Source organism: Scardinius erythrophthalmus (genome assembly GCF_964197995.2).
Source record: "Scardinius erythrophthalmus genome assembly, chromosome: 5".
Taxonomy (NCBI): Eukaryota; Metazoa; Chordata; class Actinopteri; order Cypriniformes; family Leuciscidae; genus Scardinius; species Scardinius erythrophthalmus.
Window position 1 is genome coordinate 31,592,873 of NC_138225.1, and position 144,179 is coordinate 31,737,051.

General features: G+C 40.7%; 2 protein-coding genes across 4 annotated transcripts; one reads left to right on the plus strand and one right to left on the minus strand.

The window, feature by feature from the left end:
- Positions 1-35,052: 35,052 nt before the first annotated feature.
- On the plus strand, positions 35,053-88,919 carry vcana (versican a). 2 transcript variants are annotated; one of them, XM_081365886.1, is made up of 12 exons: positions 35,053-35,165; positions 36,157-36,528; positions 37,319-37,493; positions 37,794-37,921; positions 39,968-40,261; positions 74,861-74,974; positions 75,594-75,707; positions 77,678-77,836; positions 77,990-78,072; positions 86,401-86,545; positions 86,768-86,950; positions 87,384-88,919. In XM_081365886.1, exons 1-12 carry the CDS (start codon positions 35,102-35,104, stop codon positions 87,530-87,532), a joined length of 1,980 nt encoding a protein of 659 aa, XP_081222012.1. In that variant the 5' UTR covers positions 35,053-35,101; the 3' UTR covers positions 87,533-88,919. The 2 variants fall into 2 exon arrangements, with proteins under 2 accessions (XP_081222012.1, XP_081222011.1); XM_081365885.1 differs by lacking the exons at positions 35,053-35,165; positions 36,157-36,528; positions 37,319-37,493; positions 37,794-37,921; positions 39,968-40,261 and adding an exon at positions 68,618-74,739.
- Positions 88,920-90,454: 1,535 nt separating this feature from the next.
- hapln1a (hyaluronan and proteoglycan link protein 1a) lies at positions 90,455-97,922 on the minus strand. Of its 2 annotated transcripts, none has more exons than XM_081366914.1 (4): positions 97,649-97,922; positions 94,027-94,350; positions 92,466-92,768; positions 90,455-92,386 (listed from the first exon to the last, which is right to left on the minus strand). In XM_081366914.1, exons 1-4 carry the CDS (start codon positions 97,710-97,712, stop codon positions 92,097-92,099), a joined length of 981 nt encoding a protein of 326 aa, XP_081223040.1. In that variant the 5' UTR covers positions 97,713-97,922; the 3' UTR covers positions 90,455-92,096. The 2 variants fall into 2 exon arrangements, with proteins under 2 accessions (XP_081223040.1, XP_081223039.1); XM_081366913.1 differs by having other exon boundaries at positions 92,466-92,792; positions 97,649-97,896.
- Between the last annotated feature and the right edge of the window lie 46,257 nt (positions 97,923-144,179).

Below are 144,179 nucleotides of genomic sequence, written 5' to 3' on the forward strand. Positions count from 1 at the left end.
TTATAATGGCTATTTAGAGATTGCGTAATATATATATATATATATATATCTGCCAACACACTAACATCAGTGACCTGCTACAATCTCCCATCTGTGCTGCACTGTAAAAATAAAAGGTGCCTGGAGGAACCTTTTGGGGTGCTTCACTTCGCCACACCGGCGGAACCGTCTGTAGATCCTCTAGGCACCCTTTAAAAAGGGGCGGTTCTCTGAGGAACCACACAGGTTTCCTGAGGAACTCTTATATTAGGCACTGTGTAGAACCACTTTGGGTGCCTCCAGGAACCAAATTTCATTTTTTTTTTTATATTTAATTTCATGTTGTTACTATGGTTACCTTTGACATCTATTATAATAAACAAATTGAACCAAATACAAAATAAGAACTGTTTATTACATATTTGATATTCATTCTTATACATACACTTCCATGCACATGGGGAAAAAAGCTAACTACAGATTAATATCAATGAATACACAAAAAATAGTATAATACATAAGCAACATGAATAATCAACCATGTATATACAATAGATAAACAAGAAAAGACATCTCAACAAAATGCATGGAAACACATATGTTCCACGAAATAAATCAATGTAAAAAAAATTACATTTGAACTAATTAAAAATGTCCATCATACTTAACTTTAAAACATTTGTGTTTCAGTCCGATGGTTAGTCTGACATCACTGTTTCCAAGTCCAAAAGCTCTATCAGATGCCAAAAACAAACAAACAGTGCTAATATACACTCATTGTGCTGTAACCTTTATCTCTATACTGAAATCTCTGATGGTTAGTTATTCAGCTATTTTGAATCATAAAATGTTGAAGTCCGGGATGCCGTTAGACTGGAGACTGTAATGTACACTATGGCTTTTGAAAAGCTTAAATGTGCGACTTGAATCAACAGTGTTCATAAATGGTTGTTGAGTATTCTCATGAAACAAGATAGAGGAAGTAGAAGTAGAGGCTTCGACCCGGAAACAGAGTTAAGGTGCAGTAAAATGATCTGTTGTTCTGTGAATGTTCACTGGTGAATTCCAGTCATTTCAATAAGAATTCACACGATCAGCAATTTCGTTTGTGGTCAAAAATGTCACTATGGGACCAAGTTGGTGTGAGGTACTTAAAGAGTTAGAAAAGTGAAAAGGTACAGCAGATTCGTTTTCCGTTTGGTTTCCCTCTTTTCTGGTGGATGGTCCAGGCACTTCAATGATTTTCAGGTCAGGAGGACTTTTATTCTTGTTCAAACTTGTATTTCAGCTTACCATGATCCCTGCAAAGTACAAAATTTACTGTAAGTAAGGTTATTAAAGTGATAGTTGTGAAATTTAAATAATTTCCTCAGCCTTGTTACGTTCCAGACCTGTTTGACTTTCTGTCTGTGGAATCCAAAAGCAGATCTCAGGCATAATGCAATCCCAGTCACCGATCGCTGACAATGCATGAAACACAAGCAGAAAACAATTGTGTAAATCATTCATGAAACCATTCTTATGTACACTTGTCTAGTTCAATTCAATGCAACAATTTATGTAAAAATGGTTAAGCTCCAAAAATGTCCCAGAAAAGATCCTAAAAAAAAATCAATGAGTTCACAACTCATGTGTTATGGGTTGTGTTGCGTCTTCTGAAGCCTAATTGCTTTTTCCTATTTTTTTTTTTTTTGTCGAAAAAGACTAAACTTGAAGCTATAATTCAGAGTTAAAATGTCTATAGCATTTTTTGTGAATCAAACCTGTGATATTATTTTTCTGAGTAACATGAATGAGATTTGAGATCATGAGAAAAGATTTTCAGAGAGTAACTGATTAAAAAACACAAGTACACAGTCAAACAATACAATTTCACACAGAGAAAGTTCATAGTAATAAAGTACAGCATGTGGTGCAGGTAACTTACTGTAATTCAATGTTGCCACTGAAATGTTCAGATTATTTTAGAAATGTAGCCTAATGGTTGTTCTGGGGAAACAAAAGAACAAGCTGATTATTCACAACATAATATTTATTGACCAGTAAATGGAGAGAGAATGAGGGCACCTGTAGTAAGTAAAGTTAACGTTAGGCTAAACAAAAACAGAGCAAACAATAACCTGTTTTTGTTATTCATAACAAGCGCCAAGAGAGAATTTTCTAAAGTAGTTAGGCTATATCAGCAATTTGAAGACACAGTTGTACAAAATATGTTGAATTGAATGACTAAATCAATCTAAGACAATAAGTCAATCATTTCCATTTGTTCATTAGATCAACGTAACTTAACTGTTAGTTAGCATCGCGGCTAAAACCTTCATACCAGATACTGTGCAATAAACGAGTGGTAAACACTGTAAAAACGTAGTAATGTATAATAAATTTAGTTTATATATATGTGTGTTTAAATATATAGTGAGTAGACTCTGTATTTATATTTATTTGGCGAGTTTACAAACCTTGTAATGGAGAGCCGAACAAACGGCGGAAGCTTTGATGAGAGGAGCCGTTACTTTCCTGATGACGTCGATCAGCTGAGCTTTGTTGCGCGCGAGCAGCGCGAGGATCACTGAAGCGACAACAGCAGAGGAATAGCAGCAGTTTCGTGACAGAATAATACTTTTCTCCTCCTGCTTCTTCTTCTTCATATAATATTATTATTATTTAGTGTTGTTGTTTAAGGTTTAAATGACTTAATAAAATAGGCCTATACTAAATATTTGTAAGCTACCCAAGTGAAAAAGAATAGGTTACTGTTAAATGTATTAAAAATGCATTAAAGTATATTTGTATTGTAGGTCTACTAAAAACACACTCAAGTACATTTTTAATACATTTAATAGTACGTCTTTTTCACCTGGGTATGTATACTGAATCAAACTTAAGTAGCCTATAATAATAATAATAATAATAATAGGATAATAATAATAATAATAATAATAGAATAATAATCTAATTCGGGCCTCACTGAACCATTGGGTTCCTCCAGATGCTGGCTTTAACATAAGAGATCTTCCAGGAACCACTTAAATGTTAAAAGATCTTCCAATAACCCTTTTATCGCATTCAAGTTCCTCTATTTTCCCCCAAAACACCTCGAGGTCTCATGGTAGTGAAAAGGTGACTCCAGAACCTCTGAACTAAATACAAAGTGCTTAAAGGATCCCATAAGTTCCAGCAAGAACCTCAAAGATTGTCAATGCTCCTCCAGTAACCCTACTATAGGAAAAAGAGCTTTGAGGCACCAAAATTACATTTTGAAGTTCCTTGAGTATCCAACAGGATTCTTGAGGCTCCTTTAGTTTTTACAGTGTGGGGAGTGGGTTTTTCAAAATCATGAATCAATGAGAGCGATAATGACACATTGTTCTACTCTGCTTGCAAAGGAGACTCTGGGACGTGGTAACAATCGCAAACTGTTGTTGCCATTTTTCTCTTGCACCCACTGTGTGTTATGGTAACATTTTTCCTGAATTTCTTTTCTTTCACACCTACAGTTTAACAGTCTTTTCTCAGCTGGTCTAAAGGCCACGGGCCTCCCCAGACTACACTCTGATAAAGGCTGATTTATGCCACTGCTTGAAGAGGAGCAGCGTAGGCAAACATCCTGAGCTATTGCCTAGAACTCTTCTCTTTCTCACTTCATTATTAATTGACACAATTTTAGAATTGGGCAGTGAACAGTGAAGATTATTTTATTATTGAAGTGAAATTAAATAAATGGAACTGAAGTGGTGTTCAAAAGTAGTCGGTATACAAGCTGCGTGAACTTCAAAAGTTTGTGTAAAACTTGATGATTTGAGAATGATTCTAAGAGCAACTTGTGCTTCAATAGAAGCAAGAATATCTGTATGTCTGTACAAAGTCACATGACCAGTGTCACAAATTTTTACTACAGTCAAGTGGTTAGAGTCATTAAGATTTTTCTTTTGAAATAAATTAGCTTTTATAATAATCAACACTTTTATTTAGCAAGGATGCATTAAATTGATCAAAAGTGACAGTAAAGACATTTAGGTAACACTTTAGATTAGGTACACATATTCACTATTAACTAGTTGCTTATTAACATGCATATTGCTACCAAATTGGCTGTTTATTAGTACTTATAAAGCACACATTAATGCCTTATTCTGCATGACCATATTCTCGATCCCTTAACCCTACTTCATACCTTAACATAACCACTACAACAACTTATTACCAATAAGCAGGTAATTAGGAGTTTATTGAGGGAAAACTCATTGGCAATAGTGAATATGTGTACCCTAATCTAAAGTGTGACTGCCATTTATAATGTTACAAAAGATTTATATTTCAAATAAATGCTGTTCTTTTGAAATTTCTATTCATCAAAAAATCCTGAAACAAATCATCACATTTTCCATTACTATATTAAGCAGTGCAACTGTTTTCAACATTGATCAGTTTGTCAGTTAGGCCCCTTTGTTTTTAGTGCTTTATACAATACAGATTGTTTCAAAGCAGCTTTACAGTGATCAACAGGAAAATAATGCGGCAAACAGAGTTTCTCTTTCGGCTTTATTATCTACAATTCGGCTTTAAAGCAGCTCTAAAATTGTCATTGTTCAGAGTTGATTCAATTCCATGTGTTAAGATCATCAATTATTAAATTAGCTCAATTTGGCTATAAAACAATTGATAATAATAGGAAAGCATGCAGCCTTGCTGAGCATTTAAGACTTCTTTCAAGATCATGTGGTCTAAGACTTCAAGAAATCAACTTCATATGTACTGTAGAATGAGATCCATGTTTTGCATACATATGCATTGTACAATACATTAATTTACATCCAGTGGCAGCATATTTGCCCTCAATCTTTATGATTGTAATGTACAATGCCAGTTAGTGTTCAATATTTATGTGATGGAGGAGCCATCTCCTTATTTATACTTCTTACATGGCACTTTAATACAACCCCTTAAAGATGAATTGTACCTGGTTGGTAATTCCAGCACATTTCCTATATGGTGTGTAGAGCAAGTACGTATACAGTAGCTCTTTGTTATTTATAGCAGGCATGCCTTTGCTGTTGTAAATTGATTTCACAGTTAATTTATAAAACCTACAAACTTTTCAGTCATAAAATGCACCAAAAAAATCATGAGCTCATTGTTTTGGGAGTTCCCTCAACCTCTAAAAGCTCACAGAGTAAATTGTCTTTGGCCTATCCATCTACCCACAACCAGATGGCCTGGCAAAAAATATTGATTATGACCTTTTAGCTGATGGGTGTTACAGCCCTTCCGAGTAATGAGTATACTTGTTATTGCAAATTGACAAATCCAAAAACAGTGGGAACCTGTAGTGATGGTCTGTGATTGAAAGTGCAACATTATCCAGGTAGATTTTTGAATTTAGTTTTAATTAATGCTGCCAACTGCAGGATACTTTATATTTTCTTCTCTGTCTCTGCCTTTTTCTCAGAAACGCTAAGGATTAACTGTACTGGATAGGAACTGATGTCAACATTTGTTACAGTAGGTGTTTATGTTTATTCAACAGAAACTGCAAACTTCTTTTTCCTGGAGAATGTGAAATCTAAATTAGATAAAGGGGGAGTTTTTGGGGCCATATTCTTAGACCTAAAGAAAGCTTTTGACACTGTGGATCATGGTGTCCTACTCAAAAAGCTCTCAATGTTCAAGTCTCCCCCAATGTTATTAAATGGATGCAGTCCTATTTGGAAGGCAGAGAACAGAGGGTCGAGATAAATGATGAGGTGTCATCGGCCATCAGTTGTGATATTGGTGTACCTCAGGGATCAATTTTAGGGCCCCTGTTGTTTAGCCTATACATAAATGATCTTCCCACTGTATGCAACGAGTCTGAGATTCAAATGTATGCAGACGATACTGTCATTTATGTACATGCACCGACCAAGCAACAAGCAGCATTTAAGCTCACGGCAGTTATGGCCGATGTAACGCAATGCCTTAATAATTCCTGTCTTCATTTAAACATAAAGAAAACCGCTTGTATGTTTTTCACGAAGAGGTCAACAGAAAATCCCACACTCAATATTTATATTGCAGGAGAACAGCGATCAACGCTGTTAAATATCTAGGTATAATAATTGATTATAATCTAACATTTAAAAAACTAATTAAAAAGGTAATAAATACAATAAAATTCAACTTGTCAAATTTCCGTCATATCAGAAATTGTCTAACTACAAAGGCAGCTACTATAGATTTGAATGCCATGATGATCATGCCATATCTGTCATACTGTTTGAGCTGGGCACAAGCCTCCAGTACAACGCTTAAACCTGAGCAGCTACTTTACCATCAAGCTTGCAAGGTGCTTGATAGGAAGCCAAATACCTATCACCACTGTTACTGCCTTAAAAAAACCTTTTGGACAGTCAGCTTTTACAGTGAGAGCAGCTCGCACATGGAACAGTTTGCCTACGTCTATCAGAGACTGTGATTCATATTGGCCATTTAAAATTAACTTAAAATCATGGTTAAAAGACAATCAAGTGTGTGCCCATACTTTAGCTATTTCAAATTACCTGAAGCATGCTTTGCCTTGTTTTATGATTTGCTGTCCTTGTTTTAATGTACTTTATGTATTCTTATGAAATGTGGTCTACTGTATGTATAAGTATCGTTGATTTGTTTTAATGTATTGTATCTGACATTACACCTGCCCAGGGACTACAGTTGAAAATTAGCCAAGTTGGCTAAACTGGCACATTGACATAAATGTTTATTAATGTGCACTGTCCCTGTAAACACTAAACTGTATAAATAAATAGATTTGGACGATGATAGAACTCGCAATAACTATGTTAGAAATATAACTGCAGACCTTTAATCATCCCAAGTTTGCCACCAAGCCTAAGTCCAGCCCAATCACATAGGTCAGGAACTGGAAGATGTTTTTCCTTTGGGAAATTATTAGTTACTCTGCATTGTGGGAACTTTTTTAAGAGTATTCACATAGAGACAGTAATAACAGGGTAATGTATCCATCATGGAAAGCAGTGAAGATGGTCAGACTTGCTCAGTAGTGATTTACTTCAGTCTTTTATTAGTCGTAGTCAGGTTAGCGTTAAGTATACAAGACAACTATGCAGGCTTCTCATATGTTCCAAAAAGGTGTTCCTTTTGGATGCGAAAAGTTTAACAGTTGTACAAACCCTTTACAGATGAGACGTTTTCTTGGTCATGATCCATTGACACAAACGTAATATTTAGGGCCTCGTGAGGGTGTATGTGCCTATTTAAACAGGGCACTTACCACCTCAAATTTGTGAGCCAAATGGATTTTGAATACAACTTCCAAAAGACAAAATATAAATATTTTTTACATGAATTAATTATGGTCCATGATTACAAAATTTTGAAGCCAAATTATGTCATTTAACCTATGTGATTTGAGCAGAACTAAGGAGTTTCTGCATTCAGGTAGCCATTCAGTTAGTTTTTGGTTTAGTGTAAAATAAGGTTACTGCTGCATCTAGATTCTGTCTAGATCCTAGAACTCTTCCTTCCAGCAACATTTGCTGACAGAAGAAAGGAGCTTAAAAAAAAAGATAGATCTAACAAAAAAGAGGGGTCGCTCCCTCAAGGAGGTTTTTAGATCTTGGTCATCTTGTGAATCATGACTAACACAGCCTTTGTGTGTTTTTCTGGGCAGGTCTGTACGATTAGACAAAGTCACGCGTGCTTGAAGACGGTCCTTGAGGGACATTGCAGTAAGTGAACTGGGTACTTCTCCAATGTGCATCCCCCTTTACCATCGGTGTGAGAGAGGAGGATCTCAACCCACCAGCAGTCCTTCTCAATCCATCCAGTCCTTCGTCGAGCCCACCTCGGATACTGAGCCAGAGCCTATGCCTGCAGCCTTGTCTGTCTGTCCAGGTGTTTGAGCTGGTTCCTACATCCGTGCCAGTGAGTTTTAGTGGAGGTAGATGATGAAATGTGTTATCACCCCCATCCTCCACCACTGGATCTTTGTTTACCTCAATTTGGAGTGATTGATCTCTGGATAATTTCCTGTGCCCAAGCCCTTCCTCTTCCACTTGTTCCGCCCAGGTCCAATTCTTCTTTGTCTTTTCCTTTGTCTCTGCCAGTCCCACCCAGCTCTAATTCTTCTTCATTGCAGCTGGTTCCGCCCAGCCACAAGACCTTTCTTCTCCTGTCTCTGACGGTCTCACCAGACTCCAAGTCTTCTTCATTGCCCAGCGCAGTCTCCTTCGTCACCCAGTGCTAAGTCTCATTTGTTGCTTATGGTCCCATCCAGCCTCCCACTCCCTCCTTCTCCAAGTAAGCCATTCTTCGTTATCAGCTTCGTTGGTCCCATCCCGCTCCTCGGCTCCTCCTCCTTTTACACCACCAACCTTATTTTCTATAGGCAATATGTCTGCTAACTACTTCAACAAATCAGCAATGACTTGAATAGATTTACACTTAAACCTTAAAAATAGATTACAACACACAAACATATCTATTTTGAACTAACATTAACTGTGCAATTGTTCTTTTATTTTCAGAGGTTGCTTTAAGACTGCACAGACTTCATCAAAATGTGACAGTGTCATTTATCTAAGAGGGCACTGTAGTTTCTGTCAACATGTTGAGCAATGGTCACACAAGAGTCTAATTTATTACCATGGTGATCAAGGCAAAATTCAAGATGGTGCATCTGTTTTGAATAAGTCAGTTCAAGAGTTTGGTGTGGTTCAGATTGGTAGAGCTTTCAGATGGCTTATGGTCTAATCAACATTGAAAACAAAGTTAATATGAGGCTGTATTAGATATGAGAATGCATACTGATTCGCAGAATGAACAGTTTTGTATTATGAAATGTTTTTATTGGCTCACAGCTTTGCAACACATCTTGATGGAGACACTTGGGATTTAAGGGAAGGGTTTGGCATTCTTGTCCAGCAGGGAACTCTGATTCTGCCAGCCCTGCTTCCAAACACATTGAGCTTGATTGGGATTTGAATTCTTGCAAACTGCTTGATTGTGGTTTTCATTTTTTGTTGTTAGCACAATCTTAGCATTTCATTTTCAAGTGTTGACAGTTTTATTCATGTTATTGTGTTAGGCGTTCTTGTCACTCCATTAGTAGAGCATGGCACCCAGCAATACTTATGTTATGGATGTGAGCATAAAATGTTTACTGTTAAAATCTGTAAAAATGTTTACTGTGAATGCACTTTAAGGCATTTTGGACAAAGGCATGACAGTTACATCATGACAACACTACTATGATATCTATTGCATTCACATACTGTATGTATAAGCACATTTGTGTATGTGTCAACATGCGTATGTGTTGGCGCTAGTTATTCTCTTGAGAAGCACTGTTAGGTCAGTGCATCCTCCCAGGCCAGCCTTGTTTGAGGAGAGTAGGCAGGGAGTCATAAACACATCTCACTTTGTTTAAACAAGATGACTTAGAGTCTCCTATTACTCGGATGAGTGCTCTCTCTCTCTCTCTCTCTCTCTCTCTCTCTCTCTCTCTCTCTCTCTCTCTCTCTCTCTCTCTCTCTCTCACACACACACACATTCAATCTCTTTTACTGTTTCAGAACAAGTTCACAAATAGAGTGAGAGGAGCTTTGAAACTATAATTTGGAAACATTTGAGCAGAATATAATTGATAACAATGCCCATCACAGTCTGTGTGAGTTATCCTAAACCTTGTCCTGCAGGAAACGTACCTTGTAAAAGTGCATTAGTTCCTCTGATGTTCTGTATTGGATCATTTAGTGACATCTTAATACATCATTTTTTATGAGAGTCTGCATGTGTTATTGAGGGAACAACTGAGAACAAGGTCCTGGACTAAAGTGACTTAAAGACACTTATTTATATAGCTGGGTGGTCCCCCCTTCCAGGAGAAGATTGTTAAAATAGTGGTTTATCATGTCTTGATGTATTTGTAATAAGCACACTGTAATTCTTGTGTTTTCTTCTCTTGCTCACAAGTAGTGGGTGTCACTCGCACAATCCATTGTCTAATGTATCTGGGATAGAGGCTCTGTTTATTTCTCTGATTATGTTTATTGGGAGTATTTTAGCACAATTTCCAAAGTTTGGTTCAGTAAGATTTTTTAAATGTTTAAAAGTCTCATGCCCACAAAGGCTGCATTTATTTGATCAAAAATAACGCGAACACCGTATTATTGTAAAATATATTTACAATTGCAAATAGCTGTTTTCAGCAGTCATTGCTTCAGTCTTCAGTCACATGATCATTCAGAATTATAATATGCTGCTTTGGTGCTCAAGAAACATTGCATGCATATGCATCCTTGCTGAATAAAAATATTAATATATAAAAATAAAAATAAAATCACTGATTCCAAGCATTTGAATGGTGGTGTATATGTTGTACCAATATAAATCACTTTAAAACACCCTTTTCCAAACATCACAAAGCTCTTTCTCTTTTATATGACTGCTGCACACGTGATGTCTACCCACTAATGTATTGTAGTCAGTATATCAGGCTTATGTCATAGCACATGAGCATCACACAGCTGTGAATGAGAGGAGAGGAGAAGGGAACAGGGAAGAGCCAAGCTGAAGGAGAGATCAGCTGACAAGTCTATTTGGCCATTTTGACCGTGGGCCAAAACATGAGAAGTACAGTATTTTAAGATGATGTGAGCACTGAAGTGTTTATTATAAGTATAATGGACCTACATGCTTTTAGAAGATTTAGATTTCACCATCTCAGTCTTTTCAGTAAATGCTGTTTCAAAAGTGTTCTAGTGGAATATTGTTAGTTTTGGTGCTGGAATTTGATTGGCTGAGTGGCATTCCATTGTAAAAATGTAGTTCCCTTTCGTTGTCACTCCGAGTTACGTCGGATGACGACGAATGGGGTTTCGCTTAGAAATCCTATCATCTTCGAGTATATAAAACGAGCCAATGGCAAAGAAATGCCATGGGTCTGCGGAATTTGCATAGCGTAACTCTGCCCCACCCTGGGAGTATATAAGGAAGTACGCTGGCAACATGCAGATATGTTTTCGCTTCGGAGCCAAGTTGATGTACTTCACTCCACAGCCAATCCTGAGATTCATCTCTTCATTTCTCTTCGAGACGAGCCTCTCTCCAAGTGTTGGTGTGACAGCGAGTTCCAGCGAGTGCACATTCCCTGCTTATCTGTGCAGTGATTTGCCAGTGTTCGTGTGTTCTCTCCCTGGTTGCTTCAGCATTTGCAGAGAAATCTCCTTTCTAAAAGAGCTTGCACGCGGCACGTCTTTTTAAAGATGCCTCGCCCGTGCACTTCTGGTTGCAGTCTTCTCGTTTCTGACTCTGATGGGCACAATCGCTGTCTTGTGTGTCTGGGTATTGAGCACGCTAAGGCAGCGTTTGTGGGTGAGTCATGTTCCCATTGCGGGAACATGCCCATCGCACGGTTGCGGTCTAGATTCAATGACCTTCATGGTAGAGTCCCCTTATCCGCACCCTGATCTACGGGCTCCGCGAGAGCTAGTACTTCGGCTGGCGGCCAGGGTGACCTGAGGATTATGGTGCGGGACAAAGCGCTGACTATTCCACGCTCCACACCGTCCTCTAGCGCCGTGCAACCCGCGAGTGTTTCAAATGAGCCCGCCGTACAGTCCTCTGACTTGCCGCGGGTCTCATTTGGCGCTCCAGAGGAAGATTCGATGTCAATCGCTGCATCACAGGGTGGGCAAGAGTCCTTGGGAAGTGAGGATTGAAGTGACCACCTTCGGGTGTGCCAGCATTGCCCGAGTCTGATCCCGAGATGACTGCCATGCTTTCCCGGGCAGCCGCGGCCATTGGGCTTGAGTGGTCCCCGCCACCTGGTCCGGTGCGCTCGCGGCTGGATGATTGGTTTTTGGGTGCCGCCACTGATCCTCGTCAGCGCGCGTCCCCAATGCCTTTCTTCCCGGATGTGCATGAGAAGGTCACGAGGTCCTGGAAGGCACCATTGTCTTCTCGTGATCGCTTGGCGACCTCCTCCGTCCTGCCTCCTCTCGATCAGGCGGCCGCCAAAGGGTACACTGGGGTTCCCCAGGTTGAACGCTCTGTTGCGATGCAACTGTGTCCTCAGAATGCTTCTTCCCGTGGCGACCCAAAGCACCCCTCCAAAGCCTGTAGGTTCTCTTCCACGCTTGTGGCGAAGGCCTATAGAGCTGCGGGGCTGGCGGCCTCCTCACTGCATGCCATGGCGACACTCCAGGTCTACCAGGCCCAGATGTTGCGTGACATGCACGAGGGGAGGACTGACCCAGGGCTCTTTGATGAGCTGCGTGCCACCACCGACCTTGCTCTCCGAGCGACGAAGGTGACCGCACGCTCCCTGGGTCAGGTGATGTCCACTTGCGTGGTCCAGGAGAGACATCTGTGGCTCAACCTGGCTGATATGCGTTAGGCCGCTTCACTATGGTCGGTGGAAATGCCCCGGTTATGAGAGCGGAGGTCGCTACCTTACTGGCGAAGGGTGCGATCGAGACTGTCCCTCCAGCCGAAATGAGGTCCGGCTTTTACAGCCCTTACTTCATTGTACCGAAGAAATCCGGTGGGTTACGGCCAATCCTCGACTTGCGCGTCTTGAACCGCTCCCTTCACAGGATGCCGTTCAAGATGCTCACGGCCAAGCGCATTTTCGAGTGCATACGGCAGCAGGATTAGTTTGCAGCGATCGACCTGAAGGACGCCTACTTTCATGTCTCCATTCTTCCTCGACACAGACCGTTTCTACGGTTTGCTTTCAAGGGGCAGGCATACCAGTACGCGGTTCTCCCTTTCGGGCTAGTCCTGTCTCCTCGCGTCTTTACGAAGGTCGTCGAGGCAGCCCTTGTTCCCCTTCGGGAACACGGGGTTCGCATCCTGAACTATCTCGACGACTGGCTGATCCTAGCTCACTCTCGAGACCAGGTTTGCGAACACAGGGACCTTGTGCTCCGGCACCTAGCTCGTCTGGGCCTTCGGGTCAACTGGGAGAAGAGCAAACTCTGCCCCGTGCAGAGGATCTCTTTTCTCGGTATGGAGATCGACTCGGTCGCCATGTGCGCGCAGCTTACGAGTGAGCGCGTGCAATCACTGCTGACTTGCCTTTGTCAGTTCGAGGGCAAGAGTGTGGTCCCACTGAAACTATTTCAGAGGCTCCTGGGGCATATGGCATCCGCAGCGGCTGTCACGCTGCTCGGGTTGCTTCATATGAGACCACTTCAGCTTTGGGTTTGCAATCGAGTCCCGAGGTGGGCATGGCACCACGGCACGCTCCGAGTTCCAGTGACTCCGACCTGCCGTCAGACCTTCACCCCGTGGTCGAGCCTCAGTTTTCTTCGGGCCGGATTGCCCTTGGAACGAGTGTCCAGGCATGTTGTTGTGTCAACAGATGCCTCCACCACGGGCTGGGGCGCCATGTGCAATGGACATGCTGCCGCGGGCTCCTGGACAGGACCCCAGCGCCTTTGGCATGTCAATTGCTTCGAGTTGTTGGCTGTACGTCTTGCCCTGCACCGCTTCCATGCGTTGCTCAGGGGTCAACACGTACTAGTCCGATCGGACAATACCGCGACTGTAGCGTACATCAACCGTCAAGGTGGTCTGCGCTCCCGCCATATGTCACAACTCGCCCGCCACCTCCTCATATGGAGTCAGAAGCATCTGAGGTCGCTTCGTGCCATTTATATCCTGGGAGACCTGAACCAGGCGGCCGACGAGCTGTCTCGGCTTCGGACTCTCGCTGGAGATTGGCGACTCCATCCCCAGACGGTTCAGCTGATTTGGGATCAGTTCGGGGACGCACAGGTAGACCTGTTTGCCTCCCACGACTCGTCCCAATGCGACCTGTATTATTCCCTGACCGAGGGCACGCTCGGCACGGATGCACTGGCGCACAGCTGGCCGCGGGGCCTCCGCAAGTATGCGTTTCCCCCAGTGAGCCTTCAGGACGAGGAGCAGGTAATTTTGGTTGCCCCGTATTGGCCCAACCGCACCTGGTTCTCAGAACTAGTACTCCTCGCGACAGCACCTCCCTGGCCAATTCCTCTGAGGAAGGACCTGCTTTCTCAGGGATGGGGCACCTTATGGCACCCTCGTCCCGATCTTTGGAACCTCCACGTGTGGCTCCTGGACGGGATGAGGCAGGTTTGAGTACCCTACCACCAGCGGTGGTGGCTACCATCACTTCCGCTAGAGCATTGTCCACGAGACATGCCTATGCGTTGAAGTGGAACCTCTTCGTCAACTGGTGTTCTTCTAAAAATCTAGAACCCACGAAATGCCCCATCAGTGTCGTGCTTTCCTTCCTGCAAGAAGGGTTGGAGCGAAGGCTGTCTCCCTCCACCCTGAAAGTGTATGTTGCCGCCATTGCCGCACATCACGACACAGTTGATGGTAAGTCCTTAGGAAAGCACGACCTGATCGTCAGGTTCCTGAGGGGAGCCAGGAGACTGAATCCTCCTCGTCCTCCCCTCGTACCCTCTTGGGACCTCTCAGTGGTTTTAACTGCCCTGCAGAGTGCTCCCTTTGAGCCTCTGCAATCAGTGGAGCTTAAGTTCCTGTCAATGAAGACAGCGCTCCTGGTTGCATTGGCCTCCATCAAGAGGGTAGGGGACCTGCAGGCATTTTCGGTTGACAAAGCGTGCCTGGAATTCGGACCGGCTAACTCTCACGTGATCCTGAGACCCCGGCCTGGATATGTGCCCAAGGTTCCCACCACTCCCTTTCGAGACCAGGTGGTGAACCTGCAAGCGCTGCCTTTGGAGGAGGCAGACCCAGCCTTGGCACTGCTCTGTCCAGTACGCACACTCCGTGCTTACGTAGACAGAACGCAGTGTTTCATGACCTCAGACCAGCTCTTTGTCTGTCATGGTGGGAAGCTGAAGGGGAAGGCTCTCTCCAAGCAAAGGTTGTCTCACTGGATAGTGGACGCCATTGCTTTGGCATACCAGCAGCAAGGTCGACCATGCCCCCTTGGTGTGACGGCCCACTCCACCTGGAGTGTGGCATCCTCTTGGGCTCTAGCGCATGGCGCCTCGCTAACAGACATCTGCAGAGCTGCAGGCTGGGCGACACCTAACACATTCGCGAGATTCTATAATCTCCGAGTGGAGCCAGTTTCTTCTCATGTACTCGCTTCAACTAGCCGGTAAGAGATTCTGCTCAGGTGTCTTCGCTTGCTCGCCATTCCTCTCCACGGACGGGATACGTGCGATATTTTCCTCAGGTGAGCCTAATAAGCCCTGAGTCTCCTCCAGCACTGACGACGTCAACGCCAGAGTTATGCCACCGGCAGCTTTCGCGCTTGGCTAGGTGCCTCCATGTGCATGGTTCCCCTCCGGGCGACCCCCACATGTGTATTTCCACTGTAAGCCTTTTTGAGCATGTGTCTTTCCCTTGGCAAGCCACCTTGCCACCCCTGGGGTTCAAATATTCCACCTGCGGCTGGACACCCCAGTGTTATTCCGTATGCAGCCCTTCGGGGTCATATGTGTATTCCAAGTCCCCCCCTTCGGGTTGGGCATGATTGCATATTTCCACTGGATATGCTTCCCAGTGTACCTTGGTATTCCTGTGTTAAGTAGGACTCCTTCGTCCGTGCTAGTCTCACGACAGGGAGCTCAGACTTACGCAGGGCACTGGAAGACAGTCGAGAGGTGGCGTGATTACACTGGGAACCCCATTCGTCGTCATCCGACGTAACTCGGAGTGACAACGAAAGGGAACGTCTCGGTTACGTATGTAACCCTCGTTCCCTGAGTAGGGAACGGAGACGTTACGTCTCCCTGCCACTTCCGCTGTACCACTGGAACGCCTGAGTTCAGTCTCGGCTCCTTAGCGAAGACATATCTGCATGTTGCCAGCGTACTTCCTTATATACTCCCAGGGTGGGGCGGAGTTACGCTATGCAAATTCCGCAGACCCATGGCATTTCTTTGCCATTGGCTCGTTTTATATACTCGAAGATGATAGGATTTCTAAGCGAAACCCCATTCGTCGTCATCCGACGTAACGTCTCCGTTCCCTACTCAGGGAACGAGGGTTACATACGTAACCGAGACGTTATATTAACTAAATCGGAATCAAAATGCTACAGCATTACATTAAATTGACATCATATTTTGAGTTTTTTTTTTTTTTTTTCACAACAGAAGTACCAGAGCAACATATCAGCAACATATCAGCTTAAATTAGAGGGCCTTCATATATTGTCTTGGAAAAAGGGGGTCTTGAAGTCAAAAGGCTGAGAACCGCTCTGAACTCTAGCTTTATTGATGAAATCAGGAGTAGTCGTATATTTTTTACTATTGTTATATAATTACGTATATATATATTTTTATAGATCTTCAAAGTCTCAGTATGTCTTCAGTTAACTTCAGTTCTCCTTACTGTAATGAAACTCTTCTGTATGTGCTGAAATGAGACAGTGAAGTGACTAAGAAACGTATCCCACCCTGTGCTTACTAGCTGACTTCATTTCCCTATAAGCAGCCTTAGACCATGAGGTATTTTTAAGAGGCCCTGGTCCTCTCGCCTAATGTTACATGCCCAGCACCCATCACGACATGACAGAAACCATCATATTGTCAACTCTCTTGTAACTCTCTTGAATATTTCTAGTTTTACATTTTTTATCAACCGTACTGAACCTCCACAAAATCTGGCTTGAGTGTAGTGTTTGTGTATGTGTCTGAGGCTGCATGGGGTCTTCTGTTTACATGGCGAGGGAATGGAAATATGTGTCTAAGCTGTCAAATTTTAAAGGACAGGATTACATGGATCAGTGAGAGAGACAAACAAACAGAGAAAACTAAGCTTGATTTAATGGAGTCAATCATCTCAGAACAAGGTTCATTTGTCACTTGTGAGTGTGTGAGGGAGGAATAAGACATGATATTAGCTTATTTTCCCACAACTCTTTTGCCATTGAATCATGATGCATTTTATGGTAGCGTGTTTGAGTTTCTAAATACTTTTGTTTGTAGCCGAGCTGGTAGTTGAAACCACAGACTCACAAAATCTCTGAAGTCATGTTTCTTGAAGAAAAGAAAATGAGCACAATTACTGCATGTGTCCCAATATCTGATTCAATTGCATATTTTAAGGTAATGTTTCATGAAAATACATTATTTTGATGGTCCACTTTAGACATGCTACAAACTTTGCAACTACATATCAACTAATGCTGGGGACACACTTTTACAACTAGCTGAAACATTCTAAGACTGAACTGAGCACACTTACAGACTGTTTTCAATGACTGGAGCAGATTTGAAACACTGACTGTGAACACCAACTGAACGTAACTGTCTCTGACTCACCGCGTTTAGGCATGATCAGTCGTAAGTATCAAATTACATTCATAATCGGCCTTACAGTCGTTAAAGGTACAATATGCAAGATTTTCTGCCGCTAGAGGGCGCTACATTCCAAACAACAACAACGGTGTAGCTTGATGACGATGTGGAGCAGCAGGGAACTGTCGTTTTCAACTCCACCGTGGATGTAAATCAGTCAGACGGGAATCGAAAAATCATGTTCATGGATGAGGTAAAGTTCTATTTTTATAAATGTTGCGTTTAATGACATGCTTTTATTTCATTAAAATGAATTAACCACAAGAAAAGTAAGGTTTAATACTAAATTGGCTATCATAGATGTTCTACCAGAAAGACTCAGAGAATAAATACTGTGACAATTATCCATTTATTAACAACCAAGCAAGCAATAAGATTCTTTGGCGTAGGCCCCGTCCGTAGCTCGCAATCTGAGGGTCCGGACTCTACATATCCTGCCTGAAGACCAAGGCAGGGGCGCAGCCGACCCCCTGTGAGGTATGGAAGGGACCATCCTGGTGGTGGTGGGGAGGATGGAGGGAAGGATTTGACTTGGAGGTGGTGGGGAGGATGGTGGCGAATTGGAGCGTCAGCATCTGCGAACTCAAACATGAGTAAGTACCGATCTTTTATACCACAAGTGTTGGAATGTGATTGGATAGATAAAAGGTCAAGTGACGCACCAATTAAGTCTTCCTGGCAGAACTTTATGCTAAAGCTTTCATTTCTACCAGAAAGACTCAGAGAATAAATACTGTGACAATTATCCATTTATTAACAACCAAGCAAGCAATAAGATTCTTTGGCGTAGGCCCCGTCCGTAGCTTGCAATCTGAGGGTCCGGACTCTGCATATCCTGCCTGAAGACCAAGGCAGGGGCGCAGCCGACCCCCAAAATTGGGAGAAGATTTCTTCCACCAGGACGGAGCCTACCCCCCCAAAAAATGGTAAATAACGTGGACCCACCGGTCTTGAGTCCTGGAGTTCCTAAAAAAGTAGAAGAACAGGAATTAACATGGTAAGCGTAAATATGGAAAGCTGCATGCTGATAGCTAACTGGTAAAAGGCCACTTCATGAATAGAACTACTTGAAGTTATAATTTGTAGATGTGTGCTACGCCTGAGCATATAATATCTGCTTCATAAACGTAATGTTTATCCATTGCTGACACATCTAAAATTGTTATATGCTAGACCACAAGGTCGTAGGGCCACGCAGTCTGCTATACCACAGAGACAAAGCCGCAGGGCCACACGGTCTGCTAGACCACAGAGACAAGGCCGCAGGGCCACATGGTCTGCTAGACCACACACAGAGACAAGGCCGCAGGGCCACACGGTCTGCTAGACCACAGAGACAAGGCCGCAGGGCCACATGGTCTGCTAGACCACACACAGAGACAAGGCCGCAGGGCCACACGGTCTGCTAGACCACAGAGACAAGGCCGCAGGGCCACATGGTCTGCTAGACCACAGAGACAAGGCCGCAGGGCCACACGGTCTGCTAGACCACACAGAGACAAGGCCGCAGGGCCACATGGTCTGCTAGACCACACACAGAGACAAGGCCGCAGGGCCACATGGTCTGCTAGACCACAGAGACAAGGCCGCAGGGCCACATGGTCTGCTAGACCACACACAGAGACAAGGCCGCAGGGCCACACGGTCTGCTAGACCACAGAGACAAGGCCGCAGGGCCACATGGTCTGCTAGACCACAGAGACAAGGCCGCAGGGCCACACGGTCTGCTAGACCACACAGAGACAAGGCCGCAGGGCCACATGGTCTTCTAGACCACACACAGAGACAAGGCCGCAGGGCCACACGGTCTGCTAGACCACAGAGACAAGGCCGCAGGGCCACACGGTCTGCTAGACCACACACAGAGACAAGGCCGCAGGGCCACACGGTCTGCTAGACCACACAGAGACAAGGCCGCAGGGCCACACGGTCTGCTAGACCACACACAGAGACAAGGCCGCAGGGCCACATGGTCTGCTAGACCACAGAGACAAGGCCACAGGGCCACACGGTCTGCTAGACCACACACAGAGACAAGGCCGCAGGGCCACACGGTCTGCTAGACCACAGAGACAAAGCCGCAGGGCCATACGGTCTGCTAGACCACAGAGACAAGGCCGCAGGGCCACACGGTCTGTTAGACCACATACATTTTTTTTTTTTATACCACCACCAGTAGATGCATAGGGATTTACCTGGCCATTACTGGAGAGCTTGCTGGGCTTCAAGGATGATTTTTGAATCAGGTCTTATATAAGACTCGAATGCAGAAGAAGACCATCTGCCCAGGATCTTGATGGCTGCAGTAGAGATGCCACGTTCAGCTGCTGTAGTGGCTGCCCCAATCCTGAAGGAATGCCCGATATACTGGGAGGGAGATAGGCTGCAGCTTTTGAGGACAACAACTAGGTGTTTCCTAAACCAGGCTTTAGAGAGGGGTGCTCCGTTAGGGAGGATAAATAGGGGGGAATGCTCTGATGATCTCTGACGAACTTTAAGAAATTTAAGCATAGATGAGAAGGGACAGAAATTGTTGTTAATTTTAGAAATGGTTAGTGTGACTCCAAGACCTTCAGAAACATTCTTAGAGTGCTTGAGAAAAAGTGTAAAGAAATTAGGTGAGAAACATAAATCGGAGAAGGAAAGATCGTGGGCAGGATCAAATTGATTGGTTGCAGAAGTAAATTCCCCCGGACGCATGAACCCGTAAAAAGCAGTTAGAAACACGACTTCTAGTAAAATATTGGTATAGTTGGAAAATAGGCCATTACGGATAGAAGAAATTAGTTTTTGCACTAATGGCAAAGTAAAAGGCAACCGTTTATCTGGAGAATTACTAGAGGATTTACTAAAGCCTTTAAGCAATAGCCGAATGGAAGTAGCAGAGAAAAGACTAGGAAAATCAGGATTAAAATATTTTGCATAAAATTGAATGCCTGCGAGTAATTTGCGAATGGAAGAAGGTTTAAGATTTCATTTTTCAAAATTAAAGACTAGAAAGGAGCAGACAGTCGTGAGCAAAATGGGAAATAAAGGAATCTAAAAGGAAAAGCAAAACATTAAAAAAGAAGACCAAGCGGAAGTGTAAGCTTTATAGGTAGAAGGACCTACTCCTTTACACATATAATGTCTGGCTGACTTAACCAAGTCGTCTAATTTAACACTGCTGCTGATAGGGGAGGGCAAGGTGTGGGATCCGTATTGGCTGAAGGGCAAAGCCGTCTGAAAGTCTGAAAACGAAAACGAGATAATGCATCAGCAATGACATTGGAGTGACCGGGTATATGAGCAGCTTTAATGATAAAATTGAAGATAACTGATTGCCATATTAGGCGTCTCACGAAAGGCATGATCGTCGGGCAAGATGATCTGCCTTTATTAATAATGGCAACGACGGCTTCGTTATCGCAGAACATCATGATGCGTTTCCTTGACCACGCTGGACCCCAAATTAAGCTGGCTATAACTATAGGATAAAGCTCGTAGAGCGCGGAAGAAACTGAGCCAGAAGTAGACTCGGGAAACTCGATTGGCCATTTCTCTGCGAACCATTGTCCTTGAAAGAACCCCCCGAATCCAACGGATGGGGCGGCGTCGGTAAATAGATGTAGGTCTGCTGATGATTCGAAAGCATCATTGTAAAAAAAAGAAATGCCGTTCCAATCATTTAACAGCCGAGTCCAAAATTTTATATCAGACAAACATCCTTCGTCTAACTGAAGCAAATCACTTAGGTCTTGAGTAGAATGAGCCAGTGTAAGCAAACGAGAAATAAAAGCCCTTCCTTGCGGAATTATACTCATGGCAAAATTTAGGTGACCGAGCAGGGAAAGTAACTCACGTTTCGAAACGATGTGTACAGAGGAAAAACTTCCCAGAATGGATCTGATCCTTACGAGCTTTTCATGAGGAAGAGAAGCTTGCATTTTGACCGTATCGAGAGAAATTCCTAGAAATTCGAGCGAAGTAGAGGGGCCCAAAGTTTTTTCTGCAGAGAGAGGAACGCCAACGTCACTGAATACTTGTTTAAGAACATCGAGGACGGAAGAATGAGAATTAGGAAAATCGATCAACAAAAAATCATCAAGCAAATGCAGAACGAAAGGAAGTTTACAGACATTCAACAGGATCCAGTACAAAGCTTCGGAGAGACTGTTGAATATGTGAGGGCTACTTCTGCACCCAAATGTGAGCCTTACGGCGAAATAGAACTTAGAATTCCATTTGACTCCAAAAAGATGCCAGTCAGAAGGGTGGATTGGCATGGTTTTAAAAGCGTCTGTAATGTCAGCCTTAGCTAACCAAGCACCTTGGCCAGCTAACTTGATTAATTGAATGGCATTATCGACCGAGGCATAATGTAGAGAGAAGGGAGTGAGGGGAATACATTCATTGACACTTGCTATGTTAGAGGAATGAGGAGAAGACATATCAAAAATGAGACGTTTTTTGCCAGAATATTTGCGCGTTGCAATGCCGATAGAATTAATCCGAATTGGAGCGTCAGCATCTGCGAACTCAAACATGAGTAAGTACCGATCTTTTATACCACAAGTGTTGGAATGTGATTGGATAGATAAAAGGTCAAGTGACGCACCAATTAAGTCTTCCTGGCAGAACTTTATGCTAAAGCTTTCATTTACTTTATTTGTTTTACGTGTTCTAAACAATTGTTGTAAAAGTACATTCGAACATACCCACATCATTTGCCAAAATACTGATTAATCTTTATGTATAACACATGCTATATGTAACGAAGTTCAGATGTTATGGGAAGGAGGCGGAAACCGGTGAACATTCATGACACATTTTAATGATAAAAATAAAACAAATACAAAACGAAAGTAAAAGACAGCAGCCCCTCACGGACGACTGCTGTCACAATAAAACAAAACACAACACAAGTTCAGGGCTGTCCTCACTCGCTCTTCACTGTCGTCGCTCCTCCTTTATACTTCTGCTCCTCCGTGAGAGATACGAGACCGGTGCGTCGCGCAGGTGTCGCTCATCAGTAATCACGCCACCGGCCTCGTCCAGCTCTCTCACGGCCCTCGGCCTCACCCTGCTCGCCACACTATATTTATTATGACCGCCGCTAGCGTAGCTAGCGAAAGCGGTCATATAGGGATTGTCAAAGTTTTTTTTTTTTTTTTTTTTCGTCACCTTACTGAATTTTTCGTCAACGATACCAGGGACACCGAAACACCGGGGAACATGAAATTTGGTGAGCATGTAGCCCCACTAGACTTCTAAGGAAAAATTTCGTTTGGTCCCCGGGGGCCACTCCCCCCCCGCGCTGGGCCCCCCCAAACCCCAAAAAATGCAGTTTTTCCTAAATAACTACCTGAACCGTGGCACCGAGGATGAAGAAATTTTTATGGTATGTTGGTCTACTAGACTTTTACGGAAAAATTTCGTTTGGTCCCCGGGGGCCACTTCCCCCCCCGCGCTGGGGCCCCCGTAAATTTTTCGTCAACGATACCAGGGACACCGAAGCACCGGGGAACATGAAATTTGGTGGGCATGTAGCCCCACTAGACTTCTAAGGAAAAATTTCGTTTGGTCCCCGGGGGCCACTCCCCCCCCGCGCTGGGCCCCCCCAAACCCCAAAAAATGCAGTTTTTCCTAAATAACTACCTGAACCGTGGCACCGAGGATGAAGAAATTTTTATGGTATGTTGGTCTACTAGACTTTTACGGAAAAATTTCGTTTGGTCCCCGGGGGCCACTTCCCCCCCCGCGCTGGGGCCGCCGTAAATGTTTCGTCAACGATACCAGGGACACCGAAGCACCGGGGAACATGAAATTTGGTGGGCATGTAGCCCCACTAGACTTCTAAGGAAAAATTTCGTTTGGTCCCCGGGGGCCACTCCCCCCCGCGCTGGGCCCCCCCAAACCCCAAAAAATGCAGTTTTTCCTAAATAACTACCTGAACCGTGGCACCGAGGATGAAGACATTTTTATGGTATGTTGGTCTACTAGACTTTTATGGAAAAATTTCGTTTGGTCCCCGGGGGCCACTCCCCCCCCCCCCCCGCACTGGGGCCCCCGTAAATTTTTCGTCAACGATACCAGGGACACCGAAGCACCGGGGAACATGAAATTTGGTGGGCATGTAGCCCCACTACACTTCTACGGAAAAATTTCGTTTGGTCCCCGGGGGCCACTCCCCTCCCACGCTGGGCCCCCCCAAACCCCAAAAAATGCAGTTTTTCCTAAATAACTACCTGAACCGTGGCACCGAGGATGAAGAAATTTTTATGGTATGTTGGTCTACTAGACTTTTACGGAAAAATTTCGTTTGGTCCCCGGGGGCCACTTCCCCCCCGCGCTGGGGCCCCCGTAAATTTTTCGTCAACGATACCAGGGACACCGAAGCACCGGGGAACATGAAATTTGGTGGGCATGTAGCCCCACTACACTTCTACGGAAAAATTTCGTTTGGTCCCCGGGGGCCACTCCCCCCCCCGCGCTGGGCCCCCCCAAACCCAAAAAAATGCAGTTTTTCCTAAATAACTACCTGAACAGTGGCACCGAGGATGAAGAAATTTTTATGGTATGTTGGTCTTAAGGGCCCACATCAACCTAGCCCATAATCGATTGTCAAAGTTTTTTTTTTTTTTTTTCGTCATCTACTGAATTTTTTCATCAACGATACCAGGGACACCGAAACACCGGGGAACATGAAATTTGGTGGGCATGTAGCCCCACTAGACTTTTACGGAAAAATTTCGTTTGGTCCCCGGGGGCCACTCCCCCCCCGCACTGGGCCCCCCCAAACCCAAAAAATGCAGTTTTTCCTAAATAACTACCTGAACCGTGGCACCGAGGATGAAGAAATTTTTATGGTATGTTGCTCATTTTCCTTTTCTGAAGTTGGCAACCCCAACTGTCACACACACACATGCAGGAATACAAACAAACGCAAGCATGCACACACACTGACATCCACACGCACAGACACACACCCATACACACACATACAAATCCACATGCACAGACACACACACACAAACACACACGCACACACACATGTACGCACGCATACTTACACACACACACACACACACACACACAGACAGACACACACATACATAAACAAACACACATACACACACACAGACAGACATGCACATACTACTACTTTTTTTAGGTATATACATAAACACGCAATACAGCCAAATTGCTCCACGTCATTTATTTTTGTGGAAAGCCAGTGCAGGCCTGAGCGGCGGTCATATTTTGTACCGCCATGCGGTACATCTAGTTTACATGGCCATAAACACCAGACGTGATAAACAATGTCAATAAACTAAACACAAACCTAAAGCAATAATACCCGTACGTTGACGTTTACGTTTATGGGACTTGTCTTTGTCGACAGAACGAGCTGCAGTCGGTAAAGAATAATTGTGTTCCATAACGACTGCACGAAACCAGCTAACGTTTGTTGCTTGATAGACGCTACAACTACAACTTCCGCATTTGTCCAGGACTCCACGCAGTACGAGCGGAAACCGAGGGTAATGTGGATATGACGCCATTGACTGGCGACTCCCAGCTCACCCCTGCTCACACGCCCTGTTTCCTTGGTTAAAATCACAATTTTCTCACGATTTAAAAATAGTTGGAAACATTTGGGATATTGTAAGTAATCAACTTAACAAAAAATATAACACTGGCCTTGTTATTTTGGGATATACAGTATTAATGCAAAAATCTTACATATTGTACCTTTAAGTGTGTCCTCAGCCAAACTTTCATTAGAGTACTAGTACACTATAGACCAGAGGTCGGCAAGTAAGTTTGGCATTAGGCCCCCCCCCCAAAAAAATCGCCAGTAGATGGCGGGCCAATACATACTGTAGTCAAAGGGTAATTTAAGAAATGAATTGATGAAAAATGCAACTAGAATTGCAGACTGTTACAGTGTCTTTTGTTGGAAGTAGCTGTTACTCCTTTAGGACAGTCATTAACAAAAAGCCACATTTGTGTGGTGGTGTCCGGGTTTTACACAGGATTAATTAATAAAGCAGTAGTAACACGTAACCTGGCAAGTATCTTCATTCACCAACTTGCAACACAGACCGCCTTTCTAAAACACACATAAATAAAGTGTTACTCTAACTTATTGTAATAATTATTTGACGTTGCTTACTTTTACACTCAGCATTATTCCGTGGCATCCTCATGTACTAAACTGCATTTTTTTTTATTGTTTGCTTGCTGGAGGTAGGCTACACTATTACGCCATGTGTGGAATGATGTTAACATTTAAGCTAGCTGGTGAGAGAAAATGGCACTATCAAAAAGTCTAAAGAGGAAAGTTGACAGCGAAAATAGGGCATAGACTTCAAAGAAGAATGGAAAGACAACTATGCGTTCATCCTACCTAGTTTTGTGAATGCAAAGCCAGTGTGTCTTATCTGCAACAAAGCGATCCACAGACTCTTTTGAATGTCTTTCAGAACTTTTCAAATTAAAAGCTCTCAATTCATCTCAAAATAAAACATTGCTGCAAAAACTTTCTCGTACTTTTATTTTGAAGGCAAAATCACTAAAGATGAAGTGATGGTGAGTAGCTGTTGCTGTCATGACAGATCTATTTCACAACCAGCCGCTATCAAAATAATCTTGCTACGGGTGCGCATGTTGCCGACCACTGCTATAGACTGTTAGGTTAGGGCTAAGTGTTAAGGTTTGAGTTAGTAGAATAAGTTGACCTGTAGTTGCAAAGTTACTTATAGTCAGTAAAATGTCTGTTGGAGGACCATCAAAATAGTGTTAGCAGGTATTAAGTAGACAGTCTACTATAATGAGAGTTAGTTGACATGTAGAGGCAAATGTACTTAGTTAGTAGAATGTCTAGTGTTCCCATTATTATTATTATTATTTTGTCATCTACTTTTAACTTTCTTTTTTACTCAGGTGTACAGTATTTACTCCACTCAGTAAAATCTGAATTCAAAAATCTGACAAAATATCCAGAGCATGATTTTGACTCACAAGAAAGAGTTTGTGATGATTTTTCAAGTGTTAATCAGACCAGAGCCTCTCCCTGAAAACCCACTCTGAGTAGATGAACACAAACCTTTCATAGTAGGGTTGAAGATGGACCCCTCCTAGTACTGTTGCTGATGACTTCTTGGAAATAACGCATTACATGGGCCATTGAGTCTTCAATAAATCAGCAATAAGTGTGAATGACTTTAATTACATCCACAAGGCAACATACAAACATGTCTTATTTTGGGAGGGGTGCTGTTGAATGATCAGTGACAAATTGTTATTGTCTTTCCTATACACAGTGGTGGTTGCTTTAAGACCGCATGGGCTTCCCCGAAAATGTCTAAATCTCAAAAAAGACTCTGTCACTGACGCATATTGAGTGTATTTTGCATTGAAATTGATTATTGGTCTTTTAATCACTGTAGGAGCCTAACTTATCTTAGTGGTGACTTAGTAAACTGAAACAGTGATGTGCATTGTGGACAGTAATTTAAAGCACCACTGTACACAGAGTGCTTGGAAATAGGCAAACAATTAATGAAAGTCTTTTGTGGCTTGTAAGTCATTTGAGCTTGGTGAGTTATTGGCCTTTTTGAGAAGCAGCTTTTAGGTGCAATACCACAGATGTGCATAGAAAACATAAATATAGAAATATGCTTCCCCACGAAAATCACTGTTTTTCAACACTCACCAGCCACTGTATTAGGTACACCTATTCAACCTCATGTTAACACAAATATCTAATCAGCCAATCACATGGCAGCAACTCAGTGAATTTAGCCATGTAGACATGGGCTGTTCCTCAATTCTAAGAACGCAAAGAATGGACTTGCATTTCCATTTCATGCCAGGCCACTTTGAAAGGACGAACTCGGAAGGACACGAGGACACAGAGCACATCTTTGTGAGAATTGAGATGTGCTGTGATCTTGTTGCTCAATGGACCGTTCAGCAAATATTAGGCAGTGGGACAGCACCATCCATTGCACAATAAATAAGACATAATATCACAGATGTCATAACCTATTCAAAATATTAGCAAATTTATTATAAGGTGGCGTAGTTACACATTACTACATGTACTTACTATAGTAACAATAGTAAATTATGCACAACTACAAGTAACTAACCCTAAACCAAACCCTGATCCTAACCATAACTCTAAGTACATGTAGTTAATTAATATTACTCAGTACTTAAGAATAAAATAACTGTCACCTTAAAATAAAGTGCAACCCAAGTATTTACTTTCATTATTATCATTAGATTTTTATTTTATTTTACTTGAGTATTTGCGTAAATGAGTATGTATAATTAATGTTACGCTTTGTTATGATTATTTTAAATATGCAAATTAACAAAAAGTACCCCCACCCCCCACATGTTTAAAGTCCAAAGAGGTAAAAAAAGAAGCAAAAGCTAAATAAGACAACTTGTCTGTTATTTGTCATATTTTTGAGGGAATGTGAAGCTACTTCTGAGTCATTTTAGGAATCAAGGTGGACCTTAATGTCCTGGAAACACTTTTAGTGTCCTGGAAATTAGTTCCATGAGCTCAGTGAAACATCTTCATGTGAAATACTTGATGTAATGCTCAAAGTACATACACACAGCCCTGACAAAATACAACAATTGGATCTTTGTGCTGGTCATGAAAAGAAAACGTGTTTACCATGTTCTCACATTTTCAAAATCATTAATGCACATGGTTTTAGTCTACTGACATGGAGTTGTCTCAAATTTTCCCCAAATTACTGGTCCCTTAGGAACAAATGACGTTCTCCTAAAGTCCACTCATCGGTTATAGTCAGTGTTTTAATCTTAATTGTCTGAATGGCAAGTTTCCTATAGACCCACTCGCACACATTGGCTCCAGAACCAGATAATTCTTTTCCTTAGCCAAATTTAAGTGAATGTAATGGTTGTCACCCCTGCATTTGTGGAATGTTAGATCAACTGCTTCTCTGGAAGGGTGTCAAAGCCTGAATTGGAGGTCACAGGCAGAATGGTGTCAGTGGAGTCACTAGGGTTATCTCAGGTCACCAATCTCTTAAATCACAAAACGATGTTCCTCACAGTACAAGCTGCTGTAAATGAACCGAGGACACTTTGGCTAACCCTTGCTTCACCCATTAGTTCTTATAAATGATACTTCAAATAATTATTATAATAATAATTATATATAGGTAGGAGGTAGGATTCTACTAGCATCTTGGAGATGTTGCTACAGTTCTTCTGGATTTAGTCTTTCTCAAAGTCTGTTTCTTTATGTAATTACAGATGATGGTGAGGTCAGATCTCTGTGTGGAGCACAGGCTGTTGCCAGACTCCTTGTGCATACAAAATTCTCACTGGATTATTACAATTCATTTGACAAATTTGTGGCTAGAGGTTTCAGATTTTTTTTTTTTAAATGAAGACACTCAAATTTTGGTGAACAAAAATGCAAAATGGTGAACAGTCTTACATTATTTATTTAACTTACATAGTTCTTATATACAGTAAATGTAATGTGTTATTTTAGATTGTAATACAGATTTATGTCTTGCCAATGGGTTAAATCATTTCTATAGCTCAAGACCTTATTCTCCTGTGTCCACCCATAACAAAGAAAACCTCTTAATTACCCCTTAATTACTTTACGGCCACATTGACAGAAGCAAACAGGACATTCCTACAAGTGTGAGCTGTAAGACAGACGTGACCAGACAGAGACAGTGAACACAGGTTCACAAGTACTTGTCAATGTAAGGAAAACACTGTATGTAGTGTTGATTTGTGATGATCAATGTGGACTACGAACAAAGATACAGAAGTCAAATGCAATGGATTTGCGCTTAACAAATCGAGTGATACTAGTTAATAAATATAGGGTCCTGCATCTGTAATGAAAATGAATCCACTTTCTGAGGCTATTATTAAATGTTATTAACGGATTAAAGGGATAGTTCACCCAAAAATGAAAATGCTGTTATCATTTACTCTCCCTCATGTTGTTCCAAACCTGTATGATTTCCTTTCTTCTGCTGAACACAAAAGAAGATATTTTAAAGAAGGTTGGTAATTAAACAGTTGCTGGTCCCCATTGACTTCCATAGTATTTTTTTTTTCCTACTATGGAAGTCAATGGGGTCCATCAGTCGTTTGGTTACCAACTTTCTTCAAAATATCTTCTTTTGTGTTCAGCAGAAGAAAGAAAGTCATACAGGTTTCGAACAACATGAGGGTGAGTAAATGAGGACAGCATTTTCATTTTTGGGTGAACTATCCCTTTAAAATAGCTCTGATTATTCTCAGTGCAAATTATAATAAAACTTAATGAGATTCAAAAATTATAAATTACATTAGATATACTGTACAACAGCTTCAAGAAGTAAAGGTTTGATCAGTATAACTTTATAATTATATACATTTTTGAATGTCTGGCTTCCCCTTACTTTTAAATAATGTAACACTTTGACCACTTTTTTTTTTCTCTCTCAAGCAAAATGCAGAATCTTGAATACATATTGTGAGCTTTCTTTGGTATTGATCCAAAGTAGCACTATTGAATGCAATTAAAGTATTGTTGTAATTTTGGCATTATTCAAACATTTTTAATTTAAGGCTGATTCAATGAAACTAACTACTGCTAACTACTCTGAATTTAGTGTAAGTATAATATAGTGTATTTTAAAATTTGCTATGGGGGCTTCTCTTAAATTGAGACCTTTTACACCAAAAAACGATAACCATAGTTTTAGATAACCAAGTTTAACCATGACATTTAAAAAAAAAAAAATGCATTAACAATTTAAGATAGCAGAATCCACACTACAACTATAACACAATATTGTTTATATCAGTTTCAGAATTTTTCAGCTGATGAACAGAAAAACATTGACAGCCAATCAAAATGCATCAGACTTTACATTCAAAACATTGGTGTGGATGCTAGTTATTTTTATAGTTTATTCTTGGTGTGAACGGACCTTTATTCCTATAAATTCCTATAAATTCCAGCACTAAGGGCCCAGTATATGCATTTAAGATCCAATATGTGACCCTGGATCACAAAACCAGTCTTATGTTGCACGGGTATATTTGTGGCAATAGCCAACAAAACATTATATGGGTCAAAATTATAGATTTTTCTTTTATGCCAAAAATCATTAGGATATTAAGTAAAGATCATGTTCCAAGAAGATATTTTGTAAATTTCCCACCTTAAATATATAAAACTTTTATTTTTGTGAATGGATGCAGCACTATCGCTAATAGAAATGGACAACTTTAAAGGCGATTTTCTCAATATTTCGATTTTTCTTTACCCTCAGATTCCAGATTTTCAAATACTTGTATCTCGGCCAAATATTGTCCTATCCTAACAAACCATACATCAATGGAAAGATTATGTATTCAGCTTTTTTAAAATTACACATAAGACTGGTTTTGTGGTCCAGGGTCACATATGTGCTAGTAGATTTGAAAAAAGTCAAAGGTCACTTTATGTCTGATTTACGTTCAGTGGGAATAATGCAATAAACACTGTTTTGTTTCACCCTTCCAACACACTAACAACAACTAACACTCATTCTGGCCTACTATATCTACTTTATTTTACACTCAATATCCCAACTGCTTCAGTGATTTACAGATGTTGTGGCTACATGTGCTCGTTGTGATGTAGTTCCTGTTTTCCACAGACAGGACAGCACAAATGATCCCCCTCTTCTCCATCTCCCAACTTTCTATTCCCTTAATGTGCTTAGGAAATTGTAATTTGGAGCTAACAGAGCATTACTGACAGACCTGTTCAGAGTTAAATCTGCCACACTCTGTGAACCTTGAGGAGAATGTTTAAGACAGGATCAACACAGTTGTAGTTTGTAATTATTGTTTTTGCATTTATGCCTTATACAGTTGATCTGCTTTTCCAAAGACCATGTTTCCCTAACAGAAGTCATGTGATTATGCGGCATGTCTGGACACAAACAGGTGAGGGTTGTTGGGGAAAGTGACAGATCATGCATTTTGTTATACCTGTGTTATGTAGCTTGTATGGATCAGTGAGGGTTACAAATGTTCCAAAAGTATCCAGTGAATGAAAAGACAATTTCTAGCTGTGGTCCTTTGATTTATCATCTAGTTTGAGCTAATATTCCATACCTTTATGATGCACTGTTTGAAAAACCGATCAACCTGTAAGACCTGAGTCATCTGACTGAGAATCAGCAATATGTCTGGGTGATATGACGAAAAAAGGATATTGTCATTGTGTCTTGGAAATAAGGCCATAATTGCCAGTGTATAACATTAAAAGACACCTTTAGATAATCAAATATTATCAACAACTTACCATTCTGACCCAATATAGCTGTTCTTATACAGTTTATTTTTATATCTTGATAATTGTAATATGAAATGAGTCTGATTACTTGGAAAGGTCATGCAAGTCCAAAACATTTTTAGCACTGTAGATAGTATTGCTTTTTGGGAAATGTGCTGTATGTTAGGTGATTTTAAGTCAAAAGTAATGAGTAGACATCCATCTGTCAGCAAGACGTATAAAGATTCTTTCTCACACAGGCATGTCCATTTCTAGTCATTTGAAGTAAATGGAAGTGAGTGGTTGAAGCACTGACCCATGTGGTGAGGGTATGGGTGAGGAGTGTGAGCTTTTCCAGCTGAAAATGAGATCCGTTATCTTGGAAGGAAGGAAGCCAGAAAAGCACCGACCTGGAAATGCACCTCTCAACCAGTTTAGAGATTAAAAGTTTGTGGTAGGAATTATGAAGTGCTATCTGTAAAAACTGTGATTAGTGTCTATATCTAAATGATGCTGCAATCTTCCACATTCTGTCCACTTTGAATTTGTGTGTATCTAACACTGTACTAAATAGGAGAAGCAATGGTTAGTTGTCACAAGGTCTATTATCTCAGTTATTGGTTTTGAGTCCAATTATGCAAAATGTGTTTTCTCTCTAATAGGGGTTTTGCATGATGTTGGTGTCAAAGACCTTGTTCAAAACCATATTAACTTAGATTGTGTGTGTGTGTGTGTGGGAATATATTGATTACATTATTAACATTATTTGATAGCCTATCCGTTTGGTAATCAAATGAACAATAAAATGAAGTGAAATGAAGGTGGATTTTATTTGAAAGGTTGAACTGTGCTCTCATGGTAGTTTGATAAATGCACTTCTGCAAATTAATTACAAATCTAAACAAAGCATTAAAGTCCATATCAAAGTGATTTATATTAAGCGCTGTCATTTACTGCAGCGTGAACTTTACTCAAAGTTCAGCGAGTCACTTTATAACCTTTTAAATATCCGCTTGATTTCTCTTATCACCCAGTGCTGTAAGTAGCGCGGCCTGGCTCTCCCCCGTGAGGAGGGGTAACTCTCTGTTGCAGCGCAAGAAGCGCAATATGATGTGATCCACCAAATAATTGTTGAGATCAAATTAATACGGGAACAATTCATGGCTGGGTGTGTGTTAACATAAATGATGACTTGGGGAACATTAACCTGGATGTTTTACTTGGCACAAGACCTTATCCTTTTATCACTCATTTAAGCTATCTGACATAGCCTAATTTATTTGAGCTGATTAAACTGCTAACGAGATGTTTGTTTGCTTTTTTCTTTGTTTGTTTGTTTTTACCACGAGCCACAATAGACTTAGTGAAAGTTTGCAAAAGTTTAAATTTTATTGTTATTTTTTAATTTCTATTTGAGGCAAACGTTTTATTTGCTCAACATAGGCTAAATCAATTTCACTGCTAATATTATCAAGGTATCATATATTTCCTTAAGTGCTCTGCACCTCGGAGTGAATAGGGAAAAGTGACACTTTCTTTTCGTTCGTATTTAGTTGTTAATTTTATTGTGTGTATGCGTGTGTGTGTGTGCGCGCGCACGCGCGCGCCCGCCCTCTCTTGTCTTGGAGTCAATTGGGGCACCTGTGACGCGCGTCCTAGTCACTTTCCCCGCACCTCCCTTCTAGGTGGTGTCCACTCACTTTTTTTCGGGTGGGCTGTGAGCCCCTCCTCTAAATCCCCTAAAGTTATTTAGAGTGTAAAATGGATTTGAATTTGCTGTTAGCGTTCACATATTGTGTCCGGACCACATCAAGCAACACACGGTCAAAGAAAGAGATTTAAACTGATACAAGGACACGTGTGGAGGTTTCATGTGGACTCATTGTGAACTGGGATTAAATAACATTTATTTTCGTTTGGAATTATAAGTTTCGGGAAAGGTACAGTATTTCATTCATTTTTCTTTTTTCTTTTTATTAATTTATGACTGTGTCTTCAGTCAGAGTGTCAGTTATTAATTGCTTAACTTATGCAGTCGATAACGATACATAATATGGTTAAATTTGAATCAGAAGATAATTTAAATGACTAGATGTGATTTTTAACGAATATTTTCAACATTCTAATGATTATTATCATAATTTATTTTTGTTGTTTAAATAATTATGTTTTACAACATTCCAAGTGGATATATGGAGTAAATAATATGCTACAATATTTTAACTTACGTCGCACAAAAGTATAGCCAACTCAAATTCCCCATGACCTCACGCAGTGTAGAACACAGAAGTAAAATTATCCAAAAAAGAACAATTGAACTGAAATAGTAGTACTACCAAAAGACTCCTTAACAGTTCTCATCTCTGATGCTGACCGTAGGCTATATCAAAGGGCGTGACTAATAGGTTCCAGCTCCGTTATGCCAGGGCCAGGACATGTCTGAATCTCTATTTACATATATTCTAGTATTTAACTATTAGACATTAACAATTGACATCTAATCTAATTATTATAGAGTGAGGAACTTCCAGGTGCAGTAGGCTACATTTGTGAAATACAAGAGCGCGCAGACATAGCGCATGCGTGAAAGAAGCGATGGTCTCTGATCTCAGAGTTTTTGGATGACATTGAGAATTGTAATTCATGAATCGGTTAGTTTCTTTATAAATACAGTTTTGTATTGCCGCGATTGAGTCTAGTAGCCTATAGCCTAAGGATTATTTTGCCACAGTGCCGGTAGAAAATGTGCACAATAGAAAATTGTAGTGGGCTAAAGCAAACTTTTTTGTGTTCATGCTATGTCACATTTGTTTACATTCATTTTTGTCACAATTTCTGCGATTTTTACTCGATTTTATGAGATTCTAGGTTAATGAAATTCAGAGTGACCAAAAGTGTGATGACTTCATCACTGCACGTTTTTACCACTTTGATTTATCCTTAAACGTGGAGGCGGCAATTAAACTAGGCTAATTGCGCAATTTTAAGCTGCTGACTTTTTTTTACATTTTTTAATTATCCCCACACTGTATGAGATCAAACGAAAGGAAAACAAATGCATGAAGTCAGTAGCCTACCTATTTAAAGAAACAATAAAACAAATCTTAATTTTCACCTACATCTTCTTTTAACTTTCACAGTAGTAAGCTATATTTTGATTATATCCTATATCTAATCTAAGAATGGCTGTTTTACGAGCCCAACATTTGTAGTGGTGCGGTGGCAAAAGTTTTTGCCTCACCCCCCGCAGGGGATTATAACAACTGAATACTCAATTCCGCCACCCACCCTCTGAGAGGAAACACTCTGTATGACCACCGTATCGCCAGTCAGATGAGTAACGCCGTTCAGCAAATGCGAGTCTTAATAGATAGCAAATGTCTCAGTCATTCAGCTCAGTTTACTACTAAACTTTAGTGACTTATCAAATCAATGATTCAATGATTCTTCTCTTCACCTCCTAGCCATAAAGATGTTGCTAAATATAAGACACATATTGTGGTTGATCTGCATATACCAAACAACGACTGGACCAGGTAAGCTTTTCATTTATTTATTTATTTTTTACATCTTTTATATTTCAAAAGTATTTATCTGGTGAACTTAAGAGTGGAAATTGAATTTATTCATGCAAGACTGGCGTTTACATGTGTCTAAATGAATGTAGGCATGCTTTTCTTTTTTGTGCTGTTTTAAGGGCTAATTAGATTTTATTTCTTGCAACAAAAATCAACTTAAAGGGATAGTTCACCCAAAAAGTTGTTATTTTTTTGTCACCATTTACTCACCCTCATGCTGTTCCAAACCCGTATGAGTTTCTTGTTGAACACAAAAGAAGATGAAACAATGTTGGTAACCATACAGTTCCATAGTATTTTTTATTTCTACTATGGAAGTAAATGGGTGCCATCAACAGTCTGGATACCAACATTCTTTAAAATATCTGTTTGTGTTCAAGAGAGGAAAGAAACTCTTTGGAAGGCTTGGAACAACTTGAGGGTAAGAAATGATACAATTTTAATTTTAGCTTTTAGCTAGAAATTGTAAAATTCATTTAAATGCATCTCCTGAATTGGTCAAACTGTTGTGGAGCAGACCCTGCATTCCCACAAACTGGTGTCCCCTAGCTGCCACTAATGGTTTACTTCCAGGCACCTATACCTTTTAATTAGGAACTTCTTGTAGTCTGGTGCAAACAGATGGCTTGACTTCATCACTCTGAGAGGCCATGCTCACACACGGTGGTGTGTTACCCTCAGGGGTAATCCCACCTGTCCGAAGCATTTCTCACATTGTTGGTCCGAGTATATAGTGATTTTCTGACAGTTACGATCCTTTCAACGTCCCCTGTTCAAGGTTATCTGTCCTTCTACAGGAAAATAGTCTCTGGAATACTTACCCTTAGGCTTCACAGAGGCAGTACAATAATTCTTAGCTCAATTATCATAAACATTGTGAGGCATGATTTCCTGTGCTTTGCGGTGGATGCAGCTGTGTGTATACTTCTCATGCCTTTCATTCTCTCAGTCTCTAGCACATTATTGGTGATGCGTCCCGTCAGCGGCTTGTTGTCCGGGAAAGTGACCCTTCCATGTTCCTTCTCCATCATCCCAACTGTTGGACCTAGAAACAGAAATGCCTCCGGAACAGATTACCTGCGCATCAAGTGGACAAAAATTGAGGGGGGTGTGGAGTCGACTGTTCTTGTCACCCAAAATGGCGTCATAAAGATTGGTTCGGGGTACAGGAGTCGTGTATCTGTGCAGAGTCACCCGGAAGACATTGGCGATGCTTCTCTAACTATGGTGAAGCTCCGGGCAAGTGATGCTGGAACATACCGCTGTGAAGTAATGTTTGGGATTGAGGACACGCAAGACACAGTTAGTTTAAATGTTGATGGTAAGATTGTTTTAACACCTTTGTCTTCTCGCTTTCTCTTAAGTTTGAAAGATTTTTAAGATGCCAATGTTGTATCTGAAGCACATATGCTGCCAATATGGGAAATTCCTTAAAACTATTTGATCAATGACAGTCATAACCAAAGTAAATTATAGATAAATGAAAGTTCAGTCTTTTAAGTGGAACTGTTAATGGGAGAAAACCCACAAGCACAGATTATCTAAATTGTTGAGGGATTTTAAGGTTGTTTCGGCTCCTCCCAGATTATAGTTACAGCGTAAAAAGTGAAATGCACTCCAATAAACTTTGCCTCTCTTAATGTCTTCCCTCTGCTTGGATACACTGTAATGCACATTGACACTGGGATGCATCTTGTATGGGATGATTTATGCACAGGCCATGTGAAAGGATGGGATGGGTCAGCCCTGAACTGCTTTGGCTCTAGAATCGCAGCACCACCCTGCTCTCAGCAAAGACACACTGCCATTTTAATTAGATCCATTACTCATTTAATTTGAATTTGTTTCAAAGCAACAATTATGGGGGTGGATGGAATGTCCCCTCGTTCAAATGAATGTCCCAACACTGCTAGCTTTATTAATTTGTTTATAAGCAACTTGCAGACCTCTTCAGGACTAAAGCAGTTTGTATTAGTCTTTAAATTGATGGCTGTCACTGACAACAATGGCAGTAATACAATATGCCCCTATTTAATGAAACTGTTAATGGATGGAATGGTCTTTGTTTGGAGATGTTCATTTTTGTTTATTTTATTTGTTCTTTTGAACAGGCGTGGTGTTTCACTACAGGTCAAGGGTAAGCAGATACATTCTGAACTATGCACAAGCTGTACAGACCTGCAGTGATGTCGGAGCCACCATTGCTACAGCAGAACAGCTGAGAGCTGCTTATGAGGATGGATTTGACCAGTGTGATGCTGGCTGGATTGCAGATCAAACAGTGAGGTTAGAAGCAACACACACACACACGCGCACGCACGCACGCACGCACGAACGCACACACGCACGCGCGTGTGCGCGCACACACACACACACACACACACACACACACACACACACACACACACACACACACACGACCTGCACTTCTATATTCTCTACTGGCAATCTCAGTAATAAGTTCTAAACAATATGTCAACATGTTGATACAAAAAGGAAATTGCAAAAGCTAAACAAATGATAATTGTGTACTATTTTTCAGTCATGAGAAACCTGTCTCTCTGTGTGGATTGTTTCTATCTGTAGATATCCAATCACTAGACCAAGGCCTGGCTGCTTTGGAAATCTGCCTGGAAAACCTGGTGTCAGGTCTTATGGCAAACGCAGGCCCACGGAGACCTTCGACGTGTTCTGCTATGTGGATAAGCTTGAGGGTAAGAGTTTAGTATTCTGTTATTTCTTACAACTTATTTCTTTTCAAAAATAGAATAAAATAAAACTTCTTGACAAGGCCAACAGTCCTGCGGTAATGTGAAAGAGCTGTAGTTTATCTGTTATATTAGCTCTATGCTGACATATTTCATGTGGTTTTAAACTGCGGTTATGACCAAAAATGAATATCAACCATATTGGCAATGAACATCTGTGGTATTAAACATTGAAGTGGAAGCTCTCTTATTTCAATTCAAATCTGAGTTTCTTTTCAATCCCAAGTCTAATGTGAACATAAACTTGTTTTGCCGAATGTACATCAGCTTATCAGAACATCCTGTCAGTAGTTTTATTGGTAACTTTTTACAATAAGGTTCATTAGTTAACATTAGTTAACTACCTTAGGTAACTTGAACTATTAATGAACAATACTTCTACAGCATTAATTAATCTTATTTAATGTTAATTTCAACATTTACTAATACATTATTAAAATCGAAGGTTGTATTTGTTAACATTAGTTAATGCACTGTGAACTAACATGAACAAACATTGAACAGCTGGATTTTTATTAACTAACATTAACAAAGATTAAAGGAGAACTCCGGTCAATTTTAACATTGAGCTCATTTTTTTGTACATTTGGAGTGCTGTCAATACAAAGAACAACGACAAAAATCGGTGTTGCCTACACCGTGTTATCCTCTTTTTAAAATTTGCACCCTGTTGACTTCAATGGGGCAAGTACTAAACCTGCTTTTAGCCTCTTAACATCCTTGATGTGTCATTACAAGTGCACAGAAAATGTGAGTGATTCCTTCTGAGTGAACACGAGTGAATCTGACTGCAGTAGATGTGAAAGATATGTATAAAAATGATGTTATTTAAGCCAGCGCAAATACCTGTGCTTACATCCTGTTTGTCGGTTGAAGTCCAAAGTAGTCGATTGCCGAGTTCACGCGCATAGGTTTAGATACCTATGATCACGCGCGTGATCTCGGCAATCGATTACTTTGACATTACTTACAATTAATCACTCACATTTTCTGTGCACTTGTAATGACACATCAAGGATGTTAAGAGGCTAAAAGCAGGTTTAGTACTTGCCCCATTGAAGTCAACAGGGTGCAAATTTTAAAAATAGAATAACTCGGTGTAGGCAACACCGATTTTTGTCGTTGTTCTTTGTATTGACAGCACTCCAAATGTACAAAAAAATTAGCTCAATGTTAAAATTGACCGGAATTCTCCTTTAATAAATACTGTAACAAATGTATTGCTCAATGTTAGGTCATGTAACATTAACTAATGTTAACTAATGAAACTTATTGTAAAGTGTTACCGTTTTATAGTTTGCATGATAGTATTCTTTTAAAAATTACATACATGTATTTAAAGTAACTTACTAATAATGATGAGAATTTGTTGTTTGTAGAAGATTCTAGTTCTTTCAAAAGCCAGAATGACCAAGAAATAACAAGATTTTTTTTTTTTTTCATATCTTGTCAGGAGACTTAATACTGAGTGCATTATTCAGTTTAGTGTTGTGACAAAGACATGGAAAACGACTAACATCAAAAAGAGCAAATGGAAAATGGATTCATAAAATGAACACCCTGTTGTATACTGTGGTGTTTAATATGTCTCATTCCCTCACGAAAGAAGATTTGGGAATGTCTTTACTGTTCTGCTGTAAATTACTTGGACGTCATGAAAACCTCAGTTCTAGCTTTTGACAGCAACACCCAAGGCTGCACGAAAACAACTCCCCCTCGTTTTTATTTTCATCCTATTCACTACAGCATTTGCTTGAATATTTTTATTTTATAAAGTTATTTAATTTATTTGCGTTTGTCATATTATTCAGGGTATTCCCCCTCCTCCCAGATCCAAGATCTGGGTTTTGATTCATTGACTGGCACTTTGGATTGTATGTGTTAGCAAGACTTTAATAATGATAATTATTTAACATGTAAGCTGTTTTTATGACAAACTCAAAATGCAGCTAATTTCAGATATATAATGTTTCTTTCATGTTTTTACTCCAGGCAAAGTTTACTTTGCGCCCACAATGCAAAAGATGACCTTTGCTGAGGCCAAGGCGGAGTGTGAAAGCATGAATGCAGAGCTGGCCTCACCTGGTCAACTCCACGCTGCCTGGAGACAGGGCCTCGACCGATGCGATTATGGATGGCTGTCTGACGGCAGTGCCCGCCACCCTGTCTCCGTACCCAGAAGTCAGTGTGGTGGTGGCCTGCTGGGTGTCCGCACCTTGTACCGCTACCGAAATCAAACAGGCTTCCCGGATCCCAGCATGAGGCTAGGAGCATACTGTTTCAAAGGTAAAGACTTTTCACTGAGCTCATGAAGTGTTTATGGTGTAATAAACGAACACCTGAATGGTTGCAAGAACAGCCACTTTACCAGCTGCTTTGACGTCATTTCTCACAGCAGGCATAAAATTGAAGCCCTTACCCCATTACACACGTAAACTTGAGCTCCAGACTTGAAGGCCTCTTAACGGCAGTAAATCAAAGCAGAATATTAGTTAGAGTGCACCGCTTTTTGTTAATTGAGGTTCTTTTAGGTTTAGACGCAGAGAATGGAAAAGTTTACATGAGAGTAGCTCATTCTCCAGTGATTCACTGACCTCACTCACTGCATCCTGGGTTGCCGCCCGTTTCTAAGGAAACCACACTGGGCTTGGTTAACAAGAGGGTTTAAACACCCAGAGGTCCGTTATGCCACTGTAGTGCTTCATGGCTAAATGGCAGATGCTTGTCAGACTTTGCTTTGTGGTGTTGTAGGTACTGAGACTTCAGAAAGACTTGATGTTCTCATTGGCCAAGATGAGATGACCTCATAAGAACACTATTATGCAACCAGGGGCATCATTCTCAAAAGATAAACAGCACTGAGAAGCTAGTCTAGAGCTAACTAGTCTAACGACTCTGAGCAGCTATTTTCAATGCTGGTAGGGATGCAAGATATATAATTGGTATTATGGTATGACTGTTATTAGAGATTTATTTATTTATTTAGCAGCCAGTACTGGATATTTAAATTGTAATATTACAATTTATTTTTCCAGTTTTTACATTTCAATGACCTGTCATCAAATGCTAACCTAAAGTTAATCTTTAAAAACTCTAATAATTTAAAAACACTGGTAAATGTAAATCTCAAAATTAATCTCCATTTTTCATATTGTGCATTACAATGGTTTGATGCCCAATTTCACTCGTAGCATTTCAAAACATTTTATTATCAGCCATCGATTATCGATCTTGACATAACAATAATAATTTTAGCAGTACTAGCCAGAGTTTTTAAAAATAGTGCATCCATACTATCAGCTGATATCTGCTTGAAAAGGCAAAAACCAAAATCTCCCAAATTATTTATCAAGATTATAGATCAACAATAAAATCTGACGACAATGGAATTATAGACTGTCCTACTTTAGCTCAATTCTTGATTAAAAAAATCATGCACGTCTAGTTAATGCATATACAACTGTCTCTGAAAGGTAAGGATTCCTTTCTTTGAGTCACCATTAAAAGAATAGTTCACCCAAAAATGAAAATTCTGTCATCATTTACTCACCCTCAAGTTGTTCCAACCATGTCTGAAATTCTTTCCTTTCCTGAACTCAAAATAACATATTTTGAAAAATATCGTAACCAAACAGTTAATGGGCCCTATTGATTTCCTATTTTTCCCATACCATGAAAGTCATTGGGGCTCAACAACTGTTCTATCAACAGATTTGGAACAACTTGAGGGTGAGTAAATGATGATCCCTTTAATGTTTATCTAAGCCATTCGTCAAAGAACATTGTTGGCCAGATTTACTAAACAGGGCAAATTAGCGTGAGAACGCAATTCCAAAAAAATGTGCCGATGGGAGTGGAAAGTTGTGCGTGTGATCTACTGATGACATTGACATGCAAATTAAAGAACACAGCCGGATCATTTCCGTAATGACCAACGCAATCTACCAAGAGCAACGCAAATGGTTTAAGTGTCTGGTTTAAGACATACTTTTGGGGCGTTAAATAATGGTGCAAATACCAGTAAACTGTCTAGCGCAAACCACAGTAATACCATAGTGGCATTATTAATTTAAATACTCTCCTCCCATAAATTTTGCGTCTGAATGGGAAACTCCTACAAATGCATATGCAAAAGGTCAGCCGTAAAAATAACCATGTCCACGCCTTTTCAGCGCAAATTTTTTCACTGCGTGTCTTTAGTATATCCTGAGAGTAGTTTAATGCCAAAAGAGAGTTTGCGCTGGAGCAAGCTGTAAGTAAATCTTGCCTTTTGTTGCATAATACAGAGCTAATACCTTTTCTGTAATACCTTTTTCAGATGCACAGTACAGACCTATAGCCATCAACAAACATGAAAAAGCGCTTAGGTGTTACCTGCTCCTTTTTTTTCAGACTCTTTACGCTGTCAGACTTCCTGTTCTTCCTGTCATTTGCACCAGCACTTATCTGAACAGACATGCGGATAAAGGAGAGCGCTACAACCAGAGCTCTAAAATCAGTGCGTCTCGCTAACCCCTGACCTGGGGGGTTTATCTTTTCAACTGAGGTTAATTTAGACAACCTACCCCCTGCCAGGCAGGGCACTCACCCAGAATGACAGCCACTGACTGCTGTGATAAGTAATGGACCTGGGGTTCACCCTAAACCTCGACACTGTGACCTCTGTGTTTGTTTGGTCTGTTTCAACTCTGTTAAGCCTCTCTGATCCATGTGGCATTGAGTGCTGTTCAAGTGTTTTCTCTTACATGATGGGTTTGGTTCTCATGTTCTTTTGCCCTGTGATGACTACGAATGTTTGATATAGTGGCAGATGTGCATAAAATCACATGAGCTAATCAGGCTGGATTAGGATGACAAATGTTAGGATGTTTTCGCCCCTCACCACACCTTGCTACATTATAACATCCCACAAACCATCAGACAATGCATCATCACATGAATGACAGGCATTTTTCTTAAGGGAAAAAGTACCTCATGGCTGACATCAGATTGAATAGAAAGAGCCTGGGGATAATAGAGAACAGCTGGAGCCTTGGCTGCTAGCCTGTTGTATTTGAAGATGACACTTTTTTTTGGTGAACACATGGTAATTAAGGGCTAAACAGCCATTAAGAGCATGTAAGCTGTTTGTGTGAATGAAATTCAATTTGCAAAATAATTGTTAGGTTGTTGGAACCATTCTGACACCATTCAGATAAAAGAAATCCACTGAATAGTTTGAAGCCAAGTTAATCCGAGGTAATCTGATGAGCTATTCTCGTCAACCAAACTCAAGCATTGCATACAATGAAATGTGTTTGGAATGTTTTGTAAAAATGACTCATATTTGAAGGTGAAAATCACTTTCAGATTACAATTTAAAAAGCTTTATGACCTAAGTGTATTTCAACAATTGTAAGGAATATAGGTCTCTCGATGTCTCTGAGAACAGTATAATCAAATCATGCCTTGTTTCGGCAATAGTGGGATAATGTTTCATAATGTTTAATTATAATAATCATACAACCAAGCATAATGTCCATAATGTGCAAGTTGCTGTGGGAAAACGGAAAGATTTCCACAGCAGAGATCTATCTGAAAATCCTGTTTACAATATTTTTGATACAGTGGCGAAAAGTAGACAATGCATACCAGTAGATCAAACCATAGTGACTGGTTAACCATAACCATCTGACAACAAAAAAGTAAAGTGGTAATACTTTGTTATATTTCTATAAACAAAAACAATCTGATTATATGGTTGCAAGCTAATAACCAATTGTTCTGTTCAAACTACTGTTACTGTTCAATTGTTTGGGGTCAGTAAGATTTTTTTTTTTTAATGTTTTTGAAAGAAGTCTCTCATGCTCCCCAAGGCTGCATTTCTTTGAATACAGTAAAAACAGTAATACTGTGAAATATTGTTGCAATTTAAAATAACTTTTTTGTTTGAAGATATTTTGAAGGACAAGTTTGGTATTTTACACTTAAAGCCCTGTTTACAGATCGTTTCTGATGAAATAGAATGGTTAAGATTAAAATTTGGACACATGCTGCTGTCCCGAGAATTTTAGGTTTCTTTCGCTTTCCACCCCACCTCCAGAATGGTTGCATATGTGCACTGGAACAATCCTTCCTAAAACGCATTAAACTTTCGCTTACAAAGACGTGAAACTAGGGCTGGGCGATATCACATGACATTGTTAGGCGCATCTAGTCAGTAAAGCCGGTTCCTTGATTAGTAGTAAATCGCCATTACCTGCTTTCAGATGGAGCAGCATTTACAACACAGAGCCGTAGTTAACTGACAAGCCTGGCCATATCGCAATAATTATCGCAGGCGATACGTTCGCGATAATTAATGCGATATGGCTCAGCTTGTCAGTTAACTACGGCTCTGTGTAGTAAATGCCGCTCCATCTGAAAGCAGGTGATGGCTATTTACTACTAATCAAGGAACCGGCTTTACTGACGAGATGCGCCTAACAATGTCATGCGATATATCGCCCAGCCCTATGTGAAACTCACCGAGTGGTCAGGGGTGTTCACTGATATGTTCACACAAAAATCGCTGCAAAAGATGCTTTCCAACAGGTGTTTTACCATTTGTTGTAAAACTGTGGACCTATTTTTCCAAACGCCTCACACCCGTACATTCTTCCGTTGAGAGCTTGAATAATAGACACTCCTACAGAAAGAATACAAACAACCCCACTTCCGGTGGAGTAATACCGTACCTCACAGCACATCCAATACAAGTCAATGGAGTTGGACAAAAACTACGATAAAACCTGTTGGAAAGCATCTTTTGCAGCAATTTTTGTGTGAGCATATCAGTGAACACCCCTGACCACTCGGTGAGTTTCACGTCTTTGTAAACGAAAGTTTAATGCGTTTTAGGAAGGATTGTTCCAGTGCACATATGCAGCCATTCTGGAGGTGGGGGGGAAAGCGAAAGAAACCTAAAATTCTCGGGACAGCAGCATGTGTCCAAATTTTAATCTTAACCGTTCTATTTCATCAGAAACGATCTGTAAACAAGGCTTTAAGTGTAAAATACCGAACTTGTCCTTTAAAATCTTATTTATTCCTGTCAAGGCAAAGCTAAATTATCAGCATCATTACTTCAGTCTTCAGTGTCACATGATCCTTCAGAAATCATGCTGATATGCTGATTTGGTGCTCATGCTCATTTCTTATTATTATCAATGTTAAACAATTATCCTCATTAATATTTTTTGGGGAAACTGTGATGCATGTTTTTTTTTCAGGATTCAGCATTTATTTGAAATAATAGTTTTTTTAAACAACGTGAAAGCCTTTACTGTCATTTTTTGATCAGTTTAATGTATAAATAAGGATTTCTTTCTTGCCAAAAAGGTTTGAAAGGTAGTGTATTTTGATATGCATTTTGATTGTGTATTTTTATGTTTTGATGTATTTTGATTGAATGCACTCGTCTGCTCATGTCTGATTGCATGTCTATAATACAAAATATCAAAATATTGGGTAAATATTGTGACCATTTTTTTTCTCCCTATAGGCCCCTCTAAGCTTTTATTCAACCAGTCCTCCTGGGTGGATGTCACAATCAAGAGTGGTACAACTATGGAGCCCACCACTACATTATTTGCCACAGAGACCACCAGAGGCCAGACTTCTGAGGCCAGTCCCTCTCACACATCACAGGCCACCTCTGATGATGACCTGTCTCTTACCGACGCCCCTTCTATGTTTTCCACAAGCATGGCACCACCAAAGACAAGCTACTTCCCTGACAGTCTAGAATCCATCAATACACCATATGCAGCTGCAGTCAGTGTGAAATCTGAGGAAAGCTTTCCCACGACAAAAGTTCCAGATTTTGATATTAGTGATTTTGGCACTGAGAAGGCTGATGATGACGCAAAAGTTCGTGGAGATGTGGTCCGTGACGAGATTACTACTGCAGCTCCCACAGCCGCAGAAGAACTAATGGAGGAACCAGAGGATAAGAGCATCATTGAAGTGAGGACCGTTCTACCTGATATTTTACTTTCAGGCTCGCTAAGCACAAAACCAATGTTCGCAGTCGGGAAAACAGAGGAATCTATTCTGGTTGATATGACATCAGACAGAGTTTTAGAACCAGAGTCCTCTGTAGTAACGTTAGTAAACACTGTAGAATCTGGACACACGACTGAATCGTCCTCACTTAGCGAATCCATCACTCAAAGTGATCATGATAAATTCCCAACCCAGATTCCGACTCGCTCAGCTAGTGAGACCAGTAATGGTAAAGACGAAGCTGAATCACATGCTTCCACACAGTCATCCTTCTCATTGGCAACAGAGGCCACTTTTCTTGAGAGTGCTAAGTCTACTGTTTTCTCTGAGTATGAAGATGAGACTGGGGCTGGGGTTGTTATGGCGGACCCCCCACCTCTGTCTACACAGAGATCCACAAGCTCAGAACCTGAACCATCAGAGACCTCCAGTGGAGTTACTGTCACTGATTCTACAGTTACACCCACTGTTTTTATGCAAAGCTCACAACCTGGAGAAACATCTACTGGAACCTCCAAATCTACACAAAAAGCATCTCAAACATTCACCAGCTATTCAGAAAGCGAAACTGCTGAATTGATTGACCGTGTGACAAAGTCACCAGGTTTAACTACACCTAGTTCAGCCACAGTTGCTTCTGGAGCAGAGATAACAACACCTTCACTTACTGACCAAGAAACATCACAGATGAACATCACAGAAGCAGCAGCTTCAGGCCCTTCAAAGGCACCCAAGGAGACACTCACAGAGGCCATGCACACCTCCACTGATTCTAAAGACCAAGGTATGATATCTTTGTTTTTCCTTTTCTAAAGTTTTTACATGCTTTCTGAAAGTGGCTTGAAATAGTCTGTCTTATTAATCACTTTTAATAAAGAGATGTGCAAGGCATTGGCTGCAACATCATATTTTAAAAATGCAATTATTCCCAGAACTATCATAATATAAATGAAACATGAAAATAATAATAGGTCTATATGTTCTCATCCTCAGACTTTCATTTATTATCATTTATTATTTATTATAGAATGATTGTTCTTTGTGTGAATGGCCCTTAACAATGCTGTCCAGGGTCTAAAAAAGTGTGGCTCTATACATTGAAAATGTTTATAGAGAGGTATTTAGCAGTACCTAATTCTGTCAAGCCCTGAGAACTTGGCACTTCCTTGGCACTATCAAAACTCTTTTTGTTTTATCCCTGTCTGAAAATTATCTCACTTCTTCGAAAACAGAACTGTTGGCCGTATTTGCAGGATTTTACACAGCGTATTGACAGCCTGTCAGATTTTGGATGGATACCATAGTGCCACACAGCAAATATTTAGTCCTGTGTTCTTTATATTGTATTCAGGAGTACTTGAAGACTTCAGATGCACAAACCTCAAAGTCCATCTGACACTTTTCATTTCTATTATCTTTTTTTTTGGCAGGCTCCATGTTTAGGTTTAGTAATTTCACTTTAATGGCAATGAAAGGTAGTCAGTAATTGAAATGCCTTATTTTCAATACTGACACTTTAGTCAATTCATTGATTTTTATCAATTTTTATTGTCTTTAAGTCCATGTGTGGGTTTTTTTGTGCAAAAACCTCTAAGTCCACCTCTTTGGACAAGATCTAATAAACAGCTGCAAAATTACTTCTGCCACGTCCGTATAGTATTCAGGTCCAAGAGCTCACAGGGGACCCAGGTTCGAATGTGACCCGCTGTCATTTCCCAATCCCAGCCTATCTCTCTCCAGTCACTCTTCACTGTCCTTTCTGAATAGAGGTAAAAGGGTTAAAAATATAGTAAATAATAAATAAAAATAATTCACACAGTATAACCATTACAACACAAAATGACAGCACACTTTATTGGATAACAACAACAAACAGAAGACAAATAGAAGGCTTTATATAATAACTACACACCACTAAACTCAAAAAAAATAAAAAAATAAATAAAACTGATATAGTCAAATCTAAACAATCCATTGTCAAAAAATTTACATTTCTAGCATAAACCTAAATTTTTACAAATCTTGTTTGGTTAAAAATGTCTTTAAACAGGATAAAAACTTGCGTCTCGATAATTGAAAGCCGGTTTATACACACACCGTAATTTATCTTGAAATCATATGATTCGATTCGCGTCTTCTGATTGGTTCTGTGAACTTAGAGGCTTTTGCTGACAAAGGGAAGTGTTTAGCACTTTCTGCCAGCGAACCTGTATTTCTGAATGGGCTGAGGCTGGGATTTAGCGGGTTTGAAGGGAAAGTATATGATGAACGTATATTATGTGCGGAGAGCATTCGCTCAATATCATCATCTCATCTCACCTGACAGAGGTGGCATTTAGCGGCTTTTGCATCGGAAGTCTTCACTTTAATCATACAGGGGAACTGATTTTTGACACTGTGATTCTGTGAGAAAAAAAAAGCTTTCATGATGATTCAAACTAGTCCATGCTGTGTTCCATAGGACTTAGCATAGAAAAAGGAAATCAAAAAACAAATATGTGTTTAAGTTTAACAAACAAAAACATGCATATTTATAAGCACACATACATATTCATGCTGGGATGAATTTACGATTGACTGTTTGCCTCCATTTGGCTTGTTTTCAGTACATATAACATTTAGTTTAGAGAGCTGTTTTTTTTAGGGGATGCCTTAGCAAATCTGTTCTCTCAGTGATTTCTGTCAGTGACTGCAGGCTGAGGCTTTGGACCCTTACCAGCGGAAACAGAGTTCTGTTAGTGCACTGATGTCTGGACACTACAACATGGCTGATGTCATCTCTACAGCAGAGTCTCATCTGTATAGAGGCGGCTGAGTAAGTGGTAGTGAAGAGAATGTGAGAATAGCATTTTTTTGTTGGCCTACTTGTTTGCTTGTAAGAAATAAGCATAAGACCAAAGGAAAGCAAGGGTGTAATAATAATATATTACACATTTTTTGTCAAAATATTATGACACAAAGATTAAACTAATGAGTCCAGGACATTACCCAGGATGCTTAGGCCAGTGAGGTAATGATTTAGGTACAAAAGCACATTTGTGCCTGCCTTCAGCCCTATGCACTGCTCCCTTTTTTGAGCATGCTCCAGCTTGTTTTAACAGACGCATAAAATGATGCTGGGAACTTTGGGTTTGACCATTCCCCTGTGTCTGAATGTTGGGCAATAGGCAAACAAATGACAATGAGAGGAGTTTTTTTTTTTTTTTTCTGTATTCAGTCTGTCCAGACTCCTATTGGTTTAACCAGGCGTCTCCAGATATTAACATCAGCTACTAATCTGGAAACTAAACAAAAGTTTGGCTTGTAGGAAATATTGGTCCTTTTCCAACCTTGAAATATATATCAGTAGCTGTGTGGGATGTTTAACTGATATGACCAACTTTCCTGTAAGATGAAATGGTAGATATTTAGGGCTTTAGTTTGTGGCAGCCGGTCATGTTTACTAAGTCAAGAAGGAACCAGATATCTGTCTTTCTCTGGGCTCTGATGACACAGTCACAACAAGGACGTTTTTTGGAAAGGATCAGTTGTTGTGGGGTCTGTTAGTGTGGATGCAATGAAAAGCCCAATTGTGTTGTTGGTTGTAAGGATCCAGTATAACTTAGGCAGTTTACTCAAAACATTTGCCATTTCTTTTTGGCTTTATTGGACCAAGAATTTTATTATGGCATAAATACACAGCCTCTACTATTAAATCCTGTGAGATTATAATGTGCCTATACATTGAAAAAGGGGGGTGTTTAAATTCAATGAGCCACTCCAGGCAGTCCAATTCCACCAAATCTCCCTCTGGGATGGACATGGGAACTGGCTCACACACCTGGTCAGCCATGTCAGATATTTTCATAATAATAGATTATTTTTATAATGCAATGATGATCGATATAGCCTTTATCATTGTGCAGAATACTATAAAATAATATATTTTCTGTCAGATTTTTTGATCCGACGCCAAATCAGATCACAGAAGGTTATTTATAACACCCGACTTTGCGTTATAAAGTAAGTTTGGAGCAAAAACATTGCTTTAATCTCATAAATTGTCATACATTGATGGTGTGCTAAGATAACATGCTAGCGAGCCCTAAGATGCACCTGCCTCCTACACTCTTAATAAAAATGGTTCTAAACAGTACCAAATTAGGGTTCTTCAGCTTGTAACAATAGCAGAACTCTTTTTTTGGTGCTAAATAGAACCCTTTTTATAAGGTTCCATAAATAATCATGCTTTGAAAGTGCTATATAGAACCTTAATGGTGTTATAAATAACCTTTTCAACAATATTTATTTTCATTACTATTAGTATATTATCTTCATATTATTAACATTAATATTATTATTATTTTTATAAATTATTTATTAATATTGTTTTTTAGCCCTCTATCTGTCTGGCCTTAAATCTTGTTGTCTCTATTTGGGTTTTACGTTTTAAAAAAACAGCATGTTCTTGTTTATGTACTTTTATTTTTTATTGACATGGCAGATTGTACCAAAAATGACAGTTCTCTAATAACAGTTGTTAGCTGAATACATTAATAAATAACAATTGAAATTTAACACGATATGTGACCCTGGACCACAAAACCAGTCACATGGGTGATTTTTTTGTATATAAAATATATAAAAGCTGAATAAATAGGCTTTCCATTGATGTATGGTTTGCTAGGTTTGGACAATATTTGGCCGAGATACAACTATTTGAAAATCTGGAATCTGAGGGTGCAAAAAAATCAAATTATGTGTGTATTCTGAGTGGCAGTTTAACTCTGCAGATGATGAGGTTATGGTACGGGACAGCATCTGAAAAATACAATTGAGTTTAGAGTTACATTGTGTCTCTTTCATTTGATTATGTAAAAAACAATTATGTTCATGAAGGGCAAAATAAGCAAAAATGGACAGAATGATCCTTTTACCATGTTAAAAGGAAAAAGTAATATAAAGTCATGGTATAGCTTTAATATTTTTTTTGTGACTGAGTATGTTTAGGCATAAAATCATAATTAAAAAAAAATCAAACAATATGGATCATAAATTCCATATCTCTGTTACTTGTGGAGAAGAGAATATGAGTATCCTTAACTGAACAGAGCTGCTCACACATGTTCTGTTAAACTAAAAGAGAAAAAGACATGATTGTTAGGAAATGATTGTTACAATTTTGAAAGTTATAATTTATAGACATTTTAAGAAATAAATAATTTACCTGTTAAGAGTATGTTGACAGTCTGTGTAGTAACTGTAGTTGTATAGCTGAGCTCCAGAAAATCAGTAATTAGGAGGCTTTGACAGTTACAGATTCTAAACTCTACCCTAATATCTAACACACAAAAAAAAAAAAACATTTCAGCATATAAAGGGTTCTTCAGGACAATACGGTACTAAATAGAACTGTTACTACATGTAAAGAACCTTAAAAGAACCATATTTTTTTTAGTGTAGCTGTTATTTTTATGAATAATTTTGAATAGGAATGCTCACTGAAATGTTTATTTTTTAAAGAAGGGCATTTGATTCAAATGTGAAGTCAGAACATTGATCAAAGAAATTAGGATTGAAACAGAGTGAATAGACAGTCGTTAGTAATTATAATGAAGACAAAAGAAAATAATAATTAGAGCCATAACCAGGCCAGAGAGGTGTGCAGGAAAGACTGAGACTGAATGGGGCTCGTTTGCACCACAAAAAAATTGAGACAATACACTGAATTGATGCTTAGAAAATGACAATAAACATCAGTTAGCATTTTAGAGTCTTTTCAAAAAAAAAAAAAAAAAAAAAAATCACATAAAATCACCAATATAAAACTCAGTTTTATAAACTTATCATCTTCAGATTTAAAATATAACATGGTCAGACGTGGCTTTAGCTGCAATGCATTTCTAGATTAAAGGGTTACTTCAGGATTTAGCATTAAGCTTTGTATTAGTAGAAAACCTGTAGTATTTTCGAATTACCATGCTTTCCCCCCTCATATCCCCCTGAGAGGAGAGATTTATGTATTTTTTGTCTGGAAAAAATCCTCCGATGACGCAAAAATCGTCATTTTGCGTCATCGGAGGATTTTCTGTCCAGAGGCTAAAGACTACAGCCAGTAGATGGCGTTATTCCGCATGTTTTCAACCCGCCCATACAGGGTGGGATCTCACTCACAGAATGTACACAGTATCAGCCGTCTTTCTTTGGAAGCTAAGCTAGCATGCTCTTGTTCTGTGGAGAAAGCTGAATAATAGGAGAAAGCTGAGTAAGTAGGGGTTACCATCTTCCTTTTCCCGGACTTGTCCGGCGGGCGAGACTGTTAAAAATGTCCGGGATTCGGCTTTTGCGTTCTGCGGTCGCCATTCATTGTTTACATGCACACCTCTCGTTTCAATCTAACTGAATTAATTCCGATCGGTGAATCTGACTGTAGTGTTTACATGAACGCTAAACAAGTGATAGGTTGATGTGCGTTTTAACATTGCTAAGAAAATTCCCGCTCCTCCGTGAGAGATGCGAGACCCGGCGCGTCTCAGTAATGACGCCACCGGCCTCGCGCCGTTCTCCCGCGGCCGTCAGCCTCGTCCTGCTCGCCACAGTAAACATGATGAATGGCGACTGTAGAACGCAAAAGCCGAATCCCGGACATTTTGGGTTTCTAAATCCCTGGCAAACTCATCACTTATTTAGGCTAGCCTTGTTGTTTTCAACTGTGCTCTCTAACCGGTAGGCGTGGCCTCCTAAGGCAGCGAAGCAAGTGCATTCTGGGAGTTGTTGTCTTTCATCCACATAAGCCAAAAATACATTTTCTGGCTTTTTTCAGTCTAGAAAGCTCCAAATTCAAAAATTTCTCCACAATTCTTCTACATAAATGACCTATTTTAAATACACATTCATCTTCCCAGAGGTGAAGTATCCCTTTAATACAACGCCCATTTCATTCTCATTAATATATATCATAAAAATACATTTCTAAAGCTATTTGTAACTATTTTTTCATTATGACAATAATTAATTCTGACTTTACAAAAAAAAGTGTATGCTTTCAAATGAGACCATACTTGTGCTTTTGAATTTAATGAATTTAATCCCATGTTTCTTTGATCCCCCATTTTTTTCAACAGTTAATCAAAACCTGATGCCTTTTGGAGAACAACATCCTCACATTCCCCAGTTGATACAAATTCCCGAGATACCTGCTGAACTTCTTCCTGTTGATCAGGAGACTGTTGTGGCAAGTGGGGATTTCTTGTCCTCTCTAGCCATTTCCATGACCCCAACAGTCAGCTTCATAAACGGCAAGCTTGAGGTGACACTTCATCCTAAAGATGTGGCAGAAGAAGTTAGAGGAGATAAGTTTGGAAGTGATTCCCTTAGAGTAAACAACTTAAGTGAACAAATGGAAACAGCATTTGAATTTGATAGTTCATTAGTGGAGGCTGGCAGAACACCACATGAATCATTGGTGTCAGGATCTTCAATGGTGTCCCCCTTGTTTTCCACAACCCTTGATCCAGACATTGATTTTGGTCTACAAGGAATAGTAGTAGAATCCACACCGCCATCACCTCCCATAACAATTAGTGAAGAGGAGATTCTCATATCTGAAGGAACTGTCATTCCAAGCATATCAACCACCATAACTGAAAAACAACCTTCTGTAAAAGATGTACACCCAATAGGATCGACAGATATTCCTTTGGATCTTGATGACTCTACTAAGTCATCTATATCTCGTTCAGTGCACAGTACTAGCTCTATAACAGAAAACAAAGCCAAAGATACAGCTGCTATAACACAGGTCATGGGAATGACAACTCATAAAGATGATTTGTATAAAACGACAACACCCACAGTTATTTCTGCCCTAGAGTCTACTTCTGAACATATGGACCATTTGGATACAGATGAAGCAGACGTAAGTGTTCAGACACCTGAAGTGTTCACTTTGACGCTGCCAACTCAAGTACGTAGTACAACAACAAGTCAACTGGGCATAATATTTACACTTAGACCATCATCGAGTGAGACTGTTAAAATGCAGAAAGAGGCAGCTTCACAATCCATGATACCATCAACAAAGAATTTAGGGATGACCACAGCAAAAGATGAGCTTTCACCATCACATTTTTCTAAAGTTTTACAGTCTTCAGAGTCTGAAGCTTCAGTAGATGAGACATCTTATATGTTTAACACCACAACGATAAGTTCAGAATTATATACAATGACCAAATCAGACCAAGAGCTCAACAAAACCACAAAAACAATCTCAGCATCCAGCTTAACAGATGCTGAGACTAGAAGAGATCAGACAACTGAGGTGCATGGTAGAGAACCTGTTTCCTCTCCTGACTCTACTTCATCAAACACAGTACATACATTGAGTACTAGGGCATCAACAGGACGAATGGTCACAAGTCAAGATATTACATCACATACAGCAACAACCACAGCGACCGTGATGGAGGACAAAGACTTGTCAGCAAAACCATCTGTGCCCACCATCATTAATTTTTCAGAGTCTCTGTTCTTTTCTGCTCAGACTGAACATTTAGACAAGACATTATCTGAAAGTTCAGTCATAATGACATCAGAGATGACAACTGCCAAAGATGCACTTACACCATCAAGTTTTTCTTTAACCTTGCCACCAACAGAGTCTGAAGGCTCAGGAAATGAGACCTCTGATATGTTTATCAAAGAGATCATGACGACAAGTTCTTCCATTTATGCTGCAACCAAATTGGACCAAGAGCTTACCAAAACACTATCTGATAAAGCAGAAGTCTCAGTGTCCAGCTCAACAGATGCTGAAGCTACAAGAGATGAGACAACTGAGGCACATAGTAGAGAACCTGTTTCCACTCTTGACTCTACTGTAACTAGTACCATACATACATTTACATCATTGAACACTGGGGTCACAACAGGACGAACAGTCACAAGTCAAGATGTTACTTTACATACAGCAACAACCACAGTGACTATTATGGAGGACAAAGAGCTGTCATCAAAACCATCTGAGTCCACCATCATTAATGTTACAGAGACACTTTCCTCCTCTGCTCAGACTGAACATTTAGACAAGACATTATCTGAAAGCACTCTCACAATGAACTCAGAGATGACAACTGCTAAAGATTTGCTGTCCCCAAGTATTTTTTCAAGCTTGCCATCAACAGAGTCTGAAGCATCAGGAGATGACACCTCTGATATGTTTAGCAAGGATTTGTCAACCAGTTCCTCACTTCATACTACAACAAAATCAGACGAAGATCTCACTAAAACGCCGTCTGACAGAACAGAAACAATCACAGTGTCCGCCTCATCAGATACTTTAGTTACACAAGATCAGACAAATGAGACACATAGTAGAGAACCTGTTTCCTCTCTTGACTCTACATCATCAAGCACAGTACACACATTAACATCACTGAGTACTGATCACTCAACGGGACAAAGATTTACAAGCCAAGATGTTACTTCACATACAGCAGCAACCACAGTGACTGTTATGGAGGACAAAGAGCTGTCAGCAAAACCATCTGAGTCCACCATCATTGATGTCTCAGAGACTCTATCCTCTGCTCAGACTGAACGTTTAGACAAGACATTATCTGAAAGTACAGTCACAATGACCTCAGAGATGACAACTGCCAAAGGTTTGCTGTCACCGTCAAGTTATTTTTCAAGCTTGCCATCAACAGAGTCTGAAGCATCAGGTGATGACACCTCTGATATGTTTAGCAAAGATTTCACAACAACTAGTTCATCGTATATAACAAGCAAATCAGACCTAGAACTCACCAAAACAACAGGAAAAATTTCAGTGTCCAGCTCATCCGATGCTGTGGCTACAGGATATCAGACAACTGAGACACATAGTAGAGAACCTGTTTCCTCTCTTGACTCTACATCATCAAGCACAGTACACATATTAACATCACTGAGTACTGAGCACTCAACGGGACAAACATTCACAAGTCAAGATGCTACTTCACATACAGCAGCAACCACAGTGACTGTTATGGAGGACAAAGAGCTGTCAGCAAAACCATCGGAGTCCACCATCATTAATGTTTCAGAGACTCTTTTCTCCTCTGCTCAGACTGAACATTTAGACAAGATATTATCTGAAAGTACAGTCAGAATGACCCCAGAGATGACAACTGCCAAAGGTTTGCTGTCACCATCAAGTTATTTTTCAAGCTTGCCATCAACAGAGTCTGAAGCATCAGGAGATGACACCTCTGACATTTTTAGCAAGGATTTGTCAACCAGTTCCTCACTTCATACTACAACAAAATCAGACGAAGATCTCACTAAAACGCCGTCTGACAGAACAGAAACAATCACAGTGTCCACCTCATCAGATACTTTAGTTACACAAGATCAGACAACTGAGACACATAGTAGAGAACCTGTTTCCTCTCTTGACTCTACATCATCAAGCACAGTACACACATTAACATCACTGAGTACTGATCACTCAACGGGACAAAGATTTACAAGCCAAGATGTTACTTCACATACAGCAGCAACCACAGTGACTGTTATGGAGGACAAAGAGCTGTCAGCAAAACCATCTGAGTCCACCATCATTGATGTCTCAGAGACTCTTTCCTCTGCTCAGACTGAACATTTAGACAAGACATTATCTGAAAGTACAGTCACAATGACCTCTGAGATGACAACTGCCAAAGGTTTGCTGTCACCGTCAAGTTATTTTTCAAGCTTGCCATCAACAGAGTCTGAAGCATCAGGAGATGACACCTCTGATATGTTTAGCAAAGATTTCACAACAACTAGTTCATCGTATATAACAAGCAAATCAGACCTAGAACTCACCAAAACAACAGGAAAAATCTCAGTGTCCAGCTCATCCGATGCTGTGGCTACAGGATATCAGACAACTGAGACACATAGTAGAGAACCTGTTTCCTCTCTTGACTCTACATCATCAAACACAGTACACATATTAACATCACTGAGTACTGAGCACTCAACGGGACAAACATTCACAAGTCAAGATGCTACTTCACATACAGCAGCAACCACAGTGACTGTTATGGAGGACAAAGAGCTGTCAGCAAAACCATCGGAGTCCACCATCATTAATGTTTCAGAGACTCTTTTCTCCTCTGCTCAGACTGAACATTTAGACAAGATATTATCTGAAAGTACAGTCAGAATGACCCCAGAGATGACAACTGCCAAAGGTTTGCTGTCACCATCAAGTTATTTTTCAAGCTTGCCATCAACAGAGTCTGAAGCATCAGGAGATGACACCTCTGACATTTTTAGCAAGGATTTGTCAACCAGTTCCTCACTTCATACTACAACAAAATCAGACGAAGATCTCACTAAAACGCCGTCTGACAGAACAGAAACAATCACAGTGTCCACCTCATCAGATACTTTAGTTACACAAGATCAGACAACTGAGACACATAGTAGAGAACCTGTTTCCTCTCTTGACTCTACATCATCAAGCACAGTACACACATTAACATCACTGAGTACTGATCACTCAACGGGACAAAGATTTACAAGCCAAGATGCTACTTCACATACAGCAGCAACCACAGTGACTGTTATGGAGGACAAAGAGCTGTCAGCAAAACCATCTGAGTCCACCATCATTGATGTCTCAGAGACTCTTTCCTCTGCTCAGACTGATCATTTAGACAAGATATTATCTGAAAGTACAGTCAGAATGACCCCAGAGATGACAACTGCCAAAGGTTTGCTGTCACCATCAAGTAATTTTTCAAGCTTGCCATCAACAGAGTCTGATGCATCAGGAGATGACACCTCTGACATTTTTAGCAAGGATTTGTCAACCAGTTCCTCACTTCATACTACAACAAAATCAGATGAAGATCTCACTAAAACGCCGTCTGACAGAACAGAAACAATCACAGTGTCCACCTCATCAGATACTTTAGTTACACAAGATCAGACAACTGTGACACATAGTAGAGAACTTGTTTCCTCTCTTGACTCTACATCATCAAGCACAGTACACACATTAACATCACTGAGTACTGATCACTCAACGGGACAAAGATTTACAAGCCAAGATGTTACTTCACATACAGCAGCAACCACAGTGACTGTTATGGAGGACAAAGAGCTGTCAGCAAAACCATCTGAGTCCACCATCATTGATGTCTCAGAGACTCTTTCCTCTGCTCAGACTGAACGTTTAGACAAGACATTATCTGAAAGTACAGTCACAATGACCTCAGAGATGACAACTGCCAAAGGTTTGCTGTCACCGTCAAGTTATTTTTCAAGCTTGCCATCAACAGAGTCTGAAGCATCAGGAGATGACACCTCTGATATGTTTAGCAAAGATTTCACAACAACTAGTTCATTGTATATAACAAGCAAATCAGACCAAGAACTCACCAAAACAACAGGAAAAATCTCAGTGTCCAGCTCATCCGATGCTGTGGCTACAGGATATCAGACAACTGAGACACATAGTAGAGAACCTGTTTCCTCTCTTGACTCTACATCATCAAGCACAGTACACATATTAACATCACTGAGTACTGAGCACTCAACGGGACAAACATTCACAAGTCAAGATGCTACTTCACATACAGCAGCAACCACAGTGACTGTTATGGAGGACAAAGAGCTGTCAGCAAAACCATCGGAGTCCACCATCATTAATGTTTCAGAGACTCTTTTCTCCTCTGCTCAGACTGAACATTTAGACAAGATATTATCTGAAAGTACAGTCAGAATGACCCCAGAGATGACAACTGCCAAAGGTTTGCTGTCACCATCAAGTTATTTTTCAAGCTTGCCATCAACAGAGTCTGAAGCATCAGGAGATGACACCTCTGACATTTTTAGCAAGGATTTGTCAACCAGTTCCTCACTTCATACTACAACAAAATCAGACGAAGATCTCACTAAAACGCCGTCTGACAGAACAGAAACAATCACAGTGTCCACCTCATCAGATACTTTAGTTACACAAGATCAGACAACTGAGACACATAGTAGAGAACCTGTTTCTTCTCTTGACTCTACATCATCAAGCACAGTACACACATTAACATCACTGAGTACTGATCACTCAACGGGACAAAGATTTACAAGCCAAGATGTTACTTCACATACAGCAGCAACCACAGTGACTGTTATGGAGGACAAAGAGCTGTCAGCAAAACCATCTGAGTCCACCATCATTGATGTCTCAGAGACTCTTTCCTCTGCTCAGACTGAACGTTTAGACAAGACATTATCTGAAAGTACAGTCACAATGACCTCAGAGATGACAACTGCCAAAGGTTTGCTGTCACCGTCAAGTTATTTTTCAAGCTTGCCATCAACAGAGTCTGAAGCATCAGGAGATGACACCTCTGATATGTTTAGCAAAGATTTCACAACAACTAGTTCATCGTATATAACAAGCAAATCAGACCTAGAACTCACCAAAACAACAGGAAAAATCTCAGTGTCCAGCTCATCCGATGCTGTGGCTACAGGATATCAGACAACTGAGACACATAGTAGAGAACCTGTTTCCTCTCTTGACTCTACATCATCAAGCACAGTACACACATTAACATCACTGAGTACTGATCACTCAACGGGACAAAGATTTACAAGCCAAGATGTTACTTCACATACAGCAGCAACCACAGTGACTGTTATGGAGGACAAAGAGCTGTCAGCAAAACCATCTGAGTCCACCATCATTGATGTCTCAGAGACTCTTTTCTCATCTGCTCAGACTGATCATTTAGACAAGATATTATCTGAAAGTACAGTCAGAATGACCCCAGAGATGACAACTGCCAAAGGTTTGCTGTCACCATCAAGTGATTTTTCAAGCTTGCCATCAACAGAGTCTGAAGCATCAGGAGATGACACCTCTGATATGTTTAGCAAGGATTTGTCAACCAGTTCCTCACTTCACACTACAACAAAATCAGACGAAGATCTCACTAAAACGCCGTCTGACAGAACAGAAACAATCACAGTGTCCACCTCATCAGATACTTTAGTTACACAAGATCAGACAACTGAGACACATAGTAGAGAACCTGTTTCCTCTCTTGACTCTACATCATCAAGCACAGTACACATATTAACATCATTGAGTACTGATCACTCAACGGGACAAACATTCACAAGCCAAGATGTTACTTCACATACAGCAGCAAACACAGTGACTGTTATGGAGGACAAAGAGCTGTCAGCAAAACCATCTGAGTCCACCATCATTGATGTCTCAGAGACTCTTTTCTCCTCTGCTCAGACTGATCATTTAGACAAGATATTATCTGAAAGTACAGTCAGAATGACCCCAGAGATGACAACTGCCAAAGGTTTGCTGTCACCATCAAGTAATTTTTCAAGCTTGCCATCAACAGAGTCTGAAGCATCAGGAGATGGCACCTCTGAAATGTTTAGCAAGGATTTGTCAACCAGTTCCTCACTTCATACTACAACAAAATCAGACGAAGATCTCACTAAAACGCCGTCTGACAGAACAGAAAGAATCTCAGTGTCCACCTCATCAGATACTTTAGTTACACAAGATCAGACAACTGAGACACATAGTAGAGAACCTGTTTCCTCTCTTGACTCTACATCATCAAGCACAGTACACATATTAACATCATTGAGTACTGAGCACTCAACGGGACAAACATTCACAAGCCAAGCTGTTACTTCACATACAGCAGCAACCACAGTGACTGTTATGGAGGACAAAGAGCTGTCAGCAAAACCATCTGAGTCCACCATCATTGATGTCTCAGAGACTCTTTCCTCTGCTCAGACTGAACGTTTAGACAAGACATTATCTGAAAGTACAGTCACAATGACCTCAGAGATGACAACTGCCAAAGGTTTGCTGACACCGTCAAGTTATTTTTCAAGCTTGCCATCAACAGAGTCTGAAGCATCAGGAGATGACACCTCTGATATGTTTAGCAAAGATTTCACAACAACTAGTTCATCGTATATAACAAGCAAATCAGACCTAGAACTCACCAAAACAACAGGAAAAATCTCAGTGTCCAGCTCATCCGATACTGTGGCTACAGGATATCAGACAACGGAGACACATAGTAGAGAACCTGTTTCCTCTCTTGACTCTACATCATCAAGCACAGTACACACATTAACATCACTGAGTACTGAGCACTCAACGGGACAAAGATTTACAAGCCAAGATGTTACTTCACATACAGCAGCAACCACAGTGACTGTTATGGAGGACAAAGAGCTGTCAGCAAAACCATCTGAGTCCACCATCATTGATGTCTCAGAGACTCTTTTCTCATCTGCTCAGACTGATCATTTAGACAAGATATTATCTGAAAGTACAGTCAGAATGACCCCAGAGATGACAACTGCCAAAGGTTTGCTGTCACCATCAAGTGATTTTTCAAGCTTGCCATCAACAGAGTCTGAAGCATCAGGAGATGACAACTCTGATATGTTTAGCAAGGATTTGTCAACCAGTTCCTCACTTCATACTACAACAAAATCAGACGAAGATCTCACTAAAACGCCGTCTGACAGAACAGAAACAATCACAGTGTCCACCTCATCAGATACTTTAGTTACACAAGATCAGACAACTGAGACACATAGTAGAGAACCTGTTTCCTCTCTTGACTCTACATCATCAAGCACAGTACACATATTAACATCATTGAGTACTGAGCACTCAACGGGACAAACATTCACAAGCCAAGATGTTACTTCACATACAGCAGCAACCACAGTGACTGTTATGGAGGACAAAGAGCTGTCAGCAAAACCATCTGAGTCCACCATCATTGATGTCTCAGAGACTCTTTTCTCCTCTGCTCAGACTGATCATTTAGACAAGATATTATCTGAAAGTACAGTCAGAATGACCCCAGAGATGACAACTGCCATAGGTTTGCTGTCACCATCAAGTAATTTTTCAAGCTTGCCATCAACAGAGTCTGAAGCATCAGGAGATGGCACCTCTGAAATGTTTAGCAAGGATTTGTCAACCAGTTCCTCACTTCATACTACAACAAAATCAGACGAAGATCTCACTAAAACGCCGTCTGACAGAACAGAAACAATCACAGTGTCCACCTCATCAGATACTTTAGTTACACAAGATCAGACAACTGAGACACATAGTAGAGAACCTGTTTCCTCTCTTGACTCTACATCATCAAGCACAGTACACACATTAACATCACTGAGTACTGATCACTCAACGGGACAAACATTCACAAGCCAAGATGTTACTTCACATACAGCAGCAACCACAGTGACTGTTATGGAGGACAAAGAGCTGTCAGCAAAACCATCTGAGTCCACCATCATTGATGTCTCAGAGACTCTTTTCTCCTCTGCTCAGACTGATCATTTAGACAAGATATTATCTGAAAGTACAGTCAGAATGACCCCAGAGATGACAACTGCCAAAGGTTTGCTGTCACCATCAAGTAATTTTTCAAGCTTGCCATCAACAGAGTCTGAAGCATCAGGAGATGACACCTCTGAAATGTTTAGCAAGGATTTGTCAACCAGTTCCTCACTTCATACTACAACAAAATCAGACGAAGATCTCACTAAAACGCCGTCTGACAGAACAGAAACAATCACAGTGTCCACCTCATCATATACTTTAGTTACACAAGATCAGACAACTGAGACTCATAGTAGAGAACCTGTTTCCTCTCTTGACTCTACATCATCAAGCACAGTACACATATTAACATCACTGAGTACTGAGCACTCAACGGGACAAACATTCACAAGCCAAGATGTTACTTCACATACAGCAGCAACCACAGTGACTGTTATGGAGGACACAGAGCTGTCAGCAAAACCATCTGAGTCCACCATCATTGATGTCTCAGAGACTCTTTTCTCCTCTGCTCAGACTGAACGTTTAGACAAGACATTATCTGAAAGTACAGTCACAATGACCCCAGAGATGACAACTGGCAAAGGTTTGCTGTCACCATCAAGTTATTTTTCAAGCTTGCCATCAACAGAGTCTGAAGCATCAGGAGATGGCACCTCTGAAATATTTAGCAAGGATTTGTCAACCAGTTCCTCACTTCATACTACAACAAAATCAGACAAAGATCTCACTAAAATGCCGTCTGACAGAACAGAAACAATCACAGTGTCCACCTCATCAGATACTTTAGTTACACAAGATCAGACAACTGAGACACATAGTAAAGAACCTGTTTCCTCTCTTGACTCTACATCATCAAGCACAGTACACATATTAACATTACTGAGTACTGAGCACTCAACGGGACAAACATTCACAAGCCAAGATGTTACTTCACATACAGCAGCAACCACAGTGACTGTTATGGAGGACAAAGAGCTGTCAGCAAAACCATCTGAGTCCACCATCATTGATGTCTCAGAGACTCTTTTCTCCTCTGCTCAGACTGAACATTTAGACAAGATATTATCTGAAAGTACAGTCAGAATGACCCCAGAGATGACAACTGCAAAAGGTTTGCTTTCACCGTCAAGTTTTCTTTTAAGCTTGCTATCAACAGAGTCTGAAGCATCAGGAGATGACACCTCTGAAATATTTAGCAAGGATTTGTCAACCACTTACTCACCTCATCCTACAACCAAATCAGATGAAGGTCTCAACAAAACACCATCTGACACAACAGAAACAATCACAGTGTCCACCTCATCTGATACTGTGGTTACAAAAGATCAGACAACTGAGACACATAGTAGAGAACCTGTTTCCTCTCTTGACTCTACATCATCAAGCACAGTACACACATTAACATCACTGAGTACTGAGGACTCAAGGGGACAAACATTCACAAGCCAAGATGCTACTTCACATACAGCAGCAACCACAGTGACTGTTATGGAGGACAAAGAGCTGTCAGCAAATCCATCTGAGTCCACCATCATTGATGTCTCAGAGACTCTTTTCTCCTCTGCTCAGACTGAACATTTAGACAAGACATTATCTGAAAGTACAGTTACAATGACCTCTGAGATGACAACTGCCAAAGGTTTGCTGTCACCATCAAGTTATTTTTCAAGCTTGCCATCAACAGAGTATGAAGCATCAGGAGATGACACCTCTGAAATGTTTAGCAAGGATTTGTCAACCAGTTCCTCACTTCATACTACAACAAAATCAGACGAAGATCTCACTAAAACGCCGTCTGACAGAACAGAAACAATCACAGTGTCCACCTCATCAGATACTTTAGTTACACAAGATCAGACAACTGAGACACATAGTAGAGAACCTGTTTCCTCTCTTGACTCTACATCATCAAGCACAGTACACACATTAACATCACTGAGTACTGAGCACTCAACGGGACAAACATTCACAAGCCAAGATGTTACTTCACACACAGCAGCAACCACAGTGACTGTTATGGAGGACAAAGAGCTGTCAGCAAAACCATCTGAGTCCACCATCATTGATGTCTCAGAGACTCTTTTCTCCTCTGCTCAGACTGAACATTTAGACAAGACATTATCTGAAAGTACAGTTACAATGACCTCAGAGATGACAACTGCCAAAGGTTTGCTGACACCGTCAAGTTATTTTTCAAGCTTGCCATCAACAGAGTCTGAAGCATCAGGAGATGACACCTCTGATATGTTTAGCAAAGATTTCACAACAACTAGTTCATCGTATATAACAAGCAAATCAGACCTAGAACTCACCAAAACAACAGGAAAAATCTCAGTGTCCAGCTCATCCGATACTGTGGCTACAGGATATCAGACAACTGAGACACATAGTAGAGAACCTGTTTCCTCTCTTGACTCTACATCATCAAGCACAGTACACACATTAACATCACTGAGTACTGAGCACTCAACGGGACAAAGATTTACAAGCCAAGATGTTACTTCACATACAGCAGCAACCACAGTGACTGTTATGGAGGACAAAGAGCTGTCAGCAAAACCATCTGAGTCCACCATCATTGATGTCTCAGAGACTCTTTTCTCATCTGCTCAGACTGATCATTTAGACAAGATATTATCTGAAAGTACAGTCAGAATGACCCCAGAGATGACAACTGCCAAAGGTTTGCTGTCACCATCAAGTGATTTTTCAAGCTTGCCATCAACAGAGTCTGAAGCATCAGGAGATGACAACTCTGATATGTTTAGCAAGGATTTGTCAACCAGTTCCTCACTTCATACTACAACAAAATCAGACGAAGATCTCACTAAAACGCCGTCTGACAGAACAGAAACAATCACAGTGTCCACCTCATCAGATACTTTAGTTACACAAGATCAGACAACTGAGACACATAGTAGAGAACCTGTTTCCTCTCTTGACTCTACATCATCAAGCACAGTACACATATTAACATCATTGAGTACTGAGCACTCAACGGGACAAACATTCACAAGCCAAGATGTTACTTCACATACAGCAGCAACCACAGTGACTGTTATGGAGGACAAAGAGCTGTCAGCAAAACCATCTGAGTCCACCATCATTGATGTCTCAGAGACTCTTTTCTCCTCTGCTCAGACTGATCATTTAGACAAGATATTATCTGAAAGTACAGTCAGAATGACCCCAGAGATGACAACTGCCATAGGTTTGCTGTCACCATCAAGTAATTTTTCAAGCTTGCCATCAACAGAGTCTGAAGCATCAGGAGATGGCACCTCTGAAATGTTTAGCAAGGATTTGTCAACCAGTTCCTCACTTCATACTACAACAAAATCAGACGAAGATCTCACTAAAACGCCGTCTGACAGAACAGAAACAATCACAGTGTCCACCTCATCAGATACTTTAGTTACACAAGATCAGACAACTGAGACACATAGTAGAGAACCTGTTTCCTCTCTTGACTCTACATCATCAAGCACAGTACACATATTAACATCACTGAGTACTGAGCACTCAACGGGACAAACATTCACAAGCCAAGATGTTACTTCACATACAGCAGCAACCACAGTGACTGTTATGGAGGACAAAGAGCTGTCAGCAAAACCATCTGAGTCCACCATCATTGATGTCTCAGAGACTCTTTTCTCCTCTGCTCAGACTGAACGTTTAGACAAGACATTATCTGAAAGTACAGTCACAATGACCCCAGAGATGACAACTGGCAAAGGTTTGCTGTCACCATCAAGTTATTTTTCAAGCTTGCCATCAACAGAGTCTGAAGCATCAGGAGATGGCACCTCTGAAATATTTAGCAAGGATTTGTCAACCAGTTCCTCACTTCATACTACAACAAAATCAGACAAAGATCTCACTAAAATGCCGTCTGACAGAACAGAAACAATCACAGTGTCCACCTCATCAGATACTTTAGTTACACAAGATCAGACAACTGAGACACATAGTAAAGAACCTGTTTCCTCTCTTGACTCTACATCATCAAGCACAGTACACATATTAACATTACTGAGTACTGAGCACTCAACGGGACAAACATTCACAAGCCAAGATGTTACTTCACATACAGCAGCAACCACAGTGACTGTTATGGAGGACAAAGAGCTGTCAGCAAAACCATCTGAGTCCACCATCATTGATGTCTCAGAGACTCTTTTCTCCTCTGCTCAGACTGAACATTTAGACAAGATATTATCTGAAAGTACAGTCAGAATGACCCCAGAGATGACAACTGCAAAAGGTTTGCTTTCACCGTCAAGTTTTCTTTTAAGCTTGCTATCAACAGAGTCTGAAGCATCAGGAGATGACACCTCTGAAATATTTAGCAAGGATTTGTCAACCACTTACTCACCTCATCCTACAACCAAATCAGATGAAGGTCTCAACAAAACACCATCTGACACAACAGAAACAATCACAGTGTCCACCTCATCTGATACTGTGGTTACAAAAGATCAGACAACTGAGACACATAGTAGAGAACCTGTTTCCTCTCTTGACTCTACATCATCAAGCACAGTACACACATTAACATCACTGAGTACTGAGGACTCAAGGGGACAAACATTCACAAGCCAAGATGCTACTTCACATACAGCAGCAACCACAGTGACTGTTATGGAGGACAAAGAGCTGTCAGCAAATCCATCTGAGTCCACCATCATTGATGTCTCAGAGACTCTTTTCTCCTCTGCTCAGACTGAACATTTAGACAAGACATTATCTGAAAGTACAGTTACAATGACCTCTGAGATGACAACTGCCAAAGGTTTGCTGTCACCATCAAGTTATTTTTCAAGCTTGCCATCAACAGAGTATGAAGCATCAGGAGATGACACCTCTGAAATGTTTAGCAAGGATTTGTCAACCAGTTCCTCACTTCATACTACAACAAAATCAGACGAAGATCTCACTAAAACGCCGTCTGACAGAACAGAAACAATCACAGTGTCCACCTCATCAGATACTTTAGTTACACAAGATCAGACAACTGAGACACATAGTAGAGAACCTGTTTCCTCTCTTGACTCTACATCATCAAGCACAGTACACACATTAACATCACTGAGTACTGAGCACTCAACGGGACAAACATTCACAAGCCAAGATGTTACTTCACACACAGCAGCAACCACAGTGACTGTTATGGAGGACAAAGAGCTGTCAGCAAAACCATCTGAGTCCACCATCATTGATGTCTCAGAGACTCTTTTCTCCTCTGCTCAGACTGAACATTTAGACAAGACATTATCTGAAAGTACAGTTACAATGACCTCTGAGATGTCAACTGCCAAAGGTTTGCTGTCACCGTCAAGTTTTCTTTTAAGCTTGCTATCAACAGAGTCTGAAGCATCAGGAGATGACACCTCTGAAATATTTAGCAAGGATTTGTCAACCACTTACTCACCTCATCCTACAACCAAATCAGATGAAGGTCTCAACAAAACACCATCTGACACAACAGAAACAATCACAGTGTCCACCTCATCTGATACTGTGGTTACAAAAGATCAGACAACTGAGACACATAGTAGAGAACCTGTTTCCTCTCTTGACTCTACATCATCAAGCACAGTACACACATTAACATCACTGAGTACTGAGCACTCAACGGGACAAACATTCACAAGCCAAGATGTTACTTCACATACAGCAGCAACCACAGTGACTGTTATGGAGGACAAAGAGCTGTCAGCAAAAACATCTGAGTCCACCATCATTGATGTCTCAGAGACTCTTTTCTCCTCTGCTCAGACTGAACGTTTAGACAAGATATTATCTGAAAGTACAGTCAGAATGACCCCAGAGATGACAACTGCCAAAGGTTTGCTGTCACCATCAAGTTATTTTTCAAGCTTGCCATCAACAGAGTCTGAAGCATCAGGAGATGACACCTCTGAAATGTTTAGCAAGGATTTGTCAACCAGTTCCTCACTTCATACTACAACAAAATCAGACGAAGATCTCACTAAAACGCCGTCTGACAGAACAGAAACAATCTCGGTGTCCACCTCATCAGATACTTTAGTTACACAAGATCAGACAAATGAGACACATAGTAGAGAACCTGTTTCCTCTCTTGACTCTACATCATCAAGCACAGTACACATTTTAACATCACTGAGTACTGATCACTCAACGGGACAAACATTCACAAGCCAAGATGTTACTTCACATACAGCAGCAACCACAGTGACTGTTATGGAGGACAAAGAGCTGTCAGCAAAACCATCTGAGTCCACCATCATTGATGTCTCAGAGACTCTTTTCTCCTCTGCTCAGACTGAACATTTAGACAAGACATTATCTGAAAGTACAGTCACAATGACCTCTGAGATGACAACTGCCAAAGATTTGCTTTCACCATCAAGTTTTTTTTCAAACTTGTCATCAACAGAGTCTGAAGCATCAGGAGATGACACCTCTGAAATGTTTAGCAAGGATTTGTCAACCAGTTCCTCACTTCATACTACAACAAAATCAGATGAAGATATCTCTAAAACACCATCTGACACAACAGAAACAATGTCAGTGTCCACCTCATCAGATATTTTAGTTACACAAGATCAGAAAACTGAGGCATATAGTAGAGAACCTGTTTCCTCTCCTGACTCTACTGTAACTAGCATAGAACATACATTTACATTGAGCACTGGGGTCTCAACCAGACGAACAGTCACAAGTCAAGATATCACATCACAAAAGTCAACAGCGACTGTGTTGGAGGACAAAAAGCTGTCAGCAAAACCATCCGCATCCACCGTCACTGATGCTTCAGAGAGTCTGTTCTCCGATGTTCAGACTGGACATTTTGTACAAAGTACAATGCTACCAAAGAGGACAACATCCAAAGATTTTCTGTCACTGTCAAGTTTAGCTTCCATTTTGCCATCTTCAGAGTATGATGGTTCAGGAGATGACACCTCTCATACGTTCGGTAAAGAGTTCACAACAAGCTCATCGCTTCATATTACAATTAAATCAGATGATGAAATCAGCAGCAATACAGCTTCTGTAAAAATGCAAACAGAGCAATCTGCCACACCAACCCTTTCCACAATACCTTCTATTGACATGACAAATGCAAGCTCAGTGTGGACTTTAACTCATGCAGAGATCCCAAAAATTCAGCCAACAGAGAGACATCAAACAGAATCCCTCTCCACATTTCCCTCTACCATCTCAGAGAAAACAGTTCAACAAGAGGTTTCAAGTGATGAAGACAGGATTACACCGACAACAAAATCAGATGATCATTATATTGTAGGCACTGATGAGGCAGAAATTCATGAGACTGACCAAACATCAGAACCAGTGAGGTATGAAAGTTCTTCACGTTCCACATCATCCACAACAGAATTGTTTTCTAGCACAGTCCAAACAGTGGTTACACACTCATCTTCTGAACAAGGCAGTGGAGACCTTTCTGAAAATGAAGTGGTTGAAGATGGTGGCTCTGGTGAAATATTGTCTGCTGTTGTAGAATCAATTCCTCCCCAAGTTACACCATCAGAGGACAAGACAACTGTTGTTGGTTTTGAGTCAATTTCTGATTTTGGAGTGCAGCCATCAGAAAATATAACTGAAAGTATAGATGTTAAAACAACTGTGAGTGGTGAAGCTAGATCAGTCACAAGTCAAGAGGTCATGACATCACAACAAAAAGAGATTGTCTCCTTAACAACTGAATATGAATCAAGTAACACAACAACACAGCCTGTTAGTATAAGATTCACAGAGTATGTTATTGCCACCCAGACAGCCCCATTGTCTTCCAGACCTTCTCATACTATTACAGAATTAACACAGTTGACTAGTCACACCACAGAATCAATTCATACTGCAATTGGATCAAGTAAACCTAGCCACTCTTCAGTGGCAACAGTTGAATCTGGCCACACTGTACCTCCAGGTATCCAAACAACACCTGGTTATTTTAAGCACAGCCAAACATCAACAGTCACTGAACGTTACGAAGCAACTTCAGCTCCTCTCAAGACAAGAACAATGATTACCCCATCTTCTAGCAAAAGCCTTAGCAAGCACACAACAATCTCATCTGTAGATTCAGAGGATGACACAACAGATGATGAAGGATCAGGGGAGTCCCCTGTCATACATGTTTCATCAGCAGCCATCAAAATGCAGACTGGTTCCCCTACAGTTCTTATAACCAACACTGGCTTTACAGAACTTGACAGGGACATCACTATAACACAAAGTTTGAGCTCCATTACATCTACCTTTGAAGACAGAGAGGGGTCTGGTATTGTTGAAGATGACCAGGAAACCACTCACCAAGAGGGTTCTGGTGAGGAGGACAGAGTGAGTCCAACAGCTGAAATCTTTGATAATTATACTGTGGCCACAGATAAGGTTGAAATCAGTGAGGCTAACCGCACGTCAGAGCCAGTGAGTTTTTCTGGTTCCTCCCATTCCACATCCTTTACAACTGAATCAACATTACTGTCTAGCACAGTCCAAACAGCAGTGAAATCCTCATCTACTGAAAGTATTGAAATCACAGCTGAAAGTGAAGTTGATGAAGATACTGGCTCTGGTGGTGAAATATCCCAAGCAGCTCTTGAGACACAAACACAGAGAACTGAAGCTGCACCTGTTGCAGTAGTGTCAAGCACATCTGAAGCTTCATCAGTTTCAGAGACACAAAAGAGTTCCTTACAGTCAATTACTCCAGAAATCAACTTCAGTGGGTTTTCATTATTAACCACAGAATATGACAAGGAATTTTCCTCACCTGAAGATCCTACTGATGAGATATCTAAAACAGCAACAACTAAGTCATATGAGGACCTAACTGTAAGAACTGATGAGGCAGAAGTTTATGAAACTGAGGATAAAGCAGGAATCTCAAGTGCTGCATCTTTCACTGGCAGTACAGACTTCATACATCAGTCAACTTTATCCCAATTTCCCTCATCCCTGAGCTCCACTCTGTCAACTGTAACATTTACAACTTCACTTAAAGAGGATGGCAGTGGGGAAGACTCAACAGAGGGGGATGGAGAAGAAGAGTATGAATCAGGTGATGACACAACTCCTGTGACATCGTCACCTTTGCTCTCAAAAATGAAAGAAACAACCATTAGCATTACATCCTTTAGCTCAGTCAGAGGTGGACAATACAGTACATACAAAGTTGTTTCACAAAGAACCACAACACCTCAAATGCAGAGTGTGTTCTCAAGCTCAAATGCTGAAGGTTTCACTCTGGTCTCAGAGACAGCACAGACAGAGAAGGAACCTTCTGGTGGTTCTGTCTCAGAGTCAACAACCACTAGCTTTACTGCTCCTGAAACACATTCTGATGTGGTAACCAGACGCACTGTATTGCCTTCTTTAGTGACATATCAAGGTCCTGTGTCCACCCTTACTCCATCTGTCTTCTCTAAGGACAATGCTGATCACCAAGTCCCTCCAACAAGCCCAGTCTTAATATTCACAGGGGAGGAGGAAGATGAAGATATGCTGTTTTCAGCTGTAACAGAGAGTATGAGAGATCATAGCATCCAACCAGATGTTATCACTAAGGATGAAATTATCCTTGATGCAGATACTATGTCTGTTTTAGAGCAGTCTTCACCTTTTGCCCCTACAATTGTAACAGAAGAAGCAGGTGGAGCAACCCCAATTGTCATGATGCCACATCCCTCAAGCATTATGACAGAAGAACCAGAAGGATCTGGAATAGATGGCACTGAGTTACCTCAGTTACATGTGCCATTTGAAACCTCCACAGATGAGATAATAGTTCAACAAACAACATCAATCCCAGACATCCTGCAGAGCAGTTCAACATATGTAGATGAGGAAACACAAACAACACAAACAGAAACTCCTGAGGCTACTGATGCTGATGTAAATGAACACACAATAGATTGTCAGACCTCCACACAATCCAAACAGTTTACAATGGAGACACTGACTGACGACTTCTTGAGAGACACCTTGTCTACTAAAGATTATAATGTGAAAACATCCACGTTAACCCCCAAATCATCTCAAGTGTCCACAGACAGAGTCATAGACATAGTTTCAGCTGAAGAGCACCAATCTGAGGATGTTTTAAACATTCAGACCCTATCAACACAGGCTTCCAAGACCAGAAAGAACACAATGTCACCAACAGCCCTAGAAAGAAAGACAACACCTCTACCCCTTCATACAATATCTTTAGAGGTGGAAGCTTCAAGTGAACTAACAGACCTATATGAACCAGTTCAAACAACTATGTCCAGTAACCATTTCACTTCATCCATTGCTGTTACAAGTAGTTCTCTATATGTTGATTCTGTTTCACCTGAAGAATCAATTTACTTTACTGGAAATGATGCAGCATCTGCCTCATCAATTTCTGGTGTGGATGTTTTTACTCAACATTCAGATGAGATCACAGACTCTGAACAGTCAGTCTCTCCAGTATCAGATTTAAAAAGCACTGCATCCTTCCACACTGAATCAGATCAAATGTCTGTCACAGATTCAGTAACAGTACTTATGGATTTAGAAAGTGTTAGCATGGCTGAACCTGCCAAGACCACTTCAAGTACACACACTGAAACAGCAGTTGTTAATGATTTAACAGCTGACACAGAGGAAACATTAGACATAACAAATGTTTATTTCACAAATGACATTGTATCAAGTAGTCCCACTTCTGATAAGGTAATTCAGGGAAGTGAATTAACAAACACAGATATTACATCTGGTATTTCAGAAGAAACCACAGGTGCATTATTTTCTTTAACAGATGATGGCTCAATTGATCAAACTATTGAAATGTTTACAGCACTGTCTGATTCAACAGACTCTCCTTTATCAGCTGCAGATGATTCAGTTTCAACATCTGTGGAGGCTGATATTGTGTTTGTGACCGCCTTGCCTGAAGCAATTACAGTAACTGATGAGGATCCATATCAGCAAGCTTTGTCTGAGATGACAGTGACACATAAGCCCGACACAGACACTATGACGGATGAAGATATGCCGTTGCCATCAACAACCATTCCCACACCTCGTATATCTGCATCAATAATTAACATGACTACGGACATAGTAACATTAGTGGGGTCTCCTTCATCTACATCCATACCAGGTCTGAGTGACAAAACAGAAACTCCACTTTTCTCTGAGGAAGGGAAAGACGATGTAATAGATTATGACACAAAAACTGAACCTTACAAAGTTGAGTCCATACCAGATTTCATGAACAATACAGACATTGAGAATAAGACTGCCTTAGACATTAGCTCAGAAGATGTGACCAGCATTGATGACATCACCAAACCTGTAAGGGTGAAGAGCTTCACCACCCCACAGCTTGATGTTGCGACTGATTTTGAGACCACATCACAGCCTAATTTTGAGACAAGCTTTGAGACCACCTCACAGCCTGATGTTGAGACTGGTTTTGAGTCCACTTCACAGTCTGAAGTTGAGACTAGATTTGAGACCATTTCACAATCAAACATTTATATTGGCATTGAGATCTCTACAAAACCTGAGAATAGTGCAACAAATATTGATGGAAGCACACAAGCAGAAGTTTTGAATACAGAGACCATCTCTTATCTTGACATTGAAAAAAGCTTTGAGACAACCATGCAACCAGATATTGAGAGTGTCTCAAGAACTGAGAGTGATGCTTCACTCACCAGCTCACCAACCAGTGGAACAAGTGGTTCAGATAGAAGCATGCCTGGGGAGGTAAACACAGTTTCATCCAATAAGCATCTCATCACAACAAGACTTTTTGATGTCACAGATAAACCAAGTTCTACTTCTTTAAGTGAAGGAAAATCATTGGAAGAAGAAAGAGCCATACAAGAGGAACATACAACACAACCCGAACAAAATGACACAGACTTCAGGACCACCACACAACCTCACTATGATGGTTCTGTAACTTCCAGTGGCTTGAAAAGCAGTTCAGAGGATGTTTCAGTTATCACAGATATCCCATCATCTCATGAGGTTCAGGCAGGGATTATGTCCACTGCAACAACCTCACCTATACCTCTGACACCTGAGACTGATGTAAAGATTGTCAGTAAGGAAACTGCCTCAAGGAAACAAGAGGCAGCTGGTCAGATTGAGGAAGCTGTAGCTCTTGCAACTGAGATTCCTATTCAAGAAACAAAAGATCAGATGTCATCATCAGTGCCTACAACTCCGAGTGAGACTGCAACACCATTTGCTTCTCATGAAGATGTTTCTGAGGCCACTTTGGTTGAAAGCTCACCCCCAAGGTCACAGAATGAAAGCAGTGCAGCAGACCTTGCATACACAATGATCGGGCAAACAGTAGATATTCCAGGTAAACACTGTTTTAAAAAGAACTTTAACATAATTTATATTATGCTACTTTCTATACCTATATCAATATACTTGTTTTTCCTGTGCACAATGGCATGCCTATATCTTCCCTCTTACTGCAGGTGTTCACTCCTGTTCTGATGATGTCTGCTTGAATGGCGGTGCTTGTGCAAAAATAGGCAGTGCTCAGATCTGCAGCTGTCCACCTGGATACAGTGGTGAACTCTGTGAAATCGGTACGCTGCAGTGATATTTAATTTATTTATTAAAAGTGCACTGCATAACTTTGGGCTCTCTGTTGCCATCTGTGGCCGAAACATGAAATTGCATGTTACTTGCAACCTTGTTTATTTTTGTATTTTTGTATCCGCTGAAGAATCTGATAGTTTGAATAAATAAGTAGTATATATGTCGCTATAATGCTGAACCTTCTTTACTCTGTTTATGGACATGGCATAAATAGGCCAAGGCAAATGATGTAAACCATTAATTTCCCACCAAATACATCCCAACAGCTATTTTTCCATCCAAAGTTGCATACATTTTCTTATTGGATAAAAAAGGTATCCAACTCAAATGAGCGCATATGTTTTTTATGCGCATTTTTAGAATTATAATAGCATAAAAATAGGTGGATGGAAACATAGACACTGTTGTGAATCAAGGTTAGACAACTTTTAAACTGTTTCAAACTGATTTTTTTAAATGTACTTAGTCAATAATCGGATTTAGTTCATTTTTACAGAAAAATATTTGGTAGCGCATCTTTAACTTATCATCATCTGGCTTTTTGAACTTATCTTATTGCACTTCCGTACATTATTTAATCATCATATACTTTTATTTATTTATTAGACATTGATGAATGTCACACAAACCCTTGTCGGAATGGAGGAACATGTATTGATGGCCTAAACTCATTCACCTGTGTATGTCTTCCGAGTTATGCAGGAGCACTGTGTGAGCAAGGTAAGATTATATTTATCAAATAATCACTTGTTCAATACCTAAGAGAGGTAATCAATCAATGTTGTCACAATACTAGATCTTTCAACTTGCTGATATTGCGTGACGCTACTGTAGCCAATCTGGGTTGATGTGGAAATGTAACAAGTGAACCTCTGAACCTTCATATGAGGTCATTGCTAGATGACATATGCATGTGACTCGCAGTTTGGTAGATTGTGAAAGTTGATAGATTTTGATTTTATGTAAGAAACTGGGTGTGTTCCAAAACCGTTTTATGCTAGCAGACAAAGTGATGCTGCACTTTCCACTATTTAAGAGGATACCATTTCTCACAGGTCATTTGAGCACAGCTGTTAAGACCATCAGCCATCACTCTTTCCCTTATTACACTGTAGACGTTGATTTACACTTTACACGAGTGAGATTACCTTCTTGAGAGTTTTATCCCCGTCAAACCATTACAAGTGTTTATACACATTAAAATGCTTCATAAACTAAAATACTAATCGTATCAAAATCTCTCACATCTGACTTTTGTCAGAATTAAAACAACTGTAAACTGTCGTCATGAATGCATTACCCTCTTGAGTACGCTGAACAATCTCTTTATCTTAAACTTGAGATAGCATCAACATTACAGATATGAAGAAGTGTCTCTTGTAGAGGAACTGCCTCCTGTTACTACTCAGTGATTCAGAAGTGACTCAGAATGTAAGTGGTTCAGTCTCAGGGGTCGTTCACACAGAACGAATTTTTGCATTCCTCTGTGCTTTTTTTCCATTGCTTTTCTATGCACATGCGTTAGAAAGACATGTTTGACCATTGCACTCACGTCAGGCATCTTTTGCAATGTCTCGCACATGACAGTGTTTATAAAACACGTTTTTAATTCCTCTGACCAGTGTCTCTTGTTTTAAACTGTAAAAAGGAGTTCTCTGTGAATGCCCCCTCAGAGTGTTAGTGCGCAGACAGCTGTTTACAGAGAAAGCAATCTATGCAAAATTAAATAATTATATCATTCAAGTCATTAGCCAATTATGGTTTGTGTATTTTAACATATATTTTTACTGATGCATAATATATTGGTTAATAATTTGTTAATGAGAGTTTGAATGATTTTACTGTTTATTTCAAACAAGCAATCAAAGCTATCAGCCTGATGTTGAGCAGGGCTGGTCCACAAACAGTCAGTAAGTGCGTTTACATGCACATTAAAAGTTTGTTTTCAGCTGGGCTAAAACAATAATTTTTCTTTTCAAAATATCATGTGAACGCTTTAGTCTGACTGAAGTTGTACCAGTAGAGACTGTGGCTCAAAAAACAGCTGTAGCTTGATTGTACCGGCGTACATAAACATACTTTCTGTTATTGAAAGGACACACTTTATTTGCAAATTTAATGCAACCAAATGCTGATCTAGAAGACTAATATCTTGCTGGGTTGATAATATGTTTACTTTAAAACTCTTTGAGTTTCCCAAGCGGTTACAGTGGCTATTTGTTTGACAGAATTTACTTTGTTATAATATCTTTCTTAAACAATGCCTCAGAGCAAAGCATCCAATGTTCTCCACAGCACTGCAGACATTCGTATGCAAAAATGAATTGGCTTCCTGATTTGATAGACACATGGGAGTAACTTTTGCTCTAAGTGATATTGCTGAACTGGCATGTAATTTAAAATGAGGATGAAAGGGAGTTATATCATATTCCCTCTGGTCCAGTGTGAGTGGGAAATCATTCTCACTTGAAAAGAGTGCCACTGAACAAAAGAGGTTTGATTTATTGTACTGATAAGAACAGCCTTACAGTGTAAGCCCAAAGGTAAGGAATAATAAAAAGAAATTGACAGCAGACAATATGAAGCACCTTTTTTCCGACTTGCAACAACAGGATTATCTCAGTTTCAGAGTCTACATGCCAATCTTATGTGTAGTAAATCAACAGTAATGCATACATGCTTTTCCACAGACACCGAAACATGTAACTACGGCTGGCACAAGTTCCAGGGCCACTGCTACAAATACTATCCTCATCGACGTAACTGGGACACAGCAGAGCGTGAATGCCGTCTCCAGGGGGCACACCTTGCTAGTGTTTTGTCCCATGATGAGCAGCAGTACATCAACCGTGAGTATGCATAAAACAAGTTATGGACATTCTGTCTATCATCAGCTCTAATTTACGCCTTCAGTTACATTTCCGTGCAAAAATAATGATGGTTATTTATGAGGAAGGATACTTTGCTAGTGAATTTACCTTTGTTTCTCTCTCCTCTTGTAGGCCTCGGCCATGACTACCAGTGGATCGGTCTAAATGATAAGATGTTTGAGAACGATTTCCGGTGGACAGATGGTAGAGTTGTGGTAAGAACATTCTTCAAAACGTACTTATTAGTTTCTAAAATGTGTTTTGAAAGAATGGTGTTGATGCAAACATACAAAGTTTACTTTTTTTCTTTAAAAAGCTATTTCTATAAAAACAATGGGAACTTTAAGCAATAATATGTAGATGTGAAAAAAAGGAAAACAGAAGATATATTATGCTAACAGCTCCCTGGTTCTAGAGGTGTTCCTCCATTGAACATGAAAGTGGCCAATTACAGTCGTTTAGTCCTGACTGGGCTCTCACTTCAAAGATAATGGCAGCATTTTGTGGGGAAGGGCCAAAAAAGCCCTGGGGGGTATGAGATAAGAGTTTTCAGCTGTGGAAGTCCTCTCCGGACTGGAGGATAAAAATAAAATGAGTTGAGAGGAAGCTTACAGGTGTGGACAGGTAATGAAGGTGTGAAGGATGAGCAACACCTGGAACAGGCTGCACTAAAGATAATACAGACCTAGAATGTGAGTGGGTGACATTTCAATCCATTTGGTATCAGTGAGGTACTATAAACAAATCCGCTGGAGTTTGCTCTACTCTTTTTCTATTCTGTTTACAGAAGAGTTACTCTATTAAGAGTTTGTTTCTTCATGAATTTAAGTATGTGCCATTGGAGTTATCCAGACGGTCAAAAACTGCATTACGTCAATTTCCAAGCAGGGAGCGCACATTCCTTTTGTAAGAGGATGATAGCAGGACGTTATTAGAAGAAGGTAATATTCACAGGCTTGCTGAAAGATCGTAGCTCCGACCTGCGTCGCTCAGATATAATTAGCCTACGCTATTTTGAATATATTGTAATAAACCTCAAAACAGCCCTACGGTGGTCAAAGAACAGCCAGCCGGTTTAATCAAAGAGAACACTTTATTTCAAATACAGCGGCTAAAACTCATACGGGCACAGACAAGGTATGGAGTTAGCCAGGGAAGAGAAACACGGGAAACTCCGCAAAGCACAACACTTCACACAGTGAGTTTTCACGCTCAATACGTCACACAGTGTTTAATACTCAACATAGCACCCCAGCCTGCACAGCACACCGTGAACACACGTAAGGCGTGTTTCCTCCGTTCTAAATTCCCCAACCTCCCTCTCTAACCCGCTGTCCGTTACACAACACACAGTCACACAATTCATGTAGGAATAGATTAAAAACACTTCCCTCTCGCGGGGCAGAGAAGACCCATCTGTAGGGGGTGAGTGCGAGCAGCAACCCGTCTTCCCGCCGAGGACGTCACTCTGCCGTCCAGATGCGGAACTTACAGTTCATTCATAAAATCCCTCCGTCGTATGCATCAAGGCATTCATAGAGTCTCGGTAGCACGTGGGCATTCATTCATAGAACCTCGGTAGCACGTGGGCATTCATTCCTAGAGTCTCGGTAGCACGTGGGCATTCATTCATAGAGTCTCGGTAGCACATGGGCGTCAACCGAGAAATATTCTGAGGTAGTCGGTGACACTAATTCCCCCCCCTCTACAACTCAACTATCTCAAACAAAGGCAGCTAGCTAACTAGCTATCTTCATCTCCGGAGGACCTATTGTCCCCGAGAGACAGCCAAAACGTTCTCAACTAGTCACCACCTCAGCCCCGCTCGGTTGCACCACACCTCTTTTTTAAAGTCCCCTTTGTCCTCCATTCACAGGTGCATGCCATCAAAGCAGTCATGTAATCAGCCAATGACGACACACTACACTATTCCCCCACTAATCCAGAAGAACTCGTCCTCGAGTCAAGATGATAATCTTTAGTCCAAACCGGTAACTTCCTCTGTCGTGGAGCTCGACCCATCTCTGCAGAAGTTGTAATGTTCTGCGCAGAGCCTCCTCCATCATCCAAAGGCTTAACTGTAGATCCCGGGCTATGCTCCACCCTTGACCACGTTGAAGGCACTGGCGAGCCCTGTTGAAGGTTTCCTTCCCTTGTTCCCACCGGGCAAGATTGTCCCTCTGCCAACGGCGGTCTATCGGCCATGACCGGGGGCAATTGTTGAAGGGTCGACGGGTCAACCAATTTCTGCGGTAATTGTGCCGACTCATCATTCCCCTCCAGCCTCTCTGAAACAGATTGAGAAACATATGGTTTTAACCGATTGTAATGAACAACCGTAGTAGCCCCTCCCTCAACTGACTGTAACTGATACAGCACATCAGACAACCGCTCGATTACCTTAAAGGGGCCCTTATAACATCTCTGCAATTTAAAGCAAACCCCTTTCTTCCGAGCCTTATTTCGAACCCAGACTAGTTCCCCCACTGAATAATACTGTACTTGAGCCCGAAAATCAAAATACTTTTTCTGCTGGGAAGAAGCCTGTAACTGATGTTGCTGTACTGCCCCAACAACAGTGGACAAAATCCCTGCCATACGTTGCACATATTCACTTGGAGACTCAAAAGCCTCTTCCAAGTTCACATTCAACATTATATCCACCGGTAATACCATTTCCCGCCCAAACACCACTTTATGAGGGGTAAAGCCAGTAGTGGCATGGACACTACTACGATACGCCATCATTACATAAGGTAATAAAGAATCCCAATTCTGTTGATTCTTATCCACGAACATTGATAGCATAGAAAGCAAAGTCCTGTTAAAACGCTCAATAAGCCCATCTGACTGAGGGTGATAGGGGGACGTACGCGTTTTATTGATCTCCAATAATCTGCAAAGTTCCTGAAAAAGAGTAGACTCAAAATTTCTGCCTTGATCAGAATGAAGGCTGCGAGGGACCCCATAACGGCAAACCCACTCCTCAACTAACACCTTAGCAACTGATCGTGCTTCCTGATTTGGTAAAGCAAAAGCTTCTGTCCACTTAGAAAAATAGTCTCCCACCACCAACACATACCGATTTTTATCAACAGTTTCGGGAAGTGGGCCCAAAATATCCAGAGCCACACGCTCATAAGGGCGAGACATGACAGAAGGACACATCGGGGCCTGTGGAGTTCGAACTGGAAGCTTCCGTGAGCCGCACTCAGAGCACTCACTACACCACCTCCTCACATCGGCAAACCACCCCGGCCAAAAGAACCGATCTTTAACTTTTCCTTGTAGTTTTTGCACCCCCAGATGGCCACCTGTAACCACATTGTGCAACATGGCTAACACTTTTGGAACCAAACACTTTGGAAGCACCACCTGTACTTTATTAGCTGCATCAGAATTTTGTGGAGGGACTCGCACCAATAACTGGTCCTGTATCTGAAGCTGATCCCACACCCTTCCAAATTTCTGCAGCTCAGGGTAGTTTCTTACCTCCCCACACTCCTTTAATGGCTTAGTTAGCAGCTGAAATAATTGCCCCAACTCATTATCCTCCCTCTGCAACCTAACCATATCATCTTCCAATCTTTCTCCAGGTGGTAGCCCTACATTCGTTTTAGCCACTTGCACTACTCTCACAGGACAACTTTCCTCAATCGCCACACCCCCAATCTGGTCTGACACATGACCCGGAATTACACTAAGGCCCGGCAATCTCGATAAAGCATCTGCATTAGCATGTTGTTTCCCTGACCTATGAACGATCCTATACTGAAAACTTGCTAACTGTTCTAACCAACGGGCCAACTGTCCTTCAATCCCTTGAAAATTATGTAACCACCGCAAGGAATTGTGATCTGTACGCAGCACAAACTCTGCACCTAAAAGGTAATGCTTAAAATGTTTCGTAAACGTCACCATACTCAACAATTCCTTTTTGGTGGTGGCATACTTGCGTTCTTGTTTTGTCAGGGCTCGACTTGCATAGGCCACTACGCGTTCCATCCCCCCCTCTACCTGGGATAATACAGCCCCTATCCCAACATTTGACGCATCGGTATCCAAAATAAATTGTTTCAAGGGATCGGGATAAGCCAAAACTGGGGCTGATATAAGACATGACTTGAGTGTAAAAAACGCTCTTTGACAATCTTCTCCCCAGTGAAATTTCTTTCCCTTTTCCGTCAATTGGTGCAAGGGCCTAGCAATCTCCGCAAAACCCTTCATAAAGCGACGGTAGTAAGAGGCCAGTCCCAGAAAACTACGAACCTCTGTCTGATTTCTAGGGACCGGCCACCCCCTCACCGCCTCAACTTTAGAAGGATCAGCCTTAACGCCCTCCGCTGAAATTACATGACCCAAATAGGATACCTGTTTTGCAAATAAATTGCATTTGGAGGGTTTCACCTTCAAATTGGCCTTATACAAGTTCCCAAAAACTTGTTCCAAGCGCCCCAGATGTTCCTGAAATGTTTTACCAAAAACAATTATATCATCAAGGTATACTAAGCACGTGGTCCACTGAAGGTCTGCCAGAACCAAATCCATCAACCTTTGGAAAGTGGAAGGGGAGTTACACAGGCCAAAGCTAAGAACATTAAATTCAAAAAGACCTTGTCGGGTAGTAAAAGCCGTTTTAGGTTTATCTTTCGGATCAACCTCAACCTGCCAGTACCCACTGGCTAGGTCGAGGGTTGAAAACCAACACGCGTTTGCCAGGCTATCCAACGCATCATCTATCCTTGGGAGCGGATAGGCATCTTTCTGTGTCACCTCATTTAGTTTCCTATAATCAATACAGAAACGCAGACTGCCATCTCTTTTTCTAACTGGTACCACTGGAGCTGCCCAAGGACTACACGAAGGCTGAATAATGCCATTGTCTAACATTTGTTTTATATGATCAGTCACTTCTTGTTGTAAGTGAAGCGGAACCCGGCGAGGGGCCATTTTAATAGGTTTAGCAACTCCTGTATCAATCTGATGGCGAATAAGATGTGTCCTACCCAAATCAGTATCACCTATACTAAAAAGTTGGTTATAACGCTCTAACACTTGACGAATGGCCTGCATTTGTTCTACGCAAAACCCTCTAGAGTCTAACCCAAAGTGAGAAATCAAAGCATCCGCCGACCACAAGATCTTACCGTCACACCCTTCATCTACTTCCTCTGCACCTTCCCCCACCTCTACATTTGTAGCCAACACCCCAATTTTCATTCCATCACGTAAAGTATGAGCTTCCTTGGTTACATTAATAACACGAACTGGCATAACACCAGCGGTGACTACACACACCACACGTGCCACTAATACATCACAATAGCGAGACAGAGAAGAGCCGGGCTCCAGCATACCTACTATTTTTCCTGGCGGCGCTCCCTCCACTGACCCCAAAATGATCACTTCGCTACGTGGTGGTATCCTGGTATCCCCGTAAACTACAACTGGCATGGAAGGAGCTAAAAAGTCAGTTTGCAATTGTACAGAAATTTTTTTTCCCATCAAATAGCAGCATAATTCTTTCAAATCCAGTTTTGCACCGAATTTGACTAGAAAATCACTGCCCAGTAACACTTCACCAGGGCTAATATCTGCCACTACAAAATCAACCACTACTGTCAGAGAATCAAATTGACAAGTGGTTTCCCACTGGCCTATAACCTCCATCTGGTCTCCATTAGCAACCTTCAATCTACCCCTATACTCTACTAACTCACCCCCTCCACCGGTTGCCTCCAGCCAAAACGATTTAGGTACGATTGATACTTGTGCCCCTGTGTCCACCAATAAGCGGGTCTCCACCCCCCCAACTTTACCAAACACATAAACTCCACCTGTTTCTAATTGGGACTGACATACTCCCCCAGACATAGACGCAACAGAGAGAGGGGCGGGCTCCTGGTCTACCGGGCCCGCCCCCTCCCTTTTCCCGACACATATGGGCAATCTTTCTTGAAATGACGAGTACACCCACATTCCCAACAAGCTTCAGTCTTATCTCGGTTTTGTGAGTCTACTCGTGCACTATCAGTTTTAAAAGTCCGTGCAACTCCTCTATTTATAGAATAATCAGTCTGATGACTAAGCGGAGCAAACAAATTCCCTGTTACTTGATCTTGTAGTATTTTAACAGTACTCTGCAAAGTCTTTACTTCTTGACGGAGCCCTTCTACCATGCCCATTAAAGATTGAATTTGCCCATCTCTAGCTGGCCCAACATTATCATTTACCACACCACAAACTTTTACATTTGGGAGAGCACTATTTCGTTCCAAACTCCGAATTAATTCAAGTTCGGACGCCAAATTAATAGCCCCCTCTATCGTGGCTGGTTTCACACTACGCAGATGAATACGCGTATCCGCACAACCTATATGGGCCACAAAATGATCTCGAGCCAGTAAATCCCTTGTGGCATTATCCACGGACGGATATGCCTTCGAAATTAAACGCCTCAAAGCATTTCCAAACTCGCGCACGGTTTCATTTGGCTGCCTCTTGCGCGAGGAGAAGCTCACGCGATTCCAATCAGTACTTTCACAGGGCTCTAAACATCTACCCATTGCTACCTTCAGTTGACTGAAATTTCGCCGAGCCTCATCTGGCAAGCCGCAATAAATATCCCGCGCACGACCTGACAATAACAAAGACATAAATTTAAGCTTTAATACATCATCCCAGCCGTTAATCTCCGCAGCCATTTCGAACTGTTCTGCCCAATCAGACCACTCACGCCCTGTACACGTAAATGTTTCGGGCATAAAAACAGGACGAGGCGCAGCATTTATCTCCCCCAAAGAAACACCTGCCACCGGCACGGCATTACTACCGCTGGCCGCCTCTTGCGGTTCTAACATTCTGACAAACCGTAGGCTATCAACAAAAAAAAAACAAACAAAAAAAAAAATTCAATGAAGTTTATAGGATCCGCAATCAGCGCTGATCTCACCGCTGCCACCAGTGTAATAAACCTCAAAACAGCCCTACGGTGGTCAAAGAACAGCCAGCCGGTTTAATCAAAGAGAACACTTTATTTCAAATACAGCGGCTAAAACTCATACGGGCACAGACAAGGTATGGAGTTAGCCAGGGAAGAGAAACACGGGAAACTCCGCAAAGCACAACACTTCACACAGTGAGTTTTCACGCTCAATACGTCACACAGTGTTTAATACTCAACATAGCACCCCAGCCTGCACAGCACACCGTGAACACACGTAAGGCGTGTTTCCTCCGTTCTAAATTCCCCAACCTCCCTCTCTAACCCGCTGTCCGTTACACAACACACAGTCACACAATTCATGTAGGAATAGATTAAAAACACTTCCCTCTCGCGGGGCAGAGAAGACCCATCTGTAGGGGGTGAGTGCGAGCAGCAACCCGTCTTCCCGCCGAGGACGTCACTCTGCCGTCCAGATGCGGAACTTACAGTTCATTCATAAAATCCCTCCGTCGTATGCATCAAGGCATTCATAGAGTCTCGGTAGCACGTGGGCATTCATTCATAGAACCTCGGTAGCACGTGGGCATTCATTCCTAGAGTCTCAGTAGCACGTGGGCATTCATTCATAGAGTCTCGGTAGCACATGGGCGTCAACCGAGAAATATTCTGAGGTAGTCGGTGACACTAATTCCCCCCCCTCTACAACTCAACTATCTCAAACAAAGGCAGCTAGCTAACTAGCTATCTTCATCTCCGGAGGACCTATTGTCCCCGAGAGACAGCCAAAACGTTCTCAACTAGTCACCACCTCAGCCCCGCTTGGTTGCACCACACCTCTTTTTTAAAGTCCCCTTTGTCCTCCATTCACAGGTGCATGCCATCAAAGCAGTCATGTAATCAGCCAATGACGACACACTACAATATGTACAAAGTTTACAGTTTTAATTTAAGCTAAAAATTAGATACCCTAGATATAGAAGAATGCCAATATACATTGACACGAATTGGTCGTGAGATCATGTTGGAAATACATATGTATAATCGTCCACAGCTGAGAAAGATGACTGCGGACATCACATCTGCACCATGTGGTGTGAGCAGGTGGAAAATATAGTAGTTGGACAAGAAAAAAGAGGATGCAGAGAAATATAGCAAATAAAGTTTGTCCATGATAGTAAAATACTCTTACCGTGACTGTTGGCTGTTTTTAAAATGTCTTTCAAATGCATTACACTTCTCTCTGCAGCTCCATATTGCAGTTTAGTAAATGTACTCAGCGCCCCCTACTGATGTGTCTGTATCATTGTCATTTTAGTGACCTCCTATGACCTATGTGTTCCAGTATGAACATTCTCTGCTTGAAAGCCTTTGAAGGCTTTAACACTGTGTTCAGTGACTTTAATGTAACAGTACTGTATATTACTGTTTTTGAGCCAGATTGAATTTGAAGTGGTGCGGCTGTAACAATCAAATACTTTTTAAACTCTGGCACAAGTGTAAATCATATAATTATTATAAGATCTAAAACTAATTTCTTTAGGTTTGTTGTCTCCCTCACCTTGCCGTTCTCATCACTAGCTGTATGCTTCCCCTACAGCAATATGAAAACTGGAGACCGAACCAGCCGGACAGTTTCTTCTCCTCAGGGGAAGATTGTGTGGTAATGATCTGGCATGAGGACGGCCAGTGGAATGATGTTCCCTGCAACTACCACCTCACCTTCACCTGCAAGAAAGGCACAGGTGAGGTTTCAGCTTCTGGATGAAGCTCATTTATAGAATAATAGGGCATGTAAAGATATATGGTTATTTTCAGTCAAGGTTTATCTGTGGTTGTGGTTGTGGTTGGAAAATCTAAAACTGTTCTCATCTTACAGTCATAGCTATAATGGTTTAAAGCAGCTAACATTTTAAAAGAAAATTTCAGATTCAGTGCTCCACTGATGGTTTCTCTGTTGTCAATAGTGTCCTGCAGTCAGCCTCCTCTTGTCCATAACGCCCGCACATTTGGCCAGCTGCGCCCACGCTATGAGATCAACTCCCTGATCAGGTACCAGTGCATGGACGGCTTCATCCAGAGACATGTTCCCACCGTTCGCTGCAGAGGTGACGGCTCATGGGATTTGCCTAGGATTTCCTGCACAAGTCGTAAGTATTCTGTGAAAATCCATTGTCAATTTTTAAGAAACCATCCCAATATAAATATTGTTTTCTCATATTTGATCAAAAATACAGTAAAAACATTAGTATTGTGGAAATATTGTTAAAGTTTTCTATTTGAATATATTTAAAAGTGTAATTTATTCCTGTAATGCAAAGGTGAACTTTCAGCAGCCATTACTCCAGTCTTCAGTGTCACATGATCCATCAGAACTCATTCTAATATGCTGATCTGGTGGTCCATAAATAAATAAATACATTTAAAAATGTATTATCATCAGTGTTAAAAACAGTTGTGCTGCTTAATATTGTAGAAATAGTTGGATTTTAAGAAATTTTAGGATTATTTGACTAAATAAAAAGTTTTTCTTTAAAAAAAAAGAAAGAAAACTAATTCAATGTACTTGTATTTACTTTCCAGCCTCCAACTTCCAAAGGTTATATACACAGCGGCATCAGACATTCAGGGGAGTCCTTCGCAGTTATCAGAAGAGATCTGCAGAAAAATCAGTTGATGTACTACGACGACACCATCGCCATGGTGTAAAACACAACCTTACACAACAATAGTTGCTATGGTGACACAACCATAATGTAAGGGCCATTTTAACGTATTTTGATAACATGTGACGGACCTGCCTGCTGGCTGAAAGGAAAAAAAATTAAAAGAAAAGATTATGAAAAGGACCTGAAATAAGTTCAACATAGAGTGGAATATCACTGGAATGAAACAGTGCTTTTTTTCCTGTTTTTATCTTTTAAGAGAGATGTTTTTTTATAAACTATATAAAGGACACATTCAGCTGGCCTCTGAAAACACAAAAAGATTCTCTGACCTGCCCTCCATCTGTTCTGCTTCTTCTTGGGAATACGCAGTGCCTTCATACATTATAACTCACAATCCAGATATAGTGAGCTATAGTAGTGCAACCAGAATAATAAAGTTTATGGCATTTTAGCCTGCAAACATAATGGTACATTTTTAACACACTAAAAATTGCCGTATGATTCCGTTCAGTCTTTCTTCAAGTTTACAAGAACCACAGGTGTATGCAGACATCTTGCTGAACAAATGAGAAATCATACATATGAATGTGAACGAATATATTTATATAGAGAGAGTGAGCAATGGCTCACATTGAGTTAGTGTTTGTTGTGGTAGAAAAAGGTCAATAATATCATGAAAACACCTGTATGCACAATGCAGTGGATGGTTTTGATATCTGAAAGTCAACACAATATGGTTAATACTTTGACTTTAAGGTATTCAATATTGAAAAGCCATGTAGATTTTAGATTATTTATATTCCTCTGTTTGATGTCTCTTTCAAGTGTTTACAATGCAAACATTGTTTCTCATACATTTAATTCCACCATTTTAAACCAAAGAAACTTACTGTATGTATTTCACATAATTTCAACTTTCATGTGTTTTTTTTTTTTTTTTTTTGGACTTCTTAAAACTACTTAAAAGAGAATGTATTTTGTGAGATGCTTAAAAGACTTGAACAAATGTCTTTTTAACAAGATGCCTATAATTTATTTCTTGAGCTGCTCATTGTCTTCTCATTGTTGTAATAAAATACAACGTACTGAGGATTTAACTTGGCCAAACTGCACATTGACAGAATTCAGTATATTAGAGTAAAGGACAGTGTGTCAATAGCTGGCGTTGATGTGAGTAATAGACGACATTTGCAACTCACAGAATTTAGATGGATCTCATTATGACATTTGGGGTGTATCAATGGACCAAAAGAAGAGGATTCATAGTAACAGTTTGTTGTTGAACTGGTCATCCATTTGTTTATTCCCAAGCATTTTTTTCTTTAAGATTTACTTGTTGTCATTTTTATTTTATTTTATTTTATTTTATTTTATTAAGTGCACATATCTTTTTTATATTTATAGTTTAACTTGTTTATTGTCAAATGTGATCGTCTAGAATGTTTGTGAAATGGAAAAATTGTAAGGAACGTTTTTATGCTTTCTATGTAAACAAAGTTTATTATTAATCTTGTGTTCCTAGTCTTTTTTTATTCTGATATATAGAGTGAGTTTTGGCTGTGGGAAAGGGCTTAAGGGTAGACATATAATTCTCAAACATTAACTGAGGCGACTAGCATGTTAATATGGGATGCAATTCGATTTCTTTTAAAATTTACATAAATCTAATATATGAATCTATATATCAATATAATGAAATGCACTGTGACAGGAGTAAAGACATTGCACTTCATGTGTTTTAGTATAACTATAAAAATAACTTACTAAATAACTCGAGTAATGTATGTGGTTCATCGGCAGTGCCTAATGTTGACCACCAGATGGTATCAGTTCACTAACACAAAGACACTTGAGCATCTGGATAGAATCAGATAGCAAAGTTATGTAAAATATGTTTTGTGAAGCTTAGTTTCTTTGAATCATTAATGATAGTCAATATTTTTTTTAAAAAATGTTTCACAAAAAAATAAAAAATAAATAAATGTATGATAAAATAAAAAATCAAGGTTTCTTAGTTCTTAGTTAAACAGTAAAGTGTTCCTAGTGTTTCAGTCTTAGTGTTCCTTAGTAAACATTTTGAAAAAAGTTATCTTAAAGTTAAATGTTAGTTCTGAGGACACAAAAAAAAAAAAAAAAAAAAAAAAAAACATCTTGCATAATTTGTTGGCAGATGCCATTTGGTTAGATATTGTAATTTCTATTGTAATAACAGTCACTTAGGATCTGTTGTCAAGTTGCATACCTTTGTGGATTATAGTTTTATAAATATGTTGCATTTAAAGTCGTAATGCAATGTAGAAGGAAAAATAGACTTTTGATGTGCCTTGGGTGTTTGAGGTCCCATTGCTATATTTTCAGTTGACATGAGTGTATTTCCCTGCAGGTATACCGCTGTTTCATTGTTCATTAATACTTGTGGTTTTCTCATTTATGTCTTGGAAGACAACCATTTTCCATTGCAGAATTTATTTATTTATTTATTTGTTTATTATTTATTTATTCATGTTAAACAACTGGTATTAATTTACATGTAAAAAGGCTGAATTAGTCTTAGAGTATTGTATAATCAGAAATTTTCCCTGCAAATGCTTCCCAGACTTCTCATAGAGATTCTCATATATCTAAAGTTTACATAGAGCAACTCTGAATAAAGTATTTAAAATCATATTATAGGCCTACACACACACACACACACACACACAAAAAAAAAACAGTAACATGATGAGAACTCTCTGTTCCCAAAAAAAGTAGAATATGTGGTACTATGCAATCAGCTTATTTCTTGTTGTTTTTTATGTTGTTTTAATGGTTTTTGTTGGGTAATTTAATCCATGCCCAGCCAAGCTGGCATTCATACGGCAACAAACATTGCATACTCAGCATCTGGACCTTCAACATCCATGGTTATAGGCACTGTAGATTTACAACACAGTTTAGTGGAGAATAGAACAAAAGCCATTTCAATTTTTATGTTTTTTTATTTTTCATTTAAAATTTATTTCATTCATAAACCGTACACTGCACTTCAGATAAAAAAAAAAATAAAAAAAAAGAAGATATTTTGTGCATAGACAAAATCAAACAAAATATAATGTATGTGCACTGTGGCCTCTGCAGTTCAAAGCTTAAAGGAGGAGAATCTTTTCCCCTCCCAACCCCATAAACAAACAACATCTATCAATACAAAGTGACAAGTAATAGATGTTACGTTCAAAAGATCTCATTATCTGAAGTCAGCCACACTTTGCTTGTCATACCATTCCAATGAATCTATTAGAATCAAACTGTATGTATGTGTATGTGGTTTTTAGTGCTGTGTCTCCCTTTTTACAGAGAACAGTGGCATTACAATATCATAAAATTGAGATTTACATCTACACTTAAGCAACTAAGGCTCAAGCTAGTCTTGAAATGTTGTTGCAAAAATACAACTGGGTCCTAAACGATTCTCTCAGAGTAAATTATGTGTGTAGTTCTCTGCCATATAGCAAAGTTCAATGCATCATCAGCAGTTTGTCAAATTCTGTCAGTCTCTGGTTAAATACTTGTCAAAATTCTGTGCAGGGATGAACACATTTAAAATCTTCACCAAGGCCATCAAGTTCAAAACTGTGAAATAGCTTCTCTCATGATTGACAAATAAAAATAAAAAATAGAGCAAGTAACAGGTGAGAAAGTACATCACAATATTGCAAACAATGGGTAGACATGAATAATGAAACGATGGAATTATTTATGAATATAAAGCCTTAACACTACAGGCCAAACACATTATTTTGATATTTCAAACAGATAAAATAAGGTCACAGTTCAGAGCATTGGATAATACACCAACACAAGAAAAGAAAAAATGTATAGCTACAGTATATAGTTTTAAGGAAATTAGAATTTGAGTAAGATCACAAAAGTGTTTCCTTTGCTTTTCTGTTTGGGGATATTTCAAAAACTTTCTGTCAAGTTGATACTATTTGTTATGTTTAAATATTTTATTACAATGTCACAATTGAGATTCTTGACAAACTCACACTTACTACTTACTAAAAGGGGTTTTCATCAAAATGGTGTGACTTCAACTTTCCTTCCAACTGGATATACTTTCTGAATGCAATTTGTGTTTGTTTTTCATACATATGGTTTAAAAAACTATATAAAATGTAAATAATAGATAAAATAACTGTTTACAATAATATTGTGATGTGAATGTTGCAGTACGGTCTTTACAGTATGCTTTCTATAATAGTTGTCACAGGATGAATGTGATTTTACCTAATGCAAGATGTTCCTGGAGCAACATCTTTGTTGGTGCTGGAACAACATTCCAATCAACCAATCAGATTTGACGGACATGTTTACAGTTTAGTTTAGGCTTTACATCAGTGTTATTCACCAGGGTGTTCACTCTGATTTTACGGATAACTTATGGGGGTAGGGTTAGGTTTAGGGGTAGGATTAAATTTTAGGATAAACAAACTATATTGACCCAGGAACATGTCTTACTTGGCAAAATCACAGTGACCATTGTCACAGTTAAGGCTAGTTCATGCAAAAAGTCCTTCATAAGTTTGGAGGAGGAAACCGATGTATTGCTGCTCTTTGGTTGGTGACAGGTAACGTGACATGAAGCGCTTCACGGTTGAGGTTTGTAACAATAGACACCATACAGCTTCTGCTTTTTGTCGGGGAAGCCAACAAAGCGAACCGCAGCCTCCGTGGGGCTGCAGTTCTTCCTGGGCCTGGAGATAGGGTAACGAACGCTACCGTCGGCCAACCAACCGGCATCACAACGGTCGTATCCATGCAGCTTCCAGGCAGCATACATATGGCCCACCTTTGCAATCTCAGCTCCTTCTCTCTTGCACGCATTGACAGCCTCCTCATAGTCCAGCTTCTTGGGCTGGATCAGGTAGTAAAAGCGGCCTGTGATGTCAAACAAAGAGTTTCAGGGTTGTGGACAGACACTGCTAAATGTTATACAGAATTTAACTGTTTAACTCACCTTTAAGGCTGGCTGTGAAGCAGAACACATCATAGCGGCTGTTGGACTTGTCCCTCCTGCCGTAGTTTCTCAGTCCGGCTGAGGTCCTTGCGCCTCCACAGGGCTCTCTGGGTTTGGTGATAGGATACTGCACGGTTCCGTCATTGAGCCAGCCGGCATTGCACCAATCCAGCCCACTTCTCCATTCCTCATAGAGCTGCTCGAAAGAGGCGACCACAGCGTCCTGCTCCAGACACGCAGCCTCAGCATTTTGGAAGTTGAAGTTGTACCGCCCCAAACGAGGGGAGTATGGGAAAACAACCCCTGTGAATGAAAGTGAATTTTCCCCTGAGGAAAAGTTTGACTGAGTTTAACATTAGGTTGATTTGATGAATGTATTTTATGACCGCCCAAATGAACGAACGCATAAGAGCGATATTAGTAAAAGCCTTAGTTTTATAGAGTTCCCTGCTTAGTTAAAACGATTTACATGGTACAGTGTTAGGAAAAAAAAGCTATTCAAAAAGAGAGAAAATTACTTGCAGGGTTTAGGCTTTTCAATCTTATACTCCATTGTTCCAAGGTAACAATGGCTAGTTATGCCAGCCTGCTTCATTATGCTCATGCACCGCACTTTTCTGTGTAAAGATCCCCATTGTTTCTCTGGAACCAAGTCTGCAATGGTGGTCTTGGCCAAGAACAAGAACTACAGGGTATTACAGGAGAATGAGCTAATGATAAGTGGCAAATACAAAAGTTGAACGAAACATAAGATAGCATCTTCACATTTCAAGTGCTAATGTGTAGCTCTGTGGTAATGTTGATGACTGTTTACTAAAATTACCTGTTCAAATACAAATTCTGAACTATAGAAAGTAAATAAAATATATTTGTAAAGTAATGGCAATGTGTTTTAGATTACAGTCAGTTCATTTGTCAAGTGTGCTGCACACATCCTGAAAAGTGAAGCCAAAACATTTCGATTCCGGTGGCTAACTGCAGTATAGGTCATAAACCCACCCTCTCCATGTAATCGAATAGGACATGAGTCAAAAAAACATATACATATATAAAATAAAATTCCAATTACTCTTAAAATATTTTTTTTCCCTAAGATGGTTTCTGTCATTTTAGGTATTTCTTATCACGCCGATGTAAGTGTTTTTGTCCCCCAAAAAGTTTGTTTTTAGTTAGTTATTTGATGCTATAAAATGGGGTGTAACATCATTATTGACAGCTGTGCTTGTGATTGAATGTGCGGGAGAGGGACTATGGGCAGGACCTTGACGCAGACTTGTGCTCCAACTGATGTAATCGGCAACGACCATTTCTGGGTTTCTATTTTGGCTTCATGTTTCTATACAGTGGAAGGAACTGGAGAAGCATCTTTTTTTTTTTTTTTTTTTACAGTCTATTATACATGTCAATGCAGACACATATATGGAACATATCTGCTGTTTTATGACCAGTTGACTATTGATTGTTTAATTTTCAATAGTAAGTCACTTTGTTGTAAAAGAGCCTGCTAAATGAATACAGGTTAAATGATTACTTATGTGACAGCATAAAAAACTAAAGTTACCTTGCAGTTCAAGGTCCACTTCGACAGTCTTGTCATTCAAGCCATTGATGATCTCACACCTGTATGTGCCATAGTCCTTCAGATCTAGGTTTGTAATAACCAAGGTAGCATCATTGTCATCCGCCTCCAGCAGGTAAACGCGGCCATCGAAATTTCCGTATTTCTTCTTGTGGAACCCCATGGACATCAACACGTCGGTCTCAGTCGAGTCATCCTCAAGCTTTGTCCACTTGATTCTGTTTCCGAACAAATTGGTCAGACCTTCCAGTCTGCAGGGCAGAGTGATATTGTCTCCTCTGTTGGCATAGACCTTGATTCTTTCATCTAAAATGAAACAAATAGAGGTTTCTCTCTCAATAGAAGATACTCAAAGAAATACACAATTTAATGGAATCAGATGGTGCGCTTGCTCACAAACTGGGCTACCACAGAAATTATTCTCCCATTTTGTGTCAATAAGGACATATGTTCCCCTACCCCTCTAAAACAGTTTGCTAGCTGATGCTGTGTCTGTATCTCTGGTAGTAGTTGCTATGTCTGCTTGTGGTTAGGGGCATAATTGTCTCGTTCAGTTCCACAAGATGTTTCCTGATCTCTGCTTGAGCCTTGGGAGGCCCTAATCCATCACAGCTCCATGATGGAAGATTTGATAGATATCAAGGAAACTAAAACCGACCCAAGAGTTCTCCATGCCAGCTATACACCGCTATCAAAGTGTCGATTGCACAGCAGACTTAATTCGATTTAGTTTAAGGCACAATTCAGTCTCTCTTTTCCCTGTGGTTTAAACTGTCCACAGATGTGCTTTGCCAAATCATTTAACCCATAATATCAAGTAAACTCAAATCCTTTTTGTTTATCTACACCATCAACTGATTCGTGCAAGCTGTCAATCTAAAAAGATTATGACAGAGACAAAGGCACTTTTTCTGCTAAGCCATGACCAGCATGTTCTACAAATAACCTTTACACTCAGGTGAAGTGTATCAGTAGGAAAACCTTTTCCATATGGCCAAAACAAATATGGGACTCATTAGCAAGACGTTCTGTCTTCTGCATCAAACCATTTACTTCACCGTAGTCCTTTATTACTCCTCACTCGACTAAGCTGGAAACTTCTTAACCATAATAACATGTGCCCAACCTGTGCTCAGAATAAATGTATGCATGTTCTTAACATCTAAGCGTTTCATGGATCATAAGCCATGTTAAACTGTACTGTTCTCCACCTTTAATTATACAGCACTTAATTCACATTATGACCAACTGATGAAATATTCTCCTCTTTCCAGAAGTAATTAAATCCTAGCCCATTTCTTACAATCATTACCACATCTGATCCCTTTTTACACATTGTGAGTCATTCACTCTCTCACTCTCACTTTCTTCCAATTAAACTCTCTCTTAGGAGACAGTGTGCCAAAGTGGCATGCTGTAACCAGAAGGAACAGATGAATAATCTCTCATCAAATGATCAAGTACACCCTCCAGTAATGACAGCAGCTACCAGTTTTGGAAATTTATAACTAAGCTTTTTGGATTAGGGCTCCAGACATGCAAGAGCTCTCTTTGTTGGCTGACTATCTGTACAGCATTGCTGGTGTGATTTTGTACCAGTTTTGCACAACTCTCAAATATCATCTCAAATCCTCTAACCCATAATGTTCTCCATATACCCAACTCCCACTAGTTCCCGTGACACCCATCCCCCATCTCCACCCACCCTTTATTCCTGCTCTTGTAAGCAAACAGAAGGAAAGTGTTTACTCTTGAACGGCAGAATGGAAGTGCCGTGGTGGTTTAAATATTTAAGTGCCTCTTTCCCACCCACCAAGAACTCAGCTATTTGGTATAAGAAAGGATAGATATTAATTTAACATAAATGGATTTTTTTTTTTCAGAGAAAACTGTAATTGAGGTCAGTGACTAAAGGAGTCATAAAAATGTAGTAATAATCTAAATTATTATAATAATAAATAAAGTATTACAAAATTATAACAACAAAAAACAATAATAAATATACATTTTAATATTATTAAAAAGTTAATTTAATAAAGAATAGAGCAAGAGAATAAAAAAATATTAAAATGTTGAAATAAACACATGCAAATAAAACAATTCTTGACAATTTATTAAAAAGAAAAAGTAAAGTAAGCAAGCAGACTCCAAATAATATTTCAAGTAGTTAGACAATAGGTTATATAACCAAGTCATCAGAGACATTTGCAACCTGAAGTATAAACAGAGATATTTTTAAATTAAAACAATCATTCAACATTGCCATGTAATACACATGTTTGGGCCCCATTGGCATCTTGTACACATCTGCTGCATAAATGGGGTTGGAGTCCCACAGTTTATATGGTTGTGAGGTACACAACACTAAATGCATAAAAGCACACTGATTAGAGCTTCACATCTGTGTATACAAGTGACATATGGAATCGCTCCTTCACAGTCAGACAGTCTTGATGGCTAAACTTCACTTCCTACACTTTGCTGAGCAAGCAGAGGTCAGTGGGGTATGAACATGAATTATTACACACAGCTGGACAGCACTCCCGCTATCATAACCATCCTACTTGTGCACTGACATTTAGATTCTGCCTCTTTCTCCCCGTCTGCATGTGTTATAGTGAGTTTATTTGAAAGTCCTTCCTTCCTTTATCTCTCGTCCATCACACACAAAGCTTTCAGCTTTAAGCTTTTCACACTCTTTCTTTTTCACACACCCCTTACTCAGCCATGCCTGACTAATGGCTGAATTATGTCTTGAACAGAGCCTCCTTGAATCAGGCCTGTCTTGAGCAGTCGCTAAGTGCCCAAAACTATAAGAAACTTTTACTTCTTCATCCAGTCCCTACCTTCTCTCCATCAGCCCCAGTCCAGCCCAATCGATACACACCCATAAATTTACAGACCATTACATCAGAAGGAAAATAACTGCATTCAGAGAGGGGCTCTTTACATTTTCAGAGGCTGTTAATCTTGCTGTAGCTCCTGTCAGATACATACATTCAGTGGCTTCACTGTAAAATGGACTTGGCAACGGCCAGCATACAGCTGGGAATATAAAGGTTCACTGTGTGGCCCTTCAGCCACTAATATGCTACTGACATCACTGCCTGTCAGGGACTGATCTTGCATTTACCCTCAAGAAAAGGTAATAGCCGCTTTCCGCGGTCAGTTCAGTGTTGGCTCACATCCTCCACTAACTGTCAACAACTGTAAAACAACTGTTAAATTACCTGCAGCAGATGTTTTAGAGCTTATGAAAGTCTGTGGTGAGCTGAATCTTTATGTGTGTGCGTGTGTGTGTGTGTGTGCATGTGTATAGTGGGAGGAGTCTTGGAGTATTTTAGAGATGAATAGTGGAGTAATACAATTCAAATCTGGTGATAGCATTGATGAAATTATGTTCATACATGGTACATATTTTTTGTCTCATCCCTCATTCTTATTAGCGTTTAACTTTGATGGTCTTATTTCTATAAATGATACTGTGCAGTTTTTGAGTATTACATTTATCTTACCACATTTTCATATGCACATAGACAGATGCATGCTGAAACGTAAATTAATTAATTCATTCATGCACGAAGGGATCAACAGTGGTTCTTACCTTGTGCTTCAACATGTAGACTGCTTGCAAAGAAAAACAATGCCAAGGAAAACAGAGCGATCATCTTGTCTTTTTGTTTCTTTGCCTAAAGGCCTCTTGACTAGAAAAGCAAATTACCAAACAAAAAAAAAAAGCGGTGAAAAGAAATAAATACAATTGGGCAATAAAACTGGAGAGTCCAGACAAATGCTTTCTTCCCGTTGTTGTCGATGTAGGTGTTGGTAGTTGTGCCACAAGAAAGATTGGGCTCCTAAGAGGTCCATTCAAAAGGCTTATATTGAAGCCCTGGCCAAATGTAGCCACTCCCCCTCCCCTTAGAGAGAGATGAAGCCCATCACCCTACATTGTGTGTGTGTGTGTGTGTGTGTGTGTGTGTATGCGTGTGGACTCCCTCATTTAAGAACAGCTTCCCTTTCTGCCATGCATGGCTCTCCGTTTAGATTTAAGGGGAGACGTGCGAACTACAATGTGTTGTTTGTGCTGGCTACAGTATGGCTAACAGGATTTATATAAGGACTATTATGTAACCATGTCTTTAAAATGAGAAGAAAAAAAAAGCTTTAAAGAATGGATTTTTTTACAGGCTTTTGTGACATCACATTGGTTTAGATACGGTTTATGTTCTCCAAATGTTGATTGATCAACTTTATACAGGCATCTTGTCTAATAGTATATTAGTACCAGAGACCCACTTTAAATATTTCTTTCTCAACATTTAGTCTAAGGTCTTCAAAGTAAATCTGTCCAACAGTGAGCATATCTCACTGGAAACAATAGACTCCCCACTAAGAATTCAAAACCTTGAACACAATTCATGCTTTCCAAATGCTGAATTACACAACCTCTCCACATGCTTGTAATACATGACTAGTGCAGTGTGACTTTGCTGATTGTTTTTGCATGTGTTTGTACCTGCTGTGTTATGATGTTTTACATCAAGAACTGCCAGACATATTTTTGATCAGCCAAGAAATCCAAAAAACATCCACTTTCCCATCTGCCCATCTTCTTGGTTCCTCTTGAAACCTCTTCTTCACCTAACATAACTCCCTTTTCAGATTACTTAATGGAAGCTTGTACTGATAAGTAAATATATGGCCCACTTCACCTAAACAAAAGTATGTCTGGACTCTAAAAAGACCTTATCACAGGAGAAGAGATAGGATGGGGATGTGGAGGGAGAATGTGTGGTCCATCAAGTATGTTTTTCTTAGTGGTCTTGATGGAGTGATGGTAAAAGGGAGTAACCTGTTCAACGCAAATGATGTCCCATAGTTCTTTCAGCTGTGATTTACAGATTATAGGTGAGAAGACACCCTTCATCCCCTCAAGGCCTTGTCTTAGACTAAAGCTCCATCGAGTCATATGTTCCCCACCCTGAAAAAAGAAAAAACGCTCACAGAAGACAGAGGCCATTATTTCTTATTTCTATGTGTGTCACACACACACACACACACACACACACACACCTACACACACACACACACACACACACACACACACACATACGCACGCACGCACGCACACACACACACACACACGCGCACACACACACATTATGGAAAATGAGGAAGGGTCTCTGGGTTGAATGAATCTATGAATGACTTGATAAAAGAGAACAGTTTTAAAATATACTGTACAAATCTTTAAAGGCTTTATGAAAGTAAGGAAACCAGAATATTTAACTAATAAATGATTTTGTTATCTCTATCAACGACAAAAAGTGTAGAGCTCATCAGAACACTTAAGTCTGGACTAAATCCTTCTGCTTTATTGAATTATGAACCCAAAGTCTTATTTGGAGCCAAAGGCTAGGGAGTTGAAACCATGTCTAGTTGTATGTGGCTATAAGCCATAGTGCACATCTGGAACATTTGTGGTACATGTAACCATGCAGTTCATTCGGGTTTATTCAACAGACTCACAGTCTTCACCAGAAGTGTCTAACTCATTTTTTAGACTTGAAATGCCCCTAATTCTGCCTAGTGATGGCAACATAATAAAAACACAAGCTTTTATAGCAACACCTACCAAACAAGCTTCCCAGTGTTTAATGGATGGCGCATGGAGGTACTCACCTCATAATACAGTAAAGGAAAAGTTCACCCAAAAATCATTTACTCACCCTCATATGACTTTCTTGCATGAAACATGATAAGATTGAGAAGAAAATCAGAAGTTTATAGTGGAATTTCTAAGTTGCTATTTGTCATACATTGAAAGTCAATGGTGGCCATGGCTATCAATAATATTTAGTAAATACTTAAAAAACTTAAAAACATTTATGTCACTCAAACAAAGCTATCATGTGGCTACTGAAGATTTAGTACATGGGTTATATGAATACATTTGATGATGTTTTTCTGATCAGGAGCTTTCCCTGATGAACATTCTGTTATTTATTGTGTCACTGATGCAACAACCTCATCAACATCAGACCCTTCACCACAGCCACTCATCAACACACCACCTGTACAACTTACCTGGCTCCTTACCTGAATTACTCACCTGGCTCCTTACCTGAATTATTCACCTGCTATGATCCCTTCTCTTCATCATCTTTCGTCTTCCTCATCTCACAGCACAGCACCTGCAAGGAACACACAGACTGTTATCACTCAAGTTAAGTCTACTGAACGATCTGTGTGCTGAACACTCACCTGCTTATCTCGGCTGCTCTCTGCTACCTGTAAATAAATCACAGTTACCAAAGTTACCTGTGTTGTCTCCTTCTGTACGTTGACAGAAGACCAGACCACCAAAATGCAACAAGGGACAGAGACGAGCGAAGATGGCCCGCCTGAAACGTTCAAGGAAGTGGTTTACGCTGTTCGCCAATCACTGTCATCCACCACCATTGTAGCTTCTTCTTCTGCCTCGGTGAGTCCCATGGCCGTGAATTGCAGCGGGTTTCTTCTCCAATGTTCCTTATTCTTCAAAATGCAATCTCAACTGTTTCCCACTGTAAAGGGGAACATCGCCTATATCATCTCACTACTCTCCGGACATACATTGCAGTGGGCATGGTTGATTTGGGACACCAACGGACCAGCGACCAGCTCACTAACGGCCTTCACCAACCATTTTAAGGAGGTATTCATTCCTACTGCTACGTCATTATCTGTGCATGATGAATTGTTCCATGTATGTCAAGGAACAGCCTCAGTGATCATGCCCTCAGATTTCACATGCTGGTGGCCGTTAGAGGCTGGAATGAGACTGCTTTGCTTACAGCCTACCAGAGAGGTTTTAATGCAGAGATCCGCCGACAAATGACCAACTACAATGATGTTATAGGACTTGAAGCCTTCGTCCAAAAATCTATTTGCATCTCCCAACGTCTCACTGCATGCACGCTGGATCTTCCTGCTGCACATCTTCTTCCTGCCACACCATCTGTCGCCCTTCCAGCACCAGAACCGATGCAGAATGATTCCTTTCATCTTTCCTGTGTGGAGCGTCAATGTAGAATACAAAACCAACTGTGCCTCTACTGTGGATCAGATGGATATCTGATTCCTAACTGTCTGGTCCATCCGCCATGCCCAATGCTCTGGTTCAGCGCAAGCCCTCATAGATACTGGATCAGCTGGATCATTTCCCTCAATCTTCTTCACCAACTCCAACTGAAAAGGAAACCCTGCTCACACATAATTAATATTCACTCCATCCTGGGAACACTGCTGGGCTATGGCAGCATCAAGTACTGCACCCTCACCGTGATGCTCCACATTGGCTGCCTGCATCGAGAAGATCTCTTTTCTGATTCTGGAAAGTTCCACCACGACACCATCGACTTCCTGGAGAACATCATCACCCGGCACGGTGTACAGATGGACCAGAGGAAAGTGGATTCCATCTGAAGTTGGCCTCAGCCCACTACCATTAAGGACCTTCAACGCTTTCTTGTCTTCGCCAACTTCTACCGTCGTTTCATCTCAAACTGTCCAAGACTCCAACAACTCCAAGAAGCCTTCTGTTCAGCTCCAACCCTGGTCTACCCCGATCCAGCATCACCCTTCATCGTGGATGTTGAGGCCTCTGCGACTGGGGTTGAAGCCGTGTTATCACAGCAGCAGGGTGATCCACCAATACTCCATCCATGTGCCTTTTCCAAGAAACTGTCCTCAGCAGAGCGGAACTTTGACATCGGAAACTGTGAGCTGTTGGCAATCAAACTCGCCTTGGAGGAGTGGAGACTAGGGCTGACTTCTAATAGTCGAGGATTCGACGATTCGTTTCGGAGAGGTCTGATTCGACTATGAACCTCATAGTCGAATACATGGGCGTCAGTTTGGTTTGAAATGTGCTGGGGACAGAGACGCATTCGCATTTTCAGAAGGGCTGGGTACCATTTTTATTTTATTTTTTCGCTTTCGCGCAGGTCATGTTTTGAAAGACGATGTCCTGTAGCTTACTAATGTAAATAAATAAAAATGTATTCAAAAACCTGCTTCACGTTTTCAGCAGGGCTGCGGAGCGGCTGTGAGTTGACTCCACACGGTTCTCATGTGCGTTAAAAAGCTTTACGTGGTTTAATGTACCTAAACAATGATTACCAAATTCCCCTCTCATGTTGCTCCTCATAACCACTTAAAATGGTAAAAAAAATCGAACCCAGAGTCCAATTATTATGGACGTTAACAGATATTAAGCGTTTCTGCTTCACATTTTCAGCAGGGCTGCGGAGCGGCTGTGAGTTGACTCCACACGGTTCTCATGTGCGTTAAAAAGCTGACTCCAGACGGTTCTCATGTGCGTTAAAAAGCTTTAAGTTGTTTAATGTACCTAAACAACGATTACCAAATTTCCCTCTCATATTGCTCCTCATAACCACTGAAAATGGTCAAAAAATCGAACCCAGAGTCCAATTATTATGGACGTTAACAGATATTAAGCGTTTCTGCTTCACATTTTCAGCAGGGCTGCGGAGCGGCTGTGAGTTGACTCCACACGGTTCTCATGTGCGTTAAAAAGCTGACTCCACACGGTTCTCATGTGTGTTAAAAAGCTTTACGTGGTTTAATGTACCTAAACAACGATTACCAAATTTCCCTCTCATATTGCTCCTCATAACCACTGAAAATGGTCAAAAAATCGAACCCAGAGTCCAATTATTATGGACGTTATCTGATATTAAGCGTTTCTGCTTCACATTTTCAGCAGGGCAGCGGAGCGGCTGTGAGTTGACTCCACACGGTTCTCATGGGCGTGAAAAAGCTTTACGTGGTTTAATGTACCTAAACAACCATCACCAAATTTCTCTCTCATATTGCTCCTCATGTTTATGAAATGTTATGATATATGTGTGATATATATGTGTTTTTTAGCTCTTTTGTTTGAAATGGAAAAAATCTAGCTGCTATCTAAAAAAAAAGAAAAAAAAAAAGGTTCGACTATCAGTCGACTACGGCAAAATCTAACGAATCAGATTCGACTATGAAAATCCTTAGTCGAAAACAGCCCTAGTGGAGACACTAGCTGGAGTGGGCTAATCATCAGTTCGAGGTGATGACCGATCATCGCAATCTAGAATACATCCAAGAGGCTAAGAGGTTAAATCCTCATCAAGCACGTTAGGCGTTTTTCTTCACCTGATTCAATTTCATCGTCACTTACCATCCAGGAGACAAGAACCTCAGAGCAGATGCCCTCTCTCGCCTACATGACCTAGAGCCAGACTTGTCAAAAACCTGAACCTATACGCCCTCCAGCCATCATTGTGAGTCCTATCCAATTGTCTTTGAACGAACAAATTGCAGAAGCCTCACAATAGGAACCCACTCCACCGGGAGGTCCAGAGCGACGAGCCTACGTTTCACCGGCTATATGTCTGTCCCTCATGGACTCAGTCCATACGTCTCTGGACATCCAGGCAGCCAGCAAACTCTCTTGCTTCTCCAAAACAAGTAGTGGTGGCCAGAAATGTCTCCAGATTCATCAAGGCCTGTTCAGTCTGTGCCATTTCACAAACTCCCCGTCATCTTCCTGCCTGTAAACTGGTTCCATTACCCATTCCCAATCGTCATTGGTCCCACATCGGCATTGACTTCGCTACTGACCTACCTCCCTCCGAATACTATACTTGCATCCTGGTTGTCGTCGACAGATTCTCAAAAGCTTGCAAACTGATCCCTCTGAAAGGGTTACAACCCACAGCATTGGGAACAGCAGAATCCCTATTTCAACCCATTTTCTGAAATTTCAGATTACCCAAAGACATAGTCTCCAACCGTGTACCCCAGTCTTACTGCCACCAACACATACTCTCATGGATGCAACACCCTCATCAACACCAGACCCTTCAGCTCCACCCACTTGATCAGCTTCACCTGAGTATTTACCCCAGTGCACCTGCACCCACACATCAACACACAGTTCTTACAGATGGTGGTCAACCAGAATGCCTATTACCGCCGCGCCAGCCGCCGCGGCGAAATTACCGCGGCGAAAATAAACCAGCCGCATTTCAAAGTCGTTCCCGAAATGACCGCCAGGTGGCGCAAAGGGACATTGTGCAAAACAGCAGCAATTGCCGTATTTTAAAATGTAAGTGGGTTAAATAATAGGCATATTTTTCATATATATAAATAGGCCTATTAGGCTACAACAGAATAGAACCAAAGATAGATTCAATTTTACAGCTAAAAAAATAGAATCAAAAGTTAAAAATAGAGACGATGTTAGGAGCAATGACGCTGAATATTTTTACTATTCTATTGAGGAATTAGATAAACGAAGAGCTATCGTGAGCGATACAATTGCACAGTAATTTATAGTGATTTCAAAAGCAGTCCTTAAAAAAAAAATTACATGGAGTAGTGTGGCATAATTTTTGAGAGATTACGCGGAACACGTTTTAGTTAAGATCCTGGTTTCAATGCCCTTAATGTATATAGGCTAGGCTTTAAAAAAAATTCACAACGCGTTTTGAGATTGTTTTGAATTAAACATTGAAGTTTAAAATGTAGTGTTTTGGCACACCAGGCCGAGTGGCGTTACGCATTGTTCAAAAATCAGGTTTTATTCTGGCATGTTGAATTGGCGTTAATATTTTTTATTTTTATTTATTAGATTTAGATTTTAGGTTTTGTTAGATTTATTTTTCTCATAACAGCTAAAATAACTTAATATATGCCTTGTCTTCATATGATTTTTATCAATGAACTAGTGTTTTCTGACAGTGTCGACTGCAAAGATGAAGTTGACGATCGCCATATTTGTAGTGAACGCCCCTAGAGAGAAATGCACAAAGACATAATCAGAGAGTAGCCTTTTTCTTTTTCGTTTTGAATTATTTCGTTTGAAGACATTTCAAGCTTTGTGTATTTGATGTATTTATCATGTCTGTGTGAGGCATACGCTGAGTTTCGTTAAATTAGGAGGATGAGATGCGCTCCAGCTGACGTGCAATGCAAGTGACCTCACGGGCGCCTCTATGATTAGTGTCTGTTTGCTTCTCTTACTTATTGAATCCAGACAATTGGGTGATGAAAAAATGATTAAAATTAAGATACAATTTATAGAAAACGAAATTCACTTTAAAAAAAGGTTTCTACTAAACAAAACTTAATGAAGTGGTCAAAATCATGTCTGACCCACTCCATATCCATCTCTCGATATAATGCATCTTATCTTACTCATGCTGTTCACTTTTCATATTCAACATAGATTGAAAAAACAACATTATAATATTTTAACAAATATGATACTAAATGAGATTATTTAATGTCTACAACAGTATAGTAGGCCTATAGACTCTATTTGTACAAATTGCTGCACGTTAATGTAATTAAATGAAACCTTGTAACGAATTCACACTGTAGACTGTGTACAGTTGAGACACCTTAAATAACTTGCGTTCGCAGCAAGCACAAGTTGTGATTTTTGCTGTGCACTTGCATATTAGTGTCAGCTGGGAAGGAAATATAGAGACCAGACCTCTTGGAACTTTAAATTGAATACATAGCGTTGGTAAAGCATACTGAAATTACATCCCTACAAATGTATTAGGCCCTACTGAAAATAAATGTATCGAATTTAAGCAAAGTAGCCTAAATGTTAAGACTGTAAGCCCTTTACTTTTTTACGTAGCCTAAAGGACTCTTATAGCCGACTTTGGGTTAATTTAATTTGTAGAGGATTTTTTAACTCAAACATTAACACTGAAATAAATTAAACTAAATTATTGTAATTTTTTGGCACACCACGACGAGTGGCACTATGCATTGTTCTAAAGCCAGGTTTTATTCTGGCATGTTGAATTAGTGTTCAACAAATGCGGCGGCGCGTTCATTTGAATGAAGAGCGTTTCTCGCTCGTGTGAGCGAACACACACTGGAACGTTAGGCCGTATCGCAACGAGTGAATAGTGGCCGAGTGGTTGAACTTACGTTACGATCATTTAGATGACACGGGTTCGAATCCCGAACTAACTTGGACTACTGGTGTTTTTATATTAGCCTATTAATGCATTTTATAGTCTATTGTTGATGCAGAGAGATTTGTCTTCTAAAACATTTTTTTTTGCCTATTTACAAAATAAAATCGCCATGCATTTCCATTTTACACTAAGGAACAAATATTATACAATGACTTTACTTCTGTAGCCTATAATAATTCATATATATGACGTTTAAACGACAAACAATAAAATCAGAACCAGTATTCTGTTGCGTTCATGGTTCCAGTGGCAGTAATGCATCCACGGCTTTTCAAAATGTCACAAAGCGTTTTGAGATTGTTTTGAATTAAATATTGAAGTTTATAATTTGTTTGGCAAGACGAGTGGCAAACTCTTTGTTTTGTTTTGCAAACTCAGCTAGCCTGTGGGGGGTTTGGAGAAGGCAATACTTTGCTTTATCGTGGGGGTGCAGGACAGAGGTGTTAATGTTCCGTCTTTCATATGGAGAGTGTCGGAGCCAGCCTGATGAGGCAAAGGCAAAATTCTTTTAAGGATTAATCTCCAAATCTCCAAAAGTCCATAGCCTATGTACAGTAGGCCCTATATCTTATTAAATTATATATTGTAGTTTTATTGATTGTATAGGTTTTCCACAAACAATTTAAATTTAGCAGATACAGAGCTCTTTTATTGGCGACCCACCTCCTTTTATTGTAAGGTGAATTCAGCAAGGCATGTTGTATCTTTGAAGGAACAAAAGCTATTTGTTACAGTTTTTTCTTTCGTGATTTGTGTGGATGACACACAGCGACATATACAGTATTATCAGCTGTATGGTGTTTTTTTACGCTGAAATGCTTAATTTCGAGAAAGACCCACCGCGCGCAGTGAGGGAGACCAAACTTACTAAAAAAATATCCAGCGCGAGAGAGGCAAAGAAAAACGCCTGTTCTTAATTTATGTTGCTTTGAACTTTTTCCGTTTTGTACCGTTTTAATTTTTTAATTTAGCTGCAATTTCTTTGACAATAGAAATTTAAAATGTTGCAAGAATAGGCCTAAGATTCTGTGTTTCTTATTTTGCATCACAAAGGGAATAAACTCTATCGATGCAACCCTGTTTGAATAAATAAACTGTCCCGACACTTTATTCATAACTTAAAATGTGCGATGGGTTTTCAAACTTAATTAATTTTATTTTTCTTTTACATTTTCATTGTTTATTTTTTAATTGAAAGCAATACTGTATTGAAAGTATTTTTCTGATTTGTTCGATCTGTTTTGAAAAATGTCTTCCGTTGATATGGCCGGGTATACTGTCAGTCATCTCAATCTCGTGAATGATTCACACACACACAAAAAAATAATTTAGCCGATTAAAGACGAGCTTCATCATCTTCATTTTCTGGTGCGATCGGCTGACAGTCTTCCTTCATCAGATGTGTCGTCTTTGCAGCGGGAATGTAGCAAATTTATGTTGTTATGTACAATTGATAATTAAACAAGATGATTGACTTTAATAAACAGATACATATTTAAGCATCAACAACACTGTCGGCTACACTGAGATTCGATCTCAGATCGTTTGAAGCTCCGAGAGGCTCTTGTTAATGCTTTGACCACAGAGCTACCGTCTGAATCGCCAACGTCTACTATTTTCTCTGTTTTAAAAGTTTGTAACATGTAAGGCTATATTTAGTTCTGAATATAACAAAGAATGCTTAAACCGACTACATCGGTTAGGAGCTGCAAGTCCTGAAAATGTTTTAATTTCACGGTAAATTATTTTAATTTATTTCACTGTTATGTTTCAGTTAATAAATCTACAAACACATTAAAATAACACGAAGAAAATGACAAGTAACCTATTGACATAGCCTTTCTAAATTATAGAAAAACTGGGCACACAATGTTAACGTGTGTCTACTTTGTTTGAATTTAATGAATTTGAATTCGTTTAACCACAATATTTATCTTGAATTTATCTGTGACCTCAGCTCAGATTACTGCCGCGGCAGATTACGTCATAAAGAGAATAAACTGACACTTTTCAAAGTCTGTGATTACAGCGCCACTCAGCGGTAAAAGGCAGCAAATACACATCCCAATTTTGCCGCCGCGGGAACGGCGGCGGTAAAAGTCTCATTCTGGTTGACCACCATCTGTAAGTAATTACCTTTCACTTCCCAATCGTCTGGCCTTGTTGTTACCACCCGTACAACTTACCTGCCTCATTACCCGAACCACTCACCTGCTACGATCCCTTCTCTTCATCATCCTTCGTCTTCCTCATCTCCAGATCATCGTCACTGTCACAGTGCCTGCAAGGAACACAGACTGTTATCACTCAAGTTAAGTCTACTGAACGATCTATATGCTGAACACTCACCTGCTTATCTCGGTTGCTCTCTGCTACCTGTAAATAAACTACCGTTACCAGAGTTACCTGTGTTGTCTCCTTCTGTACGTTGACTAATTAGTCTTATGTATGTGGATTCATCAATGTTTATATGTTAATAAAAGCCTAAATTAAATCTGTTTATCGTATAAAGTAATCATGTCTCTTAAGAAGACTGAATAAACTGTTCGATTCATATGGATTACTTTAACGATCTCTTCATGAACTTTTTAAATCTTCAAAGGTTTATTGGAATGGACTTTTGATAGAGCGACATAAATCTCTCAGGTTTCATTAAAACTATCTTGTGTTTTGAAGATCAATGAAAGTCTAATGGGTTTGGAATGACATGAGGGTGAGTAAATTGTGACATCATTTTCATTTTTGGGTGAACTGTCTGTAACATAGGACATTCGGAAGGAAAAATATCAAGCAAAAATAAACCTTACACTGAATGACACATCAAAAATAAAGTCTGAAGGCTTAAAATTACAGTCTTAAACCTCTAATGTTATTTGTTTCAGCAATGATTAATGAATAATAATTACACAACAGCAACATGTGAGTGATCTATTATTTTAAAATCGTTAAACTGATCCCTTTTCCCTTAGAAGCATTAGTGTCCTTATAGTTAAATTGCCTCTGTATAGAGATTAATCTTGATAAGCAATGGCAAGAAATCCCGATTTGATATGCTGCGTGGTGCTTTGCAGTGGGAAAGCTCCCAAAACAAACAAGGCACTCAAATCTGTGTGTGTTGGCTGAGCCAACAGTAGAGGAAAATTATGTAGCTTTCCCATGTAACATAGGGTTCCTTTTGCACCAGTACAGTTATTAAATGACTCATTTGTGCATGTGTTTCTGACTCAGAGTGTGAGTAAGCGTGTAAGGGAGTGTGACCAAACTTTTGTGTAGATGCAGTGATACTGTGCATAAAAAAGCAATGAACATCTATTACATAAATCTCTTCTGCCCCACCCAGGACCCTTCCCCAAACTTGCACCATTTCAGAGCCAAGTGTCTGAGGTGCTGAGCGTAATAACAGCTGGCCAGCAGTTTCAATATCATGCAGATGCTTTCTGCATTTGGCAGGGTGGTACAGTTCCCATCACCATCATGCTGTTTTCTGGTTGCCTTTAGGAGCTCTGCCAAGACAGCTAAAAAATGAACAATCCAGAGACTTCTTATGTAAAACAGTGCAATATCAGGTTTGATAACATTCATAGAAGGTAGAACTACAAAGACAAATGTGCATTAATGACATGAATAGATTTATGAATGAGATAAGATAAAGAGATAAGATACTATTAAGAGATAGTAGACATTTTCGTGCTGCACTATATTTCCTTTCAACAGCTACGTAGACTAGTGACCCATGAAACTTGAGCTCATACGTGTTACCTATACGTCATAGTTTGAGCGTTAATTAGAAACACAGGCACTGCTCTCAAGGGTAAGTTGTGTGACGTGCAAGCAGACCTAAAAGGACTTTACTGGCGCATGAGAGACAAAGGCCCTATTGTGATTTTTATTGCTCCAGATTTTCCTGTGACTTCAAAACACAAATAATGAGATATCAAGACTGATTACCGTTAAAATGGTTCTCAATAGTGAATTGTATCATTAGTAAAAGCTCTCCAGAGGAGGAGGAAAGCAGCACAGAAGGTGCTGACTGATTGTGGGAGTGTGGGATGATGCAGTACTCTTGTCAGCATTAAAAGATCATCAGATCAGAAGAGATGAAGGGAGTATCTCTTGTGATGTCAATGTGGATTCACTGCATCCCCATATGCATTTCATTAGTTGTGCTTTTACATGATTGGCAAAATTGTGTGGCATTGTGCTCAATGCCTGGCATATAAGGTGGTGATGGCATCAAAGGGCCTTCATCCCTTCCATTTACTTGTCATTGTGTGAGCCCAAAACCATCATCAGGGTGGCCTAGACACAGTTTGGCTGGATGATAGAAATGTGATCCTACAGCTGTAAAACCACTGGGGAATTTGGGGTTATTAAACAGTTGCATTGTGCCATCAAGTACAGACTTCTTTGGTAAAAGAACAAACAATGGGAGAAATCAAAACTTGATCTTCAGATTAAGAACTTTTTCCCCCTTCACAACCTCAACTCGCCTATGACCATTCAAACATACTGAATATACACAAGTCTTACAAAGCCAACCCCCCCCCCCCAATAGTAAAAAGTATTTCACAGAAAAAGGCAGAAGGCATGTAGTAGCAAACTGTTGAAATTTTTTATGATTTTGAGGTCTTAGAATTTTGCACATCAAATACGATAAAGCAGGCTTTATAGGGTTAATATTTTAAAAACATATATTGGTGGATTCCCTGAACGGTTCAGACAATTCATTTGGGTCCATTTTATGAGAAGGCGTGACACGCAAACATGCTGCATTAATATAAATTCATCAAAGGTAAAGGGAACTTTGCAGAGTCCCCCCTCCCCCCTTCCCTTGCCTTTCTCCAGCCTGGCTCTCCATCTAGTCTCTAGGAGCCTGTGTCAGTACGCAGGCTGCACTCCATGACTTGCCTATAACTGTTGAAGCCCAGAATATGCTATCATGCCTCTGATAACCCTTAATACCTTTAAATCATGCATTCATGTGATGCTCATAATTTGGCTTTCAGCACTCACTGCCAATTCTTACTAAATGCTTTAAGCCTGCACTGAGAGCGCAAGCATAACACTATATTTCTTTTCATGAGTTTATTGAACATATTTGTTGTAGTTATGTAACTGTTGGTGTTGAGAGTGAAGGTTGGCATGCACGGTTTGGTGCGAGTGAAATAATGAGATCATTGCCAGGCTTACGCTGTAAAGTGAGGCCAGTGAAATAGAGAGTGTAATTGAGAGGTAACCGTCCAGAAACATGCTGTGACGATTGTCTGTGCTTGCCTGTCACTGTGGTGCAGAGTCACTAAATTGTGTTCTTTGTGGTTTTGGTGCAACAGCCACATAAAGACTAGGTGAAATCAATACAGCCTCTGCCTGAATGAAAAACAGATGGGTCAAGCAAGATTTTGCAATAAGTATTCTAGAGTAACACTAAACTGTTATGAAAGAGTAACACTACAGGAAATTATACTTAATATTTATTGTGTTCCCATTGCTTGTCACATCCAAGAGAAACTAGGGCACATTTCCTGACCAGCCTAAGGGCTCGCTTAAATTGACTAATGCCCACATACTGCTTTCTGCATTGAGTTGAGTTTTCTTTGCCAACTAAAACATTGAATCTAAAACATTTAATGACTGTAAATATTAACCATCACATTTTATTCCGCTTTTTATTATTATAAATATTATTTTATTATTATTATATTGAAGTCTGACATTAGTGAAAAATAGTTTCACATTATGTGAAAAAAACACCAAAAACTCTGTATCAAAAAGGTTTAAAGCCATTTAAAATATGCACACTTAGCTGTCTGTAGTTGAATTTTCTCATACTCATACATACTCTTTCTCATACTCTTACATAGTTTCTTTATACTTTTATGTGAATTTTAATATTGCATAAAAATACTTGATGAAAATCTCACCGTGAGAATTAGTGACAATCATCCTCTACATGGTTGTGCCTTTTCAGAACATCAAAAGCTGATCAACATCTATGTTTGACCTTAAGAATGACCCTTCTGGTGACACAATTAGACCCACCATCTTTTTCCTTCACCTTTCATTCATTAGTGAATGCAATCTGTTCTTCATGTTCTGTTTCGTTTTCCTGTCCCTCTAAAGTTTAAACACAGATTAAAGACAAGGGCACAGATACTGGTATACATTACATTCACTAGTGCTCTTCTGGATCCCCTTAAAAAGATCAAAAATGGCCCTTCAAGCCATGAGAACAGCTGCTGTTACTGTATGGCGCCAAAAGCCAACAAAGCAAAAGATGATGACTAACCGGCAACAGACTTGGTTCCTTGACGTCTGAAATAAAGAACATGATGAACAAGATAATGCTTATGCAGATGCCAAGGAGAACAGGAATACAAGTTTGGAAATTGATTTAGATTGTGGTTTCACACTAGATGATGCTCTCACAATCAAAAAAAAAAAAAAAAAAAAAAAAAAATTGGCCAATTGCGTTGGCTGAGGGATAATTGATGACCAGGGATGTCAGGATTAGGAGTGTCTGCTCGAGTTATTAGCAAGGTTGGCTAGTTTGGAAACAGAGCAAAGACATGTGAGAAACCAACTGAGGTGAAGAAAGGAGTCACTGTTCTGCTTGGCTAATGCTACGTTGAGTGAAGAAAATGGACCATGGATGAATGAGAAATTGGGTGGACCTAATGGTTGATCCAGGACCCCTGAGCCCCATCCACATTTATAGTCACAAAAGTTTTTTTTTTTTTTTTTTTTGCATAAATGCTGTCATAACACTTCAAGCAATCTGTTTATCTAATGAGCCCAACTCCAGTGTCTGCCAAAGACATGGGCGGTGGTCTGCTCCACCACCTGCTTTCTTTAGCTAAACATCCAAACCTGTAAATGATATCCAGGCTGTCCATTGTTCTCCTTTTGTTTCATATTGCTGTTGTGTCATTTAATTACAAACTGAGATTAAATTGAAAGCAGTAGACAAATGTGAATCATCCGAACAAACAAAAAAATCATTAGGCATGTTTGCGTGAAAAGAAAAACATGTGTGCTCTTTTTTTGCAGTGTCACACTGATAGATGAAATGGATAGATGAATATAGCCTACTGTATGTGAATCTATCTATCTATCTATCTATCTATCTATCTATCTATCTATCTATCTATCTATCTATCTATCTATCTATCTATCTATCTATCTATCTATCTATCTATCTATCTATCTATCTATCTATCTATCTATCTATCTATCTATCTATCTATCTATCTATCTATCTATCTATCTATCTATCATCTATCTTCAAACTAGGAACTCATATACTCTATTGCTTTCAATTGCTTGCCTTATGTCAAGTAATCATCTTTATTTATAAAGTGCTTTATACAATACAGATTATTTCAAAAAGCAGCTTTATAGTGATAATAGTATACCATAGTAAACAATTATTATTCAGTTCAAATCAGTATTGATTCAGTTTGGTTCAATAACTGTGTAAAGTTAATCAATTATGGAATTCATAAAGCAACTCTGGAGAAAAAAAGTGATGTCATCATCCAACTCAGTTCAGTTCAGTACTGTGAAAAGTTTTAGGTACTTGTGTAAAAATGCTGCAAAGTGAGAATTCTTTTTAAAAGAAATGTCATAAATATATTTTTCATTTATTAATGAACTTCTATTACATTTAAGCCCACCAGCAACTATAGTTGCCGCAGTGTATAGTTGTCATTTTCCTTTTGTAAGTATTTTTCAAGCTCTTCAAGAAGGTTTCTTCAAACATCTTAGAGACGTTCCCGCAGTTCTTCTGGATTTAGTTTGTCTCAGTTTTTTCTGTTTCTTCATGTATATATATGAAGGTCTGCTTCGTCTCAAGGTCAATCAGAAATGCATCGCAGCTCTGAAACCTTGGAAAGCAAACGACTGGTACCGATCAGGTGTAAGCCTGGGGACTTCCTCGAGTGTGAGGGTGGTGTCTACGGACGCATCCACCTCGGGATGGGGAGCGCTGCTCGAGGGCAGACCGTTCTTCGGCCAATGGTCAGAACGGGAGAAGCTTCTGCACATAAACTGCCTCGAAATGTTGGCAGTAGACAACGCGCTGACGCGTTTTTGTCCCCAAATAAAAGGACACCACGACCTGGTCCGCTCGGACAACATGTCTGTGGTGTCCTACATAAATCGCAGGGCGGCCTCAGGTCCCGAAACCTGCACAGGCTGACAGAACGCCTCCTGGTGTGGGCTCAGCGCAACCTGCTCTCGCTGAGAGCAGCGCACGTGCCAGGGCTCCTAAACGTAGGACCAGACAGACTGTCCAGGAACAATGTTCCGACAGGCGAGTGGTCTCTACACCCACAGACAGTCCAGCTGCTGTGGAAGAAATTCGGCAGAGCGGAAGTAGACCTGTCTGCGTCTCAAGTAAACGCTCACTGTCTGGAATTTTTCTCCAAGAGCAGGGACGTGCTGGACCATCAACGGGTACCCGCTGACCTCCCAAGGGGAGTGTTAAACACGATCACGCAGGCTAGAGCCCCGTCTACGAGACGGCTCTACTCCTCGAAATGGTCAGTGTTCTCCAGCTGGTGCACAGCTCGTGGCATGTCACCCCCAGACTGTGGGGTGACGGAGGTTCTCTCCTTCCTACAAGAGCTGCTGGATAAGGGCAGGACCCCTTCCACGCTCAAAGTTTATGTGGCGGCCATAGCAGCGTTCTCTAAAACAACGCTTGGTCAGTCAATAGGAGGGAACGATTTAGTCATCCGCTTCCTTAGAGGAGCTAAGAGACTGAATCCTCCCAGACCTCCCTCAGTCCCTGTATGGGACCTTTCTACGGTGCTGGAAGCCATGAAAGGTGACCCATTCGAGCCTTTACAGACGATTGATCTTAAACACCTGTCTTTCAAGACAGTGTTTTCTTCTGGCTCTCGCTTCGGTGAAGCGCATAGGGGACTTACACGCGCTCTCAGTAAGCGCGACGTGCATGAAGTTTGGGCCAAATGACTCAAGAGTTATACTCAAACCTAGGTTATGTTACAAAATCCCTCAACACACCGTTTAGGGTGCAGGTCATTTCCCTGTCAGCCCTACCGGTCTCTGACGAGGAAGGAGACGCGAGCTTCCTTTGCCCAGTCAAGGCATTAAAAGCTTATGTGTCTCGCTCATCTGTCCTCAGACAGACGGAGCAGCTCTTTGTTTCATTCAGCGGGCGTTCCAAGGGACTAGCCGCGTCGAAACAGAGCCTATCCAGATGGATAGTTGACGCCATTGCGCTGGCGTACACTTCCAAGGGCATGCAGTGCCCGTTGGGTGTCAGAGCGCACTCCACGAGAAGCATGGCTTCATCGTGGGCCTGGTCAAGTGGGATTGCCTTGCAAGATATATGTATGGCGGCAGGTTGGGCCTCCCCGTCTACATTTATAAGGTTTTATAACCTAGAGGTTCCCGCCTTACAGGCCAGGCTGTTGTCGGTCTAAATAAACCAGTACTGTCTATTCTGATGCTATCGGTTCAGAATACTGTGTCCGCTGAGCACTGCTCGCTGATTGACCATAAAATGCTTATGGGCAACATGAATAAGACCCACAATTTTCCATCAGTTCAGGCCGAACTCCGCCCTGTCTGTATGATGTAATTTGCGTCTGAGGGACGCTGCTGTATGTGGAAGAGCGCGGCTTCGCCCCTCCCTCTTCCCGGACTCCCTGTGAGTTCCCTTGGTGATTGTGCACTATATGAACCCCGGGCACTTGCCGTTGGGTCTTTGGTGCTGGATCTTAGCATGCACGGCGTTTTACACTGTGTTCCCCTAGCGTAAGACTTACGCAGTACGAGAGAACCTCTCGTAAGAGAATGTACTCGGTTACTAACGTAACCTCAGTTCTCTCTAGAGAGGGAACGAGTACTGCGTATCTTGCCGTGCCTGCACACGCTCTGGTTCGCTCCGGCGATGAAAAACCAGTGAGCTAGCCTCTCGAAGCTATATTTATAGCCCTAGGCCACGCCCGTCTCGGCGGGACGTGACGTATTGGGCGCGAAGCGCCCCCATTGGTGCTGACGTCACGATAGGGCCTTATCGATAGGCTGCTGCAGTTGCCGCAGGGCAGCCAATAGGCGCGCGAGCCGTCTCGACCTGTGTCTGCATGCTGTCGCAACGTGTTTTACATTATTTCAAAATTAAGGATAATTTTTTGGCTTCAGTATCTCGCGGAAAAGAGATTTTCCCCTAGTGTAAGACTTACGCAGTACTCGTTCCCTCTCTAGAGAGAACCGAGGTTACGTTAGTAACCGAGTACGTTTGTTCATCAGTTATTACCACCTGCAATTAAGCTAGAAAAATAAGCACACTATGCACAGATAAATCTAAATCCCACAAACAAAGTAGAACAGATTGGGAAATGGATACCCTTATTACATATTGTCTCCATATGAGAAAAAACCCAAACAACAACAAGAGGTATCCAGAATTAAAAATAAATAAATAAAGATGCTACCTATGACAAATAGGGTAGTCACTAATTGGGCAGTGAAATAACCTTCAAAGAGGCATCAAAGCCAAATGCTGAATCAAAGCCAAATAGCCTACTGTATTGAAAACTCAAGGACATAATAGTCCTTTAGCCAGACATGAAGATATTTGTTAAGATTTTAAATTTGTATTGTATCTGTGAATCCACACACACACACAAAAAAAAACCTTAGGAACATGGTCTTCACAAATACTCTTTGTAGGTACTTTCTCCTTTTTGAAGTCAAGTTGCCTCAGGTTGTTTGCCATTACTAACTCAATTATCCTCTCTTAATAAGTGGTCTGAAAATTACACACAGACTTCAAAACTAAGATGTGGGTTTGTATACTAGGAAACCTTTAGGCAACACATGGGCTCACTGAATATCACCAAACTCATTTTCAAGCTTAAAAACCATGCCAGCACCAGTATATATATACCAATATTTATACCAGCACCAATATATATTGTGTGTTGGAGTTATTCAAAGGCTTTGAATGGATTAAAACCATTCCCATACTGGCAGTTCTACACTTGCCTCAGCTCATTACAATTTTATAGCCAGGGTGGACCTTTTCCTGGCAACTGAAGGGTATGTATTAATGTATTAGACCTTTTCCTGGTAACTCAATAACTACATTGAATACTGAGCTGAGCTGAAGAGCTGAGGACCCTCATGTGTTTTTGGATGGGTTCAGAAGGATGAACCACCAGAACAACGCATATTGTTTTAGAGGGTCAATAACATATTCGCCCACTGATGCAGATGCATTGTGATTTTATAACCATTCAAAACCATTTTTTTTGTTGGCAGCTCTTATGAAATAAGAGGTACCAACAGGTGGGTCCACAGGTATCTCCACTCTTCTCTTCCACATTTACATGATATTACTAGGATCTGTCATTCAGAAACATGGCTTTTCCCATCACTGCTATGCTGATTACACACAACTACCTCTCGTTCCACCCGGATGATCCGACGGTAGCTGGCCACATATTAGCCTGCCTAACAGACATTTCTTGCTGGATGAAGGACCATCACCATCAACTCAACCTTGCCAAGACAGAACTGCTTGTGGTTTCGGCCAACCCAACACTTCATCACAACATCTCCATTCATCTAGGCTCATCAACCATAACTCCTTCCAGGACAGCCAGGAACCTCTGAGTTCTGATTTATGATCAGCTAAACTTCACAGACCACATTACTAGAACTGCCCGGTCCTGCAGATTTGTCTTTTGCAACATTAGGAAGATCAGGCACTTCTTATCTGAACATGCGACACAACTTTGTCCAATTCAGAATGGGCTAATGTAATGCTCTCTTGGCAGACCTTCCAGAATGTACTGTCAAACTTCTCAACTGATCCAGAAGTATAGCTGAATAAAGCGCGTCACACCTCTTGTCACCTTGATTTATATAGCGCTTTATACAATACAGATTGTTTCAAAGCAGCGTTACAGTGATAACAGAAAAATGATTCAATGATGCAAACAGAGTTAAAGAGTTAGTTCACCCAAAAATGAAAATTCTGTCAGTAATTACTCGCCCTCATGTTGTTCCAACCGCGTAAGACCTTCGTTCATCTTCGGAACACAAATTAAGATATTTTTGATGAAATCTGAGCCATGTCTCACTCCTCTATAGGCTTCTATGTGACCGAAACTTGCTGGCCCAGAAAAGTTATTAAAGAGATCGTTAATATAGTCCAAGTAACTCCAGTGGCTCAATCTTAAGTATATCAAGCGACGAGAATACTTTTTGTGCGCAAAAACAAACAAAAATAACGTCTTTATTCCACTATTCATTTCCTTCTCTCTGGACCTCTAGTTGGTTCGCGTAGTGTTTTTGCGCAGCGCGTCGTGTTACGCGTCACCACGTAGGCTCACTATTGGCCGACGCCGGTCATGTGTGTGATGCGTGATGACGTGCAACACAGACGCGCAGCGCAAAAACACCACGAGGCCCAGAGTGAAGGAAATGAATAGTAGAATAAAGTCGTTATTTTTGTTTGTTTTTGCGCACAAAAAGTATTCTCGTCGCTTGATATACTTAAGATTGAGCCACTGGAGTTACTTGGACTATATTAACGATCTCTTTAATAACTTTTCTGGGCCAGCAAGTTTCGGTCACATAGCAGCCTATGGAGGAGTGAGACATGGCTCAGATTTCATCAAAAATATCTTAATTTGTGTTCCGAAGATGAACGAAGATCTTACGCGGTTGGAACAACATGAGGGTGAGTAATTACTGACAGAATTTTCATTTTTGGGTGAACTAACCCTTTAATTTCTGCTGTACAGCAGCTCTAAAAGAAAATAGTGTCATTGTTCAGCAGAAGTCAGTGCAGTGTTGATTCAGTTCTGTTGTAAAGAAAATCAGCAATTATTAAAGGGGTCATAAAATGATAAAAATCCATCCAGTGTTTTTTTTTTTAATCACCTTATATGTTTGACCCTCTCTGAAATCAAGCCGTTCGATTTTGTGACGTCACAAAATCGACGTCCCTCCCACGATTGTGATTGACAGCAGCGTTTCAACACAGACCCACCCTCGCTCGTGAGCGAGCTGTCTTTTATCATAGTGCATTGATATGCTGGAGAAGAATGGTGTCTAAGCGATTGTGGCGCGTTCTGTTCTTGGGTGTAATAAGGAACACAGCAGTCGTTTTGATGGAATATTCCCAAAGCATTGACGCGGGGATTCCCTCGCGGGGATTCCCCACGATCAACTGTCCATGCTTTCATGTTTGCGCAAATCATTTCACACCTTACAAAGAGGGTCAGTAAAGATGGTTTTGCTAAGAAGCTGTTCCTGAAAATAGGATCGGTACCAACTATTCGTGTTCCTGCTGCACCTCCAGAAGAAGAAGTGAGTGTAACGTTTTATTAACCTTTATATTAATATTTATATTAATCTTTGCAAATCGCTTGCTGCACGCTTCACGATGAATGCGGTTTACACTCAGGGTACATTACGGCATGTTTTCTATGTACGACGTTCTCAATATAATTCATAATCCCACGTTTATAATGAACACCGCATTATGGTTATTGTGTTACTGTGTTAGAAACGGTGTACGCACAGAAAAGAGGGGCGGGGTGAGCAAAGCTCATCATCATTTAAAGACACATGCACTTAAACGGCGTGCTGAAAACAGAGCTGGTTTTGACCAGGTAAAATGAGAGTTTTCTTACAATACTAATGAGAATTTTTAATTAAAGTATATTACAAACTTTTAATTTATACCCTAAAGAATCATATTAGCTTGTACAAAAATGGCATTATATGACCCCTTTAAATTAATTAATTTAATCTATAAAGAAGCTCTGTGGAAAACAGTGGCAAGGAACCCAAACTCCATCAGGTGACAGCTGGAGAAAGAAAAAAGAACCTTGGGAGAAACCAGGCTCAGTTGGGGGACCAGTCCTCCTCTGGCCAACGAACAAACACAGTGTGATTATGATCAGAAATCATAAACAAGTTTGAAATCAGATTGTAGATTAGTAGCATTCAAATATTTCAAGGCCTTCACATGGGATTGTCTAGTTGACAGGATCTCTGCTGACATTCCGAGCTGCGTTGTGGTCTGACTATGGTAACCTCGGGATAAACTGAAAGACTACTGTTAGTGTAGATGCCATTCTTCTTATGATGTAACAAGTACATTGTGAATGTGATGTGTTACATGTATGCCAGGTTAAAGAGATGTGTTTTTAGTCTAAATTTAATGGTGACATATCATGTAAATCTGACTTTTTCCATGTTTAAGTGCTATAATTGGGTCCCCGGTGCATATACCAACATAGAAAACGTGAAAAGTGACAACCCAGTAACTTTGTTTGGTAAGCCTTTCTCTGCAAGCATGTCAACAAATAAGACGATCAGATTTCGCTCCCCTTCTGATGTAGGAAGGGGATCTTATTATAATATTACTGCCCCTTAATCTGCAAGTTTCCACCCACAGCGCCGCCATTTGGTTTTTGCAAGCAACAACAGTGAAACAAGTTATAACGCAATGGCTACAATTCGAGCAAAGCATGAAAACTGTTCTTCAACTTGCCCGCCACCTCTTCCTATGGAGTCAGAAGCATCTGAGGTCCCTTCACTTATATTCCCGGCCTGCTCAATTGTGCCGCCGACGAGCTCTCACGAAAGCCTGTGGCCCAGGGAGAGTGGAGACTCCATCCCCAGGCGGTCCAGCTGATCTGGGACCACTTCGGGGCCGCACAGATCGATCTGTTTGCCTCTCCGGACTCGTCCCATTGCCAGTTGTTTTACTCCCTGACCGAGGGGACCCTCAGCACGGATTCGCTGCACACATCTGGCCCCGGGGCCTCTACAAGTATACGTTTCCCCCAGTGAGCCTTCTTGTACAGACACTGTGCAAAGTCAGGGAGGAGGAGGAGCAGGTCTTGCTAGTTGCCCTTTATTGGCCCAACCGGACCTGGTTCCCCGAACTAATGCTCCTCTTGACAGCCCCTCCCTGGCCCATTCCTCTGAGGGAGGACCTTCTCTCTCAGGGACGGGGCACCGTATGGCACCCGCGTCCAGACCTCTGGAAACTGAGTTAAAAGTCCTGTCTTTAAAAACAGTTCTCCTGCTTGCTTTGGCCTCCAACAAGAATGTAGGGGACCTGCACGCATTTTCGGTCGAAGAATCGTGCTTGGAATTCAGGTAGGCTAACTCTCACGTTACCCTGAGACCCGGCCTGGATATGTGCCCAAGGCTCCCACCACTCCCTTTCGGGACCAGGTGGTGAACCTGCAAGCGCTGTCCCCGGAGGAGGCAGACCCAGCTCTGGCCTGTACGTGGACAGAACGCAAAGCCTCAGGACCTCAGACCAACTCTTCATCTGGTTGCTCAGATCTTCAAGGCTGTCTCTAAGCAGAGGTTGGTCCACTGGATAGTGGATGCCATCGTCTTGGCGTATCAATCCCAAGACGCACCATGCCCCCCTCAGTTGCGAGCCCACTCCACTCGGAGTGTAGCTTCTTCCTGGGTAGCTATATATAGCCTACGTGTCCAGCCAGTAGCTTCCCGTGTGCTCTCTTCGCATAGAAGCCAGCCAACACCGTAAGCCCCGCTCGAAGTGTCGGCTTACTGCGCCATTTCCCTCCTATGGACCGGATACGTGTGCCATCCTCTTTAGCCAAACCCTGATGAGTTCCTCCACACCCCTCGGCAACGGACGTGGTGGAGTGTCTGTTGCCAGGCCTATCACTGGTATACACTGTGAAACCCGTGTTAGGCTGTGTTCCATATGTTGTGATCCCTACGGTGATCCCATATGTGTATTCTTCCACGGTACGGCTCCCTGCGGCGAGCGTGACCGAACTGAAAGGAAATGTCTCAGTTACGTATGTAACCCTCGTTCCTTGAAGGAGGGAACAGAGACGTAGTCCTGTCACCACTATTGCTGGACCACCGCTGACTCCGGGCTCCGTTCGGCTCCTCAGCGAAAAGCAACTGGTGCGTGCATCCACTTCCGTATTTATACCTGCGCTGCGGGGTGGAGTGTGAGATGCAAAGGCTCGTTTTATCAATACTCGAAGATGACAGGCTCCCTAGGCGTGATCCTAATCCTTCAGGGAACGAGGGTTACATACGTAACCGAGATGTTCTTCATACTGAACTAGTGATATGATATGATACCTCTTTTCATTTACTGCTACAAATTGATAGTGGTCAGATAAGTATGATTTGAACTATACCAACGCAATTCCACTAAAGCCAATGAAATCTATTCAAATCGAATCTATTCAAAAGCATGGTGTGGTCAATGTTCAAAATAATGTTTTCTTCATCAATTTGCACTAGCTGCACTTTTTTATTTTTAAGAATGGCTAAAGATGCATCTTTTTCATCAAAATTGGACCTATTAATGCTAACACTTTCTATTCTATTTTTATCTATGTATCATATTGTTGCTCTTTTGTTGATTCAACTTCAGTTTGGACACATGTATCTGCTGCTAAAGATTAAATGCAATTGCAATTGTAAACAATTTTTCATTTACTACTTACTGCAATGAGACAAATTGCTTTCACAGTACGCTTAACCCTTCTAGAGCAACAAAGGTTTGATAACCTCTAAACAAAAAAGTTTAGTTTACACAACAATTTATTAGACTCAATCTTTCGTCATCTTCGTTTGGTTACAAAGTTCCTCAAAGGAAATGAAGTTAAACACAGCAGGGGTAGGGCTGAGACTACCCCAATATCTTGAAGAGATTCAGATGAGGACCACAGGGGTATAGACCACCCTACAACTCCATTAGCTGTCAAATCCTCCCTGGACAAATTTGAAGACACCACTGCCAAGAGCTGCTAGGACATTTGTTTTTAATTATAAAGTACGATAATAGGGTGATTAGTAGATTTTGATGTGGGACTCTGAAGACTCAAGAAAATTGTAATCATTATTACATTACTGCCATTAAAACACTATGCCAATTTTCTGCCTCAAAAGTTCAATGGCATTTGTGTGTGAACACACACAGCCTACTGTAAAATACTAGTTAAGCTTTGTGTTAAGATTGCAGTGCAAAATGCATTAGCATACTAGTAAAAGACTTATTGTTTCAGGCAAATAATAAATGTATTTGACCTAAAATGTCATCCATCACTAAGCAAAGAAAACTATTGAGGCCTCATTTTGATTTATGACATGATAAGCTTCCTTCCTCTAATATTACATAACACCCATCTACATTGACTGTCCCTCCTGCTCTTTGCTGCTCTTTGTCGAGCAGCCGAGAGACAAACGCATGTACTGAGAAAGCTGGTTTAAATCAGCTCTTCCCTGACTGCCTGATTGTGCTGCCATTACAACAGCCCACAGCTGCCCCCCCCCCCTCTATGTCCTGTTCCCATCTAACCAGGAGTCCTGGAGAGCTACGTGCAAATAATTTCCACATGTACAGTGCGAAGGGAGGGCAGTGGGAAAATAGGAGAGGCCATGAGGGGGTCGTCTTTGGAGCCTGGGTGCCGTTATATGAAAGCCCTTTCATCAGTCTTGTATAATGAGCCAGCTGCTCCAGTCGGTTGTTCGGGGGGTGGGGGGTGGCGGGGGTGTGTGGGCGCAGGGGCTTTATGATGGGGTTACTTCATGGAACCTATTACTTATGTGTCCCATATGCACAGTGCTCTGACCATGTCATGTGAGGCGGACGGATGCAAGCAGGTTGTGCATACTGGAATACTTAATTTCCACTTTGCCAAACCTGAGGAGTTCGGTTTGGCCATAGAGTCTATTTTATCCCTCCCAGCAAGCTAATACAACCCATTGGCTACTGGAGAGTAAAGCTGTCTTTCATCCATTGTCTCTGTTTTCCTACCAGCAGGCCACAAAGAGATTACTGAAGTAAACATATTTGAATTAAAATTGTACAGCTGCACTATTAAAGAGTTACTGATACTGTCCGGGGGAAAAAAGAGAAAGGGGAGAAGGAGGGGAATTTAATGGGGTTAAGAGAAAGGAAGCAAAATCCACCAAAACCCCCTTTGTGCATCAGCATGCTGTGGGCCTCTTTTAGTAAGACAAAACAGAAAACTCCAACATGTTTTACAGATCCCTGCTCGTCTAAAGGGAAAATGCAATATGATCCTATGTGTTTAAAATGTAAAACTGAAATATGTACTTTAACACATTGTCAGTGGTCATGTAACAGACTGCAACGGTATTGGTGTTTGGTTCTAGTGAAAATGGAGAAGGTCTTTAATATTCAGTTGGATTTTGACCCAGTGTTACTGGTGTTGGGTATACCTAATGGACACATTGTTTCATCTGCTAATAAGAAATTGTACAATATTCTATCCTTTGCGGCCAGAAAAAAAATATTTAACTTAATTGGATCAGTGATACATCTCCACCTCTTAAAGGTTGGCAGAAGGTTATTTTTGAGTTGATTCCCCTGGAGCGTCTTACCCATGAATTACATCAAAAAACATGCCAGTTTTATAAAGTCTTGGCCCCATATCCACACTATTTGTAAACTCATCTTTGCACTTTATATAACAAGGAATTTTGTAATTGTATAACTCTCTGGACATTGAACATTTGTCTTCTGCATCTTTTTGAAATCTGTTATTGTTTTGTTTTTATTCTTTAATCTGTTTATTATGGTGTAGTCCTGTATTATATACAAATCTGAGCTATTGGTGTTCCTTTATTTTTATTTATTTTTATTTATTATTATATATATTTTGTTGTTGTGATGTCTTGTTATATTTGTATTATAATGAAAAATTCAATAAACATAACTATTAAAAAAAATGCAATATTTCAAGAAATCCAATGTGTGTTGACACAGAGACCTAAATAACATAATGCAGTTCGGAAATGGATTTAGGGAATCTCATAAAGCCTCAAATTTTGACATTGTGGCCCTCAAGTTTAGCTTATATGATCAATTTGTCTTATGCACATTGTTTTATAGAAGCATGTTTGTATATAATTCATAACTTGCCTCCTTTTTCATTAACATTTTGTGATGAAAATCTATGAGTCACTGCCAGTGCTTCAGACAAACCATTGTTGTGTGTCCTTCAGAATTGATTTGAGAATGTCTAATTGCTGATTTTTTAAAATGATTTAATTCAATAAATAAATAAATTAATTATACATTTTGGAATTTGGATTGAGAAATTGAAACATACAATATTGTAATTCACTTAAAGGGAGTTAACATTTTGTTATTTTTGTTTGTCTCAAAAAGAAATTTACTATCCATGCAATTCCCCTTTTGTGCAATTCCATTGGAATTTCAATTCAGGTAATTCCTCATTCTGTCATTCCAACATTCCAGTTCCCTTTCAAGGGAACTCGAGCTGCATCAAAATGCTGCGGGAACGCCCCTGCGTGAGTGCGTCATGAAGCACGTATGGAATCAGTCCAATGGACCAGGAAACTATAAAGCACCCCTGAATCACAACGGCGCTAGCTTCTGTGACTTCAGCAAGTGCTCTGTGTGTGAATCATTGTCTGAAAGCGTTTTTGTCTGTCCTTAGTTGAATCTAGGCAGGAGTTTTATCACATATATCTATATATATAAAAAAAATACATAATGGTGAGCGAGCAGCATTATAGGAAGTGTGTTCATCCTTGCACTCAATATCTCATGGGTGGGCATACACACCAATTACGTGTTGTTTGTTTGGGAGTGCAGCATGCCCAGTCAGCTATCGAGGGGGCTGACTGTGAGCATTGTGAGCGTTTACCATTAAGAAAGCTGCGCTCCCGCCGATCGCTCTTCGAGGAGGGCAGTTCGGTTTGCGCTCCCCGCGGCTCGGGTCCTGCTTCTGCCGAGGCAGAGGAGCGAATTCAGTCGTGGGGTTCGCAAATGGATCTGACAGAGGGGTTTGAGACGGGCCCAGCCCTATCTCAGCCCTCACCTGTCAGATCCAGTGCCTCAGTTCAGGGTTTGGAAGCACGCTCTGCGGTTTCATCCACCCAGGCTGAGGCTCCGGTTCTGCAACTATCCAGTTCTGAGGAACGGAGGTTCTGAGGAACTGGATGTTGTTAGTATTGAAACAGCAGATACTGAGGACTCGTCACTCGAACGCTTTCTGCCTTCCCGTATGTAGCTTCCACGCCAGTGCTTACCGTTTTTTCCAGACCTCCACATTGAGGTGTCGAAGTCCTGGAAAAGACCGGTATCATATCACATTTATAGCCCACAAACATCTACATATTAAAATATAGTTGGGGCTAAACAATATGGTAAAGCATATTCCGCTGCATGCCTGCACACTATGTACATTCTGCAGGCATACCAGGCCGACGTGTTAAAAGACATGAGCGAGAGTGAGGAGGTCAGCACTGACGTGATTTGAGAATTACGTCAGGCAGCAGATTTATCTCTCCGTGCCACCAAGGAGACGGCCAAGTCAATGGGTTGTTCTATGGCAGCCCTGGTGGCCACGAAGCGGCATTTATGGCTGAACCTCTCAGGTATGAAGGAAAAAGAAAAAACCTTCCTTCTGGACGCCCCGCTTTCCCCTTGCTGGCTTATTCGGTGACTTAGTAAACACGGTCATCGATAGGTTTCAGGAAGAAAAAAAGCAGGCGGCGGCATACCAGAAATTACTGCCACTCCGTGTTCATGTCTCAGGGACTGCTGGACGGGAGCAGTCCCAGCCGTCTACCAGCTCCTCACACTGGGCACAGCAAAAACAGAGTGTCGCGTTTGCGCTCCCCCACAGAAAGAATGGGACGTGGAGCGGCACTCTCAGGCAAAGTCTTCCAGGGGTAAAACTGATCTGAGGACAGTTATTATTGCTAAGAAGGCTTTGTCTAAGAAGAACTCCTGACGCCACTGGTTGTTCCCTGCCGGTGCGCCATTACAGGGCACTGTGTCTATGGCTTGAAAAAGGCGAAAGGCTGGTACCCTTAGTAGATTTTGGAGTCGAGTGGAAAAGTCTTCCAAATATATCTCAGTGGGTCCTGCAGACGATCCAAAACGGTTACGCTATTCAGTTCAGGTCTCGTCCACCTCGATTCAGAGGGGTTCTGCCCACAGTGGTGGGCCCCGAGCAGGCTCTGGTAATGGAATAGGAGGTAAATTCAGAAGGAGGCTATAGAACTGGTTCCTCCTCCCAGCAGGGAGGTTATTACAGCCGGTACTTCATTGTCCCAAAGAAGGATGGGGGGTTGGGTCCAATCTACAGGATGCTTACTTCCATGTTTACATCCTTCCACAACACAGGAAGTTCTTGAGGTCTTCTTTCGGGGTGAAGCGTACCAATATTGTGTTCTTCCGTTCGGTCTAGCTCTATCTTCCCGCACATTCACAAAATGTATGGATGCAGCTCTGGCTCCGCTGCGACTCCAAGGCATCCGCATTCTGAATTATATCAACGATTGGTTGATTCTAGCTCAATGGGAGCATCAGGCGGTTCGGCATCGAGATGTCGTTCTCGCTCACATTAAGAAGTTGGGATTGAGGTTGAATGCCAAGAAGAGTGTGCTATCTCCATTACAGAGGACCACTTTTCTGGGTGTGGTTTGGGCACGTCTTTCTCCTGCTCGTATTACTTCGATTTTCTCAGCCGTAAAACAAGAAAAGCTAAGCCAGTCGCTCACTGTAAAGCAGTTTCAGAGACTGTTAGGTCTGATGGCAGCAGCATCCAACATTATACCTTGCGGCCTGTTGTCCATGAGACCGTTGCATTGGTGGCTCAGAACCAAGGGGTTCTCCCTGAGGGGAAACCCGTTCCGCATGATCAAGGTTATGTGGTGCTGCCTACGTGCCTTAGTCATGTGGAGAGAACCTTGCTGGGAGCTCCCTGTCGTCGCGTCACGCTAATGACGGATGCTTCCCTCATGGGTTGGGGGGTGATCATGAATGGTCGCCCAGGCCAAGGTCTGTGGCAGGACCATCATCTCTCGTGGCATATAAATTGTCTAGAAATGTTGGCAGTGTTCCAGGCCCTGAAACACTTCCTCCCAGACCTGAGGGGCTATCATTTGCTTGTTCGGTCAGACAACACATCGGTGGTCTTGTACATAAACCATCAGGGGGGTCTGCGATCGCGCCCCTTATACAAACTGGCTCACCAGATCCTCCTGTGGGCCCAGGGGAAGCTACTTTCATTGAGGGCGATTTATATCCCAGGGTATCTAAATCAGGGGGCAGACATCCTGTCGAGGCAGGGGCAGAGGCCCGGGGAATGGAAACTCCACCCCGAGGTGGTGGAGCTCCTGTGGAAGAATTTCGGTCGTGCCGAGGTTGACCTGTTTGCTTCCAAGGAGACATCACACTGTCCACTGTGGTTCTCTCAAAGCCATCCAGCCCCTCTGGGGTTGGACGCTATGGTGCAGGCGTGGTAGAGCTTAGATTCTCTACCCGAGCCCGAGCCCGGACTCGACCCGACCCGGGCCGGGCCGATATTTAACACCACTGTCCTCGGGCCAGGTCGGGTCGGGCCCTTGATAAAGCACGTCACGTGTCATGCGCAGCGTCTCGTCCACTCGCAGTCTCGCACACGAAAAAAAAAAAACGGGGACTGACAGACACATGAAGCAGTCTTGCCATGACAGAAATTATTATAGTAGTCAGCCTCAGCCCTCAATGTCCTCTTTTGTTACTTTTCCGATCCATTCAATTATTTCTGAAAAAACAAACGCAGTTTACATGCTTCTTCCTTGTCGCATTATTCATTAAGATAATAATTAATAAATGCACGCACAATTATGAACGTGATAAATGTTACAGATATGTTTTACTATGCACAAACAAATGCCTTTCAACTTACATGTGCAAAATTCAGAATTAAATGAATGAGCTGCAATTTGTACAAAAAGAGAGTCTACGTGTTTTAGCCATTGAATTAAAGCACATTTAGGCACAAGTTTGTTAAGTTTTGTTTCGAAGAAAGCTTTTCTTTAAAGTGAATTTCGTTTAGTATAAATTGTATTTTAATTTTAATACATTTTTCATCAACCAATTGCATAGATTTAATACATAAAAACAATTTAGCAGACAAATATAATCATGACATGGAGTCGCCGGCGCGTCGCGGTCACTTACACCATTAGAAACTCGCGCTGTCACCGAATTTAACAATGCACATCTTGCTTGTTGCTCACACACATATTATGTTGAAAGAACAATATGTTGAAGTAACATTATTAATAAAAATTAATCTTTAAGAATATTTGATTGAATGCTGAATGTTGTGCTTGTTTAATTTAATAAAATTAAAACTTTAATTGTGATAATTAAAATAATTTAATATTTAATATTGAGTGGCCAATTTTTGCTCATTTATTAATAGTATTTATATAATATATAGGCTATAACTGCGCAGCTCCCCCTGTAGCCTAAATGAGCAGCACCTGGGTTAAAAACAATTCTGGCGCAGCCCCTGGTTATAACAGCCCACATATTAAAAAAGAATCGGGTTTAAATCGGGCTCGGGCTCATAATTACAGTCAACGTGTCGGGCCGGGCCGGGCTCGGACACAACTGGCTCGGGCTCGGGTAGGGTCGGGCTTGATTTGTTGGGCCCGATCTAAGCTCTAAGGCGTGGTCACGTCTGTACGCGTTTCATTTTGACGCATTTCCCCAGATTGCTCTGTTCCCAGGAGTTCTGGAAAGGGTTCGCGGGGACGGGGTCAGTCTACTGTTGGTAGCCCCGTTCTGGCCGGCCCGAGTATGGTTTGTGGATCTAGTGACTCTCCTCAACGGCTCTCCTCTGGAGATTCCGATCAGGAGGGACCTACTCTCTCAGGTGAGTGGGACAATCCTTCACCCCCGCCCAGAACTGTGGAAACTGTGGGCTTGGCCTCTAAGGGGGCCCAGCTCATAAGTTCTGGTCTCTCAACTGAGCTTGTTGAGACCATCCTCCACTCCAGAGCTCCGTCCACAAGGAAGTTATATGCCTTGAAGTGGAGATTATTCACTTGGTGTGGAGAACACCAGTTGGACCCAGTTAACTGCCCATTGGGTGCAGTGCTGGAGTTCCTGCAGGAGCGCTTCTCCGCAGGGTTATCCCCCTCCACACTGAAGGTGTACGTGGCAGCACTATCTGCTTAACATGTTCCTTTGAGTGGAGTCTCTCTGTGGAGACACCCATTAATAACACGTTTCCTTCGTGGCACTTTGAGGCTGAGGCCAGCAGTCCGCACAAGGGTGCTGACGTGGGATTGGAAGGCCTCTCACTATATCCGTTCAAGCCCATTGAATAAGTTTCTGAGAAATACATTACTCCTAAGACTATCTTTCTTCTTGCTATCTCATCTCTCAAAAGAATTGGAGACATTCAAGCACTTTCGGTTTCTCCCTCGTGCCTGGAATTTTCGACTGGCATGGTAAAGGCCTTTCTCCATCCTAGGCCGGGCTACGTTCCTAAGGTCCCTACTAATATTGTTAGACCAATAGTACTGCAGCTTTCTGTTCTCCTCCTTTTATGACGTCAGACCAAGAGAAACTAAATCTGCTCTGCCCGGTTAGGGCATTAGATGCTTATGTCCACAGAGCTGCCCTCTGGAGGAAATCTGAACAGCTGTTTGTTTGTTTTGTGTCACCCAGGAAGGGGTGTCCTGCATCTAAGCAGAGGATGAGCAAGTGGGTGGTTGAGGCTATCTCACTTGCTTACGAATCGGCTGGTCAGCCTTTACCTTTGGCTGCACAAGCTCACTCAACTAGGAATATGGCTGCTTCTAAAGCTTTATTGTCAGGAGTTTCACTACATGATGTTTGTGATACGGCAGGCTGGTTCTCACCGCACATTAGGGTATTAGTGTTCCCGCAGTGTTTCGACGCAGCTCAAGTTCCCTTGAAAGGGAACATCTCGGTTACGTATATAACCCTAGTTCCCTGAAGAGGGAACTGGACACTGCATCACCCTGCCATACTCACGGCATGCCCGTGATCGACTTGCTTCAGCCTATCAGAAGCTAGCGCGGTTGTGATTCAGGGGTGCTTTATAGTTTCCTGGTTGATGACGTCACCCATCTATGACATTCCGTCTCGCCATTGGACTGATTCCATTGGTGCTTCATGATGCACTCACGCAGGGGCGTTCCCGCAGCATTTCGACGCAGCGTCTCGTTCCCTCTTCAGGGAACTAGGGTTACATACGTAACCGAGACGTTCAACATGGATGTGGCCAATAGGTCACCCAAAAATGAAAAATCTCTCATCATTTACTCACCATCATGTCATTCCAAGCCTGACTTTCTGTGTAAAATTACTTTTATTTTGAGAACTGTCTCAATGTCTCTTTTTTTATTTTTTTTTTTCAGAAAAAAGCAGTGGTCACCAAAACTATTTGGTTACCAACATTCTTCAGAATATCTTATTTCATGTTCCACAGAAGATAATACAGTTGTGGAATGAGATGAGTAAATGATGACATATTTAGTTTTCTCCCTAAACTACCTTTTGAAATTCAAATTAAAGAACAGAATTGGAGCCAATTCGGAATTCTGCTCCATCCTCTTATGAAAACACAATGCAAACACATGCACCTCAACACCAATGCAGTAGTGTCTAGACACCACTCTTCCTATGTTCTTATCCAAACAAAGAGACCTCAGTGAGGCTGGCCAGAAAACCATACCATGAGCTCAGATCTCCATAACGGTTGGACATCAGCCATTCTTTAACTAAAGCCAGTTTATTTTTCTTTTTTTCCCCAAGTTACTTCCTGCTAAGAATGCCAAGACAGTCTAGTATCCTGAATCTGCCTAATAATTTGACATGTGCAGTTCGTCTTGTTCACTGCCCCCACAGAACTCATCTGACTTATTCTCTCCCTCTTTGTGAGTTTACCCCTATATTTCCGATTCTTCAAAAATTTGTATCAAAGCCTCCTGGACACACATTCCCGCATCCAAACCTAGAGCAGGAGTAGCAATTTCTGCTTTGAAACTTAAGATGACTCGCAGGCGATAGTTTTCATTTGAATAAGAAAAAAAGGAGGGTAATGATTTTCCGATTTCATAAAGTTTAAGCTAAAAGAGCCCTTGTCAGAGTGTGAGACCTCCAGTCCAGGCATATATTATCACTCTACATTACAAGATGACTCAATATAGCCACAAGCGACAGTCATCGGGTTCCAAGCAGATTGGGAAATAATAATAATAATAATAATAATTAGCAATTGCAAAATGTGTGGATGTAGTGTTATACATGTAATGTAGTGTGGTAAATGTAATCTTCCTTGATCAATGTGGCACAACTGTGGATTTTCTAACCCCCTAATTAAATTTCAGCACTGACATTGCCATGAGTACAAAGTTTTGTGAAATCTGGAAATTACACTTACAATATATATGTAATTATTGTAACATGTATGATTTGTTCTGGTTGAGTTTCATTGTGTTTTGGATCTGTTTTCCCTGTTCCTGTTTGCATGTATGACTAAGGCGGCGTTCACATATCGCGCCTAAAAACGCATAGAAAACGCTAGGCGCGCCGCGTTCTCCTTTTTCCAAAGCGCTCGGTTGTTGCGCTCCGGAGGCGTCTGTCGTTGCTAAGCTTGGTTCTTGTCACGTGACCTGCGGTGCGCTTGCGGCATTCTGAAAAGTTGAGATGTTTTTATCTCGATGCGGCGCGGACGCGCTTGGAAAAAAACGAGCGCGTCGCACCGCGATCGCTTCCATTATGAGCACGCATACTGCGCGCCTACATTTGAAATAACGAACTTGCGCGCGCAAAAGACGCGATATGTGAACAGGCCCTAAGGCTGCATCCAAAATCGCATACTTCCCCACTATATAGTAGGCGAAAGACAGAAAGAAGTGATGTGACAAAAGAAGTATGTCCGAATTCACAGTACTCGTAAAAGAGTGAGCAAAAAGTACCCAGACCTACTACTTCTGGCGAGATTCTAAAGTGAGCATACGATGGACACTTTTCTATCCCATGAGGCCACAGGAGAGGATTTGTGAATGACAGTGAAGCAACGCAACTGACACTGGTAATGACAACATGGTGAATGTAGTACATCCAGATAATATTCATACTATACACATTCATGTAGAACATACTTTTTCAGCACTCGTGAAGTAATTACTTATTCAAAATAAGTACCTACTCAAGAGAGTATGCAATTTCAGATGCAGCCCTAGTTTCCTAGTGTATGCCAGTGTGTTCCCTTGATTAATGGTTCCGTTCACCCGTTGTTCAATTAAATAATTTAGATAACCCATGATACTAGATTTGGGCTGACTAATGGAATAGGTGTAAATAGTAATTTAGCTTCTATTCAGTATGGTTTGTCATCATTTTGAAGCACTGTGTGTGTCAAACTTGTATATAATATTTTAATTTTACTTTTTAATTACCTTATCTTTTAATTGATTGTTTCATAGATAACCTGCATGCATACACCAAATTTCATAATTATCAGACATTCACAATTGAAATGACTGGCAGCTTAAAATTAATTTACTGAAAAAAAGTTGGGCTGCACATTACTGAAATTAGGGTTCTCAGTTCACCCTACATTAGGTTTATTTAACTACAGAAACTGAATAATCAAATATAAAATAAAACGTTGCTTAGTCTTCATTGTATGAATAAAAAATATATATATTATAGTATTATTAGATTCTCATTCTTATTTAAGTTTCAAAAGTTTATCAGTCAAGAGCAGTGAGTGATTTTCTCTTTGTCTTTTGTTGTTTGATTAACATTAAGCACACAGAAGGAAGCAGTTTTATTAGGCTGCTGTTACTTTAAGAGCTGCATGAATCCAATATATTGTTACACGCGCACTTTCTTTCTCAACTGTACAGTACACTTAAGTCATATATAACTGTTTACGTAAATATACGTAAATATATATAATATAGTTCTAGAGTTATAAAAAAAAAACACTACATTTTCTTATTATAGCACCACTTAGTGTCTAATTGTTTTTGCGTGTACGTATGAGTAGTGGGTTTGCTTTGGAAATATCCTAGTTTGAGGACGGTCTGCATAAAAATAATGAAAAATAAAATCAGAACAAACACAACAAGGTTCCAGGGGCTTTGATGGTCATTTCCACTCTGGAGCTGTTATAGGATCTCAGAGACCCACGCTGTCCAGCAAAAAGTTACATAACATATCAGGGAGTCCCTCTAGATTTTCAGTCTATTCTGCTCTTAATACTAATGTAAAGAAGAGATTTGCCTATACGATGAAAATAAATGGCTTAGTAATATTATAGAGAAAATGTAGACTTGAAATAAAAATGCTTTACATTACTATGTTAGCTAAATGAAAGCAGTAGATATATGTTTGCCTTTCAATTATTATTACATTGTTTTTATTTGATTCCAAACTATGGTCACCAAAGACTAAAATGGAAAATGGAATTTTTATCTCAGAAGTGAAATGATTGTACAGCATATAGCAATTTTTTTCATGTCTTCACAATGGCAATGACTCAAGTCATCACTTTCAGCTTCTGAATAAAACAACAGTCAAGAAACTCACAGGAGGTGACTGTAACTAAACGTATTCAAGACATAACATTTTTCTACATTAGACTTAACCAAACTCAGCCAATTCTGGTTTGGGTATACAAGAAAAAACAAAACAAAAAAAAAACAGTGCTTCTTTGTTTGTCAGAGAAACATTTGGGATCACTTAAGCACTTCACTGTGTGTGTGTGTGTGTGTGTGTGTGTGTGTGTGTGTGTGTGTGTGTGTGTGTGTGTGTGTGTGTGTGTGTGTGTGTGTGTGTGTGTGTGTGTGTGTGTGTGTGTGTGCAAGCTTGTGTTTGTGTGTGTGTGTGTGTGTGTGTGTGTGTGTGTGTGTGTGTGTGTGTGTGTGTGTGTGTGTGTGTGTGTGCAAGCTTGTGTTTGTGTGTGTGTGTGTGTGTGTGTGTGTGTGTGTGTGTGTGTGTGTCTTTAGATACACGAAAGACAGTCAGAGGCTACTTTTGTGGTAACAGTTATAAAATCTCTGGTGCTATGAATGTTTGTTTTTAATTCACAAACATAACACAAAATTAAAATGTCTGAATAAAAATGTCAAAATGCCAATACTTTTCTGATATTCTTTCTGACAGAAAAAGGAGCATACAGTAATACAGAAATGATTGGATTTTTGAATAGGCCTATAGACATGAGCGGAAATAAATTCTTGATTGACTAAGTTGACATTGTATGCTTATGTCTTTAAACAAGATGTCATGTTCTTTTCAGCACAGTTTATAAGCACCTTATTTTCATGAATGTTTTCTCTCAAAAGTATTAAAACTCCATTGCATTCTCACGTTTTTCAACTGCATCCCTTTGAGCTCTGGAAAATGGAGATGGATTTACTCGATTAAATGGTAAGCCCCATGTATCCGATAAGCCCAACAAACAGCAGAGGCATGAAAACAGTCATGCTGTACAGCACTCTTAATGGCATGGTTCCAAATGCACATTTTTTTGTCCATGTATAGCATGTATCATTAGGGAGCTCACTAGTTTCGGAGACAGACACTATGTTCACATCCCTCCACACATTGTTCCCATCCAGCTGTACTTTACGCCATAGGCCATTTATCAGTTGGCCACACCATCCGGTTTTAGTGTCACTAAGCCCTCACGCCCTTTAGTTATTTTTCCCCACCGCAGAACAGTCGATCCATTAGTACAACACCATCAGTTGGGGAAGAAGTCATCATCTCTCAGCAGATATATCTAGTCTTGAATATACATATGAGTAACACTCGTCTTCGGTTAGAGTGATTACCTCTATGTATTAGTATTGCAGACCAACCAGAATATTATTTATCTTCTATTTTACTTTTTATTTGGCCACAGCTGTTTCCCTAGGGAAATTAAAAATGGTCAAGCAATCAACTTTGCAATTCTTGTACCACTTGAGATGACCCACTCTAATAGAATGATGGAAAAATCTACTAGTTGTTTTGTGGAAGACTACTATTTTGGGTAGTATAGCCTACCTGTACAAGTTATGCAAATACATTAATTTTATATTGTAAAGGAAAAAGTAATCAAATTATTCTTGTCTTTCAAACTTTGCAAATTCCTACTCTAAGTGTGTTCTTTTCCCCTAAAGAAAAATATAGTTGTCAAAAGCTAACCTATGACTGTTGACCTAGTGTGAAGCTCTCCCCAGGGCAGATGTTTATGTGCCCTTTTGGGTCATAATTTAGGCTACACATCTCTTTAATTATTTCCCTCATTGTGTACTAAAACAAGGTTTGGGGTCACATTAAGTTCAGCATTGAAAAAGTGCTGCCTTTCCTACCCATAAATGTTGCCTTGAACCAACACTCCTTATTAGTCCATAAATAATTGCCCTATTAATTGTATTATTTAAACCACAAATCAAAACAACATGCATGTTTAACACTTAAGGATATTGCCATAATTGCTTACATTAACTTGGTCTTTAAAAAAGGGTGGATGAAGGTAAAAAGATTTGATTATACAGCCTACTTGAAAGGTACTCAGCAGATGTGCGTAAAGCTCTTCTCCACTGTGACATCTCAATCAACATTAGAAACTTAACAGACTAGAGCGTATCTAAGAATAACCTCACTCTCAAAGCCATCATTTGGGTTTGTTGATAACTACTAAGGAGTTTAGAGTGGAGGGCTGTAGTTGATTGGAACATGAGGGTTTATTCTCAGAAATGAAACTGATTGATCACTGACTCTAATTATACCAGACCTTCATCTAAATGTTTAAAGTGATGAGTCATGAACACCCACAAAGTCATCCAGCACTCCAAGAGCAGACTTGGTTTTATCAGCCTAAGGTCTTATCAGCCTAAGATGTTCCCATTACAGTTTTAAGTCCTATTCTTTGAAGAGGACAATCCACTGTACCTATACATGGACTGGGGAAAGAGTGGGAAAGAATTTTAAGTGAAACACATCAGAACTTTCCTTTTTGAGCATGATGTGCAGATCTTTTCCAGGCTCTTGACATCTCAAGACTAGACTACTGCAAGATTCACTGGCCTTTAGTTAAGACACTGATTGCTCTGACAAACTGTTTGAGCTCTTTTTTGAGGCTTTGGAAAGAGCAGTATCAGTTTCTAGATTAACTAAAAACAAATGCATTTAATTGGATTTCCAAAAGCACAACTTAACCGGCTTAATTAAAGACACTAAGGGGGTATTCACATTGGGCATGTTTGCTGCAAACCGAATATGAGTGTGATAGTCCCCCGCAGCATTGATCTGGTTTAACACTCATTTGATTCTATCGAACCCGGTGCATTTGCGTTCATCTTACATCATCACAAATATGCACAGCCAGGGCCGTCCCAAGCATGGGGCACGGCCCAGTGCGAGTTTGAGGAAGCGGTTGATTCATTCATGATTGAATTATTGGGGAGATTCTTCATGGGGCGTGGGGCACCAATTGTACCACCCTAAGAACAGCCCTGTGCACAGCACATAATAGAAAACAGATCCCATGTCAATATATTGTGTTTTTTTCTTCATTAATTTGGTGCTATTATGTGCAGCAAAGTTAACGACACCTGTGTCTACTGCATGTACGTCGCAGGAAAGTGGCTTTCTGCTGCTTGCAAATTGAATCTTGAGGAGACAGCTGATTGTGCTCATTTGCCACTCACTATACACAATGGACCACTTGCACTGAGCTTTGTGACGAACTTCAGCTTGGAATTAGTACATCTCACTTACTTAAAAGAGCGGGTGTTAAAAATTCGCCATTATTTCACCACGGGGTGTCAGTGTTTGTAGTGACCGCAATGCTGACGTGTATGAGAACAGATGAATAACATCAGTAGGAACCACGAACATTTATTTATTTGGATTAAATATTTTAACCATTCTGTGTATTTTTTCAGAGTCAATCTTTTCACTATCTACATGTTTATGCCCCAAATGCTATAATATTCAAAGTAGTTGACTGAAATTCTCCTCTACACTGTGTAGTTATTGATTAAATAGCCTAGCCTATTTAACATCATTACAGGCACCTCACGAGCATTCATTCATTCAACTATTTTAAAAGACTGGAATAAACACCAGCGCACACATGCAATCCTTTTAATTTAAACCCAACAGGTATGAAATGTCAGAAAGAGAAAAAAAAAAAAACTGTTAATGAGAAGATGAGCATATAGGACTGCTGCAGCTTAGTGGATAAATTAGCAATTTTTTATTCAGAATACACAGTTGGAAAGAAAATATATTTATAGGAACATATCAGCAGGCTCAAGATAATTAATACAGAGATGCATTATTCATTTTTTTAATCAATTGGCAGCCATAAAACAGTGATAATCTGCATTCTCATGTATATCGGTGCGCTGAACGCTCTAACCGGAAACTGCTGATATGTAGGCCACTAGAACGCGGAAGTAGTTGTGCAAGTAATCCATTACACTACACTCTAGCTGTGTCCGAAACTGCTCACTCCTTCACTCCTTCACTAATCCTAGATCTGCGCATGCTAGAGTTCTCAACAGGTCGGGTCGGCCCGACAAACCCGACGGGACCCGCGGGTTCGGGTCGAAAATATAAGCAAATGACTCGGGTCGGGTCGGACCTCGGGCTTAATCTTTTCCGCTCAGTGAAAAACAAAACAAAACAAAAAAAACATTTATTAATCATCGCTGCTGTTCACCGTAAAGAAAGTCTGGCTGCTGCGTGCAACGTGCATCATGGAGAGGGGCGGGGGCAGACTTGACGCCACTGCATGCACGCCTTTAGCCTGGAGAAGAAGATGGAGTTGGTGAAAAGTAAACTTGCCGCAGGTGAATTTACCGTCGCTACTACAGGAGTGGGAAAATCAGAGGTCTGGAAAGTTGTTTGTATTGTTTGTATTGTTAAAAGGCATGAACATTAAAGGTTGATTTGAATTCCCGTCTGCTGGTCATGATAATACGTGTATGAGAGAAAAAAAATTATCGTCCGGCCGCGGGCCGGGTTCGGGCAGATAATTCATGATGATGTGTTGGGTTACATCGGGTCCGGGCTTTAAAAGCCACGGGCCGGGTCGGGTTGGGTTGTAATTTTCAGGCCCGTTGAGAACTCTAGCGCATGCGTCGCGTCTGAACGCGTTGTTTGTATTTGGAGCTCCATCGATTTGATTCATAATCCGTGATTTTCTCTTTAAACTCACTTACAACGAACATTTTCTACTTTTCCTCACTGAGAAGCACTGCTGCTCAAACCTCATATACCCCTTTTCCACCAAGGCAGAACTGGTGCTGGTTCGGAGCCAGAGCCTAGTTTCAAATCGGTTCTTTGTTTTTCCACCGCCAAAGCACCAGCTCCGAACCAGTGAAACTGGTTCTTAAGTAGCACCAAATCATTGCAGGGTTTAGAACGGAGCCAAGAAAGAACCGCTTGATAGCGTCACTGGTAGCGTCGTTGCTAACTTACTGTCCATCTGTTAAAATGCCGAATATATCAGATGTATGTTGTCTACCTTTTGGTGCAGGTGAAGACTCACTCGAGCTGCACGCGGTGCTGTCTGAGCTGAAAGCTGTAGAGAAGCAGATCCGCGACCTTTTAGAGAGACAAGCCGAGCTGATAGACTGGCGTTTAGCTCTTGAATCAACACGCGCCGATGCATCGATTAGAGACCGGCGTTTAGCTCTTGAAACATCACGCGCCGATGCACACAAATCAGCGACTAACATTAGTAATCTGCTGACCCCGACCTCGTCTACTCCGTGCGTTTTTTAGCATTGGTCCCGAGCGCCCAGGTCACGATCAGCCATGGTTTTGTTCACTCCGGCTCCGACACACCACCACGAAGCCTGGGTGGTTCCGCAGCGGAAGACGCGAGCCAGGACCAGAGCAAGAATCTCTCCGCCCCTCCCGGTTTTCGAGATCTCCACCCAGAACCGCTTCTCCCCTTTTCGCGAAACGGAATGTGATGCTGTCATCATCGGCGATTCCATCGTCCGGCACGTCCACGCTACGTTAGGTAAAAGTAAGGTGCGCAGTCACTGCTTTCCTGGTGCTCGTATTTTCGATATCACTGCGCGGGTACCCGAGATCTTGAACGGTGACGAGCGTCTCGGAGCCGTCGTGTTGCACGCGGGAGTGAACGATATCAGGCTGCGGCAGACGGAGGTTCTGAAGAAAGACTTCAGGAGCCTGATTGAGACGGTACGCAGAACATCGCCTGAAATAACGATCATTGTGTCTGGACCACTTCCCAGGTACCGACAAGGGCATGAAAAGTTCAGTAGATTATTCGCGCTAAATGAATGGTTAATGTCATGGTGCAATGAGCAGAAACTGCTCTTTGTAAATAACTGGAATCTGTTTTGGGAGCGTCCTAGGCTTTTCCGCGCTGATGGCTTACACCCAAGTAGAATCGGAGCAGATCTTCTGTCTGATAACATCTCCAAGACGTTAAATACCATTTGACTAGTAACCAAAAGTCCAAATTACAGTCTCTGCTGCACCAACTTAATTGATATAAATATTAGTGTAGAACATTGCATAGAAACTGTCTATTCCTCGTTTAGTGAGATCAAATAATAAATCTACTGCAGTATCTAGAAAAAATCTAATTGTTATTAAAACAGAAAATCTCGCTATTAGTGAACAAAACAATTTCTAAAGCTAGGTCTTCTAAACATTAGATCACTCACACCTAAGGCAGTTATTGTAAATGAAATAGTCACAGATAATAGCATCGATGTACTTTGCCTTACTGAAACCTGGCTTGAACCAAATTATTATTTCGGTCTAAATGAGTCTACGCCATCAGGTTACTGTTATAAGCATGAGCCCCGTCTGATTGGTCGTGGCAGTGGTGTTGCAACAATCTATAAAGATATTCTTAATGTTACCCAGAAAACAGGTGACAATTTTAATTCGTTTGAAGTACTTGTACTAAATGTTACGCTCTCAGATGTAAGAAAAAAATCCCTATTATCTCTAGCTTTCGCTACCGTATATAGACCGCCAGGGCCTTACGCTGATTTCCTAAAAGAGTTTGCAGATTTTCTCTCAGATCTATTGGTCAACGTCGATAAAGCATTAATTGTTGGAGATTTTAACATACACGTAGATAATTCAAATGATGCGTTAGGGGCTGCGTTTACAAAATTATTCAATTCCTTTGGGGTTAAGCAAAACGTCACTGGTCCAACTCATCGTCTAAATCATACACTCGATTTAATTATATCATATGGAACCGATCCAACCGATATAGATATCATTCCACAAAGTGATGATGTCACTGACCATTACATGGTAACTTGCATATTACATACTGCTGTAATATGTCATGCGGCGCCGCGTTATCAACAAGGCAGAACAATCCTTCCATCCACCATAGATAATTTCTCAAATTGCTTCTCTGATCTGTCTCAGCTGCTGCCTGAACCCAAACAAACAGATGAACTAGATAAACTAACTAGCACTATGAGCACCATTCTCTCTAGAACACTGGATATTGTTGCACCCATTCAATTAAAAAAGGTCAGAGAGAAAATTAAAGCACCATGGTACAACAATACTACACATGTTCTAAAGAGAGAAACCCGTAATTTAGAGCGTAAATGGAAACAAACAAATTTAGAGGTCTTTAGAATCGCGTGGAAAGACAGTATGTCATGTTATAAAAAGGCCCTAAAAGCAGCCAGGGCTGAGCACCTCCGCAAACTAATAGAAAATAACCAAAATAATAAGGTTTTTATTTAACACCGTGGCTAGACTAACAAATAAACAGACGTCACCTGAACAAAATATCCCGTTACAGTTTAGTAGTAATGATTTCATGAACTTCTTCACTGAGAAAATAGAAAGCATCAGAACCACAATTGTAAACGTTCAATCTTCAATTGCGCCTTATAATTCAGCCTCAATTATCACCCTGCAAGAACAATTACAGTGCTTTACAACTATAGAACAAAAAGAGTTAAATAAACTTATCACTTCATCTAAAACAACAACATGTTTATTAGATCCTATACCAACTAAATTACTGAAAGAAGTGTTACCTGTAGTGGAAGAGCCTCTCCTCAATATTATTAACTCATCTTTAACTTTAGGTCATGTTTCAAGTACATTTAAATTGGCAGTTATAAAACCACTCATTAAGAAACCACAATTAGATCATAATAACCTAGCAAATTAAAGACCCATTTCAAATCTTCCATTTATGTCTAAAATATTATAAAAAGTTGTGTCCGCTCAACTGGGCTCTTTCTTGCAAGAAAATGACATCTATGAAAAGTTTCAGTCTGGATTCAGGCCACACCATAGCACTGAAATTGTGCTCGTTAAAATCACAAATGATTTACTTTTAGCTTCTGACCAAGGCTGTATATCAATACTAGTTTTACTTGACCTTAGTGCTGCGTTTGATACTATAGATCACACAATACTCTTAGATCTACTATACTGGTGTTCAAGGACAAGCATTAAGCTGGTTCAGATCATACTTATCTGACCGCTACCATTTTGTCTATTTAAATGGAGAAAAATCGATCATAACTTCAGTAAACTATGGAGTGCCGCAGGGATCTGTGTTAGGCCCTCTATTATTCTCAATATATATGCTGCCACTTGGAAATATTATAAGGAAACATGGAATTAGTTTCCATTGTTATGCTGATGACACTCAAATATATATTTCATCACGGCCGGATGAAAACGCTAAATTATCCAAATTGACAGAGTGTATTAAAGATATAAAAGATTGGATGATGCGTAATTTTCTTTTATTAAATCCAGACAAGACAGAGGTACTACTTATCGGTTCAAAAAACCGCCCACAAAACCTCTCACAATACAACTTTAACATAGTAGGATGTCCTGTTACATTATCCTCTACAGTAAAAGACCTGGGTGTTATATTAGATTGCAACCTGTCTTTTGAAAATCATATTTCATGTTACAAGAACAGCCTTTTACAACCTTAGAAACATTGCTAAGCTACGTAACATGCTATCAGTTTCTGATGCAGAACAGTTAGTTCATGCATTCATGACCTCAAGACTAGATTACTGTAATGTTTTATTAGCTGGTTGTCCTGCATCCTCAATAAACAAGCTACAGTTAGTCCAAAATGCAGCTGCTAGAGTTCTTACTAGATCAAGAAAATATGATCATATAACACCAATTTTATCATCACTACATTGGTTACCTATAAAGTTCCGTATTGCTACTGACTTATAAAGCCCTAAACAGCTTAGCTCCAGTCTATTTAACAGATCTTCTATCGCCCTAAAATCCATCGCGCTCTTTAAGATCACTAAATTCGAAGCTTTCTGTCATACCTAGGATATCCAGATCCACCAAAGGAGGGAGAGCATTTTCACATTTAGCTCCAAAACTCTGGAATAGCCTTCCTGATACTGTTCGTTGCTCAGACTCACTCTCCCAGTTTAAAACTAGATTAAAGACGCATCTCTTCAGCCAGGCATTCATATAATATTCTTAATCTTACAGTTCAAACTACAATCCGGCCTCTAGTTCATAAATGCCAGAGGAGAACTGGCCCTCCTCGACTGAGCCTGGGTTCACCCAAGGTTTTTTTTCTCCATTAGGTCACCTGATGGAGTTTCAGCTCACCATTAGGTCACCTGATGGAGTTTTTTTCGGTTCCTTGCCACTGTTGCCTTTGGCTTGCTCAGTTGGGGATATTTTGGGAATATTTAATTTAATTTTATCAATCAATAAATTTCACTAGAAACAAACCTTGTTGTATTATTTTAATTTAATACTGTGAAGCTGCTTTGATACAATCTGTATTGTGAAAAGCGCTATACAAATATACTTGACTTGACTTGACTTAATCCCTATATAGTGCATGGCATTTGAGTGCACAATATCTGCAAAGAGTGAACGAAATGAAGTGAGTGAATTCGGACGCCGACGTTTACACTGTGCATCGGAGCTGGAGCTATCGCAGAAACGGCTTTGTCACACGTAATATTAATAACGATAACAATCATAATGACTTTATATGTAATTATATAAACCTCCGTGCCAGCTTTGCAGTTTCGTCGATTGAAATTGTTAGAAACTCTCACGCTCACAGATGACGTGGTCGTTGAGCGCCCTCAGGCGACCATTACGATTATTACATTTGAATGAATACGCTCCCTACAGATTATTAACGAATATTATTAAATCATCCACCGAATTATCATCTCTTCCTTACAGTTTAATGAGTTAACAACAATGCCACAAAT

Excerpts from the sequence above, each read along its gene's own strand:
- hapln1a (XM_081366913.1), bottom strand. The coding sequence starts at position 97,712 with ATGATCGCTCTGTTTTCCTTGGCATTGTTTTTCTTTGCAAGCAGTCTA. Across the intron at positions 92,793-94,026 it reads AGTGGACCTTGAACTGCAAG|GGGAAAATTCACTTTCATTC; the intron begins GTAACTTTAGTT and ends ACTTTTCCTCAG. Across the intron at positions 92,387-92,465 it reads CTTCACAGCCAGCCTTAAAG|GCCGCTTTTACTACCTGATC; the intron begins GTGAGTTAAACA and ends TTGACATCACAG.
- vcana (XM_081365885.1), top strand. The coding sequence starts at position 68,727 with ATGACCTCTGAGATGACAACTGCCAAAGATTTGCTTTCACCATCAAGT. Across the intron at positions 78,073-86,400 it reads GGACAGATGGTAGAGTTGTG|CAATATGAAAACTGGAGACC; the intron begins GTAAGAACATTC and ends CTTCCCCTACAG. Across the intron at positions 86,951-87,383 it reads TAGGATTTCCTGCACAAGTC|CCTCCAACTTCCAAAGGTTA; the intron begins GTAAGTATTCTG and ends TTTACTTTCCAG.